We start from the raw sequence: 144,179 nt of genomic DNA on the forward strand, positions 1-144,179 counted from the left end.
TGCTAATTTGTGAGAGCAAAAACAAAACTAAGTCTTGTGGCACCTAAAAGGCTAACAGATTTGTTGAAGCATAAACTTTCACCCATTTCACATGAAAATTAACCTTGAAAACATCTATTAGTCTTTAAAGTGCTACAGCTTGTTATAGAACAATACCGTGAGGGATGGCCCAACTTAGTCAGAGCAAATATATGAAGAGTTACTGCTGTCCTTGAAATAAACAGACTTACACTGGGGTAACTCCACACAGAATTCACTGTTTGTCTTCTTTATGGTTGTTTCTTAGGAGCTGTCTGCATGACTCCAGGGCAGGGGGAGTAGCCTCAGTTAAGATATTCAGGTTTGGAAAGAAGCAAAAACCTCCCCTCCTATACAGCCTGCAAGTACATAAAAAAACTCAAATTTTTTTTTACCCTAAGGAACGTATGCTCACATATTTGTAAAAAATATTATAATGCTGGGGTGGGGGTCGATTAAGGGTTCTTCAGTATGTGTACATGTAGGAAAAAAGCCTATAATTGTTTGGCCTCTCATAACTTGCTGTTCCTGAGATCATCCATGTGGCTTGCAAACCTGATATAACAGCCTGGATTCAAGAAATTTGTGTGAATCTTCCAGTGATAAGGTTTGGGCGTACCTAACAGGAATAATATTGTTGGAATGATGTGGCAGAGTGCACAGGTGGTAGAGTGGACCATCATTACAGGTTATTCACGGAGATACTTTAAAAATTTTTTCCCAATATTAAAAAAACCTCACTGAAAGTAGAAAAGTAGAAAAATCCTGGATAAGGTTTTAGGCCTTTGCTTGTTGTGGTAGTTTTCTGCTGCAGGGAGTTCTTAATTTAGGGAAATGCTCAAAAATATGATCTCCTTTTTGCTGTATGAAGTAGTGCAAACTGTTTTACCAACTCAGTATTCCATATCTCTTTCCACTTTCTTTATAGAGCCAGCTTGGTGTAGTGGTTAAGAGCAGCGGACTCTAATCTGGAGAACTGGGTTTGATCCCCCACTCTACATGAGCAGGGAACTCTAATCTGGTGAGCTGGATTTGTTTCCCCACTCCTCCACATGAAGCCTGCTGGGTGACCTTGGGCTAGTCACAGTTCTCTTAGAACTCTCTCAGCCCAACCTAGCTCACAAGGTGTCTATTGTGTGTGTGTGTGGGGGGGAAGGCAAGGCAATTGAAAGCCACTTTGAGACTCCTTAAATATAGAGAAAAGCGGGGTATAAAAACCAACTCTTTTCCTTGTCAGTGCAGGTCCTGTGATCCCCTGTACAGTCTTTTTGGTGGTCAAAGGGGAATCAGTAGACAGGACAAATATGCCTAGGATGTGAAAGCTCACTCAGACTTCCAGGGTGTCAAGAAAAAGGCAGGAAAGAAACATGAATATATATTGTCGAAGGCTTTGTTGAGACACTGTCGAGACACTGTCCTTCAGTGTTACTCCTCTGAAGATGCCTGCCACAGCTGCTGGCGAAATGCCAGGAAAGAAAATACCAAGACCACGGTTACACAGCCCAGATAACCCACAAGAATATATAACTTCTGTAATCATAATCTGCATAACTGGCAGCATTTAGGAACAAAACAATTTTTAGAGAGCAAGAAAACTCTCCCACCAGAACAGAAGAGTCTGAAACTGATGAAAAAAAAAACTGCAAAGGAGGCCATGGAATTTATATATATATACTAGGATGGGTCAAATGAAGTCCTATTAATGAGGTCATCAGGTAAGATTTTCTTTATCTTTCATTTATAGGCCTCAATCTGGATGTTCAAGAGGAGTACTACCTAGGGTAGGAAAAGGATCCCCTTCCCTGCTTAAGACTTGATGGCTTAAGTACTGTCTGTCTGGACACTCTGCGGCCACAGGTAGCCTCCACTGAAGTGGAAGTTTTCTAGTGACATGAAGCCATCTGTGTGGCTATCCTATAAATCTCCTCCAAGGGAGCCCTTTTCCAGAACGCTACTGAAGTGGCTGCCCCCCTGACTGAATGGACCAGAGACCCAAAATTAAGGAGGAGCATGTGAAAATGTATCCCCTTCTCAGTCATCCAGCCTGGAAGGAGGATGAGATACTATTGCCCGAGGACAATGGTCCAAATGAAACAAACAGGAGCTGCGTTTCCTAATACATTTGGTCTGGTGTACATAGAACTTTAGGACTGTGCATATGTCCCAAAAATGTAGAGGGATGGGGACAAAAGAGGAAAGCAAAAGCTCTTGAGTCCTGTGAATCTCAATATAACCTTGTCATTTTGGACAGTATTCCTTATCAATGGTAAGGGCATTCAGCTTGCATACCATTCTTGCAGACGTTAGCACCAACAGAAACAGAGCTTTGAGGGTGAGAATCCTCAGTGAAGTTTATCCCCAATGCTTAAAGGGTAGGCAGACAAGAGCTCATAGAACAGTAGTGGGGGCCCAAGAGGGAAGCCTTCTAACTGAAGTAGGTGACCCGAAGGATCAGGCCCTGAGGCATTTCTTTATGATTTTTGATGTTTGATCTTAATCCTGGATTCAGATCTTCCTGAAGAAAAAGAAGCACATCTTGGATAGAACAGTTGAGAGCAGATGAAGAATGCCTGAACATTATTCAACAAAACCCCTCCAGGTGGTAAATTTGTAATGGAAGACTTACATGATGCAAATGTGACAGAGATAACCTTAGGATCAACATTTAGCACAGCAGGCACCCCCCAAGGACTCTTGATTGACAACTCCATTAGGTCAGAGAACTAGGGGCAACTGGGAGTGATTATAATGATCTTTTACTGGACTTTGATCTTCTTCAAAGTTCTGGGAAGAAAAGGGAGGGGCAGGAATGCATAGATCAATCTTCCAAGCTACCTGGCCTGTTTTGCTTCCCTGTCCTCCAGACTGCTTCTGAACCTTGAACCTGTCTGTTTGCTTTGGTGGCAAATAAACCAACCTCTGCTGTTCTGAGCCTTTTTGTTAGCTGGAGAAAGATTTCTGCCTCAGTTATTATTTTACCATCTGAACCAATCTACCTGGACAGATTGCTCCTGAGGTGCTCTGCCAAAATGAGCTGGGAGATGTTTTCAGCACAATAGAACAGAGGGACAAGGCCTGCTTCAGAAAGCATTTCCCTATAGCAGTTTAGGTAAGCCTCCATGTTGTATTGTCTGTTTTTATAAGTACATGATGGTTCTTCATCCAAGGCAGGATAGGTCTGAATGTTAGCCAGACTGCTTGAGTTCAAGAAAATTTAGACAGAGCAACGTTTCTTACTTGGACCAAACCCCTTCACAAAACACAGTCCCAGAATGAACACAGTCCCTCTGCAGCCTCTTAGCAGTTCATACCACCCTTACTGGCTCCATGATAGGGCACCCTTGCTTTTAGGTCTGGCGATGATCCCACAAATCAAAGGGGGATGATACCTCCTTGAGCTGACAGCTGGATTCAAGCAAAGAGATTCAACTCAAGAGGAAATGTTTGAAGTGGCCTGGAGTGTGTGAACATGTTCAAAAAAGAATCGCCATGCTTAACACCATCATGCAGAGAAGGGTGGCAAGAAACTGGAGCCTTGAAGACCTGCTTGCCTTGGACAACTAGTGTTTTTTATCCTCTTGTGAGAGGAGGACCCTGCCTGCCTGAGTGTATGTAGAGACTCCTAGATGCTAAATGAGCTGAACTGGACAAAATTAACCTTTGGCTAATCTGATTGTCTAATTATGACTCCAAAGGACTGAGATGGCATGCTGCTGCATAGAAGGGAAATTGATCAGGAGGCAGGAGTAACAGATGCAACCCTGACAATCACGTGTGGACTGCCAGGTAAAGATCCTGGAAACTGATGCCAGCCTGAACAGGCAGCCCTAATACTGAATACTGCATGGTGCCACAGGTGAAGCCAAAAAATTCTCCTTTGCTTAGTCAGCCAAGAAGCTGATCCAGTTAAGAGGTTATTACTGTATTTTTCGCTCCATAAGACGCACTTTTTTCCTCCTCAAAAGTGAGGGGAAATGTCTGTGCGTCTTATGGAGTGAATGTGCGCACAGAGCAGGCTGGGCGCGCTGGGGGGCAGGCGGAGAAAGCTGGCTTGCGCCGTTCCAGCGTGCCCAGTCAGCTCTGTGTGCCCCCGCCAGCCTCCCAGTTGGGAGGCGGGGGGGGGGGGGCGCACAGAGCCGGCTGGGCGCACTGGAACGGCGCAAGCTAGCTCAGCTCGCGTCGTTCCAGCGCAAGCCGGCTTTCCCTGCCCCGACGGCCAGCTGGGGGGGGTGTCTTATGGTCCGGTGCGTCTAATGGAGCGAAAAAGACGGTATTTTGTACCTCTTATTCTTTCAGACCAATATGGCAACGACAGCTATGTGAAACAGAGGCAGTTTATTGTTATTATTATTGTTGTTTTTATATTGATAAATACACAAAAGCTGTGTGATCAAAACTATTAAAATCATCAATGCAAATGCCAGAAGGAAAAAAAAACATTACCCAATAACAGCAACAATATACCCTGGCCCAGATAACTAACCCCAGGGAAAGCTTTCTCAGACAGCCAAATTTACTAGTTGCAGAACAGAGAGTGAAAAAAATGTTGCGAAGCAGATATCTGTGAGGAGTATTCAAATGCATTCTCTAAAAAAGAAAAGCAACAAGCTGTATCTTTAACATGTGCCACTGTGAATGTGCCAATTAGGTTTCTTTCCCTTATCAAGGGAATATTTTGCAGACATTGTATTGTTTCTTTAGTCATAAAAGCTATCCTAAAAAAATCTGTTTGGGCAGGGAGGAGAAAGGCAGGCATTGAAAATGAGGATTCCTTCCCTCCCTCTTCAGACGAATACCAGTTTTAATGAAGGCAAGCTCAAAGAAGTTCATCTTGAATTTCAAGATAAACATAACAGGTCTATGTCGTTATTAAGTCCTACGGGAATTCATTCTGCAGTCTTGCCTCAATCCCAGAGAAGCCTATATCCTCTGCAGATTTGCTTTATCCTGGCTTCCTATGTTCATTAATCTTTGTTTGCTTGGAATCAAATGGATTTCAATAAGACTACTTGGAACATATGTGCCCATATGATCTGGTTTTAAACAGATCATTTCAGTGTGTACAAGGATACTTTTATAAGGAGATAATTTTTTCCCACATCTTTATTACAGTTGTTCATATTTCTGCTAACTTCCAATGAGCAAGTATTTTACAAAGCATCCGATAGGAAAAGGAGATTAGAGACGTTATTATTTATAGGCAGTCACTTGAGTGCTTTTAAAATTACAGATAGGAACCAATTTGTGTGTTTGTCATTAACCCATAGAAAATGCTCCCTCCCCATAAAATTTCACTGTAAACTCTGACATCTCAGATAGTGTGGTGTAGTGTTTAGTATGTTAGACTAGGATTTGAGAGACCTAAGTTCGAACCCCCCCTGCCTTGGAAGCTCACTGGATGACCTTGGGCCAGTCATTCCCTCTCAGCCTACCCCAAGTCACACATGTGTTATTGTGAGGATAACTGAGGAGAAATTAATATTGTAAGCTATTTTGCATTCCTATAGAAGAGAAAAGCAATGTATGACTGAATGAATAAATAAGTGGGCAATATCCTACTACAGGCTGGAGAAAACTCCTCTGGCCAAAGAAACCACCCTCCTCCAACCTAAACTTTGCTTTGTTGAGTGACAGGATATAGGCTACTGTAATACCTATATTAAAATTACAACGCTGCCTGCCAGTTATTTACTGAGTTTAGTGCTAGTTGTAACCTTTAAAGTCCTTCATTGGCATGGACGACATACCTGAAGACACATCTTTAACTATGCACAGTTATGGTCCTCTAGCTGTCACCTTCTGGTTGTCCCCCAACTTAAGGTTGTGCATCTGGCATATACCACATAGACTGCTCTTTTTCAGCAGTGGCTCCAACTTTATCGAATAAGCTTCTTGAAGTGGGGTGGGGAGGTGGAAGCTCTTAAAAGTTTTTATGGAGGTGCTGTAAGGTTACTTTATTTGCATTTGATTTTAATTGAAAATTGTAAGCCACCTTGAGCTACAAAGGATATGCTGGGCATAAATATGAAAATAATTAAATAAGTAAGAACGGAACCCTGACCGTCACTTGTCCTTCCTGCTCTAAAGGTAAGAGAAGTGCACTTGAATTACTGTGCACAGTAATGGTTTCATAAAAAGTGACAGCCATTAGCTTTGGGCAGGCATCAATGAAACTGTCAAAGCCTTCCCTGAACCTTGCTAGTTTCACAGCAGCGCTGGTGGAAAAAATGATGGTGTGGCCTTAAGCAGCCATGGGTTACCCAACCAGATTGGCACAATTGAAATTCTATGTCAAAGTAAATTCCCAGTCTTGCCTGGTTTTTTGGGACCAGAGGAGCCAGTGGGCTGTCTGAGTATGCACAGTCTTTCTGAAATATATGAAACTGCTGATATTGAATCAGATCACTGGTCTATCAAAATCAGTATTATCTGATAATGGCTTTCCAGGGTCTCAGACAGAGGTCTTTTACATCAGTTACTAGCAGATGCTTTGAACTGGAGATGCTGGGGATTGAAGCTGGGATCTTCCACACACAAATAAGACACTTCTGCCACTGAGCCATGACCCTACCCTACATAATAGTCCACAGAATCTTCTGACCTAAAGCTGGCACTGAGAACAACATTGGAAAAATGAGGTTTCCCAGTTCTTGATTCGGTGGGACAAGTTAGAAGGATTCTTCTTGGACTGTTGTGGGCAGCAAAAGGAAAGTCTGTGACACTGCTTCTGAACCTAGCTGGAGGGTAATATAATCTAGTATCTGGGGCAGGTAGGTGTGTGTGTGTTGGGGGCTATCTTCTCCTTCACCAGCTGGCAGGAGTGTAGTGATATAAAGACATTTAAAGTGGGAAACACATAACTTGTGAACATCTGTAACATGCATTACCTGAAGAATCCTGAGTGATAAACTAAAGCAATTTCATGTGATTTTGGCCTCTGCGTCTTTTTGACTTAAAATAAGCTGGCTGAAACGGATAAACTGCACAGTTTGGGATTTCAAGCAAAGCTTCCTAATCTACTATGGGGGGCATGGCTCAGTGGAAGAACATCTGCTTGCCATGCAAAAGTTCCCAGGTTTAATCCCCAGCACCTCCAATTTAAAAGAATCAGGTAGTAGGTGATGTGAAAAACCTCTTCCTGAGACCCTGGAGGGCTGCTACCAATTGGAGTAGACAATACTGACTTTGAGACTCTGATGGTCTGATTCAGTATAAGGCAGCTTCATGTGTTCATAATGAAGAAATTAAGACATGTATCATGTACAACATAGGAGTTTCCAAATTCCCTGAGAATGTGTCATAAAAAAGTGAGTGATACTTCTTCCAGCAACCAATATAAAATTGGTGAGTAACAGTTTCCTTTGTTGGAGAGAGCCTGCGTTGTTTTTATTAATGATGTTGAGTTGTCCCACCTCCCAGCATTCACCTTTGCCCCTCCTCTCAACTTTCCCTCCCTCCTCTGTTATCTCACTGAAGATATCTCCTTGCCTGTTACTCCACCTCTCTTTCTGTTCCTTGTTCAAATTGCCCTCAGGCACTCAGAACTTCTTGGCTTGCTGAACTCAGGGAAATCTCTGTTTTGATTCATGGGCACCTGGTTGCCTCTGTGTGCTCCTGGATTTTCCACATTGCATACTAGGAGTAGGTACTTTGTGAGAAAAAACTGTAAAAATAATCTCAAGCATACATTCATTCAATTCTAAGTAGTTAATGCTTCTTTAATCATAGAAAAGGGGGAATTACCAATGCATAAAGAACCTGTTTATTGGTTTTCTAATACACTTCTGATACACATACCAGAATTCCTGCCCTTCCTTCTGTTCCTATAGGCTTATTCTTTCACACACATAAATAATAATAATAAACAGAAAATAAATAAATAAATTGTTTAAAAGGGGGGGGGAGAAACAAAAGCAGAAAGCACCTGTGGTATAATACTAAATGTCCAATTCCATTCTTTCTAAAATAATATTAACTGATAATCCAGGTTGCTGAAGTAAATTCTCTACCTCTTCTTTCTTTTTGGTGAACTGTGTTGATTTTGAGTCTGGAATAGGTGAAAGGTAGCTACTTTGGATTAATCTGAGCAAAAGGATTGTTTCTAAGCAAAAGTGCATGTTCTATAAGACTTCACATATATGCGGAATAATATATTCTGTGGGAATGTATCCTTTTCCTTGAGGACACATGGGCCTCAAACATATTTTTGTTCCATAGGATTCTATTATATGCATTTTATGATGTTAATATAGTATACATTTACTTCTAGTTCTTTATATACCATTAACTTCTATGTAGCTAAGGCAAATGGCTAGATTAGAGAAGTATAGTTATTTTTTATTTGGGGCTCCTTAAAATTGGTGACAGAGGGAAAAACAGGAACGGTTGTTTCTGGGCAACCCAGGAGATTTTTGAATACATGGATGTGTATTTTTGTTCAAGGGATTTCACGCCTATTCTTCCTGGCTCTCTGGCGATGATTGCGAGCCACTGCAGCTGGCAATTATATTCACCACAGCAAACCAGCATTTCGCTGTTGTAAAATATGTAACACATGAGGAACAGGCATGTACCCCACATTGAGAGACATATGCTGGAGAGCTGATTGTGTGCAGCTCTAGAGACCAATATTGTTTATTGCTCAGTTCTTTGGGGTCTCAAACAGATGTCTTTCCTAGTTCTTGTATCTGAAATCTTTTCAAGCATAGGTGCTGGGGCTTGAATTTGGGATTTTATGCATATAAGTCATGGGGTCTCTTACTGAAGTATGGTCATCCCCCAAGCTTTTGTCCCGCAGTCGAGAGAAGTCCATAAGAAATAACAGATCTATGCTGGGGTGGGGAACACAACAGTTTTAGTTTGGGATGGTGACACCTCAGTTTCTTACCAATTTTCCTTATTCAGATTGTTGTTTTGTTTATTAACATTTCTTCCAAATGATGTCTTTAATAATTGACTCCAGCCCAACCAATAAAAGACTACAATTAAGAAACTAGGAGCCTATGAACCAATTTTTGCCTCTTGAAGATGACAAAATCCTCCTCTGAAACTAAACTGTATCGGTCCACTCTGAATATGAAATTATAATTCACAAGTATTTCTGGTCTGGGAGGTTTACATACCACATATCTTGTTGGCTTTTTGATGAGATTTTTATGAACAGTATGCATTTCCTAATCAGTATTTTTTTTATACTTATCTCAATCTTTTGATTACTTAATCTGTTGTTCCGTTTTAGTGGCCTCACAGAAGTTGATTAAGGAGCATGACCGTTCTTAGGAAGTCTCTATACATACTAAACGATATCATTAAACTCTGTGCTTATTAATACAAAGTAACCACCATCATAGTTGATTTCCCCCCTGCTCCATCTGATATGAAATTTATTTATGTACCCCACCTTTCTTCCCAATAGAGACCCAGAGAAGCTTACATCATTCTCCTCTTCTTCATTTTATCGTCACAACAATCCTGTGACATAGGTTACTTAGGCTGAGAGAGTGTGACTGAACCACAGTCGCCCTGTGAGTTTGCATGGCATCAAAAGAATTCAATCCTGGGTCTTCCAGATACTAGTCTGACGCTGTCAACCATTACACCACACTAGTTCTGGTATAGAAAGTACAAGATAAACACCATCATAAAGTAGCTCATAAAGGCACCATAAAACCTGATGCACAGAAAAATGGAAAACGCAGGCCCTCATTACGACTATCAAAGAAATCACAAGGAATTAAGAAGTATCTCTTTAAAAGGATCAAGTAACCCTACACGATTTTTAAAAAACTTAAATTAAAACATTGTCGAAGGCTTTCACGGTCAGAGTTCATTGGTTCTTGTAGGTTATCCGGGCTGTGTGACCGTGGTCTTGGTATTTTCTTCCTGAACAAGGAAAGAAAAATACCAAGACCACAGTCACACAGCCCGGATAACCCACAAGAACCAATCAAATTAAAACGATTTTTCCGAAGGCTTTATACTGAACTTCAACGTGTTCAAAAAAGGGTTGTCGGTATCTCAGTAGGCTCCATTGAAACTTTTTACCTGTGCGGAATCCTCGAAATAATATTCATGTCTCAGGGAACCCCTACAGGTGATTGACATACCATTAGCCTACCCATCACTATTTCTCGCAGAAACCCCAGCAATTTCTGGAGGGGATCCCCCCGGTACCTCCCCTGTCCCTTTCCGGCGGAAGCCTATACATGGCCGGCCAGGCTCACAGGTGAGTCCCTCTCGCCCCGCCTCCTCCGGCCGCGCCCGGTTTCGCTCAGATGGCCCCGCGGGCTATAACCCCCGGGAGGCGGAAAGGCTCATTTGTTCTCTGCGTGAAGAGGCGGAGGAAGGAGGACGGGCGAGCAGGACGCGGCTGCTGAGGGAAGGAGCGAGCGAGCCAGGCAGGGGCCCCGAGTGTAACCCGAGCCGGCGGGCGCGGCCAGGTGCGAGAGGGGTTTGGTCTGACTCGCGGAACCTGCTGGGCAGCTCGGGGAAGGAGTAGGAAGGGCGCCGAGGAGAAGCCCTCTTTACCTGGCGATGGCTTTCCGCCGTGGGGTCGCCCCGCTGCTGGTGGCGCTGCTCGCCCTCGTCGCCACCGCGCGCAGTGGTAAGTGGGACTTTTTCCCGCCACTTTTCCCCCCTCCCCCTCCCCCGGAACGTTGGCGAGGGAGACGGTTCAACGGCGCCGTGGAGAAAAAGCGCTCCCCCGCACGAGGGCGGCCAACTCCCGTCCCCCACAAAATGGCGCCGCCGCCGTGGGGCTCCGAGCGAGCCGGGGAGAAGAACTCGGTGAGGTGCGGGCGTCGGGCGGGCAGCGCCCCGAAGCCACGTTGCCCGACCTGCGGAGGGAGAGGGGTTGCCCAACTGGCCGCCCCGTCGAGGCTCAGCCCGCTTCGGAGGCGCGAAGCCGCGGCGTGGCGACGCCCGGAGGCGCCCGAGCCTCGAGGGAGCGGCTGGCGAAGCGCCCCGGACTCGAGGGAGGGCGGCTTCCAAGCCTCGCTGGACGCAACAGGTTTATCAGCCGAGCCTGTTCTCCCCCCCCCCTTCCTGGGCGCGCGGGCAGGTGTGGCCTTCCTCGCAGGCGGACAATGAAGCGCACACCTGCCCGCCTGTCGAGTGCAGTCCTCCATTAATCACAGGTGAACGGCGCGGCGCCATTGCGGGAAGAAATCTTGACTCTCAAGGCGAAAGCGCGCGGTCGCTTGAGCCTCCTTTCTTCCCTGTTCCAGCCAGGATCGAACGCACGAACGTGCGTTCGATCCTGGCTGGAACAGGGAAGAAAGGAGGCTCAAGCGACCGCGCGCTTTCGCCCTTAGGCTTCGAAAGCCTTACATGTGTTGCTAGCAAGATACAAATCCAGGGATACTGTCTGTGTGTAAAGTGCCGTCAAGTCGCAACCGACCTATGGCGACCTATTTTGGGGGGTTTTCAAGGCAAGAGACTTAACAGAGGTGATTGGCCAGTGCCTTCCTCTGCACAGCAACCCTGGTCTTCCTTGGTGGTCTCCCATCCAAATACTAACCAGGGTTGACCCTGCTTAGTTTCTGACATTGGACGAGATCAGGCTAGCCTGGGCCATCCAGGTCAGGGCAGCGATCGTATTTGTTCTAGAGCAGGAAGTTAACTCGTAACCAGTCAGTACTTGCCCCTTGCTTAAGTTTCCTCTTGCTCAAAGACTCAAAAAGCAACACTTTTGATGGCGGGAGACCTGGATTCTGTGGAATCCTCCCCCCTCCCCAAAATTTTAAAGTTACAGTTCATTAACCATGTTAATCTGTCTTGTGGTATCTGAAAGGCTAACCACTTTGTAAGTCAGAGCATACTTCACCGTGGTCTCTGGTTCAGGAAAGATTATGCCAGGATGAATTTGTTAGTCTTTCAGATTCTGCAAGACCTTTTGGTTCTTGTTCTCAGTTTCCTCACAATTATGCTGCAGGAGCATTCTGAAATGAAGTGCTGTGAGATGTCTTCATAGCATTTTAGTAAAGTCTCTTCCCACTCCCAAACATACTCATTTTGAAATGAATCTGTTATATGAAACTGGAGTGTTACAGTATTTGCATGAAGAAGAAGAAGAGTTGGTTTTTATATGCTGACTTTCTCTACCACTTAAGGAAGAATCAAACTGGCTTACAATCACCTTCCCCTCCCCACAACCGACACCTTGTGAGGTAGGTGGGGCTGAGAGAGCTCTAAGAGAGCTGGGACTAGCCCAAGGTCACCCAGCTGGCTTCATGTGTCGGAGTGGGGAAACCAACCTGGTTCAGGTTAGCATCTGCCACTCATGTGGAGGAGTGGGGAATCAAACCCAGTTCTCCAGACTAGAGTCCGCTCCAAACCATGGCTCTTGTTCTTCTTTGAACATGTAAATAGAATGGTTTTAGGGACATGGGTTGGGAAAGGCTGAATTTTGAGACCAGTGTCTGAGGGAATAAGGAAAGATTCTGGGATATTTAAGATATTTCTTTAGATACTTGAATGTGATCCTTCCAATATGAAGGGGAAGGCACTTACTGTGTTTGTAAGCCACACCTTTTAGAAGAAGCCAACTTGTTGAGTATTAACTGGGTTTTGGTACATTTTGTAGTCAAAACTGGTATAACTCTTCAGGCTCTGTGTATGGGTGGAGTATCTTTACCTGAGCAGTAGAACACGTTTAAACAACCAATGGGCATCGGGGCTGGTGCCTGGGCCCCAACCAACCTCAGCCCTGCCCTCTGAAGGAGAGGGGAAGAGAAGTCAAGCAGGTGCCTGCTGCTGCTTGCACCTGCCCTATCTGGGGCTTCCAGCAGCAGTTGTGTCTCTGGCAGTGGGGCTGACACCGATTCTTTGACCCCATCATGGACTTGAGCTCAGAGCCTTAGAATCACGAAGACCGTCCCTGGGCTATGCCACTAGGTGAGGGGCTGTGGCTTAGTGGTAGAGCATCTGCTTGGCATGCAGAAGGTCCCAGTTTCAACCCCGGCATCTCCAGTTAAAGGGACTAGGCAAGTAAATTATGTGAAAGATCTCTACCTGAGACCCTCAAGAGCCGCTGCCAGTCTGATTAGACAATACTGACTTTGATGGACCAAGGATCTGATTCAGTATAAGGCAGCTTCATGTGAACATATGAAGTGGTGGTTTTAATAGGAAATCCCCACTGAGGTTTTGAATGGAGGAAACCCCATACACACAGCTGTCCAGTTTCCCTTTCCGCTCAAAAGGGGAACAGACATTTTGGGCAGCAGTGCCTGTGGTCTGCCTTAGTTGCCTCTCCATCACACTTCTAAAATAACACCTCTCTACCTGTTCTTCCATCCTGCCTGGAAAAGTGTTTCAATTAGGGCTACACGGGTGTGTGTGAAGGACCTGTCTGGATTTCTGCAGCTGCTTTTTTTGTGCAGAAAACCAGTGGGATAATCCTTTGTAGGCACTGAAGTGGCTTAATCTGAGCTGTGAATAACGATACCAGTTATACCTCTTCTGAAAGTGAAGGAATAAAAGAAGGTTCATATTGGTGTTGGTTTCACAGCAATGAGGAATAATTTCCACATATCATAGTTTTGTATTCACATAGTCTTGTAAACTAGCTTTTGAGGAAGAAGAGTTTTTATATGCCGACTTTCTCTACCACTTAAGGAAGAATCAAACAGGCTTACAATCCTCCTCCCAACAACAGACTCCCTGTGAGGTAGGTGGGGCTGAGAGAGTATGACAAGCCCAAGGTCACCCAGCTGGCTTCATGTGTAGGAGTGGAGTGGGGAAACAAATCCAGTTTACCAGATCAGCCTCCGCCACTCATGTGGCTGAGTGGGGAATCAAACCTGGTTTTGCAGATCAGAGTCCACCGCTCCAAACCACCGCTCTTAACCACTACACCACGCTGGCTCTCAACTAGATTTGAATGAGCTGTCTGAGCTGGAAAAGATAACTTGTGAATAACAGATAATTGAGTTCCTTGAATTCATGTTGACCTTGAGAAACTAAACTCCTATGGGGGAAATAAGTTTTATATCCTCACTTTTATGCAAGGCAGGATTTTGAATATACCATACCCAGGCAGGACTTGTCCTTGCTGTTCTGGCTCTATTGATTCATTAGCTCATGCCCTCTTGGAATGCTGCTTTTATGAGGAACTTCGATCATGTTATATCTCTTCCCTTTTAACATATAAATCTAATGCCTCAGTCTCTGACATAATGCCTTTTTTATTAAGTGACAGGGATCCCAAGGCTACATTGTCAGTGGCAAGATTTATTTCAGTCCTTATATCCCTCAAACATTAGATTTACGCTTCTCAAGATCAATGGATCAAGGAGCATCTAAGGGATAAAGGAAAGGAATATATCCTCACTCTGAAGTAAAGATAATTGTTTGCATCTTTGCATAATACCCAAAGGTTTCTAATGGGTGTGTTTTGACTGTTGCAGATTGCCTGTGTGAAAAGAACAAACGAGTAAAAGGCTGCACATTAAGTAATGGTGAATGCGAGTGTGTTTCTTGGGGGTCTAATATTACAGTGTCCTGTGGAACATGTAAGTACAAGAATTGTTTGGTAACTGTAACAGAATTTTTTTGTTTTGTTTTCAGCTTATTTGATAGATATAAACTTAAATCACCCAGGAGTTGTTTAAAGGTGGGTTGTTATTTCCCCCTTTTTTAGTGACCTCAAAATGCCTACTGATGAAGGCAGAAATTACTGGTTTAAAGGATGGTAGAAAGCCACCCAGTCAGGCTTTCGTAGACAACGATGGCATTTATAATCCTGAGTGTGACAACAATGGCAACTTCAAAGCTAAACAGTGCAATGGAACAAGCACTTGCTGGTGTGTGAACTCTGCTGGAGTACGAAGAACTGAAAGGAGTGATGAAAACATAACATGCAGTGAAGTAGTCAGGACAAGGTAAGTTTTAATGTGAAAATGAATTTGTACTTTGCACCATACTTTCTTGAGAAGATGTAAGCATCATCAACAAAGCATCATCAACAATGCTTTTGTGGAAGCTGCCAGCAAGTAAATTTTCGTGTCAAATCAAAATTGCATAAGCATGCAAACAACATCATTATATTGTAGCAATTTGAAAAGGGTTTAAAAATTAGAACTGGCAATACACCCTTAACACAGGCAACAAACCATGAGGTAAGAATTGGAACTAAAAGAGCCATGAGGAAGGTTCCCCAACCTAAACATAAAGTCAAGAAAAGGCCTTTAGTAAGCTCAACAAATAAGATGCCAGGTAAGTTTTTGAGAGAAGGGAGTCTTGTAATCTGGTTGCTGCTACAGCCAAGGCCTTAAAATAAAAACCTGTAATTTACATCTACAAAATGGCTCCCATAAAATTAAAGGTTCATCCTTACAGAGATGTGACAGGCTACACTTGCTTGATGCGCAAGAATATCCAGCAAATATCTTTAGGGTAAAAAAAATCTTCAATTTTTTTCCAGCTGGATTATTATTGAAACAAAATCTGTTAATACTGCTTTGGACCCACACTCTGTCGAGAGGTAAGTCTTCCTAGTATTTGACTATTCGTAGTCGCTTTTTATGTTGGAAACCTTCAGGATAGTGAGAAATCTGTTATAAAATGGAACGTATTTCAAGGAAGAAAGTAGTATACATGTGCAAGCCTTGTAGGTACCATCGGGCTTTCCAGATTGCTTATCCATTTCATTTAAAATTCTGCATGCTAAGGTAGCTGTTATTAGCAGAAAATAGCTGGGTAGGAGGGGTGGATTACACCAGTGCTGTGGATGTCAGAAGGAGAAGAAAAAAATGTGGTTAAAGTATTCACTAATTCATATAATCTGATACTTTAAACATGGGTATCTTTAAAAACTATGCAGCTTCTAATTCTTATCTTTAATTTGCAGGGTCTTTGCAGAAACACTTGCTCAACGTTACCTCTTGAATCCGAAGCACATAAATGTTAAGGTATGGTAGTGATATTAGAATACTAGTAGAAAGGTCTTCTTGGTTCACCTGCAGGCTGCTTCCTGCCAATATCAAACTGACCTTATTTAGAATAGTGGTAATTTAAAAATGTAGAGATTATAATTTCCTTGTAGAATACACTAATTTTAGTTGCAAGACAGCATATCAAATGCTTGAAAAACTAGAATGGTAGGACTGATATTGCCAATCTGTGCCAGCGTATTAGTAGTTTCTACTATCTTGCTGGGAGGGGGGCAGGGAAAAGCAGGCTATAATCTATTCTTGCTTGGTTATCCATTCCATAGGTTGCTATTTCAAAGTTTGCTTTTTTTGTTGAATCACATTTTAGTGTTCTAAGCCTTTTTGCTATTGCAACACTATCAAAGCTGAGCATTGATGCACAGTATTGTTGCCAGTCAGCACTGAAACTGGTACTTAAGTACTTGTAGTATAAGTTCCTGAACTAGTTATGTCTCTCACGCTAATATTCAAAGGAACTCTGCTCTTAAACCCATGGATTTCTCAAAGATGAAATGGGAGCAATGTGATTTGATTTATATTATCTGTCTTTTCTTCCAGTATGATAACTCTTTCATTACTATTGAGCTGAAACAAAACGCTTCAGAGAAATCCACAAGGGATGTGGATATAGCTGATGTAGCATACTACTTTGAAAAAGATGTACGTATGCCATCCTGTTATTTTTATACAAAAGATGTTCCTTTCTACTTTAACACATACAACATTACATTCCTTAGGTCCATACAGCAAGATAAATGTTTTTGCTCTCTTTCAGGTCAAAGGGGACTCCATACCTCCTCAATCACGCTGGAACATTACAGTCCAAGGAGAACCTTTGCAGCTTCAAAATACTTTGATCTACTATGTTGATGAAAAGCCACCAGAGTTCTCAATGAAACGTTTGACTGCTGGAGTAATTGCTGTCATTGTTGTTGTAGCATTAGCAATAATTGCCGGCATCCTTGTACTGGTATGTTTTGTCCTATGATCAGTTTTATCTGTTTATAGGTTACCGTTAAAGCCATGAGGTGGCACTAATTTTTGTGGAAATTCTTCTTCAGTCTTGACCAGGATAAGGGTATGAGGGAGAGTGAGGGCCTAACTACATGTAACAGTGTTTCTGGGTCAGCCCTGGATCCTGTCAAACCAGATATTAAAACACTAAATTCTCTGCAATCTTTGGAAGAGTTTAGTTTTCAGGTGTACAGGACTCTGATTTGGATCAGGACCCTGGGGAGAAGAGGTTTGAGTCTTCTGCTCACACTGTTTTCCTGATGTGAAATAGCTGCACGGATCCTCTTATTTGCACTGTTGGGGAAACTTAGGAGTACTGTTGGAGACAGCAGTTTGCTCACACAAGGATCACAGCTCTTCCCTGCTTTCCCTTCCCTGTCACCAGCACCAACCCTGGGAAAGTTCAGTTGTGTGGAATAATAGTCAAGTGGGTTGGTGGGCTGCGATGAGGGAAGAAAAAAGGGGTGGAATTTTGCTTGCACTGATTTGAATAAGGTACTTAAAAGGGGGCTCAGACCTTTATACCACTGCATATTTCATGGGCAGGATGTTTAACAAGCAGATTTACTAGTATGTTGGGTAGAATCCCATGGTCAGAAATACTTAAGGAGAAGGGAATTCAAGAGGGGTGGGAGTTTCCTAAAAGTGAAATATTTTAGGCACAATCACAAACGATTCCTATGAAATGGAAAAATGGGAGGAACCTAAAGAAGCCAGGATGGCTCCATAAACAGCTTTCTATTGAGAATTTAGGAAATGAAAGGAGGGCCCTATAAGCAAGGATGAATATAAATAAATAACCAGTATTTGTAGTGAGAGTGTTGGAAAAGCTAAAGCAATATATGAGCCTAGGCTAGCAAAAGATGCTAAACACAACAAAAAGGGTTCTTTGGTTATGTTCAGAGCAAGAAAAAGAACAAGGAAGTGGTAGGCCATTGCGGGGAAAGCAAAGTGAAATTTTAACAGGTGATGAAGAGAGGACAGAACTTTTTGGTTCATAGTTCGCCGCAGACTTCTCTTGTAAGGGAAACTGATCAACCTTGAAAAAAGATCATTTGATGAGGGAAGGAAGCTGCAGCCTAGGATAGGCATGGGGTGACACAAAAACCACCTAGTTTCTTTAAATGGAATTAAGTTCTCAGGGCCAGATGAACTGCCTCCAAGGTACTAAAGGAACTTTCTGACAGTGGTTCCTTAGCAGAACAAGCTTCCTCAGGAGGTGGTGTGTCCTCCTTCTCTGGAGGTTTTACGCAGAGGCTAGATGGCTATTTAACATCAATGCTTATTCTGTGAATTTAGGCAAGTCATGAGAGGGAGGGCAGGAAGGGATGAGTCAGTGCTTGGGTCTTGTGGTCTTTTCTTACATGCCCAGGGTAATGCCCGTTGTCATTTTGTGGTAAGGAGGAATTTTCCTCCAGGCCAGATTGGCCAGTGACCCTGGAAGTTTTTTGCTTTCCTCTGGACATAGAGCAGGGGTCATTGGGGGGGTGGGGGGGTAGTTGTGAATTCCCTGTGTTGTGCAGGGGTTTGGACTAGATGACCCTTGAGGTCCCTTCCAGTCCTGTGCCTATATTTCTATATAATTGTTGGAGTGCTGAATTGTGTTAAGCTGTGAGACTGGGCCTAATATATTGTTTTCATTGTAGGTTTTTACTAGAAGAAAGACGGGGAAATATGAGAAAGCTGAGGTAAGTGCCCATTTCAAAAAGAGGGGCCTTTAAAACAGCTGACCCATTTTTCTAATAGCTCATCTTTTATAACACAATATGCTGCATGAACAATGGCTTCAGTAGAATGAATCTGGGCATTTCAAGTCTTTAGTGACCAGGACCTAATAACTATGCAATGAAGATGGCCATGAGCCTGCCAATAGCTTAATAGAAAGGCCAGCATCTCTGTATGAGTGTCAGGCTTTGACAACTGTGGGCTTGGGAACTAACTTGTGCTTTGCAAGTGAAGTCTCTTTGCTGCCCAGGAGGCCTATGGCCACTTTCTTCAAGGGTCTTAAGTACAGATTAGCTTGGGAAAGAGATTTTTCCTATAGTTGTAGGTAAAACTGATAATGAACAGACTCTTCCATTGGCCAATTGGAAAAACTACCATTAAAAATGAATTTAAAGGTGCTTCCTCGTAAAAAGTGGCTAGCGCTTAAATTGACCTCAAAACTTGGTGTACAACTACATAAACAGCTTAATTCCTTCCTGTATCTAATGACTTCTCACAACAGCACTGAAAATAATTTCTGATCAATACTTAGCAGTGTGAGAGTGGGTTCCTTGACCCAAACAGTAGTCAAGAATCTACTCATAAATGTTAACTTTAAATACAGGTGCATCTTTGCATAAAGGTTCATACCACCTACATTTTAGGGGCAGATGAAACTTATTCTATGGCTTTAGCTAGCACTGCTGTTAAACAACTAAGTTTTACTGTTTTTCCTCAGGTAAAGGAAATGAATGAAATGCACAGAGAACTAAAATCGTAATTGATCTAACCAGGATCACAAGATGAACATGGTGAAAACATCAAAACGGAACATTAACTATGTGGACTTGTCATTTTTATACAGTGCATACCTGTAGCTTTAGTTAAGAGGATTACCTCAAACTTAGGACCTATACATGCACATTGCATTTTCAGGGTTAAGACATAGCATGTTCAGATGAGTCCTTTGGTCACAATTAATGTAACATTTTGATGATGCCTTATTTTTCAATGTATACTAAATGTTGGAAAGTTCTAGAGAATGTCTGACCTGCTTTGACTGCCAGATGTGTCTCTTGCATACAGTAAAGCGTGGTGTGCCTTTTGAGATGTCTGTAAATATTTTTATTCAAATTTACTGGAATTTTTTTTTACAAGTGATGAGTTTAATAAATCCTGGAACCAATGTGTTGCCAGTTCCTTGATGTTGCTAGAAAGACCAACATGAGAGACTAGAGTCCTTCAGCTCAGATGAAGGAATGGCTGACTTGAAAATAGTCAACAAGACTCTTGTGGTATTAAAGAGAAAAGAACAATATCCAAACAGACATCAGGATGTCAGTTGATTCGCAGATCCTTCTTGCCAGGATCGGTTCTTCTAACATATGTGAAACTCTAGAATTTCAGAAGTTTTTTTTTCAAAGCATGATGGCCATGTGTATATGGAATTATTGCTTGTGACTAAAACTTTTTTAAAAGAAAGGGTTAAGCATCTCAGGACTGCACAAAAAATGTCCTCTTCAATAACAAACAAAGCAACCTACCTGATACTGCACCTTAAAGCATTACCTGAAAATGTCCAACTACTGATGCAATGAACATTTGCACAAGTGTTTGTCTTATCTAAAATGGTCATGGCCTTAAAATTCTGCCTTAACTTTTTTTCCATGTCAAAATAAATTATGCTTTAGAAACTGTTTTGTGCATTGAATGGGGAGATTACAATTTAAATCCCCACTTACCATGGTAGCTTGTGATGTCAGTACCTCAGCCCAACATTACTTCCATAGTGTGTTCAGGATAAAATGAAATAACCTCCTGTACCCCTATAGGCTCCTTTAGAGGAAAGCTGGATAGCAATATACCAAGTCATTGATTTATGTGATTTCAGTAAAGCTTTTGTCAGGGTTTCCAGTGATGTTCTGATTAGTAAACTGGAGGACTGTGGACTGGACTCTAGGATAGGTGGATAGGAAACTGGTTGGAGAACGGCAACCAAAGATTAGTTTTCAGTGGCATTTCATCTACTTGGATGGAGATGTCCAGTGGGGTGCCACAGAGCTTGGTTCTGAGCCTGGTACTTTTCAATATTTTTATAAATGATCTGGATGAGAGGATGGAGGGAATGCTCATTAAATCTGCAGATGACACCAAATTTGGATGAGTAGCGAACACACTGGATTAAAGAGAATTCATTGAGATCTGAAAACTGGAAAAGTGGGCAGATATGAACAAGATGCAATCCAGCAAGGATAAATGCTCTATATCTGGTTAACAAAAATGAGAAGCATGCATACTGAATGGGGGGGATGCACTTCTGGGTAGCAGTGTGTGTGAACAAAATCTTGGGGTGTGGGTGGACTAAGCTAAATTATGAGTAGCCAGTGTGATGCAGTGATATAAAAGGCTAATGTGGTATTGGGGTGTAACAGAGGCATAACATCCAAATTGCAAGATGTCATGCACTGCATTGGTCAGGCTGGACCTGGAATACTGTGTGCAGTTCTGGAAGCCTCACTTCAAAAAGGATATGGACAGAAGAGTGGGTGCAGAGGAGAGCAACAGGGATGATCAGGGGCCTGGAGACCAAGCTCTACAAGGAAAGGCTGAGGGACTTGGGAATATTCAGTCTGTTGAAGAGGTTGAGTGGGGACATGAGTGCTTAAGTATTTGAAAGGCTGTCACTTAGAGGAGGGCAAGGAGCTGTTCCTGTTTGGCAGCAAAGGATAGGACTTGCAATAATGGGTTTAAATTATGGGCAAAAAGGATACCAGAGCAGTCATTGAGAGCCGGTGTGGTTAAGGTGTCATACTAGGATCTGAAACCTAGGTTTGAATGCCCACTCTGCCATAGAAACTTGCTGGGTGACCTTGGGCCAGTCACACTCTCAGCCCTGACTAGGATTGCCAACCTCCAGATGATAGCTGGAATGCTTCTATTAAAACTGATCTCCAGGCGACAGATCAGTTCACCTGGAGAAAATGGTCTCTTTGGAAGGTGGACTCTATGGCATTATACCCCATTGAAGTCCCTTCCCCCCCAACCCTTCCCTCCTCAGGCTCCACCCCCAAAATGTCCAGGTATTTCCCAACCTGGAGCTGGCAACCGTAGCCTAGACCCTGGCAAGTATTTGTATGGGAGATCTCCAAGGAATACCAGGGTCGTGACACGGAGGCTGTTACCACACTTTGTATTCCCAGCGATGTATTAAGAGTTTGAAAATGTTATTAAAAACATCGCTTTAAAGGGTTTTTTGGATACCACGGCTAATAAATGGTTGGAAGATGTCTTCACAGCTAAAGAGGCCAAATGAAGTGCGAACAATATTTTTTATAACATTTTCAAACTCTTAATACATCGGTGGGAATACATAGAAAGTGCGAACAGTATTTTTTATAGCATTTTCAAACCCTTAATACATCGCTGGGAATACAAGTGCGGTAACAGCCGGAGGCAGGCAATGGTCAATTGTCTCCAAACGTCTCTTGCCTTGAAAACCCTACTGGGTCTTCATAAGTCAGTTGTGATTTGATGTCAAACGTACACACACACACACGAGTAGTTGAGCAGTGGAATCGGCTGCCTGGTGAGGTGATGAGCTCCCCCTCTCTGGCAGTGTTCAAGCAGTACTTGGAAGAAAACTTGTCAGGGATGCTTTAGGCTAATCCTGCACTGAGCAAGGGGTTGGACTAGATGGCTCGTGACCACTTCCAATTGTATGGTTTCCAAACTCTTCACATCCTACCATAGCCTCGAGAATGCACCGGTTGCCATGGTGCCCGAGAGAGCTTATGTCGCTCAAAATGGGTATGAACTCGTAATTTCTATGGTGACCGAGACGGAATCAGTGGGGGTGCGGAGGTGGGTGGGAAACCACCCGTAATATCATTTCGCTTTGATAGGCTACACGAGACGTGGTGGGGGCGGAGACGGCTATTGCTAGCGGAAGTACACCAAGTCAAGGCGGAAGAAAGCAGCAGTTTGGGGAATCCACGAAGAACAGTCTTAAATACGGCAAACACAAATCGCCGCCATCTCTACTCCCATCGTAGCCGTTTTTCAGCCCTAGGCATGCACCAGTTGGCATAGTATCCGACGGTGTCCGAGAGAGCTCATGTTACTCGCAATGGATATGAAGAACGCATAATTTCTACGGTGGCCGAGAGGGGACGAGCAACAGCAAGGGGAAAAAAAAAATCTACCGGTGTTATCTTCGCAATCCGATTGGCTGCAGTAGGCGAGGTGGGGGGCGGGGATTGTACTCCTCGTTGCTGTTGCTGGCGGGAGATTTCAGCATGGCGGCTTCCGTGGATGCTTCTCCGCGCGAGGGATCAGCCTCAGAAAACGGGTTTGTGCGCGCGGTATTGGCCCTGCCCGCTAAGCCCGACACCACCGTACGCTTCTTCGAGCGAGGCGATAACTACACGGTGCATGGCGAAGATGCAACGCTGGCAGCCAAGGACCTTTTCCGGACGCGGGAAGTTATTAAAATGCTGGGAACAGGTGCGGGGTTGGAGGAATCTGCAATTGGGGGGGGGGTGCAGGGAAGAGGCTGTCGACTGTTCAGCAGGGGGTGTTGGTGTTTGAGTTACCCTGTTGGGACCTGGGGCTGGGTTAGAGCTGGGGTGCGGGGGTGGGCTTTGGGCCTTTAATTGCTTTGTCTCTGGTTTAGAAGTCATCCCCAGTAATTTGTGAACTCCTTAATAAAGGATACTGCTTGCAATAAAAATAAGGCAAAGAAGCCTTTCTTGTACAGAAGTGTAATAACTTCGAATTCTCCACCCCACATCCAGTGCCTCAAAAGTAAATTATGCGTTCAGATAACTGAAAGCATGTGTTGTGTGTTTTGCTTTTTTTTTTTTTTTGTAATTTATGTGACCTGCTTTTGTAGCGCTATGGCAATTTATTGCAAGTTGTCTTAAACTGGGGGGGATTGAGGTGTAAAATTTTAAATACTCAAAATAATTAAAAAGAAAAATGTAGAAAGATGCAGTTGTTGCTGGGATCCTAAGCATGATTGCAAGAAAGTTAAGAACATAAGAAAGGCCCTGCTGGATCAGACCAAGGCCCATCAAGTCCAGCAGTCTGTTCACACAGTGGCCAACCAGGTGCCTCTAGGAAGCCACAAACGACGAGTGCAGCAGCACCATCCTGCCTGTGTCCCACCGCATCCAAAATAATAGGCATGCTCCTCTGATACTGGAGAGAATAGGTATGCAGCATGACTAGTATCCATTCTAACTAATAGCCATGAATAGCCCTCTCCTCCATGAACATGTCCGCTCCCCCGTCTTAAAGCCCTCCAAGCTGGCAGCCATCACCACATCCTGGGGCAGGGAGTTCCACAATTTATCTATGCGTTGTGTGAAAAAATACTTCCTTTTATCTGTTTTGAATCTCTCACCCTCCAGGTTTAGCAGATGACCCCGTGTTCTAGTATTATTAATAGTTCAGTGGTTCCTATTGCCAAGTAAGTCTGGGGAGGGTTGCTGCCTCAGTTTGTTAGTGGTTTACCTCAATAATGTTAAAGGCAATGTTCCTACAAAACATAGAAGCAGTTTACAGATGACTTGTGTGTTAACTGCTAGCTGGGCATGCAAGTTTGAAATGATACTGGTGGTAGATTGCACTTAATCTTTTGCTGAACATGAGTAAAAAATGGGTTTTCTTAGGAAAAAATAACAGACTAAAATTCCCTTTTAGGCAGGAATAGCTTGGTAGCCAATGTATTGACTCTGGAGATAAATGGAAAATGTTACATGAGATATGAAGTCAATGGAGGCCAAATTGGATAGGTTTACTTTGTGTTGCATTCTTGCATGCACAGTGACTTGTTGGTCCATTTGTCAGATACTTCCTTTTTAAAAGATGTATAATAAAAGTAGAAAGCTGTTTACAGCTGCACTGGTCATACTGCATGGATTGGTTGTGAATTTTGCTTTTGGAACAGAAAGGCTGTAAACAACTTTTTTCTACTTTTTGAATTCATTATTGTGGCTCTATCAAATCAAATTTAAGCAGGAGTGTTAAGTAACTTGATTAAAAGTGCTTTACTTGAACATATCTTTGCAGGTGAAATCTGCATTTTAAAAATCACCTTTTCCCTTCTCTTAGGAACCCAGAAACTTGAAAGCGTTTCGCTTAGCAAGATGAACTTTGAGTCTTTTTTGAGGAATCTACTTCTAGTTCGTCAATACAGGGTAGAAGTGTACAAGAACAAAGCAGGAAGTAAATCCACTAAGGAGAATGAGTGGCACTTGGCATACAAGGTATCTCTTCATCATAAAAAGTTGGATTGAATAAGAATCTTAAGAAATGCTTATTCTTTTGTCTTGATTGCAGGCTTCTGTATAATTTAATATATTTTCCATTTGATAATTAGATGGAACAAGGGGGCCCATGAAACTCACCGGGTGGGGGAACCAATCCCCTCCAAACCACTTAGCATATAGCCCCGCTGCGGGGGCAACAGTATCTGGGAGCTGCTCTGGGTCCTGTGCGGCTCCTGGCAACTACTGTTGCCATGGCCGGGCCCAGAGTGGCTCCCGTTCGCTGCAGGTAAGAATCTTGTCTGTGCATGTGTGGACAATGCTGTTTTTAAACTCGGGGGGAATTAAAACCCATCTTTTTTTAAAACTTCACATTTTTCTGCAAACCTGGGGAGCATCCATGTGCTCCCGATCCATTGATTTAGGTATCTGCCAATGAGGGTCACATGTTATATTAGATATATAGATTGTGCACATTTAGGAGTATTCTAGTGCTTCTGTACTAAATGCAAGATTGAAATTTGTAAGAGTTCTAAAAGTCAGAATTAATTTTTGTGGGCAGTGCCTGTGTTGAGGACTGAATTAGTATTTGATATTTCTGGGAGACTGGTACTTGATTCTCATGAAGATAAATCAGTGTGTGGGCTGTACCAGACTGCTGATGGAGCTCACATGACTGCTCCATCATTCTGCAAAGCAAATAAGGTGTCAAGAAGGGTTTTAGCCTACACTGCTAGATTTCTGTGTGTCTGGAATTTTTTTTGTATGAATGAGAATTTAATTATGTGAGTGGCAACCCAGAATGGTACTGTCCAGGCACAGGTTTGTTTATTTAAGTATTTATGTCTCACTGGAGACTCAGAGCCACTTACAAAAAATGGAAAACACCAGAAATATAATGTAGCCAAAAGAAAGAAAAAAATATACCCAGCACAATTCCAACAGGTAGCATGTTCCTGGATCCACTGATCCAACTCACTCAGGGCCATGGGCTAAGACTCCTATGCCTCTTGTAGCAAAGGCTCATGCCTCCGACTATGCTAGGACTAGGAACAGAAGCTCGGCTTTGTTCTCATACAGCTGGCATAAACACATTCCCGATTTTCCTTCACTGCCCATCTCTGAGGCTTGCCTCCTTATATGCAATAAATCAGCAATTTTTCCAGCTCTGGCAAGAGTAATCATCTGGGTTGCTTCCTGGAATTTTGATTTCAGTCTAAATCCGTTCCATTTATTTACTAGCTCCTTTGACCAGAGGTCTTGAGCTTAACCATAGCAATAGTACATAATACATAAAATAAAACAACACCAAATAATCAATTTACAATACCCAACATATTCTTAAAGTTAAAACACAGTAGAATTGTAGTTACTAAACATAGCATCACTAATACCATAACAATCACCAATACCATAACAATCAATGCATTCCCCCTGAACCAGCCTCATTGAACTGGGATCATTCAAAACATAGAATTTAATCCAACAGTCATCTTGCGGCCTACGTGCTTATTTTATTTTGATGTTTAAGTGACATCACCGCCAGAAATCTTGCAACAGAACTAGTTATATCAGGGTGAATATCTCCCATTATGTGGGTTATCACCCAGGACTCTAGTGGAAGTTTGTATTTAGACAATATCGGAGTAATCCAACGCAACCTAGGAGCTGACCAGTGTTGACAAAATAATAAAAGATGGTGCAGTCCCAATATCTCCAGATTTACGAGATTTCACAAACTCGATCAGAATAGGGAATTTTCGCATAACTACCTGACAACTTTGCAGTTGGATAAGCATTTAGTCTGGCAAGCATAAAGGCACATTTATGGCCTGGGATTGTCAGCAAGCTCACATAGGAGGGCACGGTCTCAGGCGGGGGAATCCCCAGTGCAAGAGTAGAACATACACTCCTAGCACGAAACGTGTTGCTAACACACCCAAGATTTCTCACCCTTGACCTTAATAGTTTAAGTGCTTCAGAGAACAGTCTAAATCCTTCAGAAAAGGAGCTCAGATTTCTTTTCACAAAACTGAGATGCTTCCCTTTGTCCCTGCTGAGAAGAAAGGATACAAAAAGATGGGAAGTATATGCAAAAATCATCCCATGTAGCTTAATGAATTGATCTTGTCTACTTCAATCTCTGCAAGATTTATATGAAAAGTAAACCTGACTGATGATTTGCTTACTTGGTTTAAGGATTTGTCTTAGCTTATCTCTAAGGCTCTGGACAGCTTAGATAAATATCAACATTCAATACGTCATGAAGAACAAGGGAACAGAAATGTCCTAAGTGTTCCAGAAAGCCCCTTCATAGTAGTGCCCTGGTATGCATAGGGGCGCACAGAAAACAGCTGCCAGTTAAGCTGGGTTGCTTGCTGGTAGAGAGTGTATGCAAACTGACTGAGGCCAGGCCATTCTTCTACCTTTCTTTAGCCGCAGTGCATATGTTCAGGTGGGGACGCATGAGAAGTGGTGGTGAATGGAGTGGATGTGATTAGAGAAACTCTCATCAGGTTCCCCACTTGCGCCATGGAAGCTTGCTGGGTGACCTAGGACCAGTCACGCACACTCAGCCCTGACCCTGGCTAGTATTTGGATGGGAGACCTCCAAGGAATACCAGGGTCGTGACGCAGAGGCAGGCAATGGCAAACCACCTCCAAACGTCTCTTGTCTTGAAAACCCTAGAGGTTCGCCAAAGTCAGCTGTGACTTGGCAGCAAAAAAAAAAAAAAATGGACACATATCTACTATTATGGAACAGCCTCTCCAGGAACGTGCATCTGGCCCCCTCCCTTCTAATCTTTAGGAAGCAGCTGAAGACAGTTTAAATAAATACATATACAGTCATTGTGCTTCTCTCTCCACATCTACACTATATTGTACAATAAGGCTTGACTCTCTCTTTTTTTTAATTGCTGGCTTTATTTGCCATGACAGATACATTGGTGGGATTATGTGGCTGAAGGTAGGGGGGGAAAGGTCCTTGTATGGGATTAGGTCAAATTGATGATAATCTACTTCCTTCCAGCTTTGTGATTATAAGATGCCACAATTATTTTCCAGTTTGGAAATTCTCATATCTGGATCTTGATTCCCCACCCCCCAGTTTCCACTATGGTGGTAGTACAGCAGGGATGGGGAACCTTTTTTCTGCCAAGGGCCATTTGGTTATTTATAACATCATTCACGAGCCATACAAAATTGTCAACTTAAAAATTAGCCTGCTGTATTTGATCAAACATTTAGCCAAGAGGCATGACCGGAGATGGCGCTGAATGTCTGCCACGTAGAGCGACTCGCTTTTGAGCTCTGCCATCCCCAGCTGGGCCTAAGAGATTCAGGCAGGACAGCAAACACAAGATGGAGTGAGTGACAAGCCACTCGGGGCTTGTAGACGAAGGAGCCCAGTCCAGTAACTCCCCGATCTGGCACTTTCCCACCCTACGTGTCTTTTGCAGGACTTAAGAGGGGAAAGAACCAGAAGGGAGAGGGAGTACCGGCCAAGCCCCAAGCAGGCAGCTGCCCAGATGACCCCCCCCGGCACGGGCAAGCAGGCAGGCATCCAACCGGTGTCGCAGTTGTCCACCTGGTGGCACAGGATAGTTTGTTGCACAGCCGGGCGTAGCCGTCCAACTGCATGCTGGAGTTGCTCTTGCTCCGCGTGGTCGGGACCGGATTCTACAGCTGGCTCCTGCTATCTCCACCTGTAGGGATGAAATGAGGACACACTGGCTAAGAACTCGCCCCCCCCCGTGCATTCTGGCCCTGCCCCCTTTAACCCCTCCATTGTCACCACTTCCGCCCCCAGCCCTCTTGTAGTACAGAGGGAATATGTTTCTCCATGGCCCAGGTGAGAAAGAGTTAACACAATTTCTTGGGCGGTCCTAGTGTGAGGGTCTGGTATTCTTTGCTTCCCTTCCCCACTTTGTTCTTTGCCTATCTCTTTGAACTCGTAAAAGCAGTTCACACCTCCCCGCAACCCAGCGCCTCTGCTGTCTTTCCCAGGTGCCCTCCCCTGCCGCGCTTCCTGTGAGCACTCCCTCAGGCCGAGTCCGGCCTTGAAGATCTGATAGCCCTAGCAGCCTCGCTGGGACCCGTTTGATGTTTTGTATTGCACCAATCTATCTTGTAACTTCCCATAACATCAGTGTGAACCCTAGTGCCCTGGAATAGATATATTTTGTAACCCGGCTATGCCAATTCACTTGCAACTTTGAATCCGTGTCTGTCTCATCTGTCTGAAGCCTTCAATAAATCTATTGTTTCTGCTTTCAAGCCTGAGCAGTGATTTTGCGAAGTTAGCCCAGGGAGTTGGGAACTCTCACATTAAGTTGCAAGTCTCTGCCTTGTCGCTCTGCAGCTGTACCTTAAGGGACTGTAATGCCAGGCGACGGGGATCCCTCTTCTCCTCCGGGTACACCGGAGAAACCCGAGGTCCCGGAGAAACCGGACCCTAAGGAGGAGGATGTCAGGCGGAAGGTGCCCGGTGCCCCACACCCGGGACCGGACTTGGGTACGAAGCCCAAGAACACCTTTAACTCCTGGCTGGACTCTCCTAAGGGCTGGTCGCTTTCCCGGACTGAGGCGAAGCACCGCCGGCTGGGGTTGTCCGGTACGGGACTCGTGGACGACCCCGCGCGTAGGGAAGTCCTGATGGACGAGGAACGGAGACAATGGCAGGAGGAACGCCAAGCCATGCTGGAACGGATGGATGCCATGCAAACCGTGATGGGGGAGATGGCAGCCGCCATGGACGCACTGAAGGTACGGCCTCCCCCCGGCAACGCTCCGGATGGAACGCCGACGACTCCTCCCGCTCCTCCCAGCGCTCCGGCCCGCCGTGACCTGAAGATCACGTATGATGGGTCGGGAGATCAGTTAACTTTCTTTATGGTCCAAGTGGATATTTTTATGAGGGAACAGGCCCGGACCTTCACCTCAGAAGAGTCCCAGGTCCAGTATGTGGCCTCCCTCCTGCAAGGCGAAGCGGCCGCGTGGATGGTGTTACAGTACGAACTCCGCTCTCCTGTGCTGCGGAATCTGGATGAGTTTATGGTCGCGCTCCGCAACAGGTTCGAGGACCCGAACCTGGGGGAGCGGGCTAAGGCCACTCTGATGCAACTGCGCCAAGGGACTAAGTCGGTGGGGCAGTATGCGAGTGAGTTCCAGTCTCTGTCGAGCAGAATTCTGGACTGGAGTGAAGCTACCCGCGTACAGTGCTTCAGGGAGGGACTAAACCCGGACCTGCAACATTGGGCCTTCATGCAAGGCAACCCCCCGGACGTCGAAGGCTGGGTGCGCCACGCTGCCGACATCGAAAATCGGAAACAACTCTTGACCCTGTCCAGACAACGCTCCGCCCGCGACGCTAAACCGAAAGGGGACAGGCCGGGTGGTATCAAGGATCCCCGTACCCCGGGGGTCCCCTCGACGGCCGAACGCCGCAAGCGTTTCGAAACCGGGGTGTGCTTGGTGTGCGGTGGCAAGGGCCATTTTGCCTCGCAATGCCCATCCCGTTCCGGACGCCAGGCTACCCCTCGCCCAGTCCCGGCCGAACCGGAGAAGACCCCGGCGGAAGGCCAACCTCGACGCCGCAGCGGCGCTCCCGGACGCCGGAGCGCACCCACCGCCCTACACGCGAGCGCTCAAGAGGACGCCTCCATCTCCACTGGTCCATCGGGACCTCGGATTACAAATGCAGCTTTTGACTCGGCCGAGTCACGGTTTACAACTACCACGTCTCCTTCATCCAGTGAGGAGGAAGAGTGGGAGATACCGGCAAAAAACGCCGTCGGTCTGCTGTAAGGGGGGCTCCTCAGCAGACCGCTCCCGTTGTTGTGCAAGGAGCTCCACCGATGGTAAGCGCCCAAGAGGACAATGTGTATATTCGGGCACACCTCTCGCTGCCCAAGGGGGGTCCGGTTTTAGAATTTCCCGCCTTGGTAGACTCCGGGTGCGCCCGCACTTTGATTAGCGAGGAAGCCGCCAAAAAGTTAGGCGTCCGGCGCAAACTACTCCCAGGTCCCCTCCGCTTTTCCCAGATGGACGGTAGCGACTTTAAGAAGGGACCTGTGACTCACCGTACCGCTGCGGTGATTATGGCGGTGGGGGAACATTGGGAACGCTTATATTTTACTATTGCCCCCATAGTCGCCCCCATAGTTTTGGGGATGAATTGGTTACAGGGGCATAACCCCTCAATCGACTGGGTCAAGCGAACCCTCATGTTCCCGGAGGACCCTTGCGGGGCGCACGACAAGGACCGAGTGCTTTGCACTCCGGCCGCCGCATTGGTGGGATCCTTCCCCCAAGTCACCCCTCCACCCCGCCTTCCCGCGGAATATACCCAGTTCGCGGATGTATTTGATGTGAGGGAATGTGACGAATTGCCCCCACACCGGGACACTGATTGTGCTATTGAAATTGTGGGGGAAGGCAAGTTGTCCAAAGGGAAGGTTTACCCCATGAGCCCCAACGAAAAGGCGGTGCTGCGGGACTATCTGGACACCAACCTGGCGAGGGGTTTCATTCGCCCCTCCAAAGCCCCGTACTCCGCTCCCGCCTTCTTCGTTAAGAAAAAAACGGGGGACTTAAGACTGTGCATTGACTTTCGTAGACTGAACGCAGTCACCCAGTCTAACGCTTACCCCCTCCCTCTCATTCCAGACCTTCTTGCGCAACTAAAAGAGGGCCAAATCTTCACTAAACTGGATTTGGTAGAAGCCTACCACCGCATCCGCATTAAGGAGGGGGACGAACCCAAGACGGCCTTTTCCAGCTGTTTTGGAATGTTTGAGTACCTTGTTATGCCTTTCGGACTTTCAGGGCCCCCGAGTGTTTTTATGCAATTAATCAATGAGGTTTTACATGATTTGTTGTTTCGGGGGGTGGTGGTATTTCTAGATGACATTCTCATTTATTCTGAAACCATGGAGGAACACGTTAGGTTGGTTCGCGAGGTCCTCCAACGCTTGCGGGAACACAAGCTGTATGCCAAAGTATCCAAATGCGAATTTCACCAGCCCTCCATCACCTTCCTGGGTTATGTCATTTCCCACCAGGGCTTGGAAATGGACCCCGAAAAGGTTCAAGCCGTGCGGGATTGGGAACCCCCCACCACACGCCGCCACCTACAACAGTTCTTGGGGTTTGCCAATTTCTACCGCAATTTCATCCCCAATTTCATCCCCAATTTCGCGCAGGTGGCCCTTCCCCTCACTTCCCTTTTGCGTACCAAGGGGAAGGGAGCGAGCGCCGCTCTGCCCTCGGCCCGTTTGCAGTGGTCTCTTCTCTGTCAGCAGGCGTTTGACGAGCTTAAATTGCTTTTTTCGTCCGAGCAGGTTTTAGCCCACCCGGACTGCACCAAGCCTTTCGTGGTTCAGGTGGATGCCTCAGACGTGGCCATGGGGGGGGGGCCCTACTGCAGAGGGACGGGGAAGGGAAGTTGCGGCCATGCGCCTACTTCTCCAAAAAATTCTCCCAGTCGGAAATCAATTGGGCTATTTGGGAGAAGGAGGCGGCAGCGGTAAAACATGCCCTCACCATCTGGAGGCATTTCTTGGAGGGGGCCGAATTCCCGTTTGAGGTGTGTACCGACCACAAGAATTTGGAGGCCCTCAAAGGGGCTAGGAAACTCAACGCCAAACAAATTCGGTGGGCCCAGTTTTTCGCCAAATTCCGCTTCACCCTCAAACATGTCCCCGGAAAGGAAAATGCCCTGGCGGATGCCCTGTCCCGACTTCCCCAGTACCTTAATGATTTTGACCGCCCCGTGGACTCCCTTTTCACCCCAGAACAACGAGGGGAAATCCCGGGGCTCGCTGTCACTACCCGCTCACAAGCCCGGCTGCCAGAGAATCCCATGCTCAAGGGTATCCCGGAGGCCTTTCAGCAAAGGCTCCGGGACGCATCCCGGCAGGAAATGGAGCAGCAGATTCTCCCTACGGGCATGGAGCAAAGGGACTCCTGGTGGGTACAGGGGGGAAAACTCTACGTCCCAACTTCTCTCCGCAAGGAAGTTCTGGGACTGGTCCACGGGGCCAAACTGGCAGGTCATTTTGGTTTTGTCAAAACACTGCACCTGGTGAGAAGACAATTTTGGTGGCCAGGTATGAGAGCCGATGTAGAATTGTACGTGCGCAGCTGTCCCACCTGCGCTACGGCCAAGAAAAGAATGGGAAAACCCCCTGGACTATTAAAACCCCTGGAGAGTCCCACCCGTCCCTGGGAGGTGATCGCCATGGACTTTATCACCGACCTACCTCCCAGCCGGGGTAAAACGGTTCTATGGGTGATCACGGACCTTTTCTCCAAACAGGTCCACTTCGTTCCCTGCGCCGGACTCCCCTCGGCCCAGGGATTGGCTAAGTTGTTTGTCACTCATGTCCTCAGACTACACTCGGTCCCTAGGAAGGTCCTATCCGACAGGGGGGTCCAGTTCGTCGCCAAATTCTGGCGAGCCTTCCTAAAATTGATGGGGGTGGAAGAACAGGGTCTCTCCTCAGCTTACCACCCTCAGACCGATGGTCAAACGGAACGGGTAAATGCAGTGGTCGAATGTTATCTCCGTTGTTATGTCAATTACCACCAAGACGATTGGGTGGATCTGCTGCCGTTTGCCGAATACGCCTATAACAATGCCCCCCACTCCTCCACAGGTTTCAGTCCTTTCCGCGTAGTGTACGGAACGGAATTCGGTCCTTTTGGTTCCGCTCCCGTCACCCCTGAGCTCGAAACAGTCCCCGAGGTCCAGGAGTGGGCACGAGTAGTCCAGTCTACCTGGCCCTGGTTGCTCAAAAATCTCGAACGTGCCAAGAGCAAATACAAGGAACAAGCCGACAAACATCGATCCCCGGGCTGGGAACTCAAGGTGGGGGAGCAGGTCTATCGCTCCACTAAGAACCTGCGCTCCCTCCGACCCTGCAAAAAGCTCAACGATCGATATGTGGGCCCTTTTCCCATTACCCGGGTGATCAATGAAGTCACTGTGGAACTCGAACTCCCAAAGACCCTTAAGGGCGTCCATCCCGTCTTTCATATAAGCCTTCTCAAACCGTACGTTGCGGCCCCCCAGTTCCACCCCCCTCCGAAACCTGAGGTTCCTACGGTTGTGGGAGGGGACACCCATCTGGAAGTGTCTAAAGTGTTGGATTCCAAATGGAAAAAGGGGAAATTGTTCTATTTTGTCCGGTGGAAACATCTGGGACCTGCACACGATGAATGGGTGGCAGCCCCACACATGGCGGCCCCCCGCCTGGTACAAGATTTCCACACCGCCTATCCCGATAAGCCCCGTCCTCCTGACCTTGCGGGAGAGGGGCCTTAAGGGGGGCAGAATGTGAGGGTCTGGTATTCTTTGCTTCCCTTCCCCACTTTGTTCTTTGCCTATCTCTTTGAACTCGTAAAAGCAGTTCACACCTCCCCGCAACCCGGCGCCTCTGCTGTCTTTCCCAGGTGCCCTCCCCTGCCGCGCTTCCTGTGAGCACTCCCTCAGGCCGAGTCCAGCCTTGAAGATCTGATAGCCCTAGCAGCCTCGCTGGGACCCGTTTGATGTTTTGTATTGCACCAATCTATCTTGTAACTTCCCATAACATCAGTGTGAACCCTAGTGCCCTGGAATAGATATATTTTGTAACCCGGCTATGCCAATTCACTTGCAACTTTGAATCCGTGTCTGTCTCATCTGTCTGAAGCCTTCAATAAATCTATTGTTTCTACTTTCAAGCCTGAGCAGTGATTTTGCGAAGTTAGCCCAGGGAGTTGGGAACTCTCACACCTAGCAGCTCCATAGTCTACAGTATAGACAGGAGTTACTATAATGCTTTTAGTTTTCTTACATAAAATTTGTGCTGTACATTTTGAGCAAGTAAAAAATTGTCTTAAAAAGCACTTCCCTTGTTCCAGAAGAGAGAGTGCTTCATATGAGTTTTTCCCCCCAGTGTCCCCTCAAATGTCTTAATTTTTCCACTTGGGGGAAAAAGTTGTACTTTCAATATCTTTTTGATCTGCATTCCTCTAGACGGACATAGTCATTTAATCACCTTCAGATAGCAGTTTGAAAAGATCTGATGTGGCTTAGCATTTCATGTTGCTTTTTGCAATCATTCTGGACCAATTTATTGATTTCCTTTCCTTTCTCAAACAGGGTTCTCCAGGAAACCTTACCCAGTTTGAGGATATTCTGTTTGGTAACCATGACATGTCATCTTCTGTTGGTGTTCTGGGTATTAAGCTCTTCTCAGTTGATGGGCAAAAAGTTGTTGGAGTTGGGTTTGTAGATCCTTTCGAGAGGAAACTGGAAGTGTGTGAGTTCCCTGATAATGATCAGTTTTCAAACCTTGAAGCTCTGCTGGTTCAGATTGGACCCAAAGAATGTGTTCTCCCTGTTGGAGAGACTGCTGGAGATATGGGGAAACTGAGACAGGTAAGCCATAAAATCTTTTGCAGATTGTAGATTTTATTTACATAAATATAAAATTTGGGTGCTAAAGGGAAACTCTTCCTCGCTATACTGGCTGTTCTCTGTGTGGATAACCAAAGTTGCAAAATGGGCCTCAGGAGGTTTACAGGTATGCAGAAAATATGAGTGTGACCCAAAGTTATCTACCCTCCCCACCCACACAGCCTGATGAATACTAAATAGACCCAAGGAGCATACTATGTTGAAAGTAATTAATAGTACAATCCTAGTTAAGCCCTGTGACTTCATCAGTAATAGAATTGCACTGCAAGTGTCAGATAAAAGAAAAGAAGTGGGGGGAATCCTGGAGAGGGAGATTTTGGAGGCGATAAACTTCCAAACTGGCCTTCCCTCTCTTCTCCTATTGCTTGCAGGCCGTTGCTTGTAGATTATTTTTGAATAGGCTCAAAAGCTTTAAAAGACGAAATCGGTAGAGGCTAATTAATTGCATAGTTGGGCAAATGCTGCTGCCACCATCTTCAGTTCAGGCCCATTAAGTTTGCTGGGTCTTCAAGGGCAAAGAATTCTTTTTGTTGTGGATGCTATTCAATATGATTCTTTGTCCTTCTCTCAGATGCTACACAATATCTGTCAATGCAGGGTGGGGATACAAAACCCGGTGGAACAGCAGAAATGCCCCATGATGTTCACCCCAAACACAGTTGATCAGATTGTCCTATCAGTCATGTGTCCTCCAGATCAGAACGTGCAGCCCATGTTTCTTTGTCTGGTTGAGAATTATGTTTGAGTTTGTCAAGACTGTTTTTCGAAATATGAAGTGAATAAGGTTAAGACGAACATGTGTGTTTTGTTTCTCAGTAACCACATTTCACAGAATTTGTTTTCTGGTTTCGGTGTACAAGATTGAGGGAGTGAGAGGTAAGAAGATGTTAGGAAGGGAAAGGATATAGTACAACCAAGTCCCATAGAGATGGGTAAGGTAATTGGGATAAGGGGTAATCTATTTTTTTATTTAATTTTTTAATAAATTGTTATGAGGGTAAAAAAGTAGGTTGCTGTGTTGGTCTGTGGCAAAAAACAAAAAGCCACCGAATACCTTTTATCATAACTGACAAAAAATAACCCAACATGCTATATAAGCTTTTGATTTCTTCAGAACTCTTCATCTAGCTGGATGTCAAAAAAAGGAGGGGGGGGAGGATCTTTCAGGTCACGATCTTAAATCCTCTTCATTAGTATCCTGTGTAGAACCCTTTGTTCTCTTTAGTGTATCCAGGATGTGGCTGGTGTCAGGTTGCATCCCTGACGTGCTGGAGACTGAAGCAAAAATTTGAAGCCCTTTCCTTCTGTGTTTGCAGGTCAGCCCACAGGGCAGTCCTTTCTCCAACCTGAACTGAGACTTTAGAAACTCCTCTGCATGTCCTGAGGTCTTATCCCTGTCGTTTGCATAGCTGAATTAGATTCATAGAATCATAGAGTTGGAAGGGGGCAACCCCCTGCTCAATGCAGGATCAGCCTAGAGCGTCCCTGACAAGTTTTTGTCCAGCAGCCACTTGAAGACTGCCTGAATTTCCTTTATATCTGCTCTGAAATATTCTGGATTATGTATGCATACTGACCAAACCATTATTTGTAGTGTCCTTTGTGTCTGGATAAGAGGTTGGGAGTTCTTATGCTGTTTCATGAATAGCCTGGGAGCTGCATCTGAATTCCCAGTGAGCTGCATTGGGCAAGTGCTTACCCCTTTCAGTATGGATCAGTGAAAAGAAATGTAGATATGCTAGCGTGAGTGCTTAGAAATAATACAACGCCTGATTATGAAAAAAATATATAATGTATCTTTGCTATGAAAGACAGACTGACTCTAATTGGAGAAAGGTTACTACTGATGATTTTATATATAACAGGTTGTTCAAAGAGGAGGGATTCTGATCACAGATAGGAAAAGGAGTGAATTTTCAACAAAGGATACTGTGCAAGATCTCAATCGCTTGCTGAGGTCAAAAAAGAAACAGCAGATATCCAGTTCAGCGTTACCAGAGATGGACAAACAGGTGAATAACTGGGGGTAGGAGGGTTTATGTGAATATAACGGAGTGTCGGCATTTGGATTTAACAATTTTTCTTTGTAGCGTCAATCTACAACTTGTTTTTGGGAAGGAGAAATGGGATGTAGAATTGCTGAAAAAGGTCTTGAATGTTTGTTTCTTGAATCATGGTACATTGGTCCTTTCCGTAACTTTGCAGTGCTACTTGGAATCTATAGATTGTATTCAGTGCTGCACAGTGAAAAGTAATGCTTTTTGTAATTCAAGGATCCACAGTTCTTGGGTGGGGGCACTTAAGTGTTTTGTTGGATCTCAACTGTATAATTACACAGTATGTAATAGAGTGGAGCAATTAATACAATTTTCATTTATAATAGTAATGATAATTCAATAAAGTTGTTAATTGAGAAACAAAACACTTGAGGAATATTAGACAGTAATGCTGTTCTTTGGCCTTGCAAATAATAAAAACCTACTTATCAATGCATACATAAATTTAAAAACCACTTTTTTGTGGGGGGTAGGAAATTCTAACTTCTCTTAATCTCTTGAGCAGGCCTCTGGAGAGGCAGCATAAATTTTCTAAATAAACTCAAGTTTAAAAAAACTCAACATTTCTGGGACTGAAGAATTAAAAACGAAGATAATATGAATACATAATTTTTCTTGAGGCAGCTTTTAAGAGTGTACAAAGAAATGTATAGGAAATTCATGGCCACACTTTTATTGAACTCTTTTTGCTACTGATTCCCTGTCAACCAAGCTGTGACTTACTTCTCACAATGATGAACGATGCTGAACATTCGTGTCTCTTCTTCCGTCCTCTGTTAATTCGAGTCAAGATTTGTCAGGTTTTGTTTTACTGTCAAGATTCAGCATAATATGTGAAGGAGTAATCTCTGAACGTACCAAAAGTGTCGTCTTTTACTCACCTGGTAGTCATAAAATTCCACACCTTTTTAAGGTTGTTTCCTTTTAAGGTTGCTGCTACTTGTGCAGGAAAATGCAAGCAGTTATGCCACACCTTTCTGCCTCAGGGCCAGGAAGAAGTAAATAGAAGCAGATTCCACCTTTTTCCAAAGACAAACATCTCACACACAGTACAGACAATTCACTGACTGAGGCATTATCTGAGTCATTTTACTGGGTCTTGATTACATTCCAAAAGGATATATAAATAGTATCACTCTTTGAAAAGACTTTGTTGGAGGCTTATGACAGGTAACTACTGGCTAAGCTTTGTCACCTGGAGTTGGTATTTCTGTGCTGAACTAAGGCAAATCCAGTGGATTCTTTTGTCTTTAAAAGTGACTACTTGGTTGCTTTGGTTAGAAGGTTTGTCAGCATCTGACTGCTTGGGGGCAATCACTAGTCTCCAGCGTGTGTGTGTAAAGTGCCTTCAAGTCGCAGCCGACTTATGGCGACCCCTTTTTGGGTGGGTTTTTCATGGCAAGAGACTAACTGAGGTGGTTTGCCAGTGCCTTCCTCTACACAGCAACCCTGGTATTCCTTGGTGGTCTCCCATCCAAATACTAACCAGGACTGACCCTGCTTAGCTTCTGAGATCTGACGAGATCAGGCTAGTCTGGGCCATCCAGGTCAGGGCAGTCTCCAGCACCAACCCGATAATTATTCATCTGGGTTAATAGCTGTGGTGCAGAGTTCTAGCTGATTGTATACTTACCTCTGTGAGGATGGTGGTCATTTTCTTCCTTGTTTACTTAAGAGATGTTATGTGCTGCCCCTCCATCAGTAGATGGTAGTGAACAAGAGAATGTCCAACAAAATACAAATGGTTTCAAAACATATCAGCATAAAGAAGCTGTAAAACTAAGATTAAAATTATTTCCTGGGGTGGGGCACAAAAATCAGGTATTTAGCAAACCACTACAATCAGAACAGTCAATCAGATGCCTGGGTACATAAAAATGAATGGTACTTGATGTGAAGTTCAGGTAGCAGGGGAAGATGTTTCATAAATAAGAAACACATTCAGAAAAGGCCTTCTTGGTAGTGTCTCACTTCTGAAGATGGAGGCACACAGAGAAGAGGTTTAGTTGGATGACTTGAATTTCTCAGACTTGCATAAACCCAGCCTCTTGAGAGTGGAGTTCAAAACCATTAGGCAGTCATTTCCAGATCATGTAGTAGGGCAACACTGCCATACTGCTAATTTTTCAAATAACTATTCTGTGGCCCAGCTCACATGTGCCAGGCTAGTTTTGCAGTGTTCCACTGTGCACGTATTGTCATTTGTGAGGTTGGATGCTCCATGCTGAGTTTCGTATGAGCAATTTTCTTCAAGATAGCACGTATCCTCCTATGATGTTGTATGGCGTGCCTGCCTTGTATGTGATGTGATGAGTTTGTGGTGATGGTGGGGATTCTGGTGCTGCTCCTCTTCATGAATTGTGGCCTGTTGGGAAGTTCTGCACCTCCAGTGAACTCTAAGCTCAATGGTACTTGTGGAAGCAGATCCTTTCCCCAGACACCCCCTACCCCTGCCCTGTGCTGATGTGTGCAATTAGTGGAGTCTTGTGGACAGAATGACAAGGGGCAGTGCAGGGAATAGGAGGAATCAGGTGAAGTAGCCCCTCTTGCCCTCTCCTACCAGCTGGGCTTCTGCTGGTGTAGCAGGTTCTGCTGTTGGATGAAGTAGGTGAAGGTGATTTCGCCTGATCTCTCTCCCCCCTTCTCTGCAGTCCTTTGTGCTATAGCATTTTGTCTATGAGACACACCATTGGTTTTGGTGGATGACAAGATGCTGCCAGGAGAAGGGAAATGGTACGACTTGTTTGTGTGTGTGTAAAGTGCCGTCAAGTCACAGCTGACTTATAGTGACCCCCGGTGGGGGTTTCAAGGCAAGTGATTAAGCAGAGGTGGTTTGCCATTGCTTTCATGCAGAGTCTTCCATGGAGGTCTTCCTTCCAGGTTAGCTTCCAAGATCTGACGTGATTGGGCTATACTGTACCATTCCACCTCCTGGTACTTATTTTAAAACATCTTCAGGAAAAAGCATACACCATAGAGGTACGTAAGGCGTAGGCATGGCCAGGGATGTGAGCCTGGAGGTGGCATGAAGATCTCTTTGCCGAGAGAAAGTAACACCAGCTCTGCATTTAGAAGCCTTTCCCCCTCTTTTTTCCACTGTGTTTCTCTTGTATTTTTGTCCTATATTTTTATACTTTGTATTTTTGTGATTTGCTTTGGGTCCCAATGAAGGATAAATCAGGATTCAAATGAATAAATAAATACAAATATTAGATGGGAGGCGTGAGAGATCTACATCTGCAAGAGCCTTCGGTTTGCATTTTACAAGATTCAGTCTGTTGCTTGGTAGCTGCTCTGCTGCATGTCGGCCACCAGAGGCCACCCTATGTTAAGGGTGTATAATTTGCTGTGGCGGGGGTTGCTTGTGATGGGGGTGTATTGTAGAAGCTGTAAGGTCATGTTTCCTCATGCCATTACTTAATGTTTAACTTGGGTATTTATTTACTAGAAGAGCTTAGAAACACATTTAGGCATGCTAAAAATGCACAGTTTTCACACGTGAAGGCATACATGTGCATATGGTATGTATTCTGTTCATGTAACAAGCAGTTTTTATGGGATGGGTAAGCCGTTGTCTGTATTCACCATCTGTACAATGAGCAAGACATCCTTCACAGGGCTGTGAGGCTGGGCAAGGCAGGGTTGCTTCGTTTATGTCCATTGGTTATTGGCAATAACAGAAAAAAGGAACGAATGTGAGGAAAAAACCCATCCAGAAAAGCAATCACTGGTTGGCTTTCATAACAGTCATAAAAAATTAATTGTGTGGAATTTAAGGAACGGAGTTGCAGCCTCAGGGTAGTATTGGGAAATGTTTTTTTAATGTTGAATTTGGTGTATGAAGTGATAGTAGTAAAAGTGTTTTTCTGCCACTGGTGTGCCAAGAATATTTGGGAAAGGCCACCCCCACCCCTGCACACACACACACACAGCTTGAAGGAACTTGGCTCATGTTGCAAGGGCTTGTAGTGTAGAATCTACAAGAGCTAAATCTGCTGTGTTCATTTACATAAAACTGCTGGGAGGGTCCTTGGGGTCATGTTTTAAGTCAATCTTGTTTCCCCCTCTTCCCTTGCACTTAAGAGCAGGCACAGCTGATATTAATATGTCTCTGCAGTTCTTCTTGGTGGAGAGTTTCTCCTGCATTTGTATTATTCCTAAACGGTCAGGATTGTTGGTTCTCAATGCCTGTCATAATGTATATAGAATGTAGTGGTGTGGTAATCTGAACTCTCCAGGCAGGAGTTGGGAAGGAGGAGCGGTGTGTGTGTAGGGGGAGTGTGTGAAGGATTCACACAGCTCAGCAGAAGAGTAACCTTGGGAGGAGATAAGCCACCTGGATGGGGGGAGGAGGACTTGGCAGGCTATAACCGGGCACCACTGGAATGTATGGTCATTAGAGTCTTTATGCTGTTGCCAGAGCTAAGAGTTTTGCTGAATGTCCTGTGGAAATACAATAAATCTTTGGTTACTTCGAAACAAACACCAAGTGCTTGGAATTTATTGGAGCATTGTCAGGACAACGAGAAAACCTCACAGTTTGAGGCTTGCTTTTTAAAAATTTCACTCCCCAAATGGTTTTCCTTGAATCCTACTTAGTTTCCCCTGTGATGGTGTTTTCTGCTGCCATTGATAATGACCCCAACCACACATGGTAGAGGAGAAGAAGAGTTGGGTTTTATATGCCGACTTTCTCTGCCACTTAAGGGAGAATCAAACCTGTTTACAATCATCTTCCCTTCCCACAACAGACACCCTGTGAGGTAGGTGGGACTGAGAGAGTGTGACTAGCTCAAGGTCACTCAGCTGTCTTCATGTGCAGGAGTGGGGAAACAAATCCAGTTCACCAGATTAGTGTCTGCCGCTCATGAGCAGGAGTGGGGAATCAAACCCGGTTCTCCAGATCCAAGTCCACCGCTCCAAACCACCACTCTTAACCACTATACCACACTGGCTCTCCCCAGAAGAGCTGGTGTAGCATACTAGCTGATGCATCGTTCCCTCTGCCCCAACACTCCTTATTTGCAATACAGAGGTGGTAATAGTACTTAGGATTGCCTACACTGGGTTGAAATTTTTTGGGGGTGGGTGGGGGATGGAGCCTGGGGAGGATGGGGTTTGAGAGGGGAGGCCGCCCTCCAAAGCAGTCATTTTCTCCAGGGGAACTGTTTTCTGTTGTCTGGAGATTAGTTGTAATTCCTGTGTATCTCCAGGCCTCACCTGCAGGTTGGCATTTCCAGTAGTCACTGAGGGTCAGCGTGGTGTAGTGGTTATAGTGTTGGACTAGGGTCTGGGAAAGCCAGGTTTGAATCCCCACTCTGGTGTGGAAGCTGGCTGGGTGACCTTAGGCCAATGACACACACCGATGTAAGCTACTTTGGGTCCCCGTTGAGGGGAAAAGCGGGATATAAATAAAGTAAATACACATAAACAAAAAAATAATAGTACTCTGTCTGATTTGGCTGCCATATCATAGAGGAGGCCTTGAAAAATAATGGTATAAAGGAAGAAAAACCTACGTGGGGACTGCTCTGTTCATTTGATGCACACTGTATAAGTACGAAACACAAGATTTTAGGTAAGGGAAGTAGTATTAAGACCTCTGCTGAGGAGAAAGGGCAGTGGGAAAGGGATGCAGTCTGTACACTGATGCAATTTTCAACAGGCATCTTTTCATTCAGCTCTTGTATTCTATACAGTAGTAAAGTACTTCCATTCTCTTCATGGCCACTTCAGTGTAGTATTTGTTCCTACTTTACCTCTCTGCCGAGAATGAACATGATGGCTATTATATACTGCTTTATACTGGATAATGTGTGGAGTCCTTCTTTTGAATTTTATGTACTTATTTACTTTATTCATGGTTTGCCTTTCTCACTGAGACTCAAGGCGTATTACATAGCATAAATCAATGAGACCGTGTAAATTGTTCTCCCCACCCCCCTTAGAGTGGGCACCTAATTTTCAGTCCTTTTAGCATCTCCAGAGAGTCACCGCTGAGCTACTCCCAAATATTTCAGTGATAATTGAACTCTGAATTACTAATTATCAAATAAAGTTAATAATAATAATAATAATAATAAATGAGGCCTTATTTGGATGGTATATATGATGCTTTGGTGCCAGTGGTATGTAAGATAATGATTCCATGGCTTTTCTTTGCAGGTTGCCATCTCTTCTTTGTCTGCAGTGATCAGATATTTAGAACTTTTAAATGATGAGTCTAATTTTGGCCAATTTGAACTCGGCACCTTTGACCTCAGTCAGTACATGACGCTGGATCATGCTGCTGTCAGAGCTCTTAATCTTTTCCAGGTAAGTAGTTCTACATCTGTTAGGACTGAAATTGTATTATCCTTTAGGCTTTTCTGCCCTGCCAGCTTCAGGCTTACATCATATTTCTCTCAACTTGAATGATATTTCTTAATTCAGTAATGAATATCCTTTCTTTTCAATATTTATATCTGCTTTATCTCCTTGGGTTCAAGATGGCTTCTTGGGTAAGTCCCAAGTCTACTTCTAAGTTAGGTTCACTAGTCTTTCTAAGAAATAGACTATCTGTCAAATTTTCTCATGGCTGGGCCTGCCTCTCCTTCTGTGCTCCACCACGACAGCTGTGCTCATCTGACCAAGGTCTTCAACAGGTGCCAACCTGCAAATGGGCAAAATTAACAACTGCCCGTACACGTGCCTTCTCCGTTGTGGCCCCCACCTTATGGAATGGCCCACCTGAGAATGTCTTCTTATGTTCTTATGTTATATTCTTATGTCTCAGTTGAGGATGTCAGGAAGGTTCCCACTCTCCTGGCTTTCGGCAAACTATGCAAAACTGAATTATTACTACTGCTGAATATGTCAGGTGGAATCAGTTATGCAAAGGGACATTCTGATCTTGATTGGTGAATTCATAACAGTTTTACAAAATGTCTTATGCTTTACAGTTTGAAGCTATGCTGACCTAAATCCCATAGTTGCCTACAGCTTTGGAAGTATCCGTCAATTGTGAATTATTCAAGAGAGCTTTTCTACACAGGCAGTAGAGTCGCACTATACTAAATGATTCACAAAGTTATATAGATAAATTATTAGGGACTGTAGTCTATACGACTGTGTTTAGCTTACTGAAACTAGAATTCTGCTATGTAATTTTTGAATCATTTAATGTGTCATGTTAAGATTTATGCTTTGCTTTAGTCCTGTTTTTAGATTTCTGATTGGTTCTACAACCCTAATCCTATTAAAGTGTTTACTGAATGCCCGATCCTGTCAGTTGTATTGACTCACTCTCTATAATCTGTTTTGAATCCAAGATGGACTATAAATGATGTAAAACATAAACGGTTTGTGATGGCTGATAGAACTATCAGAACCATCTTGGCATTTATTATGTAAATACAAGAATATGCAGATTCTGTTCAGTAGACTTTCGCCCTCCCACATAAAATATTTTAAGTTAGCAAATGTGTATAGAAGCCTTTAGAAGGATGCAAAGGGATTGCTTTATGTTTGTGTGTGTATATATATATGTTTATGTAAGAGAGAGAGTATGCAGCATTTTAAACTACCACATCAAGGAAATAACGACATATTGTGTTAATGATTTAACTCCTTGTCCATAGAGGGCCTGATTATGCAAAATCATGTTATATAACTAGCCGATATGAATTGGGCGAGAACTCACCCCCCTGTTCTCATCTCCCTGCCCCAACACAGCCCTTCTTTCTACTGGCCTGTTGAATCTTCCGAGATGCCTCCTTTCTTTATTTGCTTCTGGAGAGTTAGGCTCAGAAGTTTCTTTATTTATTCCCTTCATTTGTGCTCCATCTTTGTCCCCAGTGGGGACCCTAAGTAACTTACACTGTTATCTGCTCCTCCATTTTGTCATCACAACAACCTTGTGAGGTAGGTTAGGCTGAGAGTGTGTGCCTAGCCCAAGGGTCACCCTGCAAGCTTCCATGCAAGAGTGGGGATTTCAGCCTGAGTCTCCCAGATCCTAGGGCAACACTCTAACCACTGTCCCACACTATCTCTCATGCCTGTCTGCCATGTACTGATTTGTGAAATGAAAGAATACACAAAAAGTATCATGCTGTTTCTGGCAGCTTTCCCCCCTCCCTCCTTGCTTCTAAACAAGTTAGAAAGAAAAAGGTCAGCAATGTTTAGAGGATGCTAGAGTTTACATTGACTGTCATAACTTTTTCTTTCGTCAGAGTTCTTCAGAAAATGCCCATGGCACACAGTCTCTGATAGGACTGTTAAATAAGTGCAAAACACCTCAAGGACAGAGGCTTGTGAACCAGTGGATCAAACAGCCTCTGATGGACAAGAACAGAATAGAGGAAAGGTAAACAACAAAAAATACAGAGAAACATCCTTGTTCTTCCTTTGATGTTTAGAATTTGTCTATTGTGAAATACTGTTGTAACTGTGTGATTAGAGAGCGAGAAATGCCCACCAGTAGCTGGTATCTTAGATGCTTGCCTCATGTTTCAAGGACCTCAGTATAGAATCTCCAAGAGCTATATCTGTTGTATTCATTTACATAAGACTGCAAGGAGGGTCTTTGGCATATTGTAAGCAAACCTTTTTTCCTTAATCAGTGAGCGATTTCTATGCGCATTAGCAGTGGCTTGCATTACCTCTTCCTGGTGCAGAGTCTCTTCATTTGCATTATTCCTACAATATGCTTGAGGCTTTCTTTTAAAAAATGGCACTCCCCAGTGGTTTTTCTTGAATCCCACTTGCTTTCCCCCAAGGTTATGTTTTCTGCTGCTTTCAAATCCTAGTCCGACACTGTAACCACTACACCATCTTCTCATTGGGGATGAACATGGGGATGAACATGAACTGTTCATACGTAGCTGCCCTATCTGAATTCACTGTATGACCCAGGCCAAAGACAGGGATGTAGTCATGCTGTTCCCTCAGCCATTATGCCAGCTTGCAGTACAGAGGATGATTACTTGAGTTGCTTCAGGCTGAAGAAGAAGGAGGGTTGGTTTTTATATGCCGACTTTCTCTACCACTTAAGGGAGACACAAACCGGCTTACAATCACCTTCCCTTCCCCTCCCACAATAGACACCCTGTGAGGTAGGTGGGGCTGAGAGAGCTGTGACTAGCCCAAGGTCACCCAGCTGGCTTCATGTGTAGGAGGGGGGAATCAAATCAGGTTCTCCAGATCAGACTCCACCGCTCCAAACCACCACTCCTAACCACTACACCACTCTGGAAGTGTGAGGCAATAAAGATGCTTTTCAGTACCTGCAAGGCTTGCAATTTCATTGTGTGGGTGCATTCTGTGTTAGCATGCTGAAGGTAGGAAGCTTAGGGAACTGGTGCAGAGAATGCTGAGGAAGCTGGCAAACATTTTGGGTGTTAAGTGAGGCAACCCCTGGTTAGCCTGAAGGGCAGTTTTCTCCTCGTTGTGGGGTGGGTGGTGTTTCAAGCCTTCTTTTTAAGAATTCTGTCTCCTGAGAGTTGTACCTTCTTTCTCTTCTGTTGGGCAAAGAAATATCTGTGTGTTCAGTAGGCAAGATATTTTAATTTTTGCTGCTGTCCAGTATCAAGGCTGTGCTAGACGCCTGATGTCCTTGTTGCCTTAATATTTACTTTCTTAACTTTATGTATTGTAAAATGAAGTTTAAACTAGTGAAATGAAGCTTTGCTTTATGACCCCGAACTTGATAGTGTATTGAGCACGGTAAGTGGAAAAGCAAGGCTTCAATTCAGCAAGTGTTTGTTTTAAAAATAGTAATCTTGATTTACAGCCTTAGTCCTTCAAATGACAAAACCCCAGTTCAGCTTAAATTGAGTGCTTCGCTGGGGAGTCAGAAAGCAAAAAGAGGGTTGTTTCATGACATTTAGTGCACCTCTGTGTGTTTATGTGGCTAAGGCGCTTCGGTTTGCTGTGCCAGAAATTCCTCTGGCAGGTAGCTGGATTTACTAGTGATTTTCTGGAAGGGTGATTTGTCTGGTTAGAGTGTCGGAGTAGGATCTGAAAGACTAGGGGAGCAATCTTAAGAAGGTCTGCTTGGAAATATGCCCCATTTTCTCCCAGGAAAGTTTTGGTCTTGCAGCTTAATCTAATTTAGGAGGCTGAAGTTGGTTCCCAGTTCTTTATTCGTGAATCCAGTGACAAATATTGAGGACAATTTAAAAGCTCTGAACCCCAAAATAAGGTTTGGACCACCACATACCATACACCCCCACAATCAAGGGACTCTGCCCTCCCAACTGGACCGATTCCTGATCCAAAGCCCAGTTCTTGTACTAATTGATCCAAAGTGGGGTGCTCCTTGGACAAATGCACATGCAGAAACTGGGGCAAAGCTGCACTCCAAAACAATCTTTGGACCTTCCCAAATCACACATTCCCACACTTCGGAGAATGTCCCCTGCAAGAAGACATACAATGGTGCCTGTTCCAAACAATGGTTCTGGCACTATGAGCTACTATTTGGGTTGCCACCCACAACCTTGTATTATGAAGAAGATTTGATTAAGGAACTGGAACAGCTGCATACCTTCTGTACCCCAAAATAAGGTTTGGACCACCACATCACCCCCCCCCCCAACACACACATTTAGGGGGCTCCTGACTTGCAGGGTGGTTAGGGCAAAATGATGGCTTGAAGAAAAATGGATGCTGCCTTGAGCTTCCTTGGAGAAAGGGTGGGATAAAACCAACAACAACAAAAATGCTTTTATGCAGCTGGTTTTTAAGGTACCACAACTCCACTGGAATCCCAGGAAATTGAGTTCTGGCTGTGTGAATTCTGTGCTAGTTCTGATCTAATTTTATGGTCTCCTTGTTAGTATTATTGTATTTTAATTGTTTACAGCTTTTATAGCTTACACCGCATTTAGGGTCTTTGCCAGGCCACAATACAGGAAATATGTTGACAAAATAAAAAAGTGATGATCTATGAGGGAAAAAGGTCCCAATGTAGTAGAATGTCTCTAGGGGGCATTGTAGCCGTAAATAAATTATGTCTGTTTATTTATTTATTTATTTTTGTTGCTTGCAAATATAATGGATTCTGTAACTTGGGCTGTGCTGTTAGCCGACCCCCGTGGCATCTTGTAGTTGTAAAGAATGGTTTCAGTTTTGTATCTCATTCTTTTTAAAGGAAGGGCTTAGAAATGGAGTGTTTTAACATGGGGGTTTTCTGTGCCTACCCTGCAGCTTACTTGCATCTGCAGTTACCGATGATGGTTGATCAAGAGGGAAATTAACAATGTTGTGATAAGGTCAGGAAGGCTCCCACACTATTATAATTTTGCAGAATGTATAGAACGGAATGATGGAGGATGGCATTTTTATAAAGGGCATAGGAATTCAATTTTAATTGTCTGTGAGAAAATTTAGGCAGCCTCCCCCATTGCATTATGCATTGGATGTATTATAATGTTTTTATTTCATTGTTCTCTGTTAATGTAATCCACTTTCATTACGGTGTTGTGTGTACTATAATGGTGTTCATTCTGTAATCTGGCTTGAGTCTCAATGAGAGAGGCAGATAACAAAGGAAAATGAATAAGTAGGCAGGCTTACACCAAAGTGGTAAATTTGGTTATCTGGAGTGGCTTGTCAGGTGCTGAGGAGTGGTATACCCCAAAGCCACATCTCGCTGTGGAAACTGGGGAAGTGGTAACATTTGTCTCATATGTGCACTGTGTGGAAACTGTAGGTGACTCAATTACTAGGTGTGGTAAGAAGATGTAAATGGTTGTCTGTAATTGGCCATTAAGGTACCAGAGGGTGAAACTGAATGATGTGGGCAAGGCCCTGTCTAGTAATGCTCCCATTTTCCATTGGGGTATATAGAAGATTGCTCGCTAAACTTTTCAAGTCTGTTTACACCACAGAGATTCACTACTGAAAGAAAGGGATTTCTTGCCATTTCTCCCTTTAACATATGGCAAAACTCTAGGGAATGCTAACTGAATTGGGATGTGGAAAGGCAGTAGTGACATCTTGCTGAAGGCTAAAGAGTTCATATTCAGAAGAGATCCCCCACCAATGTCAGTAGGTACCAAAGCCTTTTGCGGACAGCATGTGGGCTTACAAGTAGACTTTGTGTGGGAAGATCTGTGAATGTCTCCAAAAGCCCAAGGAAAAATACATCGACTTCTGCTTGAACACATCCTGTCTGATGCACTGTTAGAGGCCTTGCTGTGATGAAGGCATGACCTCGGTCAGAGCCTGCTAGAAGAAAGTTTGTAACAGTGGCACAGTGGATAGGATTAATTTGCAAATGGATAGTTTAGGTTCAACCATTGCCTGCATAGCATATGGTCTAGCAAGCTGATCGCAGCCCATCAGGGATTTCTGAAGTCTTCTGGGTTTTCCTGCACACCTGTTGGGGCCACGACACATAGCTGGTAATTCTGCATTGAGCTTGGTGGTTCTCGATTCATTTTTGCTGTTGCTTGAATGTGTCTTTTCATGTGGCAGGACAGTTGTCTCTGGTGATGGCACCCCATAACATAGGGGCAGAGCTGTGCATAACCCCGTGCGCTGCTCACTTAATCAGCTATCTCATTTCCTCTGCTCATGACATTTGAGCACAGGTAAGCAAAGATTCTCTCTGTGTGAGTAGACTGGATCTCCCAGGTGGCAACTGGTATTTAGTAACACTGTCTCAAAACACACACCTGATTTTCAACCCCCCCCCTTTTTTTTTTGGCAAAGCTTGACCTGCATGTCCCAGGCTAGCCTGATCTCACGAGATTTCAGAAACTAAAGCAGTCAGCCCTGGTTAGTATTTGGATGGGAGACCAGCAAGGAATAGCAGGGTCGCTGTGCAGAGGAAGGCAATAGCAAACCACTTCTGAGTCTCTTGCCTTGAAAACCCTACTAGGTTGCCATATGTCGGCTGCAACTTGATGACACTTTACACACACGTGCATTGCTAGGCTTTGGAGTCTGGGGGATGGGAATGAGGAAGCTGCTCAGGAAGCAGTCTTGTATTAGCCTTTCCTGCCTCTCAAGGCTGTTCTGAAAGATGATTCTGTACCAAAAAGTGTTATAAAAATTAATAATCTTTGACCTTCAGTTTTTTGTCTGAGTAGCAGAAAGACCAGTAACACTTCCTCAAACAATTCACATTATCTTGGTAATCCAGTATTATTTCTTTATTTATTATTTATGTATCACACTCTTCGAGGAGTGTGGTAAGGCGTACATTTTATTTTCTCAACTGCTTTCTGAGAGAGTGTGAGACCTGCTTAAGTCATCCAAAGGGCACTGTGGCCAACTAGGGATTTGAAGTCCGATCTCCTCAGTCCCATAAGCCTCCCCACACCTCGCAGTCTATTTTTTGCTTCTATACTGTTGAAAGGCTGAGAGGTAATACAACTATATCCCTCCCTCCCCCCACAGGAAACTACATACCAGAGAAAAATCACCATGGGTAGCCATGTTAGTCTGTCACTAGCAGTAGAAAAGAGTAGGAGTCCAGTAGCACCTTAAAGACTAAATTTCTGGGGTAAAGGGATTCAATCATGTGAGCATTGTGAAGTGGTGCAGATCTGACAGAGGCTTCCCATCTTATCTCTGGTCTGTGACAAGCTAGGCCTCAGTCTTTACGTTACAGGAGCTCCGTGTCACGGAATTCATTGAGATATTTTTACTGCTCTTCCTTGGGTGAAGAAACACAAAAGCAAAACAAGCTTTCAGAATCAATGTAGCTGTGCTTTAGGCAAAACCTGTTGGAAGAAAATGGGTACCTTTTAAAAACTGTAAGCCAGGTTGATGGGTAAGCTGTGACACCAGGCTTTTAACACAGGAGGAAGCAAACGTTCTGTCCATAACTAATGCTTCTCTGGAAAGCTTCGGCCAGACACATTCTGAGATAAAGCTCTGCCTCAGCTTCTCAGTGGCATACTAATAAACAATTCACTAGGCAGCTGTATGGTTCCCACATGTAAAGCGTATGTTCATTGACATTATTTTATAGCCACCAAGGGGTATCTTGGTGTTCCCCACACCAAGAATTATCATTGTAAAAATGAGACATCTACATAACATTTAACCACCCACTCGTAACCACTTAGCATATTGACTTTAAGGGAATGTGAAATTGAAGTGATGCTGGGTTACAGATAAATTAACTGCTGGCCACTTGTATACATTCACCCCTTGGGACTGTTCTGCCAAAATAGAAGTCAGTTTACACAAAAGAAAAGTGTATAACGATATTTTACTTTTTAGCAAATGAGAACAATGAACATGTATTACATTATCTTCTGAGGCAGTATTTCTTCAGGTTTTTGGAATTGCTTTCCCAAATCCAGCCAACAGCAATGTGTCTGAACATCAGTTGCTGGAGTGTGTTTGCGTGCATGGGACAACAGTGGTGAGCTTTGCTGCCTCCTTGAAGGTATCTGGTTGGTTGCTACAGGGAAACAACATGCTGAACTAAGACAGAACTTGACCTGACCTGAATGGTGGCTCTATGTTCATGAGAGCCACAGCCTCTATGTTCATGAGAGCCACAGCCTCATGCCTTTTTCCTTGGAAACAGTTGCAATTGCAATGCCTAGCTGTAAGTGGTAGGGAAAGCTCCACCTGCCTCCAGTGCCTTTGTGTCCCCTTCTAGGCATCCCATTGTACAATCCGCAAGGGCCCAATCTGAATATTCAAAATAAGGGTTCAGATATTACATGTAATGCTCTGAGAGTTCTGACCTTGAATAACAAGTGGGAGCTACTTGAGGGCCAAGAAATGTGATATCTGAACTAGCCCTAATCTTCTTGTTGAAGACCTTCATCCTTATTCAAGTATTTTCTCCCTTGCTAAGACTAGTCAAGCTTCTCTGGTAAAGAATTGATGCTCTTCCATCATCATAGTTACTTATTTACTCTGCCTCATAGTAAAATGTGTGTCCTTTGCCAGTCATGAAAGCCTGAAAAATTAGGATACTCATAGATGTTGTAGAAACTCTTATGTACTTGGGGGTGGGGATGACACTCTCATGGTGCAGAAGAATATTACTTTGCATATTGATAAGAATGTGCCCACACACAAACCCACACACAAACAATGGTTTAATGAGAACTGACCGTGTTCCAGGTTGCACAGAATATGAAAAACCATCAGCCTTCTGATCAGTTAGATTGGGGAGAAACAGAGTGAGGTAGGGAAATAGATCGCCCGAAACTCTGAGAGTTTATAGAATCCCAGTGGATAAATTTCAGTGGGGGAGGGTTCTTGAAATCATTTATTCCCCCCTGCCCCCCAACCATTGTTTGTTCATTTTCCTTTTGAAGTGCAGAATCTACTGCTGCTCTTGTACAGTCACACCATACTTATTAAGACCCTGTCTGTAAATCAGAGTGCTGAGAGTGCTCTAAAGTTTATAAACAGAGAGAGGTCCACAAATGTGGGCTGGCCTTAATTCCCAGCCATTATGTGCAGCACTGCCTACTTGGCTTATTGTAAACTTGCTGTGGAAGTCACACTTGCAGTTGGGGGGGGGGGTTCTTCTGTGCTGCCAGATTCAGAATTGTACTTTCACCCTTTCGTGAGCAATTTATAACAGATCATAGGTTGTGAGCAGAGATTATTGGCTTCCAGTAATTACGAGCTGTTATAGGTATGTTGGCATTGAGTGTTCTCTTACCTTCACCTGACCTGATGGTTTAGACTTTAAGCAAAAAAGGAATCTAATATGCATTAATAAGGAGGTTGTAAGGTGTCAAGTTTCTCCACAGGTCTGCTTTGGATGTCATGAGCTAGGGGTAAAATTGAGCTCCTGTGAGAGGGAATTGTGGTTTTGAGGTTGGGCGGAGAAATGAATGAAATTATAGCAGCAATGACTGAATTCCCATACATTATGTGAGACCTAGACCCATTGCTAGGGTTGCCAGCTTCAGATTGGGGAAATTCCTGGAGATTTTGGGGGTGGAGCCTGAGGAGTAGGGGTAGGGAGGGGTGGGACGTCAATAGGATATAATGCCATAGAGTCCACCTTCCAAAGCGGCCAGGTAGAAGCTGAGACGGTGCCGATGCTCCTGTCTTTGCCAAGCGTATTATCCTCTTCCCTTTCCTCTCTCCTTGGTGAGCATCCAAGACTACACCAATGCCATGCCAGTGTTCATTGGGCTACCCAATGAGTCTGGGTCTGGGGAGAGGAGAGGCGTGAACAGGGAAGGAAGGGTGGGCGGCACATGGTCTGCTTTTCCCCTTTTACTGGTCACGGACCATTTTAATAAACTGCTTCTCCCCAAACCTGCCTCATAACATGGTGGGACAAGGGGAGGCCAGGGGGGGTGCTGGCAGAGCAGCAAAAGATGCTCTTGCTGAGGAGGAACACTGTTGTCTTCTCGTTTGCCGTCTGTTGCTTCTGTAGTCCTGCCCATAGCACCCTCCCCATGCTACAAGACAGGGTGGGGTGGGGGGAACGCAGCCTGTGCACCCTCTGTCCTTCCTGGTCTTGTCTCCTCCTTGCCCCCCACCCAGCCCCTTAACACCCTGCCCAACCCAATGAAGTTTAGTACAGCGGGGGGTCTGGGGAGCAGGAAAGGGAAGAGAATGACTGTGCTCTGTGAAGATGGGAGCGCTTTGCCTGGCTTATACGCTTTCAGCAGTGACATCAGGTCTAACTAGGCAGACATGACTGTAGCATGTACATGTTAAGTGTACACATAGAAAATGTCATGTCTTCTTAGGCCCTGAGACAGAGGAGCTTCCGAGGAAAGTGGGATTACTTAGGGCTGGATCCAGATTAAAATTTCTTCTAATGGAGGGGATGGGGTCATTTCTAACTATTCCCTTTTCCTGATGCAGACCCCCAGTTTGCCTCTCGTATTGTTCCTCAGGGTCCCCTGTCGCCCCAGCACAGCATTTTGGAGAGATCAGTGGGCTGCAATGGGGGGAGGGAGGGAGGAAACTTATGTTTCACTGACAAAACTGCTTTGCATGAGCAGAAAACTGGCTCTGGCCCTTACTGTGGCAGGTGTAGTACTGCCTGCTTCTGTTAGTGAACTCCCCTGCTGTGTAATTCATCAGTAGCTGTGCTAGATTCTCTCCCACTCCCCGTCCCCCCCCCCAAAAAAAAAAAACTTGAGAGGCTTTTAATACTTTGAGGGTAAGACATCTTGAACTCTTAGGAACTAGAGATTTGCAACTCCGTTTTAATGCTGTATTGGCACATGATTATCACAATTAAACCTTTGTACAGACTTATATTTTGAGCTGCTGCATCTTCAGAGGCTTTATCTCCAGGAACAGGGGAGTAGTAACTTTTAAAAAAATCTCAGGATGTTTTTGAGCTTGTTGATCATTGCTTTTAAGTGGTTTTAGTTGCCGAGGAAAGTCTCTGATTTTTTGGGGGGTCACCTTGTAAAAAAAAATAGATGTACCATTGCATTTTTAACAATCCTTTTGCTTCTCGAGTCTGTTGTAGGGGAAAGACTGTGAGAGAGCTGTTTTTCCTGGCAGTTCTGAGTAAGTCTCAAGGGCAGCAGCTTAGGTCACTCGGAGCCAAATATGCATTCTTGTATTCTGTTCTCTGTTGCAACAATGTTTTTAGTAAGAAAACAGACCTGCAGTTCATCTACTGGCTAACATAATGAATATAGATGAGAATTGGGCTAATCTGGAGCAGCATTTCAAATGAAACATAGCCAGCTGATTTGCTTTGCTTTAGCAGGAAAGGTGAGGCTGCAGAAGCCCAGTGGAGTAATTCAGTTATTTATTGCACTGTTCAACAGCCGTTTGCTGTTTTATTTGGGACATTTTTAACCCACTTTTCTCTGCTTAGTCGTGGACTCAAAGCAGGTTACAATGTCAAAAACAGCTACAGAAAACCATCAGTACTGTGAATATTTAAACCTTGGTTAATAATCCAATGGCGGGCAGGTGCTGGAAAGTTTCTCGCTTGTTGGGGTAGGCAACCCCTGGCATTTAGTTTGCCAGCACACGACAAGTACCCGTTGCATTTCCCCCCCAGTATTTGGGCCAATAAGGTTGCCTGCTCTGGTCTAGAAACTCGTGACTCGTATCTGACACACACAAAAGTCGGTGAGAAGATCTATCAGTCTTCTGGGACACTCACTCTATCATTGACCTCTAAGTTACCATATTTCAACAAAAGGGGCTCAAAGAGAAGCTCCATTGTGAAACTGCTGAATTAGATTTTGTCAGCAAATTATATTGTGTTCAATTCACGCGAAACTAGGACAAGTTCCTTCCCCTTCACAGCTGTTAAATTAGAAAGGTGCTGTGTTACCAAAATGAAGGGGGAAGTTTTGTGCCATCTTAAAGACAGATTTATAGTGTCATAAGCGTTGCACTAGAACCCATTTCACGGAATGTGTGAAGTGTATCTTCAGTTGGCAAATGGATGTGGCAACAGCTGCTGTTGTGAATAGGCCATAAATGCTTCTCTCTCTTCAAGACAACTGATCCCCTCCCCATCTTCATTTCCTTCCAAGAGGGGCTCTTCTATCCTTCCTTCTAGACTTTCAGTTTGCCTTGTTTTTCTTCCTGTCTTCTACAGTAGTTGGGATTGTCCCTAAGTGCAGGGAACCGAACGTTATTCCAGCAGAGCCCTGACCACCACTCAGCAACTGCTGAAAGTGTCTTAGAATAAGATGCTTCTTCTCATGCATCTGAAATGTCACTTTCCTTTTTTAGCAGCAGCATCATGTTGATGCTGTATTTAGTTGTGATTCACAATAACCTCCTGCATCTTCTCCCTGTTTCTCAGCAATGCTGCTGTCTGGTGTTCCCTCATTTTAGTTTGTGCCCTTAATTTCCCCCTGTTGATGTTTGCCCCTTTAGTAATAAATACAGCTCTGCAAATAAATTTTCAGAGACCATTGGCTGCCATTATTAAAAGCATTTATATCCTGCCCTCCTGTCCAAAGGGATCTGCAGTATAAAAACAAGTAATCAAAAAGCCTGCAGAATACAAATACAGATATCAAGCCTGTGCACAAAGTCAAATACAGATCAAAGGCACCCACAATTCAGCTTCCAAATTACCTTCTTAAAGAGTCCAGTTGTCTGTTTTTCAGCACAAGTTAACATGGAGGGAGCAAGGCAGACCTCTTCTGGTAGAGGTTGTCCTGGAGCCTCAGGACCCCTGTAGAAAAAGCCCTGTCATGTAGCCATGCAGTGCACTTCTGGTGGCCGACTGGTCCACAGTGAAGGTCACCTCTGTTTTGGGGGAGATGCATATGGCAGGAGTTGGTTCTTCAGATATCCTGGTCCCAGACCATCTACTGGTGATATGGAAAGACAGGCGAGTTTGTCTTGCTACTCTCTCCCTCTCTTCCAAGATGCGTTAGGAAGTACACAGGGGAAGGTAGGATGAGCAAGTTAGAAAAAGGTGCAGAGAAGCAACTCATAACATTAAATTAAAACATTAGAAAATTGATTTTAAAATCTGAAACGGCAGCCAGCGGTGGAGTAAAAGCAGTCATTAAAAGTAGCAATCATACTTCAAAACGCAGCTGAGATAAGGTATAAAGCATTAGTCATAAAATCAGTTGTCTGCAATTTAGAATAGAAGGCCAGATAGTTTCAGAGATTAAAAGCATTTGATGTTTTCTGGAATAAAATCATTTTCACAAGGTTCCACAAAGCCAAAAGGGTAGGGACCCAGTGAACCTCATGTGGTAGAGAATAGCACAGACTGGGGGCCATGGCCAAAAAAGCCCGGTTCCATGAACCCCCACCTGTCTCATCTCTGTTCATGTAGAGCAGGGCCTCTGTGCTTAATTGTAGATCACGGGCAGGCTTGTAATAAAGGCACACTAAAAGGTCTGTATTTCAGAAGCATTTGTCAGACTGCCCTCCTTAGAAACCACCTGCTTACATGTGAGTATAATTTAACAAGACAGCTGTGCACTGAACTGGTGGCAAATCTCAGCCCTCTGTGCCTGTGTTGCCATCAAAGTTGAGGGTAATTTTTTTCTTCCTAGCATAAGCACACCAGAATGTAAGGTAGTATGGAATAGTTTCCTTTATGAGGAGAGAAACCATAAAAGATGGAATGTTCAGCTTTGCTACAGGAGCAGGAGATGGAATTTTAATGTTAAGAAATTATTGCAACAATAGAAGCAAAACAATTCTCTGGTGGAGGTTCAGAGAATATATTATATTTTGGAGGAAATATAATCCACTATGTGTAAAACTCATTTGTCATACTGCTGTAGAATTCTCATTGCTTTATGAGCATTTTAGGAATGTTTTACGTCAATTGCTTCATAATGACAAACACTGCAAGAAAGAAAGAAAGAAAGAAAGAAAGAAAGAAAGAAAGAAAGAAAGAAAGAAAGAAAGAAAGAAAGAAAGAAATTTTCTAGTACTTGTTTTTCAGATTCCAGGGAAGATCATTGGGTGCATAGTTTAACTGGGGTGCATAGTTCTGAAGCATGGGGTGGCATTTTGGCACCTGATAGAAAAATCTCTGGGCATCTTCCTCCTCCAGCAGGAGGGAAGGACAGAAATACTGAGAAAAGGTGGAGATTCTACACAGAACCAGCCTACTGAGTATGCTCCACACATGAGCATCAATAAAGTTCAAAAGCCAGCAACTGACAGGCCTTTGAAGGCCAGCAAAGAGTAGTGGCTTGCTTTGCAGGCTTCAGGGTTTATTTTTTATGTATTCATATCCTGGTTTCCCCCCACTGGGGGATCCAAAGCTACTTACATCATCATCTCCCTCTTCCATTTTATCTTCTGAACAACCATAATTTAAGATAGGTTAGGCTGAGCAAGAGTGATTGACCCAAGATCACATGGTAAAGTAGGGAATTGAACCTGGGTCTCCTAGATTCTAGCATGACACTCTAATCACTACACCACACTGGTTTTGTGATCCAGGAATGCTATTTGCTATGGAGTCCCAGTTTACTCCTCAGCTACTGAGGTCATGCTTGTTCCCCTAGCCTCTGAATGATGTTGTCTGTTGGGGGCTGGTGATGTTCTCAATTTGAGAAGGGACAATAAAATGTCCCTAGGTGTACAAAAATGCATAATGGGGCATCCACTGCCTTATGGCAGGAAGAATGGGTGCACCCATTGGGGAAGGATGTACTGCTGTCGATCCTTTTTGATTGTGCCTTATTAAATGTTTCAATGGCTAGACATACTAAAGCACTTAAATTTGAAAGGAAACAGAAAAAGAGAGGAGGGCAGCACCAGAAAATGTTATGGATCTTAATGATCATGAATCAGTAAGAATAAATTGAGGAAATGTGGCTGCTTGGGTTGTCTCCCAGTGGGAAGATGATGTTGCTGAGAACAGTCATGCCCCACGGTAAAGCATGCATTGCATGCAAAAATGTTCCATGGTGGATGCAAAGAGATTATTGAGAGACAAGTTCCTTAAGCACTCTAAATGCTCCTGTCAATGCTAAGTGTTATTACTTGGAGAAATGGAATCTGATATCCAGGGAAGCATTACTGAATTTTCTGATTCTCTCTTTGATTATTTCTATAATCATAAACATTACAGGTAATGGAAAAGCAAACCATTAAGCAACTGGCAGCAATCTTTCAGGATCTTTAATGTTGGCTTTTTCTTACTCTGATTTCCCACCCCAGCTACCATTGTGGAGATGCGTGTTGATGCAAGATAAAAACCTTTAGTTCTTCCTTTTAAAAAAAACTGTGGAAGCTCCTGAGGTTATTAAAAAGCCTTGCCTGCTTGAGTTGATTTTCTGTTTTTCAACTTCTCTAGGCTAAATTTGGTGGAGGCCTTTGTAGATGATGCGGAACTACGTCAGTCTCTTCAAGAGGACCACCTTCGTCGCTTCCCAGACTTCAATCGGCTGGCAAAAAAATTTCTAAGGAAATCTGCCACTCTGCAGGACTGTTACAAGATATACCAGGCTGTTAATCTGATTCCAAATGTGGTGAAGGCACTGGAGAAATATGAAGGTAATGCTTCCTTCCCCGTGTTTTAAGTCTAGTGGTAGTCAGTTTCTTGAGCCTGCGGGACTGCATGCATTGGAATCCAGCCGCTTGGAGCCTGGTTCATTTCTGTACTTCCCAAGGGCAGCTCATTTCCCTCCCCATTCAATTCATCAATTTAAGAGCTCCAGGTGCGGCTTGGAGTGCCAGAGGAGGGTGTAACTTTCCCCAGTGTAAGATTTTTCTTGTCTAATGCAACAAGAAGGAAACTGAGTGTTTAAAGAGTGTGGAAACAAACATTCTGGTAGTTAAATCAATTTTGGATCAAAGGGACGCTGACCGGAGCTACAACCTAGATCTTCTATGCTGTCAGGGTAGGACAGTCATCAGGATGAGGGAAGATGATATGATGTCCCTGATGGCTGTCGCCTGCTTAAATAGCAGGTGGATACTTCATTCCAGAGGTGGAGGTTAGCAACATCTTCCCAAAATCTCCTGGATAATTAGATCTGGTTCTAGCTAAATTCATCCTTTTGTGTGTGTGTGTGAAATGTAAGGCAACTTTGACTGGCCCTGGCCAGTCACTCTGGAATTTCAAATGCCTTCAGAGGCCAGTTGGCTATTACTCTAGGTTTATCAAGGAACAAGCACTTTGAGAATTAACAGATTTCTCAGTTGAACATATATTGAGTGGATGTATAAGTGGTCAAGGGTGGTACTGGGAAATATGCATATTTCTGTACATGAAGGCAGCAAAAAATGCTTAATAGGTTTTGTCAAAATATTCCTGATTCTCTGAGCTGAGTATGAGATGGTCATAAAGCTGAAACCTGCAGGACTTGCTTTCTTTCCAGCAGCTCTGACTGGACAGCAACAGCCTGTCTGTCTAGCATCACTGCTGCCTGCAGCTCTCGTGCTACATCTCTTCATTTGCCCCTGCCTGTTCCTGCTTCACTTCCACTTCTATTCCCCGGAGCCTTGGCCCTGGTAGTCTTGGTGGCTGTTTCTTTCTCATTACCTGATTTTTGGGAACTAATCTTCTCTTGCTCCTTGGTGAGATGTTTTGGCTTCTCTCCTTTGCCAAAAGATCAAAATCTGCACACATCCAGATCTTATTTATCTCCCTCCAAGGGACTCTATGCTTTGTCTGTGGTGGGAGGGGGGCAATGGTCAGGTGGCAAACAGAACCTCTGCAGGGTGACAATCCACGTTTGAGCTTCCCGTATGCAGTTTCCTTTCCTCCTTTTTTTCCCTTGGCTGTTGCCTTCCAGGGAAGCCTTCTACTGTTTCTGCTGAACTCTGCTTGAAAGATGAGGCTTTCTGCTAGCTCTGCGGGTCCATCTTTTCTAAAGCCTCTACTCTTCTAACCATCCACCTTCCACACCATCATCCTGGATTTGTTCTCTAATTAGCACCATTCCTACAAAGCTTTCAAGAGGCCATCGGTAAAGGTAGAGAGCCTCCTTTTTAAGAGGCTGGTTTAGCTGATGATGCAGAGCGGGCTGTTGAAGTGCTTTATGCATTGGTATGCCACGTTCATTGGCAATATATCTGTATTCAGAAAGGGGTGAAAATGACCTTAACATCTCTCTTCTCGTGGCTGATCTTATTTTGGAATAAAACATTCAAGAAGGTATCCTGACCCTTTGTCAATAGGTAAAGCGGATTATACTGACCTTTGATCTCAAGGCAGAATAGCACTTTTCAAACCTGCAAGTCCTGTCTTGAGCCCCCACCCCATTAGTAAGGTCAAGTTCAGCTTGTCCTGTGTTCTGATTCATGCTTTTCCATCCAGGCCAGTGGCAGTCAGTGGGAAAAGGCTTATCATAATGAAGTCCTTCTGTACTGAATCTGTTAACAACAAGATCTGTGAACTACTGAGAGGCAGTGTTGAAAGACCAGCTGAAAACAATTTGAAATTTTACCACTTCCCCCCCAGGGATCTAATATTAAAAATAAAAAAATGGGAAGGCTGATTAACTCTGCAACATTAACTGGGAAACATACATTGAGTGTGAGTAGTCCAATAGGTAGAGCATATGCTTAAAAGCTGGGTGTCATATGTTGCTGTGGCCCTCTTTGTTATCATCTGGATTTCCTCAACCCATGGCAAACTGCTTATTTTCCCAAATGGAGACAGTCGTGAGAAGCAGGGGACTGGTTCAGCCTGAAAGCCCGCCATTTGGCTGATGGGTGAGCATCGTAAACCTCAGATGGTACATGTCAGGAAGGTCCTCCTGGCATGATGGAGGGATGCCCACTTGAGAGAGAAATGTGACTCTTGATGGGGGGAGAGTTTTTACCTCAGCAGGCAGAAGGGTTAAAAGCTGAACTCTTCCTTTGTTTGAGGGAAGTGGGATGCTGAGAGATGTGATGTGAGAGGAGAGCAGAGGAAGGGTCAGCTCAGATCTGACACAAGGAAACCCATTCTGGAGATGCTGGGATGGGGGATGTACTTGATCCATCTGAAGGTAACCAGCAGGACATGGACTCTGGCACCAAGGCCTGCAACAAACCAAGGTGCCAACTTTGCCCTCATATAGATTCTAGGAACACCATCTCTGGACCCACCAATGTCAGCCATACTATCTCAGGTTCATATTCCTGCTCATCTTCTAATGTGATTTATGCCATCACATGCCAGCAATGCCCTTCCACAATCTACATTGGACAAACAGGTCAGTCTCTTAGACAAAGATTAAATGGACATAAGTCTGATTAAATGGACATAAGTCTGACATCAGAAACCACAATATTCAAAAACCAGTGGGTGAACATTTCAACCTTCCAGGACATTCTGTTGCAGATTTAAGGAGAGCAGTTCTCTTACAAAGGAATTTTAAAGGGAGATTGGAAAGAGAAACTGCTGAATTACAGTTGATATTCAAACTAAAGTCAATGCTTCTTGTAGTTATCCGGGCTGTGTAACCGTGGTCTTGGAATTTTCTTTCCTGACGTTTCGCCAGCAACTGTGGCAGGCATCTTCAGAGTAGTAACACTGAAGGACAGTGTCTCTCAGTGTCACACGGTTACACAGCCCGGATAACCTACAAGAACCAATGAACTCTGACCGTGAAAGCCTTCGACAATATTTTAAAGTCAATCCATTTACCTGGGCTGAATAAAGACCTTGCATTCATGGCCCATTACCAATGCTGATTTCTCCACACCCATCTCTCCCCTGGACATCACAGACTCTTGCATATCACACCTAATCCAATCAAGCCTGCTATTCACATTTACATACTGTTCCTCTACTTAAAGACTGATGGATTCACATTCTAGCTGTATCTGAAGAAGTGAGCTGTGGCTCACGAAAGCTCATACCCTACCAGAAAATATTTTTCTTAGTCTTTAAGGTGCTGCTGGACTCTTGCCCTTTTTGACTTCCTTTACCTGATGGCTGAGTCGTCTCCTCCTTGGTAATCGAAACCATAGAGGGGTGGGCCTCTTGGTCTCTGGCCGCTTGGCTATCAATTTCAAGCCCAGGTGTCTAATTCTGCTGCCAAATAAAGTTCTCAAGTGCCGTACAGCGTGGAGCTTTGTATTCCAAGGAGGAATATGCGTCCATTATATCTGAGGACGTCCAGGCAGATCTTATGAGGCTGTAAAACTAGCTGATAAGGGTCACCTGCTGTGCTCGGTTGAGGTGAGCTTCATGTATCAGCGTCCGTCTTCCTCATCACCATCTTCATAATATTTTGTAATAAAGCTTTTTTATGTTTGAGAAAGCAGACTCCGCCATAAATCTCATGCACGTACTAAGACCGCTCCTACACACTAAAGGACGCATTCACAGGGAGAGCTAAGGTAGTTGGAAGCTCTTGCCCTTTGCATGTGCTCAGAGGCAGCATTACCAGGGCTCCCCAAGGCACTGGTTTGTGGAGAGGCTGGGATTTATATCTTGGGGTGGTGGCAGGAAGAGGAAACATGCTCTTCACATGCAATCAAACATGCAACGTGTATGTGAGAATGCAGACTCAGTGTGAGAATGTGACACTCGCTACTGTCTTTCACAGCCTAATCTGCCTCATAGGATGATGGTGCCCCAAGTACAAGTAGCAGATAGTTCCTTCAATGCAAAAATGCAGGGAATCCTCTGATACCTACAGGAGCTCATCTTTTCTGGCCTCCCTATGATAATCATTCATCCTACTCTTTGAGAGGCATAAGAGCACCACTGTGTGAGCCGAACTCGTGTCATTCTTTGGGTCCAGGGCTTCAGGAGATAAACAAAGCAAACTGAAAAAGTATTTTGTGCCCTGGAAAGCACTGCGGAAACTAATAATAATAATTCTGTTTTTATCTGTCTCTACTTCCCAATAGTGTATCAAAACATTCTGTTTAATGAGCGCCCATGCAGGGAGATCTAAGATTCTGCTTTTTTAATTTTTGTTTTGTTATTTATAACTTGCTTTTCAACAGGATAGGTCTACTAAGCAGCTGCCTTGGTGATTAGTAGCCATGGCCTGAACTAAAATTTACAGTCTCGTTTCTGCAGAATCCCGAGAAACAACAACAAAAATGTAAGCACACGTTTTTAGTCCTCATGGCTGCAGAGAGAGAGAGACTGAAAAATGTGGGTAGCTATTGCTAAAATCTAAAAAATAAACCAAATACCTGGTTGTTCACCATTGTAACAGTCTTGTTGAAGAATGTTGTTCTCATTTGACACACAGAAATGTGTGTGAGGCTTCTTTCCTAATATGTGACTATGCTTGTTAGCCACTATTGAGTTGCAACCAAAACCACCATCTCCTTTTTTTTTTTTTGGTCACAACCGTGGCATTCCTGGTAGGTGTAGCCAGTCACAATCTGCAGTATCAAAGATATAAATTTGTATCAAAAGCGCTACACAGAGAACTGGTTCTTGGATTAATAGCGCAATCCTGTGCAGTTTTATTCTGAAAAACACTAGTCTGTAGGGCTTAGTTACAGGTTTATGTGCACAGGATTACTCTAAGTAAATTAAAGTTTTTGAATTTAAAACATTGTAACTTCAGTGCCTCTCAGCCCAACTCAGGTACTAGCTTGTTCTCTGTTGCTAGGACACGGAGTAATGGATTTAAACTAATAGAAAAGTGATTCCACCTAAACATTAGGAAGAACTTTCTGATGGTGAGGGCTGTTCGATGGTGGAATGTGCTGCCTCGGAGGGTAGTGGAGTCCCCGTCTTTGGAGGTCTTTAAGCAGAGGCTGGATGGCCATCTGTCGGGAGTGCTTTGATTGTGGGATTCTGCATGGTGGGGGGAGGGTTGGGGTCACAGGGGATGTGGGGGGGAGGTAGTTGTTAATTTCCTGCATTGGGCAGGGGGCTGGACTAGATGACCCTGGTGGTCCCTTCCAACTCTGATTCTCTGCCTATTACCCCATGCTAGTCCTGTAGTTAAGAAAAAAGAAGAAATGGTTCAACGTATTTTCAAAATGAAAATAGCAAACAAAGTTCATGTAGGTGCACAACTCTTGCACTGTTTTTCATCTACAAGGGTTGAGTAAATTGCTGTAAAAAAACTTCCAGCTAATCTCAAACATGAATCCAAGCATTTATCTATGATACTGGAGCTTGAAGATGATAATTGCTGAAGAGGCAGATTCACAAAGATGTGTTGAACCAAAAAAAAGAGATGTTAAATACAAGCAATTTTCTGAGGCCTGTATACTTGGCCTTCTTCATTAAATTTCAGGATGTGACTTCAAAGGATCTAGAGTAATTTCAGATAATTCTGGAGAGCTAAAATGTCATTTTCAATAGTAGGCGAGTCTGTTGCGAACAAAGATTCAGTCTTACTGCATTCAGTCTTGAATGCAGTAAAATTTGAAGGTGATTGTATAGACATTTTTGAAAGGGAAATTTTAAAAATGCAGAGTGATTTAAAAACTTTTCTTTTTCAAAAACACAAGGGGTGACTGGGTTTGTTTGAAGGAAGAAAAATTGGGAAAGTTAAGGCTTTAATAAACAACAGCCAAGAAAGGCAAATAGGTAAACACTGAGGACATAAAAGATAAAAGAACAATAGTCCTATTCCTCCTACCAGCATTCTAATAGTAGTTCTTTGTCATGCCTTGTAGCATCACGGAGTGGAAGGGAGGAATGGCTGAGTGATAGCTAGTTATCACAGTGGTGGAGGAAGAGGTGAGAAGAGAGTTGAACGGGTTGAGCCCAGAGCTCTCCCAGATCTTAGCCTGCTCTTGCCTCACAAGCAGGCACAAGAGGAGGAAGAATGAGCAGGGCTTTGGTTGGATCACACTGGGCTTTATCGGGCAGGGGGCCATGGCTGAGTAGCGTATCTTCTTTGCATGCAGAAGATCCCATGTTCAATCCCTGGCATCTCCAGGTAAAAGGATCAAGCAGTTAGGTGACGTGAAAGCCCTCTGCCTGAGATCCCGAAGAGGTTCTGCCAGTCGGAATAGACAATGCTGACTTTGATAAACCAGTGAACCAATTCAGTAAAGGCGGCTTCATGTGTTCAAATTGAGGGCTACATGTAAAGCACCATGAAAACGTGCAGAAGAGAACAATAAGAAGGCAGGAAGGCTGCTCCATTACCTGTGCTCTGAGAATGGGAAACATCTGTAGGAGGTTGTGTTTGGTCCATGTGCTTGTAGTTCCTCACTTGCTGCTAGTTGGGGTGTGTTTTCCAAGCATGTGCTTTTGCTTTGGAAAAGGCTGTGTGCCCTTGCACCCCACTCAGAAGGGCCTCCATTTGTACAGCTACGCTGCTCCTCTTCTGCTCAACAGCAGCTAGACTCCACCTGCTGTGTGTGTGTGTGTGTGTAGTGGCAGCAGGGAGCCAGCAACCTCAGTACCAACCAGTGCTGCTGAGGTGCTCAAAGCACCAATCAACAAGAGATTGTTCCAAGCAGTTTGAAATAGAGGTTGTGTGCGTAGAAGGGAAGGTAGGCAGTTAGGATTGACTTAATCACCTGGAGATAGCCCAATTTATTGCCACTGACATTTTGTCCGTATTCTGATTGCCACCACCAACTGTTACTTGTAGACCCATTATATGGCATTCCAGGATGTAGTGAATCATGATGCCAACATTTGTCTGTAATGAGCACCACAGTATTCCAGTCTCTGAAGAAGTGAGCTGTGGCTCACGACAGCTCATATCCTGCCAGAAATTTTGTTAGTCTTTAAGGTGCTACTGGACTCTTGCTCTTTTTTACAGCATTCCAGTGAATGATAAGTGTGTGTGTGTGTGTGTGTGTTTCCCCGCATTTCTACCCTGATCATCCTGCTTCATCTTAGTTGCCAACCCAGTTTGTCTGGTTGCCAACAACTGGCACGGGGGGCGGGGGGAAGGTTGCTCCTTTATCCTCACAGCAATTGTGGCCTCAACTGTGTTGCTTGGGCAGGCCCCAGACGGAGCTGGGGGTGCCAAGTTCAAGAAGTCAGTTCTTCCTGTGCGCTCCCATCCTCGCCAAGGAACCGTGAGGAACATTTTTTTCCCATCATGTGAGGTAGATGAAGCTGGGAGAATGCCTCCCGGGAAGCTCCATGGCTGAGTGGGGATTTGAACCTGGGCGAACTGTGGCAAAATCACCAGCACAGTGATCCTCAGCAAAATTTCCTTTCTTGTTTTGGAATATCTGGGTCTGTTCAGTTCCGGGACTCCTATTAGGAATGTATTGATCCTATTGATAATCAACAGGATAATCATCAGCCATCTTTCTGAAAGTATGATGGGCCTCACTTGGATGTATATAAACCAAGCCCTCAGACCTTACTATGGCCCTGATGCCCTCTGCCTTGTCTTTTGTTTGGCCTGTGTAGTCTTGGCTGGTAGGGAGTGGCTGCTTCATTTCCTAAGACTTTTAACATTAAAAAACCAAACAAGCAGAAAGTGTTGCTTCCACAGTACTAATTTGTGAAGCACGCTGTTAGACGTCCTCAGTTTTTTGAAGACATTCAGATAACTTTTCTCTGGCAGCATGAGCAAAATGGACATTTTCCCTCCCCTTAAAAAATAGCATATCTTTGCAGGCTGGGCAGTTTAAGGTTGTCATTTTTCAACCAGTGCTAAGCATCAAGATATGTCTTGCTCATTAAGCGAACAAAAAGGGTGAACTTTGCTGACCTCTGCAAATGTATGCTTCTGAACCAAATCTACCAGTAGTTGAGAAAATTAAATGGGAACTTCTGATAAAATCCCTCTTTTAATTTGACAGCCTGAGACATCCATTGGTATTTTCATTTATTTGTACTATGTTTGCCATCCGTGCCTGAAGACTGGATTCCACTCACCTCTCTTGACAGGGTAGAGCATGACAGTCAGATTACATTTTTAGAAAGATATTCTTAAAACAAACAAAATGAACACAGAGTTTTGGAGCAGAAGATTTAGACATGCATATGTCTGTGTTTATTTTGAAGAAGCAAAGAGCCTCATTGGTCTGAAAATCTTTATAAACTAATAACTCATTTTTTCTACGTGCCCATCATGGTCAGGAAGATTCTCTCTATTTCTTCCCTCCCCCTTCTTGGTGGGTTTCTGTTCTTACGGGGGGGCGGGAACTAGAGACAGGATCTTGTATGGGTGGCATAGGGTTGCCAGATCTCCTGGAATTACAACTGTTCTCCAGGCCACAAAGATCAGTTCCCCTGGAGAAAGTTGCCACTATGGCATTATACCCCATTGAAGTCCCTCCCCTTCTTCCTCAGGCCCCACCTCAAAAATATCTAGGTATTTCCAACCCAGAGTTGACAACCCTGGGGGCGGGGGGCAGTAAATTTCTTTTTGGCCAGCCTCAACAAATGGTTTTGTTTCACAATTGGCTTCAGGAGCCAAATGTGTCAGATTGGGAAAATGAGCAATAAACTTTCCTGCCCTTGTACGGGGTGTGTGGGTGTGTGCTTGAGTACTCTCCCAATCCTCCCCCATTCCTTCCTTCAGAAAGAGAGCCTGATTATCAGGGGGAAGGGTGGGCTTGTTCTCACTGCCTTGTTTGCTCGTTTTCCGGGTAATGGGAGTTTAGCTATACAGGGAAAGCTTTAACCTGTACTCAGTTGGGGTCCCCATGGTTGGAGGGGGAGGATCATGCTCTTTGTCTTCCATTTACTTATGGCACTTTAAGCATGCCTTCCTCCAAAGCACACAAGGGTGAGACCATACACATTTTCTATTCAGGAAGAGGAATATGTTTTTAAAGAATTAACATCATGAAAGAGAATGGTTGAAGTAGGTGTGATTGAAACTAGCTAATATGTTTTGAATGATTACTTTGCATGGGAAATCAATTGAATGGTTAGTTCTGCCTTGTGGCATGAAGGGCTTCCTTAATTACTTATTGAGTGTGCTTAGGATTTTTTTTATCTGTCTGTACTCATATTCCACTTTGAATATCAAGAGAAGATTCACGTTTTGTGATGTTCTCTGGCAGCCGAGCTGAATAGTTAAAAAGAAAAGTGATAGGATACAGCAGTCTTAGAAGAAGATGTCATGTGCTTATTTCCAAATTGTTCATGATTTTACTAGCGGAGGCTATTTTACTAGCCTCTGCCATTTAGTTTTTAGGGGTGCTACTACTAAGCTAGAAAGCATGGCAGAATAATTCTAGAATAGGTTTGCATGACTTGACTTAACCTCATACACCTTTTGTGTGAGAAATGCGGAATATATAGCTCTCCATGTAAAGTGTGTGAGTATCTATAAGAGAGGTCCTTGTTCCTGAATAACCCATAGAGATGTTAACAGTAATTTTCATTTGTTCACGTGAATGCATCTTAATTTGCTGTTCATGACTCTGCAGATGTACCCACTAGAGATAAGATTATTATTTTCAGTAATACAAAATGTGATCTGAAGTGTTTTGATGTTGCAAGCTATAATTATATATCGCAGAGGTTTTTGACTTGCATCATGTTAACTTGTAACCATGATTACATTATGACTTAAGTGGAAGCAAGAATGCCATAACTGATCGGGGTCTCTGAGTAAGCATGACAGTGGTTAAGTTCTCTCCATGACTTGGCGGGATGACCTACCAAGTGGTTACGCGAACACTCATACATTACTGCATGGTAAATTGTCATTTGTGATCACCCATAGATGTAGAGGTAAATTCATGGGGGAAATGTCTGCCAGTGATTTGATATGCATAACTTAAAACTAAATCTCTATTCTTGGAGTAGGTTTGTCTCTGCTTTCTAGTTCACGGTAGGGATCTTTGCTGCTTTTCCTCCTCTTGCTAGAATCCAAAGCTCCCATAAGAGCCATTCCTGAGGGTCATGGGACCCTTACAAATGGATGGTATGCAGCACTGGGTGCTGTAACTGGGGAGAAAGATTTGACATTACCCCACCCCCCATATCCCAAACCTTTCCCAAGGATTGGTCAACTCTCAGGAATGGATGTTGGGAGTAAGGCTATTAGGGGTCTCCAGTGGGGAGGGATCACACTTAAAAGAGTTATAAAAATGCTAATTTGCTTGCAAGTTTCCTGAGCCATCTGGCTGTTGACCACTAGAGAAAGATTGCTAGGTTAGGCACATCTTTGTTCTGACTTGGCATGTCTTACATTTCTGTATGTCTTGTTTTTGACAGGCAAACATGATAAGCTATTGCAAGCAGTATTCATATCTCCGCTTAATGAGTTATTCTCCGATTTCTTCAAGTTTCAAGAGATGATCAAAACAACTTTGGACATGGATAAGGTAACCTTTACAAATGTGATGACTGCATGAAATGGCCTGTTTCTGTCAAGTATCTGGTGTGGGTTATAACACTCTATCATGTGCAGCTAATTTGTGTTAAAGATGTTTAACCAGAATGCTAAGAACTTACTGTTGAAGGCTGTTCATAGTCACAAATACTGATAATGGCCATAAGCAAAACATAATAAAAGAAGCCATTTAGGCAACTTAAAAACAAGCAATTGTGGAAAACTCAAAATAAGAGCCCATATGCTGCAGTGTTTTGAGTGGTACTTGGTTGTAGAAACTTGAGTTCAAATCCTTGTTTAACTATGAGACTTAACTGGGTGAACCTGACTCAATATGAGCCTGCTTCACAGGATAGTTATGTGGGGGGGAGGGGAATGGGCAGAAGAGACCTTATGTGTACTACCCGAGTTCCTTAGAGGAAGAGTGGGATAAAAATGTAATGGGTAGAATAAGACATACAATTTATTCATTTATCCAGTATCTTAAGCTAGATGAAATATGAATATCTTGTATCTAACCATCCATGCACAGAAAACACCTACTTTTCATGTATCCCTTTGGGGGGAGGGATCGAAACACTGCCTTCCGTCTGAGAGAAATCTGCCAAGGAAGCTTCTGTTACATCTGTGAGAAGCAGCTGGTGCTTCCTAGGCATGGTGGGTGGGTTTCAGAATGCAAGCCCTTGGCATGCAATGGAGAAATTTCTCAGGGTGGGGATGAGAATACCACCTTTTGGCCAAGAGCAAAAAGCTGGCATTCTGACCCCTGCACAGTTGCATGGCTATAATGGAGCCAGGTGCCATCACCAGAAAGCCCGCTTAGCACCAGTCAAGGTGCATTTATGGCCTTCATAACTGTTGCCCTGACCTTCTGCATACAGTGTATCAAGAAGCTATATGAAGTGTTTGAATATATGTCCTGTAAAAAGCACTTTGAACATTCATGGGAAACCTGAACCCTCCTTTAATGAAGGCTAGGACAACTGTGTGAGATTTTGCGCTGACTTTCTCCAGACACTTCACTATGTTTCGGGTTGACATTCTCATGTCACTCTCTTGTGAACCTATTTCCCTTAGTTAATTTGAGTCTGGCCAGCTCTGCACTGTTCCATACCCGTGTGTGTGTGTGTCAGCAATCTGCCAGCAAAAGCTAATTGAACAATGACTCTTACCAAGCATGCCTGCGCTGATTAGGTGGGAGCCACAAACACAAGCGGTTTATGTTAAACACGGGTCTCAGGCCTACAGTGGTAGCTTGTGGTAAAGTCACCCACAGCCAGGTGGTAGGGTGAGCTGGTATGTAGATCAGGTAAAAATCCATTCCAGATCAGGGCAGTGTCAAGCAACCAGGAAGTTAAAAAGCAGTGTGTTACATGTTCCATTGCCGCCTCCTCAAAATTCTGCAACAGTTAAAGAATACTATTGCACCTTTTGGTTATGCAAGTTTTTAGAAAAACAGCACATGCTGATTTTGCATCATTTGTTGTCCTTGTCCTAGTCTTGGGTAGGGAATAGTTAGCTGTACAGGGTACTTGAAGGCTAGCATTCCCTCAGATATTACCCACATGTTTTCAAGCCATATGAAACAGCAACTTGCTTTAAAAAAAAAACAACCCTGAAATTTTCTGGTTGCTAAATTTTGTCCATGTGCAGAATAGTGACATGCACTGGAGTGACTAATTGGCTGGTCCTTCAGTGTAGTGAGGGGCTGAACTCAAGGGACTGAAAAGATTCTCTTGTCTATCTTGGCTTTTGTACCCCCTTTCTTCCATTCCTCTTTAGTGAATGGCTGCTGGAGGTGGTTGCTGTGAACCATTCTTTTGTTCTCCATTTAGGAGCCTGGGAGTTTTACCACCCATCAGAGTAGAGCACCAGACTCATTATAGGGAAGAGAATCTGTTATTGCCTCCTCTTTGGACACTGTTATGTGTTATAAAGTGCAGATCCAGGCATTAAACAGTAGGAGAGGAAACTGCACTGGAGTCATCTGTTCTTTCCAACAAGAATTCCCAGGCTGTGAGAATGTCCCTCCCCACCACCAAATCCTAGAACCTTGTATATGCTGTGCTATATATGTGGAAATTCTACAGTTGAAGGCTTCCTCCTTCACTTCAGTGGAGGGAGATGTGCATTGTTTTGTGTGTGTGTTCTTTTGATAGAAATAAGAAAGCGGTTGTGGGTGGTAAAGCGTTGTGTGTGTGAGAAGGAGGGGGGCAGTGGTATGTGAGCGGCTGGGATACTGCAAAACCACATCACACACTAAAGAATACTGCATACGTACATGTTGAAGCTGGTGTCAACATTTCTTAAACTAAGTGTACACATGTGGTTGTAAATATTCATATTTATCTCTTTCTTTTGCGTGCATAATCTCTGTCCTTGCTTTTTAAGAGGAAAAGCAAACACCTTGAAAGGAGAAACATCAGAAGTTAATGTGTGATGCTTATGAGGAGATTACTAAATTTCTTCTAGGGTGGCCCATCTGTTCTTTTACAGTAGCATATGACTGCTACTGTTATCTACTAGCTGGCCCTTCCCCCTTTGTCCCTACAAACCTTCCAGTCACTTTCTTACTTCATGTAAATGTGTTTTTTTAAGTGGACATCCTTAATGAAGCCTTGTAAAACATGCTGAGCCTAATTCTGTTAGCATTTGCAAATCCATAAAAGTTAATTAAAGCTGATGTTGGAGAGACAGCTGTGGGTCCTGGAACACACTATCAACTTTCCACAGTGGAAAGAAATCAGAATCTTGCACATGGAGGTTTTTACAGGCTTCAGTTTAGTGGTGTTAAACCTGTAAGAATCATTTTTTTTAACTGAGAGTAGAGTGTGGTAAATCTACACGTTGTCATAGCAACCAAATATACTTGTTGCCTGTGTTGAGTGAACTTCCTGCTTCCTCAGGCTTATAGAGCTACAGATGTGTTGAATTCCATAATTATTTTGTTTGCTATTCACAAGGCAGGAGAATCATGAGGAATTGGGGAGGGGTGAGAGAAATTTATTTGATTTATTTATTGATATAGCCCGCCCTTCCCAGCAAAGGCTGGGCTCAGGGCGGCTCACTTATCAATAAAACATCATCAAACATGATAATCCCATAAAAACAAAGAATTAAAACAGCCCTAATGAATAATAAAATCACAATCTAATCTAAGTGGTGTGTTTAATTGTGACAAAGGCCACAACAAGGCCTGCAGGAGTTTGAACAGGATGCAGAACCTGCCAATCAGATGGAATATTCAGGCATGGTGGAGAAAGATAGGGAGGCCAATTTCCCCACCAGACCAGAATCTCCTTCCAGGAGAATGTAAGGTCCTTAGGGCTGAAGGAAGCAGGTTTCTTGTGTTTTCTTCACCTCTAAGCTGACTCTTGGCTGGGTCTCCACATTATGAGTGCAGTGAGCATGCCCAGCCCTTGTGAGGCTGGTTTTGGGTCCCCCCCCTTTTTTAAGTTTAAAGTAATAGCTTGTTGCATACCAAAGAGTTTACCAAGTGTACAGAAACCCCAATGTGGATGGCCCCATTGACCTTCCGTACTGTTAGGCAGTTGAGTGTGAACTTTCGTATTGGAGGGAATGATGGTTGGGAGGCAATGGGAAGCCCCAGAGTAATCAGATTGTGCTAGCTTTTCTCTTCCTTCCCTGGTGAATTTACTGTGGAAATGGCATTGTGGGTATGTGGAGGAAGCTTTCTCTTGAGGAGAAAAGTAGACAATCTTGGTGAGGAGACACACTAGTGTTTTTGGGGGACTGTGAAGGAGACACACACACACATGCACACACACAGAGGCACATGATCTGTGACCACCAATTGGAGAAGAAGGTAGAGTGTGATGGACAGAGTCTAAAAAGCAAACCTGGAACCATTAAGATATTTCTTCTGGTCTGTTTAATGTCACAGAGATAAGTTTTAGACTTAGGAAAAGAGGATTGTGTTTATTCCCCTTTTGATTATCCCATGCCCATATACTTTGTAGTCTTTTGCAGCTCAATTATATACTTGTTGGGTCCATTTACTGTTCATGTCCTTAAAGATAAAATTTTATTTGCCTGAAGTTGTAGTTAGTTGGTCTTTGTAGCCATGGGCAAAGCCTCATACTCTGGCTCATGGTTATCAAAGTATAAGAGAGAAGCAGGGGGAGCTTGCCTAGTTGGTAATATCTGTATCAAGTGTGATTTCAAAAATTTCCCCCAGCTCCAGAATGGCTGAATTAAAGAGGGAATTCTGATCTGTTGTGTCTTTACAATCTGACTGTAGACAATTAGACTGCAGTTCTGTTAGTGGCTTTGGCAGTGGAGAGTAAAGCCTGTTTGTGAAAGGAATAAGTAGAATTCAGTTGAAGAGGTAAACTCTTCATAGTGGTCCAGCAGTTTGAGACCCACGCCAGCAGAGTAAACCCTTCATTGTGGTAAAAACAAAGGCCTGCAGGGTCATACCATATGGGTAATATGATCATGTAGAGTGTTGTTTGATATTGCAAGCACATACGTGATTTTTTTTCATATTCTGAAATCAAACAGAAGTGGTTCCTTAAAGAGCAACAGCATACATTTTCGTGAGTCAGAATTTTACTGATGGCTGCCCCTCTGAAATTAAGTTACTTACAATTGGTTCGTACATTTTTAAAATAAAATCTAAGAAAAGGCCTGTATCTCATTCCTGAATGCTATAGCTGTCTATTGATTGCAAAAACTTCATTGAGATCAAATTAGCCAAAACTCTTACTAATGTTTACAAGCAAATGCCATCTTTACTTCTGTTTTTCCATTCTTTATTGCAATAATGCACCAAAGTGAAAGTGGTCTCCAATAAATGTGTATGCAACTTGGTCTCATTGATTAAAATTAGCACCCAGTGATAAATTAGTTGAAGCATTCATTGATTTTAAACCCTGTGGCTTGAATAAATATATTAAGCTCATCTGAGTTCTGTGGAACTAATTTCCAACTAAGCGTATCGAGAATCACACCCTAATGTATCATAAATAATGCAATAAACTCAGCACTTTTTAGGATGTTCTAAGCACTTCCGCATACTTTCTCATTCTAATGAAATTATAAGGTTGGAGCCTGGCAATCTTATCTAAAGCTACCTAGTGAGTTTATGTTAGATGTGAGGCTGAAATTGGGGGCTTCATGGTTCTTTGCCCAGTCTCTTCTCCACTAATCTATGCTAGCAGATTATACTTTCCCTGGACAGTTGAAAGTGATACAGTTCCATGCTGCTGTTACCTCCATGCTTGATTACTGTAATATTCTATGTAGGGAGGCCCTTGAAGACAGTCCACAATCTTTAATTAGTCTAGAATGCAGCAGCAAGAATGCTAGAGGCAGCATGTTACTCCTGTCTTGAAAGATCTTCACTGGTTGCCTATTCACTTCTGGTTTCAGTTCAACATGATTATGTTGATCTATAGAGCCCTAGGCACTAAGGCTTGGGTACTTAAAAAAGACTACCTGCCCCATATAGTCTTACCTGGAGACTGTGATCTTTGGCCTTCCTTCATGCCTTCTGAGGTGGGATGTGTGACTATGAGATATAGGGACTAAGTCTGGTGTTTTTGTGTTTTTTTCAAATTGGTCAGTATACTTTTTTTAAAAAAAGTTTATTTAATTGTATGGTTTTGTTTCCCCTTCTTGTTTTCTACCTTTATTGTTTTTAGTATTTTAACTGATTGCTATTTGTGTTGTGTTGTTGCTGTTTTATTGTAGGTGCTTGTCTAGTTGGCCTGCTGGGTGGTGGTAGTTTACTTTTAGATTATGGTTTTCTATGTGGTTGCGTTGTCGAACCATCTTGAGCATGTGTGTTGGAGAGGGGGTCTATGACTATGTCATACATAGCAAGCTTTTGGATATAATGCTCACTGAACAGGGTGTCACTCACCTCCAGTTGTGAGCTGTGACGTTTCGTTCCTACCAGGTAGTTAAATGGACAGTGACTCCTGTGATTTTCTGGGTGGGGGCAACCAGAAGCTGGAGAGGAAGGGAGCATGACCACATAAGTCCACAGTATGGGTTAATGTGACCATGTAAAGCAAAAAGCTTTGTGAATATACAGCCCCCCCCCCATCCCCAGTCATGGGTTAGTCCTGGGCAGGGAGATTTACAATCTTAGGGAGCACCCCAGTTGTATATATGCAATTTGGCATGTCTCTGATATGCCCAGGTCTTGTAGATAAGCTTTCCAGCTCTTCTGGTGGGGGCCAATCTTGTGTCTTCCTTGGCAGCTAAGTGTTCCTCCTTAGGAAGGTCTACCATGTACTTTTTAAAGAGTTCTTGGTTTATGCAGTTTATTTCAAGAAGAATGATGGTATTCAGACGCTGATGTCCTCAAGCAAGCAAAACCCTCCTGTGTACAAACTGATAGTGCAGTGCATTCCTACGGTTTCCATCCCTCATTCCTTTCCCGCAGGCTCTAGAGAATGCTTTTCTTTGCTCCTGTATAGGTTAGGAACATTATATTCTAGGCATAGAAAACATATAAATCATGAAAAGGTTATAATAATTATTAGTCTTTTCAGGCTTCCAGATGAAAGAAAGGAACTGATGGTGCAGGGTGTATGTTTAATGAAACAAAAACTTTTCACTTCTGCTATGCTCTTTCCCCCCTAAGTCTCTGGCAAATGTGAGGTTGCTCCCTGTTCCTCCTCCCCTTCAGTTTCTTAGCAGTATGGGGTATAGGAAACCTGAATCTCTTTATGGTTCTGCTCTGACACTGGCCTTGTCAGCAAGGGAAGAGCTAACTTGGATGAAGGGAAAGAAAACAAAGATGTTTTTAGGATTCTTTCAGATCAAATTCTGTGGCCTTCCCCAAAGTGTGGTGCTGCTCTTTCTAACTTAGGAAGTCCCTTTAGTTAATATGTCCAAATACGTTTAGCTGAATTACTGTATAACAATGGAGGGACCAGGGATCAAGCACCAGATATTGAAGGCCAGTATATTTGGTAGCCAAGACACGGAAAAGCAAAGCAAGCAGCCACTTTGATTTCACAGTGGTGGGTGTAGAAAGACGGGGAAAAATAGGTACCTCTGAGAACTAGAAATGTTTTAAAAAGAAAACATGACAGATGGTTTTTCATACTCTGTGCTGGATAATGCCCTACATGAATTGTATCTCTGGCTACTTTTGAGGAACACTTTCAGATAGATTGTGAAGCCTGGTTAATCCATTTATGGAATTTACTACCACATAACGTGGTGAGGGCTTTCTGGCTAAATGGCTTCAGAAAAATTTATGGAGGGTCAGCCTATCAACAGCTGTTAGCCACAATGGCTATAAGGAATATCATTCAGAGGCAGCGTGCTACTAATGCCAGTAGCTGAAAGGCAACAATTGCCATGTCCAGGGCCAGAGACGGATGAGTGTGGTCAGGAGCAGTCCAAAGTCAAAGCTGGGTAATTTATAGTGTCCAGGTCAAAGTAACAAAACGTAGTCCAAGAGAAGAGTCAGGGTTCAGTCCAGAGTCAGAGGCACGCAGGGTTCAGCAACAGGTAAAGTCACAGTGGGCAAAGAGTGGTAACACAAGTTGTTCCCACACCTGCCTGGATGCAAGCATCTGCTTAAATAAGCCTAGGACCAACAACAGCTCTGACTCAGCACTTTTTGCCAGAGGAGGCTCATTATCCTCACTGCCGTCAGCTGGCAGTGCTCTTCCTTGTGCTTGCAACCTAGTTCTCCTCCTACGCTCGAGTAGGAATGATCTGCACTTTTGGCATCGCTGCTCCAGAGGCTATGGAGGGCTGCTGTTGGACACAAACAAGTCCCTTGCCCTGGATGGTTGTAGGCATGGGGAACATTCATCTGTCCATGCCTGCTCTGCCTGCTGTGGTTCTTCCCTTCCGCTGTCTGCTTCTTCCAGGTCCTCTTCCTTCAAGAAAGCCTCAGCAGGCTGACTCATGACAACAGTGCAAGAGCATTCATGCACTGCCTATGGATTTCCCAGGGGCATCTAATTAGGAAACAAGGTGGACTTTCTGTTTCTATAACACACGTTCTGTGGTTTAACACATATAACACCTGTACTCTAATGTACTGAATCTGACACATGTTCTCTGATTTACTGGACTCTTCCAGCCACCTAGAAAGGACTAAAGTCTTTGTGTTGCTATGTTTAGATATTTAGATGGCTGCCATCCCAGCCTCTTATTCGCTAGTGGTTCAGCCCTCCCAGTCATATGAGCAACAACAAACAAATCACAACAAAAAATCAGTGGAAGGCACACATTTCCCCCCTGGTCCTCTCAGCAGCCCCTTAAACCCCTGGAAAAACGACTCCCTGGAGTTGTGGGGCCCACATGGACAAAAAAGTTGTGCAGGTCCAAGGTAAGGAGGGGAAGGGAGAAAAACCACCCCTCTTCTGTCAGTGGAACAGTGATGGCAAAAGGGGAGGGCAGCTTTGGCCCTGTTCCCTCCTGGGGGCAAATCCCTGACCTTTGCGGCCTTTTTAAAATCCATGCAAGTCCTGCGGCCCCAGGACTGATTTTGGAGGTCAAAAGGAACAGCTGGGGAGAGGATGGGAACGCAGGGGAAACCCATATACATCGGTGCCTTTTGTTGATGGTTGGATATGAGCTACAGGATGCTGGTGAATCACAGCCTTCTGGTTTCTCAGTTGCTTCTGTCACACTTTCAGAATCTTGCACACTTCTGGTTCAGGGCTTCCCAGTCCCATTTCAGAAGCAGTGCTGCAATATAGCTAACACAGCCACCTGTTGCTCTTAAGTCACACTTCTGCTCCTCGTAGTCTTTTTGCCGTTAGATCTGGCACAGCCTATAGTCAGCTTTTTATCTGAGGAGAGAAACCATTGCTTTCTGGGAGGCAGCCTGACTCACCTGTTGCTCATGTGATCTTGCACAGTCCTCTGGAAATGCGGAGCAGACTGATAAACTTTTTAACTGGCTGGTGCATATTCTGTACTTCATCTGGAGAGCTTCAGGGCTGTTTGGGGGAACGTGCAAGACAACCGCGGCCATCCCATCTTCTTGTTTGTTAGTGTGTCCCTACTGAATAAACGTGGGAACAAAACTCTGACTAAATGGTCACAGTAGCAGCTGCATCGTTTTGCAAATACTCTTCCATCTGGAAGGGAACCCACAGGAGGGCACCCATCTAGTTTTGAATCTGTTTTGGCGTGTTAGTAAAAAGAACATGAACTTCCGCGAAGAAGGTTCACGCTTGTTATTACTCAGGATTAACATTTAGAACCAACTTCCCTGTGAGCAGAGAAGAAGTGTGTTGGGGCCGCCTGTCACCACTTCCATCTCCCACCAGCTGAGGCTCCTTCGTCAGGTGGATGTTGGCCTCTGCCTTCCTTAAGGGGCCTTTTTAAGTACCAAATATACCTCTTCAAACAGTGAGAGAGGGAGGGAATGCTAAGGGTTTTATTACGTTGACCCCCCTTCAGTTATGTACTTGCATTGCAGTATTGGAATTGAAGAGAATAAGGCTGGATCAGAGTGTGCATTATGAGAGGTTTTTTTCAGAAGGAGGGCACTGGTGACAAGGAGTGAGTGGAAATGATGTATTTCTTCTAGTCCTCTAGACTCGATACCTAGATTGTGAGCTCTTTGGTACAGATATGATTATTGCCAAAATAAGAACCACAGTAAGCTGTTCTGAGCCTATGAGAGAGAGAGCAGGATATAAATACAAGAAATGAATACATTTATTGTATACATGCAGTGAATAAAAATAGCATCCTGAATGAAGCATGCATTTGAGAAGGCTCCATTAAACCAGGGACTAGGGAATTGATGGCCTGTATACCAGCTTTATCCCCCAGGTTTTCCGTAGGGTTCTCCACTTTAGCTCTCCTGGCTGATTTTGTTTAATGTACTCTTTTTTTACATTAATCCTCTCTATGTTGCTAGATGACATCCTTTTGCACAGTGAACAGAGCTTGCCATGCTATGAAATCCATTTATTCATTTGTTCTGTACATTTTCATCCTGCCTTCCCTCCAAGGGGCTCAGAGTGGCTGCTGTCTTCCATTTTCCCCTCACAGTAATTCGGTAAGGTAACTTAGGCTGAATGTGTGTGGGTGGTCCAAGGCCACCCAACAAGCCTTATGGCAGAATGGGAATTAGAAACTGGTCTTCTGGCTTCTAGTCAGACAGTCTAACCCCAGGGGTATATTTTGAATTCTGACAAGGCATGGTGGGCACAGAAACAAAATGGCTGCCACAAAATGGCTGCTGCAGGAGGCGGAGCCAGCCACAAGATGGAAAGGCTACTGCCTTCAAATCCTGCTTCAGGGCTTCCTAGATGAACCTTTGGTCTGATCCAGCAGAGCTTTCAAGTTCATCATCTTCTTTTGGATGAACAAGGGTGCCATTTTTTGAGCCTCCGACAGATTGTAGGTGACAGCGAGCATCAAAAGCCACTGAACTATTGAGAAGGTGAGAGTTAGATTTGAGAGGCACTGAGGTCATAGTTGTAAAGACTCTAGCCTCATGCTACTTTCTGCTGCACTAATGCAGATAGGTCAGGTGACAAAGCCAAGGCCAGGAGCTTGGCTATGCATCCATGGTGCTATGATTGGGCCTACACTGAAAGTGTATACTCCTAGCAGAGTCAGCAGTGACCAGTCATTAACTGGGCAGGCAGACAAAACAAAGCCTGATACTGAAAATCTGGTGGCTCAGTTGGGTAACAGGTGAATTGCTGGAGGGGAAGGTGCCATTGTTGACAGTGGGCCTACAGCTGGGCCTGTTCGTTTTCCTGAAACTCCAGCGACTTAAGGCAGCAAGTCGTTTATCTTTACTAATGGCGTCATGCTGTGAAAGATTGTGGTGTCACCTCCTGAGAATTAGACTTGACTTTTCCAACATCTGACTGCAAGTGTATTTGTAACAGTTCCCTCTGGCAAAACAGATCGACATGCAGAACACCCATAGCCATTCTTTGGTTATGCCCTAAGTACAATGTGGTGCGGCATAAACCAAAGGATGGGCTCTTGCAGCCTTGACTAATACATTGTGGGGGAGAGAGGTCCTGGCATAGCTCCCTCTATGATATTCTGATTTCTGATCTACAGAAAGACTTTGTGAGGGAGCATTTGAAATGTTCTCATCAGTCACCAGTCTGGTGGTGCAGATTCAGAAAACATTACCTGTTGACTTCTACTAAATCAACTGACCTTCTGTAAGGCCTCAAATGGGAACATTTAATGAACATTTACACATCTGCCACAAATGTTTGTTCACTCAGATTTAATGAATTGGTCTGCCAGATTTAATACTCAATGTATGTAGTTCTAGAAGTTGCAATCTTGAAGGCTGCTTTAGTGGATGTTTCTGTGCCTTGTATTCTAGGTGGAAAACCATGAATACCTTGTGAAACCTTCCTTTGAATCCAGTCTGGCTGAACTGAGCGAGAAGATGAATGAGCTAGAGGAAAAAATGCAGGAGGCGCTGAAGACAGCAGCCAGGGAACTATGTATGTTGAGGCGAAGTTATTATTTTTTTTCCCATGGAGGTGTGCTGAAGAGTTGGCTTTTCCAAAGTCACTTTATTCACTGTTCAGAGTTCTCCGTAGCTTAAAATAATACTGCAGTTTTTAAATCAGTCTGCAGGAACTTATCAGGTTCCCCAGTGAGAAGATGAGTAATGGCTTCTCTGAGAGCAAGCTTTATTCACCTCTGCCGATCTTCTCCTGAAATGTGTAGCTGCAGGAGAACGCTGGCCTGTGCTTGGGTCCACTCTAGGTTCATGAATGTGAGCCAGGAGACCTGGCCAACGCCTTGCCTAAACACAGTATCAGTCCTAAAATATTTCTCAAGATCTTCTGCAATGCAAAGGTTTCTTGGCGGGGGTTCTTTGACAAACAAGTTGATGTGGGGTTCCCTGAAGACTGAATGTTTGTGAGGTGGGGAGGGGAAGCAGTTCAATGGATCCTGTCCAGCACCTAACGCCTATGGAACATTAGGTAGCTGCACTCAGTTATTCTCTCTGCTGGCCTCATCAGCACCGTAGATAAATAAGTGCCATATTTGGGTGTCTCCCCTCTCCCTTCCCAGTGGTATAATCTGCAGTCGGTGTGGCACTTTATTTTAGAAATCTCTGTGATAAGGAAAACCACTGCTTCAAATTCCTTTAGCTCTCGTCTAGCTAGCTAGGTGTTAGGACTAGTTCCAAGCCCTGTGAGTTAACTTCTTAGCAGGTGGCCTGGTACAATATTAAGCATCAAAGCCCAGCCAAGAGAGATTTGAGTCATTGAGTGGAGATAATGAAAATTTGATTTGTCTGCTTATAATGCTATCAGACATATGTTTTATTTCCCCATCATCCCTTCCTGTTGAAAAGGCTTGGAACCCGGGAAGAGCATCAAATTGGAATGCAATGCACAATTCGGGCATCATTTTCGAATTACCTACAGGGAGGAGAAAGTGCTGAGGAACAATCTGAAATACAAAGTCTTGGATACCCAGAAGAATGGGGTGAAGTTCTCCAATGGGTCAGTAAAATGTGCACCAGTCCCAGCCCTGCCTTTACCTCAAACGATAGCTCATCAGGGAAAATACTCTTTTTGATTCCTGAAAAATCAATGGGGAGAGAAGGTATCTTGCAAACTCTTTTTGTTTTTTTTATGTGCAGTGCATTGAAAGAGCGCAAAGACGAATACTCAAAATGCAGAGAAGAATATGAAGAAGCTCAGGGTGTCGTTGTGAAAGAAATCATAAGCATTGCATCAGGTAAGGGAGGCTGTATTGATCCTTGAAACTACAAGGTATGTCCTGAGAATGTAGTGACGGTCTTGTAAAGCTGACACACATCAATGAGGGGTGGGTGGGGAATGGAGGAATAAGTAAGTTGTCAGCTCTCAGCCTTGGTCCAGTCTTTAAAACTGAAACATGAGCTACTTCACAAGGCTATCTTGAAGCCAAGCAAGGTTAAGACTGGAAAACCCCTTGCAGCTTCAGGCTGGCTACAAAAGCATAGCCTTAAACGTCTTAGTGGAGCCGTGCACACATTCATAGGAAGATAATTCACAGTGGGTAGCCGTGTTTGTCTGCAGTAGTAGAAAAGAGCAAGAGTCCAGTAGCACCTTAAAGACTAATAAAAATATTTTCTGGCATGGTATGAGCTGTGTATGAGAAGAAGTGAGCTGTGGCTCACGAAAGCTCATACCCTGCCAGAAAATATTTTTGTTAGTCTTTAAGGTTCATAGGAAGTTTTGTCTTTTCTCCTAAATTCCTTCCTTCCGAAAGGGGTACAAGCAGAGATACGAAGAAAGACTCCCAAGCAGAATATCAGCTTTATAAAAACTCCCAAGTAGATTTCCCCCTGATTGAACAACACCTAGCTCAACGTTAGATTCATAAATAAAATTGTCAGTCATAGAAGTTGGCACAGATGTCAGTGGAGGGCACATAAGGAACTCTGCCTTCCTTGTTACTGTGCATCCCCTTCCCTCTCAGCAGCACTCTTTTCCATCTGTCCCTCTGCCATTGGTGAAGACTGTTCTGTGAAACAGCAGCAGTTCAAAGGGGTGGTGGGGTCTCATTTCTGGGTACTGGAGGGGATGCTCCCGCAGCTCTGGCCTCCAGGCTTCTGTGACATTCCAGCAGCTCAGCCAGTGACTGCAGAGATCTGTGAGTGCACAGGGATTGCTTACACCAGACCTTGTTGTATTTTTTAAAATGTTCTTGTGCTCTTTTTGTCACTGCTGTAATTTAACACTTGGGTCAAAATTTGCGTTATTTGCTTCTTAACTGTCAATTCACTTCTCTGCAACCAATAAGTATCCTAAAACAGTGCCCACACAGAGATCTTTTGTTCTCTCTCAGAGGGTCCAAAGGGCATCTTCAGGATGGGTGTTTCCGTTTCCTCTTGGTTCGGGAGGCAGGAATCTAATATGTAAATTTTCTAGCCTCCTGGGGTAAACGCCCCTTCTTGCCATTCTATTTCCTGCCTTTATCGGGGGAGCAGCCTTTTTTGCAGCTCTTGCTTCAAAGAAATAGAATTCTAGCCTTTTTATTCTATACTTTTCTTTTCTGTCTTACTCTTCTTCCTGTAGCTTTATTCTTATATTCTATAGCTTTATCTTTCCTTCTCTTAGAAAAGATTAGAAAAGGGAAGATTTGGAGAGAAAGCGAAAGTAATATTCCCGCTCTACAAAGTGGCGGCCAGGCAAGAGGACTCCTACATCGCGCAGGGCGATTTGGATCCCAGCCTGCTTTCAGCGGCTTCACGGAGTTCCCCTCCGATCTCCAGCCAGCCCTCCTGCAGCTATGTGTCTGAATCAAAGGGGAAAGCGAAAGTAAAATTCGGCGCGAGCGGCGCCAGCAAGCGCAAGAGAGTCGGCTCGGCTAATAATAGGCGCGCTAAGCGGCCCCCCCCACCGCCCGCTCGTCAGCTGCACCGACGAAGAGCGGAGGTAATTCCGCGGCGGTTTGCAGCGGGGAGACTACAGCGGCTGTGGCCGTTACTCCCTCGCAGCCAGAGAAGGGAGAACAGAGAGAGGCTGGCGTCTCGCCTTTGCCTCCGGAAACCCCGTCCTCAGGCGGCTCGCCTTCACTTCAAGGATGGGATGAAGCTGTGGAGTCTCCAGCTACCGGTAGGGCGGTTCCTCCCTTTATCCAAGATGGCGGCTTAACCTTCTTAAAAGCAGAACTCTTCACTAATTAGGGACGCCTTTACTGAGGGCTTAAGAATGGCTCAGCCCCCCCTCCTTCCCCTTCCTCCCAGGGAAGCTCCTCACAAGGAGCACATGCCTTACAAACTTCTGCTGACCCTAGAGGTAGGGCAGATAATTCTGGGGATGCCAGATGGCCCACAAAGGCAGCCTTAAAGGACACTTCTGGGCCCCAATCCTACCAAGTGCAAGGTAACAACTCCTCAGCCTCATCCGGAGACAAGGATGACGGCAAAGAGGAGGGCGAGTTCAGTTCGGATGGGGAGGATATTATTGAGCAACCAAAGCAATCTAGAATTTTCAGTGCAGAGGAATTTCCTCTTTTATTGTCTAAGACTTTATCAGCCCTTGACTAACAGAGGACTCTGAGGATTCACACACACAAAGAAAGAAAGGAACCAAGGAATTTTTCCACATGCACGATACCCCAGACAGGGTAGTTCCAGTGCCAGACTACTTCCTATCCCTCAGGAGGTCAGAGTGGGAGAAGCCAATGGCATCCAAACAATTTCCCATTTCATCCAAAAAGTTTTACAACTTAAATCATAGCACAGCAGAGTTACTCAAGGTGCCCCCAGTGGAAGCACCGGTTACTGCACTGCACACTTCTGATCTGGTAACTGAAGAAGGCCAGACCATGATAAAGGACCCTGCTGATAGAAAAGCAGAACTAGCATGTAAAAAGGCACATGAGGCCTCTGCCTTAGCCATCAGCTCTTCCATTACTTCTGCATTAGTCTCTAGGGCGGCTATTATTTGGACAAGGAATCTCACCCAGCTCATACCTCAGGAACAGAAACAAGCCTTAGAAGGGGTATCCAGAATTTTGAGAGCAGTTTCATTCTTAGCTGACTCTACCCTAGATACCATGTCATTTGCGGCTAGAACCCTAGCCACTGCCTCAGCAGCCAGAAGGGCTCTCTGGTTACGTCCTTGGCAGATAGAACACCATTCAAAATCTGTTCTCATGGGTTTCCCATATCAGGGCAAGAGGCTTTTTGGAGATAAGTTGGATCCCATTCTGGTGGAGACCAAAGACAAAAAGCAAGCCCTGCCTAAGAGCCTTCAGAAAGAACCCAAGGGGTTTTCCCAATCCACTTCCTTCAGAACCTTCCACACACTTCAGAAATTCAGGCCTGAGCAGCGAAGGTTTCAGTGGAACCATAACAGCAGTTCCTTTTGTAGAGGGGGTAGATTCAATCAGACTACCAAATTCTCCTCCTTCCAAGGCAACAAAGGGGATAAACCTGGTCGCCAAAACAAGCAATGACGCCACCTCCCTGCCTGTGGGAGGAAGGCTCAGTCTTTTTCTTCATCAGTGGTCTTCCTCCCAACCAGACCATTGGGTAGAGAACATCATCACACACGGATACCAGATAGAATTCTCACACACTCCGCCCAACAGATTAGTTGTCTCCCCAACTCCAAAGAACAAACTAAAACTACAAAGGACCTCAGAAGCTGTACAACATCTCTTGAACATCGAGGCCATAGGGACAGTTCCTCTGCAGGAGCGCTCCTTGGGAATTTATTCAATTTTCTTAACAGTTCCCAAACAAAACGGGGGGTGGAGACCCATACTAGACCTCAACTTTTTGAACAAATTCATCCCACTAAAGAGTTTTCGGATGGAAACCTTGAGGTCAGTCACAGAGGCCCTGCGACCATTGGACTTTATGACGTCCATAGACCTCACAGAGGCTTATCTCCACATTCTCATTTACCCTCCTCACCGTCGCTTGCTCAGATTCACACATCAGGGAGCACATTTCCAGTTCAGGGCCCTCCCATTTGGGTTAACGTCTGCCTCGAGGGCATTCACCAAAGTGTTGGTGACGTTAATAGCGGATCTGCGCAAGGAGGGGATTCGAATTTTTCCTTACCTAGACATACTAGTGTGTGCAGACTCAAAACAGCAAAGTCTAGCTCACACACAAAAGGTCCTAGAAAAGTTGACATGTGAACTTCCGGTGGTGCTGCTGGGGAGAGCACTCCATTTCCCCAGGTCGTCCTGGGAGAAATCCAAGTTTGCGTTACTTCTGGGGTACATAGATACCCCAATCCGACCCTTGCAAGTGGGTTGGAAAGCAGGAACTCCCTGCAGCCCGCAAACGCGGTTTGACCTCCTAGGTACTCTGAGGGGGCTTTTTTAAGCCCCTCGGAGTCCTGGACGCCGGTCCTGCGAGGGCACTAGGGAAGGACATCGCCAAAACGCAACTTAGGCATCAAGCTCCACCCTCCACCACCTTAATACCAACATAAGGACTACACAAAGAAAAGAACCTCACCTCTTGACACCCAAGTGAGTACAAAAGAACTCTTCGTCTACCTACTGGAAACTTGAACAGACGGGGGGCTGATAAGAATATTTCTGGGACCCCCACTCCTCCTTAATCCGAACTGAAAAAGTTTGATCTGAGTTAGCCATCGGGATTAGCGACAGGAGCCTTATCAATCCGATCAGCCTAAACCATAATAAAGAGTCGGAAGGATACCTTTTGATTGACAAGAATTATCACCAATGGGTCCAAGGGAAGGGGAGGGTGATTTTTCTTCCTGATTTTCCGGCGAAAAGAATATCCTGCCACGTTTGTAGTAAGGGAGTGCCTGGAACGGAAGACCCTCTATAACACCCTCTCTATCATCGGAACTAAAACAACAGGAAGTAGTCGTAGGACTGATTACGCGTCGCACTCGAGTTACTCTGAAATCATTCCTGAAGGAATAACCATCGAGAAGAGGCGGTAGAAGGTCCACGGCACTAGCAACTTCATGTATACTTCCTGACCAGCCCGACCTAGAGCGACCGAAAAAACTCACTGGTATTTCAAAACTTTAAAACGCAATTTTAGAGCTAATTTCGACTCTTTTCAACCCGAAAAATTATAAGGCTGATGTTTGAATCATTATATTTCAATTAGTACTTTAAAGGCCCTGTCTGTGGACATGTATTTTACCAGCTTCTTTTGAATGTAAATGTCGGGAACTCGACCCCGCTCTGGCTCACTACACAGCCCTGCCTATACTAAACTAAGGGAATCACTACAAACCTCAACCATGGAAAAAAAATTACAGAACATGCTAACTAAACAAACAGAGGCAACAAATAAACAGTTTGAACAGATGTCTACACAGATGGCACAGTTGACTTCTATGATGACAAATCTTGGTCAAGCATCCCAAGCTATTAATCAGAAGTTGGATGTGGTTACAGGAGACTTGAAAGAAGTAAAAACTCAAATGACTGTCATGAAGACAGATATGCAAGCGATGGATGCATCAATTAAGAAAGTGATGGATGAGCATAAGGATACAAAGAAAAAATTAACAAGTCAAGAAAAACAGATTGAAACAATACAAACTGATCAGATGGCGGCAAAAAATCAAATGGCAATGATGGAGATGAGAGTGAGAGAGACTAACCTTCGTATACGCAACTTTCCAGACATGATGGGAGACAATAAAGAAACTGCACTACCAAATTTGGCCTATTTATTTCAGATAGATGAACAAGAATTAAAACAAGCCATTAACAGAGCATACAGGATACCATTACCTGCTAGAATGAGGAGATCTAAGCCAAGAGATTTGATGATAGTGTTTTATGACACTAGAGTTAAAGATAAGATTATGAAGATTCACTATGAAAATCCAGTGTCAGCAGGAGACTCCCCTCTCATATTACTGAAGGATATTCCAAGGCATCTACTTTCACAGAGGAACAACTACAAAGATTTTGTGTCTACATTGAAAGCTAATGGTATCAAATACCGTTGGATCATGCCACAAGGTTTGGCTTTTACCTACAAGGAAGTGAAAACGACAATTCTATCTCAAGCAGATGTGGGGAAATTTCTGAGAAAGTATAAAATGGACCTTAAAGAACTACCTGGGGAGAAGGAGGAAGAAGAAGAGGAAGAAGAAGAGGCACAAGGTGCAGAAGGAGGTACCAAATTATAGACTTTTACTCTGTTAAAAATACTACATTATGGCAAAAGCAATTTCTTGGAATGTAAATGGACTGAATGAGAAAACTAAAAGGGCTAGAATTTTCAAATATCTACAGAAATATAAATACTCCCTAATTTGTCTACAAGAGACTCACATAGCTTCAAAGCATAAAAAATATTTGGAGAAACAGATGCTTGGACAAGCATTTATTGCCTCAGCTAAAACTAAAACAAAGGGAGTGGTAATTTATGCCCACCCCAGTCTTTGTCCAGAACTATTATACAAAGATAATGAAGGAAGAATTGTAATTATTAGAACTAAAATATTGGGACAAAGGACAATAGTGGTTGGAATTTATGCACCCAATGAAGGGAAAAAATCCTTCTATGAAAATCTACATGATTTGATAGCCCAACACGCAAAAGATCAAATCTTATTGATGGGCGATTTCAATGGAGTTATTCTCCCATCATTGGACAAAAAATCAAAAGCAAAAGACATCAATGACGGATGCTTACCTAAAACTTTCTTTACTATGGCTTCAGAATTAGAACTACAAGACATTTGGAGAACAATGAACACAACTGCTAAAGAATACACTTTTTATTCAGCGAGACATGATTCACACTCCAGAATCGATATGATATGGGCCAGTAAATCAATTTTCACTCAGTTACGTAAAATCCATATTTTACCCAGAACTTTTTCTGATCATAATCCTGTTACTTTTGATTGGAACAATAAACAAGCATTTAGATGGCGAATGAATGATAAACTTCTAAAAGACAACAAGATACATAAGGAATTACAGGTTTTAATGAAAGACTTTTTTGAAATTAATCTTAATGGGGAAACTTCTTTAAATACAGTTTGGGATGCATTCAAAGCTGTTCTGAGAGGCTTTATGATACAGAAACATTCGGCTTGGAAGAAGACTCAATTACAATTTACAAACAATTTACTTTGGAATTTACAAAATTTGGAACAGAAATTGGTAACGGTAACACAGGAAGAGGAGAAAAGAGAAATCCAAATAAAGATTTCTGCATCTAAACATCAATTAAATTTGGTAATAATGGAGGAAATGAATAAAAACTTGAAACTTGCTAAACAAAAGTATTTTGAATATGCAAATAAACCAGGAAAACTTTTAGCAACACAATTGAAGGACGCATTCCAAAAAAAGGTTATAACAAAAATCCAAACTGTTAAAGGACCAGTCTATTCAACTTCAGAAATTCAGAAAGAATTTGTTTCATTTTATTCTAAGTTATATCAGAAAGAAAATACTCCAAAACAGAAAATAGATAAATTTCTAAACTCAATACAGATGAAAGCTTTGTCAATGACCCAGAGAGAATGTATTGAAGCTCCAGTAACAAGGGAAGAAATACAAGAAGCAATACTGAGACAAAAAATGGATAAAACACCTGGACCAGATGGAATTACTGCACTATTTTACAGAACATTTAGTGACAATTTAGTTGGATTTTTTGGCTTACTTTACAATGCAATTTTGGATGAGGGAACATCCCCGGAGACTTGGTCACATGCATTTATATCATTGATACCTAAAGAAGGAAGAGATCCAGAAAAAATATCCAATTATAGACCTATATCGCTGTTAAATGTGGATTACAAAATTTTTGCTTCGGTTTTGGCATGTAGGATAAAACAATTCATTAAGGATCTTATACACGAAGACCAAGCAGGTTTCATACCAGGAAGGCAAATAAAAGACAATGTAAGAATTTTACTAGACTCACTGGAATATTATGACCAGAATATCCAACAAACTGCGGCTTTTGTATTTTTGGATGCAGAAAAAGCCTTTGATATGGTCTCTTGGAACTTTTTGAAACGGATTTTGGATAAATTGAATTTTGGAGATCGTTTTCAGAAAGGTATATCGGCTATTTATACCTCCCAACAGGCTAAAATTTTGGTTAATGAATCAATGTCAGATAATTGCCAAATCACGAAAGGGACCAGACAGGGATGTCCCTTGTCTCCACTTTTATTTTTGTTGGTGTTGGAACCGCTATGTGTGAAACTAAGAAGTATGGAGGACATCCGCGGGTTAAGAATTAAAAAACATGAATTTAAGTTGAGAGCATTCGCGGATGACCTACTGTTAATTTTGGAGAACCCAACACAGTCAATGAATATACTTCGGGAGACTTTGGACGATTTTGGGAAAATATCAGGCTTCAAAGTGAATCAAGAAAAAACAAAGATAATATTTAAAAATTTACCGGAAACACAGCAACAGGAATTTATATCATATACTGGTTGGGAGAAAGCCAACAAAGTTAAATACCTGGGAATTTGGATTACTGCAAAGAATAAAGATTTGATAACCAACAATTACCTCAAGTTATGGGGTAAGATTAAAACTGATATGATTATATGGTCAAATAAAAAATTGTCACTAATGGGACGTATTTCAACGATTCAAATGAATGTCTTACCAAGGATGCTCTTCTTATTCCAAAATTTGCCAATAATATCACACACTAAATATTTTGATACTTGGAGGAAAGACATTTCAAACTTCATCTGGCAAGGGAAAAAACCAAGGACTGCTTATAAATATTTGGTGGATCTAAAAACTAGAGGAGGTTTAGCACTGCCTAATTTTCAACTCTACGCTGAAGCGGTAGCTTTAGTATGGCTAAAAGACTGGATGAATTTGTCAAATATACGTTTGCTAGACTTGGAAGGTTATAATAACTTAAGTGGATGGCATGGCTATTTGTGGTATGATAAAATTAAGTTACAAGCAACATTTCGTAATCATATAATCAGGTCCTCTTTACTTCGTATCTGGATGAGATATAAACACATCTTGGAACCAGAAACACCGATGTGGATATCGCCTCAAGAAATGCTAACATTGCGCCCACTTAGACCAGACAAATTTATTACTTATCAAGATCTAATTAATTGGGACGGAAAGAAATGCTCACTAAAAGACTTTCAACTTCTTAAGGATGATTTACAATGGCTCCAATACTACCAAATTAAATCAGTTTTTGTACAAGATGCTAAAAAAGGTTTTTCTAAAGAAAAATCTTCTTTTCAAAGGATTTTACTAGATAATAATACAAAACTGATTTCTAAAATGTATAATCTCCTTTTAACAATATATTGTGAGCAGGATACGATTAAACCAACTATGATCGACTGGGCTCAAAATGTGGGACATGATATTGCTTTAAATAAATGGGAACGACTATGGTCCAAAGATCTAAAAGGAATAAAAGCACAGTCAGTGCGAGAAAACATTTATAAAATGATGTATAGATGGTATTTAACACCTAAGAAAATTGCAAAGATTTATAAAACAATGTCCCCTATCTGTTGGAAATGTAACAAAGAAATTGGTTCCTTTTATCACATGTGGTGGACCTGTGACAAAGCTAAAGACTTTTGGGACATGATCTATAATGAATTGAGACTAATACTACAAAAGAATATACCCCAAACACCAGAAATGATGTTATTGAGTATGATTCCAGACGACTTATCAACACAAAGAACCTTTTTGATTTATGCCACAACAGCTGCGAGACTGCTTTATGCAGCGAAATGGAAAGGGTTAGAAATTCCTGAGAAAAAAGACTGGATTGTTAAAATGTTTGAAGTGGCAGAAATGGCAAAACTCACAGCTATTCTAAATGAAGAAAATGACGCTCGGTTTCTGGGGGAATGGGGGGCGTGGATGCATTATTGTGAATATGAGTTAAAATTGGGAAGAATGGAAGAATATTTTCTAATCTGATCCAGAGGATTATTTTTGGTTTTTTTTATAATGAATAAGCATAATTATATTTACTAACAGATTATGGTTTTTTTTATATATGGTATTGATAGTTTATTAAGATTAGATTAACTACGACGGGATGAACTTTTTATTAAGAGGAAGATAGAGGTGAAGGAGAAGTCAAAAATTTTCCATTTCTTTTTTTTTTCTTCTTTTTCTTTATTATATGTTATGGAATTATAACAACTTTAGGTTAGAATTGAAACTTTATATTGTCATAGATGTTGTTTAATGCAATGGAAAATTTCTAGTATAAAACCCAATAAAATTTATATATATATAAAAAAAAAAAAGTTGACATGTCACAGCTTCATCATAAACTACAAAAAGAACAAATTGTCTCCCTCCCAAAGAATAAAACACCTGGGAGTAGACATAGATACAAAAAAGAACAAACTCTTTCTTACACAAGAAAAAATCAACCTAATAGCTTCCCTAGCCAAAAAAGCCTACACAGCCAGGTCGACCAAACTCATGTCCCTGGCAAAAGGACACATGATAGTATGTATTCCCACAATTCAATGGGCTCGCCTTCACGCAAGGCCCTTACAATGGCTCCTCAGACCTTACCAGGTAGATATCCAGAAAAAAAGAGACAAAAACATCATTCTTTCCAAAGAAGCGAGAAAAAGTTTAGAGTGGTGGTCTCTCAGGAGCAATCTTTCCAAAGGTCTGCAGTTCATACACCCCATTCCAATTCAAATTCACATGGACGCATGTCCCAAAGGTTGGGGGGCAACACTACAGGAGTTCCTGGCGCAAGGCACCTGGGACATTCAGGAACAAAAACTTCACATAAACATCTTAGAATTAAGAGCAATACTCAGAGCCCTTCAGAGCTTCAGGAGTCATATTCAGGGAAAGGACGTTCTAATCAGAACGGACAATGTGGCCGCAAAGGCACATTTAAACAAACGGGGGATCAAGGTCTTCAGCCCTACACAAGGAAGCACTACACATACTGACTTGGGCAGAGAAAAATCTGTCGTCACTCTCAGCCGAGCACATACAGGGTGCTGTAAACATTCAAGCGGATTGGCTCAGCAGGGAGACTCTCAGTGAGGCAGAATGGTCACTGCACCCAAAGGTTTTTCACATAATCACTCAGAGATTCGGAGTCCCTCAGGTGGACTTATTTGCCTCAAACAACCACCACCAATTATGCAGGTATTTCACCAGGTACACTCAACAGGGAGCAGAGCAGACAGATGCCCTGGTTTGCCCTTGGCCCAGGGAACTGCTCTATGCATTCCCGCCCCTCCCTCTCATTCCAAGAGTCTTGAGAAGGGTGCGTCTTCTGAAAGCACATGTTCTACTCATAGCCCCATTTTGGCCCAAGCGCCCGTGGTTCTCGTCTCTGATACAGATGTCCAACAACAACCACTGGAGGCTGCCGGAAAGGCAGGACCTTCTGACTCAGGGCCCAATCTGCCACCCCAACCCAGGTTGGTACAAACTGACTGTATGGGAATTGAACTAAAAAGACTCTCAGACTTAGGCTTCAACGCAGACATCATTCACACTATTCAGGCAGCACGTAGGCCGTCAACCCAGAGAATTTACAATATGTCCTGGAAGGCTTACACTAGATGGTGCAGATGTAAATCAGTAAATCCTCTTAAACCTAGAACAGCAGGCATTCTATCATTCTTACAAGAGGGGCATAAAATGGGTCTGTCCACTTCCACTCTTCGCAGACAGCTGGCTTCTATAGCTACCATTGTTCCAAGGATTTCCGGTTACAGATTAACCAAACACCCTCATGTTAAGTCCTTCCTCAGAGGGTTAAGCCTTATTTCTCCTCCCATCAGACATAGGTTCCCTACATGGAGTCTTCACACAGTTTTAATAGCCCTCACTAAACCGCCATTTGAGCCAATCACACAGGTAGGCCTCAAGTGGCTGAGAGTGAAAGTGCTGTTTTTAACGGCTGTAACCTCTGCGCTCAGGGTTTCTGAGTTAGGAGCACTTTCAATCAGACCTGGACTCATCACCTTCCACAAAGACAAGGTCGTCCTTAGACACGACCACTTCTTTATTCCTAAGTGCAACTCCAAATTTCACAGAGAACAGGCCATAGTTTTGCCATCTTTCTGTCCTAATCCAAAGAATCCCAAAGAAAAGGCCTGGCACACCTTAGATTTAAGAACACTGCATACATACATCTCTCGTACACAGTCCATAAGATTGTCAGACGCTCTATTCATTAACATTTCTCCACCTAACAAGGGCAAACCTATGTCTAGGGCATCCATCAGTCGTATTTCCTCATGCATTAAGACTGCTTATCTAGAGAGCAAGCTACCTGTTCCAGGGGGCATCACCGCACACTCTGTGAGAAGCGCGGCCGCTTCCACAGCCTTCGACAGACAGGCTCCTATTGAGGAAATTTGCAGGGCGGCCACTTGGTCCTCAGTGTCCACCTTTGTGCGACATTACAAATTGGACCTGTACTCGTCGGCAGACGCCGCTTTCGGCAGACGGGTACTACAGAGTGTAGTTCAAGACGTCTAGCCCTCCCAACCAAGGGACTGCTGTTGTATGTCCCATCCTGAAGATGCCCTTTGGACCCTCTGAGAGAGAAAAAGCCTTGGGTACTTAACCGGAAAGGCTTCTTCTGCTCAGAGGGACAAAGGGCATCTTGCCCACCCTGACGTCTACGGTTAGTTTTTCTGGGTTGTTAGTTCCAGGTCTCTATTGGTTAGTCTCTCTTACTATTTTTAGAATTTTTCCGGGAATAAATATCTCGGTAGTTGTACATATTGTGTTTATTTCAAGTTTTCACTCATGATAAGAGGCTTGGAAAGTTTTGAATGGCAAGAAGGGGCATTTACCCCAGGAGGCTAGAAAATTTACATATTAGATTCCTGCCTCCCGAACCAAGAGGAAACGGAAACACCCATCCTGAAGATGCCCTTTGTCCCTCTGAGCAGAAGAAGCCTTCACGGTAAGTACCCAAGGCTCTTTCACAAATAAGGTAACTTCAGACATTTCAGTCTGAAATTCTTTTCGCTTAGGTTTTCTTGCAGGTTGCAAAGTGCATTGTCAGCTCCCCCCCCCCCCCCACGGTGGCAGGGAGTTGATGAGTAAGCAACATACGCATGAATAAGGCAGCAATATAAACAAATAGAAATGTTTCGTGGCATTCTCTTGAAATGTGCTTTTTCAGATTGCATAAGTGTTCAGGTCTAGTGGCTGCCCAAACATTAGGGCCCTGTAGCTAAAGGAACACACTGTTCCAAACTATGTAACATAGGAAGTGTACATCATAATGGGCTTGTGGCAAATGCAGACATGATCCATGAAGATAAAATAGCTTTGAATGAGACTGAAATGGGTGTGTGTTAAATGCCATCAAGTTTCTTGAAATACTTTTTATTTTTCCTGTCACCTGTATTTTCTTAAAACTACTGAGAGGTAGTTAACTTTAAAAACAAGCAAACTAGTATCGGATGTATTCACACAGCCTTTTCCCCTTCCTCACATGTCTTTGCCATAATTCCTCCTTTTTATGCGCTTGATCAGATGGAACTAGGCTGACCCTGGAGGATTTCAGCTCATGATGGTTTTAGCAAACCAATACTGGATTCTCACAGCTTGTCCAATAATTCCAGGGTGCCTTCAGATAGCCCGGCTCCTTTTGATTCCAGCCATTTAGATGCAAAATCAGCATATCTAGGGGAAAGGGTGGGCTGAGTTAAATGTCATTGTGTCTTTTCTTCAAATATTTACATGTTTAAGACTTGAGAGGCTTGTTAAATAGCCATTCTTAGTTGCCCATGAAGAGCAAGAGCTGCTTTCCAAGTAAATAGGTAGGAAAGCTAAACAAAAGCTCTGCCTTAGGCCATAGATAACTAACAAAGGTATAAGTATGCAAGATAGTGAAACCTTTCATTCTCCTGGTAACTTTTGTCAATATGATTGCACAGCTAAATGTAAATAGACAGGGAGAGATTTGTACTTACAACTGTGACACAATATCAAATCATGAATTTACTGGATGGTTGAGGTAAGCTACTGCATCTCGACCTCAGTTCTCAGTCTAGCTTGCGGGTAAGAATACTCAGGCCAGATCCAGGTGGATATTGGGGCTGGAGCATACATAAATCTGTTTTTTGCATTAATGAGAAATGCTGGACAGGATAAAATTTTTATATATGAAGAACATACATGCTTGCTTTGCTGTTTGATATATATTTTTACACACTACTGTATCAAAATATGTGTGCACACTGTCAAACGTTCAGGTATGCACATTTCCTTTAACAGTGTGCAAGCTTTGTACAAACTTTTTCCTTCTGGGTATACCACAGTTTGCTATTGTAGAAGAGGCCATCTACCACCGAGGAATAAGCCCAGATGCTATGGGTTCAATCCCATTAAAAATGTCTACTAATAGAAAATAGTGATTTTCATGTGAACGAAGTAAGCAGGTTCTTAGGGACTTGTATTCTGGTTAAAAAATTACTCTCTTCCCGAATACAAGCTGCATCATCCATGTCCGCAAGGACCTTTTAAAAATAACCCTCTGCATTTGGGTTCATGAGAAAACCCCAAGGGGCCTATAAATCTAAAATGCTCCTTGCCCCTCCTTAAGGCACATATTTCATGTATTCATCCACAACGTAAGCAGATTGATTGTTCACAACCTCACCCTGCCATCACACTGCCATCATCACTGTTATTATTTAACTCAAGGGTTTCGGTATAAGGGCAATTGTGTCAGGTACCAACTAAAGCTGATAGAAGGAAATTATGGACTGGATGCCCAAGGGTATTGTAGGAAAATCAAATAACCCTCAACCTGGTGATAAATCTCAGTTATTACACAGCTATTTTTGTCTTCTTGCAGCTGTTAGAATAAGAAGGTATTAGCTGTTCAGGTCCCCCCCCCCCCCCCCCATGTACAGCTGGAAAATCTGAGCTGAAGCTGCATGTATAAGGTATCTGGGATCTTGCAGACCTCATAGAAATCAACACTGGAGGAAAAAAAAACTGGACATCATATCTATGTACTTTTTTTTGGCCATCAAGTCACAACTGATTTATGGCAACCCCATGGAGTTTTCAAGGCAAGAGATGTTCGGAAGTGGTTTGTCATTGCCTGCCTCCAGGTCACAACCCTGGTATTCCTTAGTGGTCTCCCATTCAAATAGTAACCAGGGCCGACCCTGCTTAGCTTCTGAGATCTGATGACATTGGGCTGACCTGGGCCATCCAGGTCTTTTTTTTAAATGGCAACCCTGTAGGGCTTTCAAGGCTAGAGGCTTTCAGAGTTTTGCCATTGCCTGCCTCCTTGTCAGGCCCCTGGTATTCTTTGGAGATTTCCCATCCAAATACTTGCCAAGGTCGAGGCTGAGAGTGCGTGACTGGCCCAAGGTCACTCAGCAAGTTTCCATGGCAGAATGGGGATTTGAACCTGGGTTTCCCAGATCCTAGTCCAACACGTTAATCACTACACCATGCTGCGTCTCCAGGTCTTTTACCCAAGTTTTAATCTTTATACATCATTTAATTTTAGATTAAATTAGGGTCTTATTGGTAAAACAGCTATAACTTAATTGGAATCAATTCTACGCAGATACTAGATCATTAATATGTCTTTTATATGGATAGGGAGGTATTAAAAGAGAGAGAAATGCTCTTATCCCCACATCTGCAAGATCAAATTATTCAGTTTAAGGGCCATTGCTCTTGACACAGCCACCATGCCAAAGTAGTTTATTTTTTTCCCCTTGTGGCAACTGCCTTCCTCCAGTAAGACATTCACATGTTGTAACTTCACATGTGGCTCACATGAAGGTTTGCAGTGATGTGAGGAATTCCATGATCTGCACAATGAATCAGAGGAGACCAGCTGTTCATGATGGAGAAAAATTGTGCAGGGGCCCGTACATGCTTATCGCCTTGTGTGAACAGGTCCTGAATCAAGGAAGCAGTGTAGGCAATTGAGTCAGCACAGAAGCAATTTCACAGATGACAGGTCTTAATGAAAAGCTTGTATGAAGTCCCTACTTTAAATCTGTTTAATGAATGAACAAATTGATTGTACCAATTCATCTTTTTCATTTTTTAATTTACATGCGTTCCAGTGTTAAGCTGCAGATTTGACTTGGTTGCTTTGCTTGATTGGATTGCTTTTTATTATTGCCTGACATGTGGTTTACATGGCCCATTACAAAGCAATACAAGCAGAAAGACAGGCCCTGGTCCCATGGAGCTTACAATCAGTTACTGCAGGGAAGATAAAAATGATCAAATGCAGGACTTCGGTTCCATTTCTCAAAGCCAGGCTATAGAATTTGGTTTCCTGTGGTCTCAGAAACCAAGAGGTCAAGTTGACCTGCTCCTTAGCTACTCTTAAGAAGAAGCATGCTCAATCTTCGAGCAGAGTAATCATTTTTCCAGCTATTGCATTGCTCTGTAGCTCTGTACACAGTTTATTTTGGATATAAGCAATACAGTTAGCTAAACTTTGGTTCAGACAAGGTCCCAGCCTGTATCTAATTCCCCACAATTCTCCCACACCACTCATCTAAGGAGACCTTATATAGAGATCTTTCACATCACCTTTTATTTGATCCTTTAACTGGAGATGCTAGGGATTGAACCTGGGACCAGCTGTATGCAAAGCAGATGTAGTAGCCACAGCCATTCCATCGGTATGGCTCTTACAACCAGCTCAATGTTTCAGTTGCTGTCACTATGCAGTTTCTGCAATAGGGAATGTCTGTCTTCCAATGTTTTCTCCCTTGAATGCTTGAAAGCATTGCTGGATACTTCACTGCATGTTTATCTTGCCTCTTCTCCAAGGAGGTTGGGGCCAGTATATGTGGTTATCTCCTCCCCTCCCAGTGTTCTCCTTATAATTCTATGAGAAGAATTGTACTGAACAAATTATAGCCGCAAGACATCCTCGACAGCCTCATGACTGAACAACAGAGCTTGGAATGTGGGTTTCCTCAGTCTAAGTCCAAATCTGTACCTCTCTGTACCACTTTGATATTTCTAGTGGTAGTTTCAAAGAAAACTATTACATTGAATGCACCATATTGTATTTTGGTAAAGGCAGTCCCCTGTGCAAGCACCAGGTCATTACTGACCCATGAGGTAACATCACATCCCAACGTTTACTAGGCAGACTAGTTGCCCTCCCCAGTCATCTACACTTTACCCCCAGCAAGCAGGGTGCTCATTTTACCGACTTCGGAAGGATGGAAGGCTGAGTCAACCTTGAGCCGGCTACCTGAAACCGACTTCTGTCGGGATCGAACTCAAGTTGAGAGCAGAGCTTTTGACTGCAGTACTGCAACTTACCACTCTGCACCACGGGGCTCTGCTTGTTTTTTTGGTAGGGATAGCAATATCACCAACATCTCAATGAACGGGTTAATGTGTGTTTAAAAAAATCTTCTGGAATGATAGCTGAGCAACTGTATTCCGAATAGTTGTTTCAAGACCAGTTTCTACATTAAAACATCTGGCCAGGTCTGCTTGCACAGCGGTGGTTAGCTGCGCTTCTGTGCTATAAGATGCATGGCTTGCTGTATGAAAGCAAATCTAAATGGGGGTGGGGAAGAATATGCTGTCCCTTTATGATCAAAACAACTTATGCAGAAGGTATCATTTTTAACAAGTTTGATGTGAGTTGATTTATGTATTCAGTATTGGAACCAGTGATGCGAAAGACAAGTTGAGATTCGTGTGGCTTAATTGGATATTGCTCTTTTACCACTTTCTTTTTAGTTGTGCAATGAGATAGTAATAGATTTTAGTTTAGAACAAGTTTTCCAGCCAGAATACTAGAAAACACAGCAGAGAATTTCCCTGGGTATGTGTTTGTGAAATGGATTTTCTAAGTGGTGTATAACCTGACAGTTTACATGCTTTGGGTCTCTGCAAATAAACCACAGAATCATGAGTATCTTGGCATATTCAGAGTGCTTAATAATATTTGAATAAATCCAGTGCAAAAGAGTGCTGTGCACAGTTAGAATCACATATAGAGCCCAGTGCAAACAACAGTTTGTGTAGGCAGGCTGCTTGTTCAGTGTATTGCCACCGTGCCCATGTCTGCATGGACAGCTTGCGCATGGTAGAAACTTCTGGGGAGTCCTCCTGGAATCTGCACCCAATGCAGTTCTACGCAGGGTTGTGGTTGTAGAAGGTAGAACATTTTTACTTCTGTCTGGGTTGCCTAGTGTATTTTAATGGCTATATTCTGCATTTAAGGATTGGATTGGTTTTAATGCATATTCTGTTACTGTTAACTCCCTAGAGGGCCTTTGTAGTGAAAAGGCCAGGTAAAAGTAAAGTGAGTGCGTTATTTTGTTTTGCCTTCCTTTGTTAGCTATGGGGCTGTGGATCTTGGGGTGGGATCTGGGTCTCCTAAGGAGAAGGGAGATGCCCATATTCCTTGAAAATCAGGCATGTACGCCCTCTGATTCAGATGAGAACTGTGCCATGAGTGGAGGTGAGGTTTAAGTTTTCCCTTCTGCCATCTTTCCCACGCTGAAATGGCCCTAAGGAGTTTCTGTTGTCCCTTTGGGGTAAACATACAGGTACCTGAATCAGTACTCCTATGTCCAGTGGGGCAAATTGCAACACCATCAGGACCATTTCAGATAAGAAGACTTAACCTGCTCCCAATCCTGCAGTCCCAGTTTGAATTGGGCCCAAAAGTGCCTGATGCTTCAGGGAAATTAAACAGTCTATTCATGGAAATCCAAGTGTCACATGAAGTCAAGTTCTTAGTTTTTAATCTGAGCCTGAAGGTGCAACAGTAAGTTGTTCTTGTCAAGGCAGTTGCTTTTGTTCTCCAAATTAATTATGTTCCAGTAATTGGCAATAGGTAGCCTAAAAAAAGTCAAGTCTCATTATCATAGCCTTCCTGGAAGATCTTGTTAAAAAGTGATGTGATTTGTTGCATTTCAAAACACTTACAAAGCCATACTTTTTGCTGGGGGGGGGGGGGAAATCCACCCGAAGCAGGTAATTCACTTTAAGATTGGTATCTGACATTCGTGAAAACAATCAGTAAGACCAGTCATTAAAACACAAGCAGAATAACAGAAGAAACATCCGCAGCCAGATACTGTTTAGATTAGCTCCAGGTAGCAAGTGGCCAATAAGAGGTGTACACTAGAAAAAATGTTTTAATTTCATTTTAGGAAGTTGCTTGCTTAAGGGCTTTCTTATCATTCAATATCAAGAGTATTGTTGTCATTTCAGAGAGTCATTTCAGCTATATTGGAATACTCTTGATATTTAATGATGAGGATAAGCATGCCCTTCCTGACTCCCACGTGGACTAAAAAAATGAGGGGGGAGGGAGAATAAGGAAGGGGCCCAGCTAATCTGTTATACATGGGCCCTTTAAATTATTTCCATTATTTCCTGTGGGTAGACCTGGCCTCAGAAATCTGTAGGATTCCAGATTAACTGTGGGTGATGCCTTTTGGATTTCTGCATGGAGGAAAGACACAATGAAATACTTCCCGTTCCTCAGGATACAAGGACCCCATACAGTTTCTGAGTGAAGTCATTGCCCAGCTGGATGCAGTTGTCAGTTTTGCTCATGCATCAAACACGGCGCCTGTGCCCTACGTACGCCCAGAGATTCTGGAAATGGGAAAAGGGAGGATTGTGCTGCAAGGTTCAAGACACCCCTGTATTGAAGTTCAAGATGATGTTGACTTCATTCCAAATGACGTGACCTTTGAGAAGGGCAAGCAGATGTTCCACATCATTACTGGTAAATACTTCATTTTTATGCCCATTAATTACCCTCTGTCTTTTGTGTTGTTTTGTGTTTTTTGGGGGGAGGGGGGTAAAGATGCTTTTAAAGCATCTGTTTCCAAATTTCAAAGCAGCCAGGAAGAGGGAATTTAAATAATTTCTCCAGATCAGTATTTGCATCTAGTGGCCAAGGGAAATGAGCAAGGGAAATTATCATTTTCAGGCAAATGTAATTTGACATATTCCAGATTTGGTTTTGATGAGTGCTTGATGTCCCTAGTGCAATAACCCAACATACAAACTTGTAGAGGTTATTTTCATGGCATATAGAAGAATCAAGAGACATGCAGTAGCTTGTACTTGCATGAGTGGCAATGGAGGAGCAAACCCACTTCTGTAGCTTGTTATTTTTAAAAGTGCTTGAGTTTATAGAACAGGGTCTTTTTCCCCATTTGACCCCAGCATATCAATACCTACCACTACCACCACCCATTAATTCAGATTAGCTGCTTTCTCCCAAGCTGAAACATTGACAAACTGCTCTAGCGCCTTTCTTTCTGGTGTGAATGGCAGCAGAGGCTTTGGTCGAGTTCTTTGCTGGAACTTGTCACCTGATCACTTTCATGCTTGAGCCAAGGACAGGTGAAGCAGCTGAAATGCATAGTTAAGGGAAGGCTCCAATGCTGCTCATGCTGGGAAGGATAACCCTTTACTGCTTGTGCTGTAGATTTCATGAATATGAGTTGGTGGGAAGCTGTCATGTTGCTTGCTCTTCCCCCCTTGCTGGATTGACAATATGGCCTATGTTGAAAACTTAGTTGTTGACTGGATTCTAGCTTGTGGTAATCATTGCTGTCAACCAGTCCTCCTGGGAAGGGTAAGGAATTAATTGACATACATTTTCAAAGGACCAAACACAAGAATGTTTTTGACAGATTTTATAAACTGAAGCTTAATCCCAACTAGATGGGAAGTGCCACTGGTAGGCGGAAGGTTTGATGCGGGATTTAAGGAGTCACTAGTTCTGGATGAGGTTGCTCTCCCCTTGAGGTCTGTAGTCTGGGGATGCTCTTGCACCCTGGCCTACTGCTGGATAAGTAGGTGGCAGCTGTGGCCAAGCATGCTAGTTTCAGTTCCAGTGCCATATGGGTGCCTGTATGCAAATAAGCTTTTAGGCATAAATTAAAGTGCCTTTCACCAGCTTTGACTGGTTAGCCAGCTGCAGCCTTTCGTGTACGTAAAAGATCTGGCCACTGTGGTGCAAGCACTGGTGACATCTAGATTAGATTACCGCAGTGTGCTCTGTATGGAGTTGCCCTTGAAAAATGTTCAGAGACTTCAATTGGTACAGAATGTGGCAGTCAGCATGTTGACTGGAGTGGGTTATCACTTCAGTCTACCTATACTAGCTTCCAGTTTGTTTCCGAGCATAATTCAAGGTCCTGGTCTTGACCTTCAGAGCCTTATAAGGTTTGGGACCAACATACCTGAATGACCACCTAAGCCTTTATGAACTTGCCTGACCATTATGGTCATCTTTGGAGGCCCTGCTTCGGGTGCCCCCTCCTTCTGAGATTAGGTGGGTGGCAGCCTGGGAGAGGGCTTGGCCTTCTCAGTTATGGCAGCAAAGCTCTGGAACTTTTTCTCCAGAGAAATCCTGCCCCCTTCTGTTGCAGTCTTCCACCATCGAGTAAAGACATTTTTGTATCGGTTGGCATTCCTTCAGTGATTTTTCCTTCCTAACCAATGTTATATATATTTCAACTGTTTTATATGTATTTTAACTATTTTTAAACTTGTTTGGGAGGGGCAATGATTTTAATGGTCATATAATGTATTTTATCATGTATGTTTTAAATGTCAGCTGCCTTGAAGGCCCTTGTAAGGGCAGAAAGGGAGGATATAAATTCTGTAAATAAATAAATAAATTTTAGGATGCTAAAATGAGTTTCCAGCTAATACTAATGGTAATACCTCCACAGGACCAAACATGGGAGGGAAATCGACCTACATTCGCCAGACTGGTGTGATAGTTCTTATGGCTCAAATTGGGTGTTTTGTGCCCTGCGACTTTGCAGAGGTGTCTGTTGTTGATAGTATACTGGCTCGAGTAGGAGCTGGGGACAGTCAGTTGAAAGGAGTGTCTACCTTCATGGCAGAAATGCTGGAAACATCTTCCATCCTTAGGTAAGAGCTGTGCTTGCTTTTGTGGAATGTGTCATGTAAGGCCTTGCAAATATTTAAGAACAGGAGCCGAGCCTGCTGGATCAAACCAGTGATCCATCTAGTCCAGCAAACTCTTTCAAGTTGTGGCCAACCAAGTGCCCTGGAAGGCCAACAAACAGGGCATAGGAGCCAAGACTTTCTCCTGATGCTGCTGCCCAGCACTGGTATTTAGAGGTTTGCTGCCTCTGTAGATGGAGGCTCCTTTCTGTCACTCTGGCTAGGAGCCCTTGATGGACCTTCTTCCTCTTTCTCTAACTCTGTTATTAAAGCCATAGATGTTCATGATCATAACCACCTCCACTGGCAGTGAATTATATAGTTTAATGGCTTGTGGAGTAAAGAAGTATTTCCTTTTGTCTGTCTTGAACCTATTTCCAACAATTTCATTGGGTGTCCCCAAATTCTAGTATTATGGGACTGACTTGAGTCAATCCATCTCATGTTGGGTCCTCCTCTTCCCCTGCTGCCTTCAACTTTTCTTACTTATTATTGTCTTTTCTAGTGAGTCATGTCTTCTCATAATGTGACCAAAGTACAATAGCCTCAGTTTAGTCATTTTAGTCATTCTAGGGAGAGTGCAACCTTAATGTGATCTAGAACCCACCTACCGTATATACCCGTGTATAAGCCGACCCGCGTATAAGCCGAGGTGCCTAATTTCTCCCCAAAAATGGGGAAAAATTAGGCACCCGCATATAAGCCGAGGGTCGGCTTATAACCCCTCTCCCCCCCCCCCCGCAGACTTACCTTCTGGGCTCCTGGCGGTGGGAAGCTGCGGATCCGGCGGGGGTGGCCTTCCTGCAGCTGCAGGAGGCCCCCCCAGGCCGCTCCTGGCGGCGGGAAGTGGTGCGGCCCGGTGGGGGCGGCGGAGCAGCCTCCCCGCGGCCGCAGAGAGCCTTTAGAGGCCTCTCCCGGCCGGGAGATGGCGGCGGGGGGGGCAGAGCGCCCTCCCCGCGGCCGCAGAGAGCCTTTAGAGGCCTCTCCCGGCCGGGAGATGGTGGTGGGGGGGGGGCAGAGCGCCCTCCCCGCGGCCGCAGAGAGCCTTTAGAGGCCTCTCCCGGCCGGGAGATGGCGGCGGGGGGGGGGGGGCAGAGCGCCCTCCCCGCGGCCGCAGAGAGCCTTTAGAGGCCTCTCCCGGCCGGGAGATGGCGGCAGGGGGGGGGCAGAGCGCCCTCCCCGCAGCCGCAGAGAGCCTTTAGAGGCCTCTCCCGGCCGGGAGATGGCGGCGGGGGGGGGGGGCAGAGCGCCCTCCCCGCGGCCGCAGAGAGCCTTTAGAGGCCTCTCCCGGCCGGGAGATGGCGGCGGGGGGGGGGGCAGAGCGCCCTCCCCGCAGCCGCAGAGAGCCTTTAGAGGCCTCTCCCGGCCGGGAGATGGCGGCGGGGGGGGGGGCAGAGCGCCCTCCCCGCGGCCGCAGAGAGCCTTTAGAGGCCTCTCCCGGCCGGGAGATGGCGGCAGGGGGGGGGCAGAGCGCCCTCCCCGCAGCCGCAGAGAGCCTTTAGAGGCCTCTCCCGGCCGGGAGATGGCGGCGGGGGGGGGGGGCAGAGCGCCCTCCCCGCGGCCGCAGAGAGCCTTTAGAGGCCTCTCCCGGCCGGGAGATGGCGGCGGGGGGGGGGGCAGAGCGCCCTCCCCGCGGCCGCAGAGAGCCTTTAGAGGCCTCTCCCGGCCGGGAGATGGCGGCGGGGGGGGCAGAGCGCCCTCCCCGCGGCCGCAGAGAGCCTTTAGAGGCCTCTCCCGGCCGGGAGATGGCGGCGGGGGCGGCCGAGCGCCCTCCCCGCGGCCGCAGAGGGCCTCTAGAGGCCTCTCCCGGCCGGGAGATGGCGGCGGGGGGGGGCAGAGCGCCCTCCCCGCGGCCGCAGAGAGCCTTTAGAGGCCTCTCCCGGCCGGGAGATGGCGGCGGGGGGGGCAGAGCGCCCTCCCCGCGGCCGCAGAGGGCCTCTAGAGGCCTCTCCCGGCAGAGAAAAGATGGCGGCGGTAAGTTCCCCCCTCCCTCCCTCTCCCTCCTCCCTCCTCCCTTCCCCCTCTACCGTATTGACCCGCGTATAAGCCGAGGCCGGCTTTTTCAGCCCTTTTTTTGGGCTGAAAAACTCGGCTTATACGCGAGTATATACGGTATTTGTTTTTGTTTTGGGGTTTCCTATTCTATTGGCTGTTCCTATTCTAACACTGTGATAACACCCTTTACAGTATATTGCCCTTTTATTTTAGGTCTGCTACAGAAAACTCATTGATAATCATTGATGAGCTGGGAAGAGGAACATCGACATACGATGGCTTTGGGTTGGCGTGGGCTATCTCAGAGTATATTGCCACCAAAATTGGAGCTTTCTGTATGTTTGCGACTCATTTCCATGAGTTGACAGCTCTGGCTGACCAGGTTCCCTCTGTGAATAATTTGCATGTCACAGCGCTGACCACTGAGGACACTCTGACAATGTTGTACCGTGTGAAAAAAGGTGAGTGATATCACACAGCCAGAATGATGAAAACCCATCTTGGTTAACATACTACAATGATACACTAGATTTTTCCATAACGTTCAATAGCCAGTTCTCTCAAAGGTAGCTTTTAATATATTTAGAAGTGGCCATTTTATAACCCTCTTAGCTTAACTATGCTCTGACCACTCTTTTCTTCCACTTCTTGGTGCAGATTTAATGCTTACCTGTGGTTAAGAAAAAACTTAGCCATGGGTATGCATTACGACTGGGCAGTGAAAGCATGGTTTTGGGGGCAGCTACAAACCAGAATGTGCAGTTGTGGATTAAAGAGTCTTACTAACCATGGTTTAGCACTGGTTGTCAGTGGCTGCTGTCTCCAGAATTTTTCCCTTTGATGAATCACATAGAATGTTTTTATTAATGCCATGCCATACAAAAGGGCATTTCCTGCCATACTGCAGTCACAATTTCCTAATTTAGTACTAATTTAAAATGTTTGCCACAACATGGCCTGAAAACCACTGAATAAAATCCAAGTTTCAGACTTGCTGATCTCCATCTTTCCTGGAATTACATTTGGCTGCTGGGAGAGTGTCCTTTGGGAGGATCTAAATTTTACTGGCATCCCTTTCAGGCACATCCTTTTGAGAATTAAAACCAATGATGCTTCTTCCAGGGGGTTGTGACCAGAGTTTTGGAATCCACATAGCAGAGCTTGCTGCCTTTCCAAAACATGTGATAGAGAGCGCAAAGGCAAAAGCTCTGGAATTAGAGGAGTTCCAGCATATTGGAAAGCCCCAGGAGGAGGATGAAGAACCAGCAGCCAAGAGATGCTACAGAGAAAAGCAGGTTTGTTAACATTTTTATGGATGAAAAGGGAACAAATGCTGTTTGGATCAGTGCTAGTGAGACTGTAATATGAACGTGCACCCTCTTGAACACGCAATGACACTACCTTATACTGAATCAGACCATCAGTCCATCAAGGTCAGTAATTGTCTACTCAGATTGGTAGTGGCTCTCGAGTGTCTTGGGTCTTTCATATCACCTACTGCCTGGGCCTTTTTTACCGGGAGAGGCCAGGGGTTGAACCTGGGACCTTCTGCATGCAAAGCCAAGGCTATTCCGCTGAGCCAGGGGAGGGGGGTGCAGGAGAACACTCTTGGCGCCTTCTATGTTAGGCTTTGTACCGAATCATGGAAACGTTGGCTACTGCTTTACCACTGATCCACACTCTGCTTCTTAACTAAATAGATTTATATCCCAGACTCTCCAGAATCTGCCTGAGGCGGTTAACATAAAACAATAAAAATGATTCTTTTCAACAATAGCAGTTAAAATAACCCAGGAAGTTAAAACCGCAACACTGAAACCTGTGTGTGCTTTCTGGGGCTGGAAGACGAAGCTTGCTAGCTGCCCCCTTGCAACAGCACAAGGCTTGGGATATCTGCAGTAGTCATTCCCCTTCACTTATGTTCTGCCTTTTCCATCATTTTTGGCAGCTTACAAAAGCCAGCCAAGTAACTCTTGAGCTGTATATGTTCTAGTATTAGTAGTCCAAAAGCTAACCAGGGGAGGGGGTGGACGACACGACACTTGTAAGTGCACTAGATTCTTTTACTGTATATCCCTGTTGTTGTTTTTAAGGGTAAGCATCTCCACTTTTCCTTGTGCTGCTGTGAATTCCTTTCACTGTTTCTTATTTAAATGCATACAGGGAAAAGAACTTCAGACCTTAATTACAGATAAAAACATATTTGAAGATTAAATTAATGGAGCTGTTCATTATGTTTATCCTTGAGAGAAACAAAAATAAATTAGCGTACAGTTCCATAATTATCCCCAGACAAGTCCATATGAATTTGTAAAATATCAACAGATGGAAATGTGCAGATCAAGCAGAATTTCTTCCATCTGTAGCATAGATACTACTACACACGACCCTCTTGGTCTTGTATATTATGTATTGTCATCTGAATAACAGGTACAAGCTTGCAGCTTGATCCGTTATTTTTTTTAATTAAATGTTTTTTTTATTTTTCAAACAAATGTTACAAAACGTACAGACATACAAACATACACATCAGATTCTTACATTATCATGGAGCTTACTGTATACAGTGGTTCCCAAACTGTAATCCACGGAGCATTTGGTGCTCCACGAAACATCTCCTAGTGCTCCATGAAGAGATTGGAAAGAAAAATACTACTGTCATTCTGTTTAGTATATAGGTGCTAGGTGAAAACTAATGTTCCGTGACTAATTTCTCTCCTGAAAAGTGCTCCATGACTCATAAAGTTTGTAAAGTGCTGCTCTATAACTTCTATTCTCTTATACCTTCTTTGAATATTATAATTTCATATTTGGTGGCACATTTCCTACTTAAATTTTTACATTCTATTATTTTTATCACTATATACTCAAGAAATACTTTCCATTTTTCATAAAAATCAGAGGCTGACCTATCATTCACTAAAGATGTTAACTTAGCCATAGTTGCATATTCTGTTACTTTATTTGTCCATTCAGTTATATCTGGGTAGTCTTCTGCTTTCCACTTTCTTGCATACTCCACTCTTGCCGCTGTCACCATATACTTAAATAATTCATTATATATTTTTGGCATATTATCTGGCAAAATATTTAATAACATACTTTGTGGATATAACACAAATTTAATTTTCAGTATTATTTGCATTTTATCATGTATCATTTCCCAATATTTTCTTGCTTTTTTGCGAGACCACCACATATGATAAAATGTTGCATGCAGCTTGATCCGTTGACTGTTGCTGGGTTATTTAAAAAAGAATGATCTAGAGGCCTTTAGACTGCTTTGGTTGAATATTTTAGTAGCTGCAGAAATTACACATCTTCCTTTATTGGAAATCAGCAACAATTCTGATCAATAGCAAGCAGTTGGCCAAGGTCTTAGAAACTAGAAGCAGACGAGTTAATGGATAAAACTTTATGGATATATTAAAATATCCTTTCTTTCCCTTGTGGCTCAGGCTTTTAATCCCAAAATTAAAAATAGACCAAGCATAATAAAACCAAATTAGCCCTCCTCATGAAATGCCTTCAGCTTTAACCCCATAAAATCTGTTACAAATAAAACAGCCTTACAGCATGTCCTAAAGATGGCATCCCTCTCTCCTCCCCAGGGATCCTGTTCCACAAGGTGGGAACCACTATAGACAAGGAACAGGCTGCAGTAGAAGCCAAGTGGGTACCTTAAACAGGGGAAGAACTAGCATATGCCAACCAGGATACTTTAGTTGGTATATGGGGGGGGGGGCATATGGAGAAAACTGGTCCTTCAGATTAGCGGATGCTAGGCCATGAAGGCCTTTAAAGCACCTTGTATTGAACTTGAAAACAAACAGCCAGTGTAGCTGTTTAAAATAGATGAGATGTGTTCCTGTTGACTACCCCCTGTCAGTTATTGAGTTGCTACATTCTGAACCATTTGTAGATTCTAAGGTCTCTCCAAGGGCAGTCCATTGTAGAGCATGTTATAGTAGTCCAACTGCCAGGTTACAGAAGCATGGATTAATGTGTCTAGGTTGGCTGAATCTTAAGAAAGGAGAGAGCTGTGAACCAAACACAGCTAAGAGAAGCCTCTCTTGGCCACTGTACCAACCTGATTTAAAAAACCAAGGATGGATCCATAAGTATCTCCAAGTTCTTACTCTGCTCTGTGAATGCCAATTCCACTCCTTCCAAAAAAGTGGATTCAATACCTCACAGTGCACTGGAAAAATTCATCTGGACTGCTAGTCAGGTGGAGAAAACTTCAAAAGCACAAATCTTACCCTCTGTATGCCTCTCTGTGCATTACCAAGTGGTTTGCTCAAAGTCCTCAGACTTGGGGTTAAACAGTGAAGTAGCCAAGATTGCAGATGACACCAAATTATTTAGGGTGGTTAAGCCAAATACGGACTGTGAAGAGCTCCAGAAGGATCTCTGCATACTGGAAGAATGGGCATTAAAATGGCAAATGAGATTCAATGTGAGTAAGTGTAAAGTGATGCATATTGGGACAAAAAATCCCAACTTCACATATACACTGATGGGATCTGTGCTGGCAGCAACAGACCAAGAAAGGGATCTTGGGGTGGTAGTGGATAGCTCAATGAAGATGTCAACCCAGTGTGCGGCTGCTGTAAAAAAGGCAAATTCCATGCTGGCTATAATTAGACGAGGAATAGAGAATAAAACTGCTGATATCATACTACCCTTGTACAAATCTATGGTGAGACCACACTTGGAATACTGTGTACAGTTCTGTTCACCACACCTAAAAAAGGATATTACAGAGCTTGAGAAGGTGCAGCAAAGAGCAACCAAAATGATTAGGGAACTGGAGCAACTGTCCTATGGGGAGCGGTTAAGACGCTTAGGGCTGTTTAGCTTGGAAAGAAGGCGGCTGAGGGGAGACATGATAGAGGCCTATAAAATTATGCATGGTTTGGAGAGAGTGGACAGGGAGAAGTCTTTCTCCCTCTCCCATAATACTAGAACATGGGGTCATCAGCTAAAGCTGGAGGGCGAGAGATTCAAAACAGATAAAAGGAAGTATTTTTTCACACAGCGCATAGTTAAATTGTGGAACTCCCTGCCCCAGGATGTGGTGATGGCTGCCAGCTTGGAGAGCTTTAAGAGGGGAGTGGACATATTCGTGGAGGAGAGGGGTATTCATGGCTGTTAGTTAGAATGGATACTAGTCATGCTGCATACCTATTCTCTCTAGTATCAGAGGAGCATGCCTATTATTTTGGGTGCGGTGGAACACAGGCAGGATGGTGCTGCTGCACTTGTCTTGTTAGTGGCTTCCTAGAGGCACCTGGTTGGCCACTGTGTGAACAGACTGCTGGACTTGATGGGCCTTGGTCTGATCCAGCAGGGCCTTTCTTATGTTATTATGTTCAGTTTGCCAAGCAGTCTTTGCTTACAGCCTTTAGCAGTCGGCATCTAGACGTGTGTGTGACCTGAGAGGAATCTTGTGGGAGGGAAAATCCATTTGATGGCTTTGTGATTCTCCTTAGGCAGAAGAACTGCCAAGAAACATGCTTGAATGCTGCACAGCGCTGTAGGGAGATTAACTAGGCAGGGGCTGTGCTCTTTCCTCTGTCAACCTCTCCCCTATTTAGCATTCTGATGGAGGTTGCTCAGCATTTTTCCTTGGGGTAGGAGGAGGGTGGGGAACCTTAATTCCTTACGCTCCTCACAGCTGAAGGGAAACAAACTGCTTCCTTCCCTTCAGCTAAATGGTCATCAGGTAGAATTTGGGTTTTTCTCTGCTAGGACTGAATGGCCGTGCATGCTGTCTTCTTTGAGAGCCCTTTCCTCCCCATTTTGTAGGCTCAATATGAAATCCCATATTTTTCAGTGTGGTAAGGAGTTTGGTTATTGCTATGGGTAGTCTCATAGCTCGCTGTGTGTGTGGTTATAATCTGCATGGTGTGGCCAGATCACTTCAGAAGCTTATGATGAAACGGGCTTTTGGCCTAATTGCACAATGTAAAGGATACAATAATAGGCTGATAAGAATTAAACATTAAATACCTATCAGTGATGAGGCTTGGAAACCAGTGCTGCTTGACTAGAAGACATCACCTGGGCAGTTGCTAATTTAACAGCTTTTGTTCCTTGACTAAGATTTTAAAATAAAGCAAAATGGGTTACAGAATGAAAAAAATCCCTCACTGATTCGATAAACTAAATTTCCTCTTCTTGGCAGGCCTGCCTCGGGGAGAGCAAAGCGGTATTGGCTTCCAATAAAATATTTCCTGTATGTGTTGAAAGTCTGTGGTTGATGTGTTCTGTAAAAGAATAGGGGTGGCGGGGTGGAAGGGACAAAACAAAAACTGAGGCTTTCCTTTTAATCCTTTCAGGAAGGTGAAAAAATAATCCAGGATTTTCTTTCAAAAGTGAATGCAATTCCACTGAAAGATATGTCAGAAGAACACATCAGAGTCAAGCTGAAGCAGCTCAAAGATGAAGCCTTGGCAAAGAACAACAGCTTTGTGAATGAAATTATTTCCCAAGCTAAAGTTAGTTCGTGAGATAAGAGAGCTGTACAAGATGACATTGAACTTGTGCTTTTCAGACGTAGCCGCCACTACCACAAGTTGCAGCCTCACTTTTCTCCTCTGCTTCTCTCTCCTCTCACACTCAAAAAAGGCAAAATGCGCGTCAGGACATCATGCTGTGCGTTTCCTTGCCCTTGCAAGCAGCAGCAGATAATGGTAGAGCCAGAGTGAGGAAAGAAGAAACACAATTAGGTTAGGGGATGGCACGGAGGTATTGGTTTCAGCACCATCCATGTGCCAACAATAGATCTGGCCTCAATGGAAGCGGATGCCTTTCCCCCCCACTCCTGGACCAGGGGATGTGAGCAATTGATAATGCTTTGTAATGTTTTGTTCTGACTACTAAAATAACTTCCCTCCCCTGTTTAGTTTTGAAATGTAGGTGCTTGTTCCACTAGCTGTTCCCTGTTTTATGACTTTGTATAAAATCACGGGCTATTTCTTCCGGTAAAAAGTGTGCTGATTTCACAGTAACAAGAACAGCGGTGGGTTTTCGTCATTTGCAGTTAGAACTTAGGGCTTGGAGCTATAGGTGTTTTAGAAATGGACATTCTGGACACAAACCTCCTAGTGCCGCCTCTGATTTGGTCCTTGGTGAGTAGCACGGGGGCAAGCAGTTCATTTGTTGCGAATGCCAGTTTCCCAGAGGACTGAACTTAAGTTTTTTTATGACTGTGACTTCACATGGCTTTTGAAAATACTCTGCATTGTTCTAATTCTGAAATTGTTACTTTCAAATGAATAAAAAACTTTAGGCAAAATTTGAAGGGGAAAAATCATCTTTGGACATTACTTTATTCCATGGCAGCTTGCCCAAACTCTTGGTTTGTGCTTTGTTTGATATGTTGTTATTCCTCCCTTCCTCCGGAGGAGCTCAGGGCAACGTACATAATGTCTCTCCACCAGTTTATTCTCATAACAACCCTATGAGCTGGGTCGGTCTTAACCATGGGACATCTGAGGCAACTGTTCTGGGCCCAAGCTTGGGGTGGGGGGAGAGAAGCTGAGGACACCCCACCACCACCTTCAGTGAGTGGTCATGGTTGCTACTGCCACCCCCAGTATACCAGATCTGATGACAGGAGGAACTGAGGCTAGAGGGGCTTGGTAGGGAAGCAAGCAGTTCCAAAAGGAGGGAGGGGGAGCTCAAGGATTAAAATAGAAAGCAAGTGAGAAAATAAAGGAGCAAAAAAAAAGTCAAACCATAGGGCTTGGCTGTGCTGGGGGAGAGGGCTGCTGGAAGGCAGACTGTAGCTGTGGTTTCATTGTTCTGGTGTAGGAGAACGAAAATCTCCCTTTTCCAAACAACAAAGTGATTTCTCCTCCCTGACAATGCCAGCCAGCAAGAGCAGAGCTCTTACTGTTCCTTTGCTCTGTCACCTGCACGAGGGGCCTTCAATCCATCTATTCCCTTATATTATGAGGACTGAATGTTAATTGTCTTCTGGAGAAATCCCATTCTCCCTGTCCACAGATGTGCACATGTGCTGAGTGGGACAGGTTGGTTTTTCTGGCTCTCCCCTGTGTTATATGGTGGGGAGTTAACTTCTTCACATGTGTGTGTGTCTCACTAAGGAGATGCAGTGTCTGCCTCACCCACTTTCTGCAAGCTGCCTGCCTCTTTTGACTCCCATCTAGGAAAAAGCAGACAGTTTCGCTCTCCGTCTCTATCTCAGCAAGAAGCAACCACAAAAAAGAGTATGGGGGGTGTCAATAAGAGAGAAGGTTAAAGGTTACAATAAGTATTTAGATCAGAACAAGAAACCTGTTGCAGATAGAGGTAGTTTTGATCCAAACAAATGAACTACTACAGTGGTAGTTCTTCATACTAGCCAATGGATTAAAAATGGTTATTAAAAATAGAAATTCTATAGCTAAGAAGATTGTAGATAACCTTGTTGGTTCCCTGAAAAATCCAAAAACTTTACACATTGTTTTGTGATCTGTGTTGAGTCTCTGTGAGAAATGGGGGAGAGGAGAATGATGTCGCTCCCATTGGGGTGAAAGGTGGGACATAAATGAAGTGTATAAGTAGTAGGGACACAGTCCCAGAAAGTGCTGGGAGCAGACATAATGAAGAACTTAAGCTCCCATCATGCCCTGTAACCATGGAGACTTTCTTGGCTGACAGGAGGGAAGAGGGCGTTTTCTCTGTTCTAAAATCAGAGCAGTACTTCCTAAAATCACCTCAGAGGGCATTTTTGCCCCCTGAGAACAAGTCTTGTGTTTAACATCTCTCCCTTGCTTTTCTCCCTCAGCCACAGCAACTTCTCCCCCGAAGCCTCCATTGCAGTGACTCCAGAGTTGAAGAGAGTGAAGAATGGAGATGGGGGGGGATTGCTTTTGTCTATGTGTCTTAATGATTTAAATATTTATCTATTTCATTTATACCCCAGTGTTCTCCCCTAATCCCTTTATCCTCACAAGAACCCTGTGAGGTAGGTTAAAATTAGTGAGGTGGGAATAAAGGCAGTGTTGGGGTAGTGGTCCTTGACCTTTGCCTAAGGCCTCAGAATTACTAAGACCACCCCTAACTGTGATTTAAGTTGGGCTGAGAGAGTGTGACTCTTGGGGTGACCTTGGGCCATCTTCAAGGCTGAATGGGGATTTGAACCTGAGTTTCCCAGATCTTAGTCCAGCACTCTTAGAAACTATACCACACTGGCTTTCATCCTCTAAACTTAGAAGCATGGCATGTTTACCTGGTCTGCTGACCTGATTCCATGTTAATGTTGTGGACTAAGTTGAATGGACTATGTGGTCCAAGCTGGCCCTAACGTTTTCTACTGTACATATGAGTGGAAGCCACTGTGGGCTGAAAATGAAGTCTGTCAAAGTCTGATTTGGAACTATCCATGAAGTTTCTTGTTTTTCTTAAATAGCTATTAATCATCATCCATCAATCATAACTTGTCACTCAGATATAGACTCACTCTCTGAAAGAATGTACACATCCTGGCATATATTTTTAGTGGCTGTAATATGTAACCATTGATTACATATCAGGGTTGTCTTAAGAACACAAGATCTCTCCTGAATGAGGCCAAAAGTAAAGTCTGTTTCAACATTTTACTTCCAAATGTGGGCAGCCAAGTTCTCCCAGGAGGCCTTTGAGTGAGAGGAAGGCAAAGCCTCTCCCTTTTTGTCTGCCCCACCCATCTGGTATGTGCTGCTGAGCGCCGTAGACATAGAGGGACCACCAGGGTCATCTAGTCCAACCCCCTGCACAATGCAGGAAACACACAACTACCTCCCCCACACACACCCAGTGCCCAGAAGATGGCCAAGATGACCCCCCTCCCATGATCTGCCCAAGTTCATAGAATCAGCATTGCTGACAGATGGCCATCTAGCCTCTGCTTAAAAACCTCTAGGGAGGAAGAGCTTACCACCTCCCGAGGAAGCATATTCACTTGAGAAACCCCTCTAACTGTTAGAAAATTATTCCTAATGTCTAGATGGAAACTCTTCTGATTTAATTTTAACCTGTTGGTTCTGGTCCAACCTTCTGGGGCAACAGAAAACAACTCGACACCCTCCTCTATATAACAGCCCTTCAAGTACTTGAAGATGGCTTTGAAGATGGCTATCATGTCCCCTCTCAGTCTTCTCCTTTTCAGACTAAACATACCCAGCTCCTTCAACCTTTCCTCATAGGACTTGGTCTCCAGACCCCTCACCATCTTTGTCCTTGTAGCTGTCATGGCTAGTCACCATTTATAGCTCTGTCTGTCATGAATGCATTTAAATCATTTGCTATTTTCAATATCTTACATGGCTATCGTCTCATCTTTTAGTAAATTCTATATGTTGATTATGCTGTATTTTAAAATAGAGATGCATGGAGCCTGCTACCGGTCAATTAAACTGAGTGACCCAGAGTTTTAATAGAAAGGTGATAAGTCCTTTTTTCCTCCCCCCACCCTCCATTTAACATCAGAAACATTTCAGTCTATGTTTGTTGGAAATGTGTCCCACTGAATTCCTTGGGGCTTAGTCTGAAGTAAGTGTTTATAGGGTATTGGCCTCAGTTTCTAATGGCAAGTAACACTGCTGCTTCTCCAAAGGAAAAGGCATCCTCCTCAACAGGCTGAATGAAATTCTGCAAACTATCTTTTCATGTTTCTTCCTCTGGGTAGAAACAGAGAGAGTGTGCACACTGTTTGTTTTAATTATACTTTAACATTCATTCCCCCCCTTTTAAAGTGCTGATTTGTAGTGACAAAGGAGCTGCAGAAAGAATGCAAAGATTATTAAAGCCTGAAGGCTTAAACTGAGCTGCTGTTGGGAGAGCGTTGAGGGCCACTTAGCTGTCTCTTGTGGCAAGAGATGAAATCTCTTTCCTGTGCTTATTTGCACTGGTGTTTATCCTGGGAAGGAATTGAGTGCTTTATGGTATAGGCCGTATCAGTAATATGTGCAATGGCTCTTCAATCAGGAGCCGGCAGCGAAAGAGAAGGGAAGACCTTTTTAATTAACTGCTCACATTAGTTTCTTCTGCAAATTAACTGCTCACATTAGTTTCTTCTGCAAATGCTGTTATCCTTGTGAATGGTGACTTCCACTTCTGATCAGCTCAGGAAATTAAGATATTATATAGTAGAATTGAGTGTAACATGAAAGCAAAGTAATTTTCAATATTTCCTTTTGGGGGGGATCTCTGCAACACCCCATTTTTTCCACTTGGATACTTTAAAGCCCACCCTGAGCCCACACATTTCCCCCCTCCTTTCCTTGCATTGATTGGGAATGGCCTCAAGCCTTAAATAACAATAAGCTTTGAAGCCAGGTAATCTTTTTAACCTCCAGGGGTAGGTAATCCTTAGAATTAGGGTTGCCAATCTCCAGGTTGGGCCTGGAGTTATGGATTTGACTGATCTCCAGTTCAGTTCCCCTGGAGAAAATGGCAGCTTCAGAGAGTGGACTCTGGAATGAACTCAGTCCTCTGCCCGAACTCCGCCCTTCCTAGGCTCTGCCCCTAAATCTCCCAAGAATTTCCCAACCTGGAGTTGGCAACTACCCAGCACACCAACAGCCGCACACAACAGACCAGTTTGCTTTGTTCCCAGGGCCCAATCTCCAGGCAATCGAGACTGGCAGCACTGCAGGAGAAGTCAATAGGCATGGGCTATGCCCCTCATCGCCTCCTAAATCTACACAGCAGCCACCTGAGTTGAAGGTGAATCCCTGAGTTGCATGGCTGGGATTTGCTCCAGCCTCGTCTGATCACATGCATCTCATCTCTCGCCCTGCCCTAGTTTTCTTGCAAGCACACCACCACCCTCCCAGGCAGGTCTTAACATTTTTTTAAGCACCTGGGCCGAAAGAGTTGCCTACCCTGAACTACTCTGCCAGGCAGGAGTCTTTTCGGGAGCTCCTTTTCATTGGGGTTGCCAGAGACAACCTGACCTTTTGCATGCAAAGCAGGTGCTCTGCCACTGAGCTAAAGCCCCTCTGTTTGCCAGCAAGGTCATCTTGGTTTTATTTTAATTACAGCTGGAAGGACTCAAACTACTTGCATGATTTCTTAGGCTTGCTAGGACAGAGTTGGGGGAAAAACCCGGTGTTGAGTTTATCTGTGAAAGTACAATATGAACTTGAATGGCTTAGATGAGTCAGCTAATGTTAATCAGTGACCAAACTTTTAAACAGTTCTTTGTTATGTTAAATACAACTCTTTAACAAAGCATGGGTGGCAGATACCATCTTAGAAGAGACCTTGCCTTTCTCTTATGACACATTGGGGAGTCCTTTTTAAAGGCATGCTCGCATGACCCGTGCATCTTCAAAAGACAAAGAATGTTCTTCAGAACAATTTTTACATATGTGCAAACTTGAGTAGATATAATCTGCTGAAAATTGTATTGCAGTATGATTAATTTCCTTAATTGGTTGCTTGCCTTACCTATTGGAAGTTGTAAGAGTACTGCAAATATTGTTAGAGATCCTTTACTTAGCCCATAATAGTTGCAGGTGCCAGAGCACCTTGGCTGAGAACCATGACAGTTAAATAGGTTGGAATGCGGTTAACGTTTGCTATGCAGACAAGTGACGAAAAGCAAGTATATTCTGCAGACATCTCTCAACCAGGAGAGATGGAACAGGAGAGCATTGGGGAATATGAGTCTCATGGTAGACTGCAGGGGTCCCTTACCGTGTTGAACCCGTGGGGCATGTCTGGAATTTTTAGAACAGGTGGCGGGCATCAAAACATAATGTCTGCCATGGGAGCTTGGTTCCATCACAAAAGGTTGTGAAGAAAGTGGCTACAGCCAAACTGACTCTCCCTGCAGACGCAGGGATGATGCCTCCTGGGCTCTTCATACTTCAGCATACTGGAGGAAAGTCAGTGGTTAACAGCGGTGGTTTGGAGCGGTGGAGTCTGATCTGGAGAACTGAGTTTGATTCCCCACTCCTCCACATGAGCTGTGGAGGCGAATCTGGTGAACTGGGTTGGTTTCCCTACTCCTAAACATGAAGTCAGCTGGGTGACCTTGGGCTGGTCACACTCTCTTAGCCTCACCTACCACACAGGGTGTCTTGTGGGGAGGGGAAGGTGATTGTAAGCTGGTTTGATTCTTCCTTAACCAACTCTTCTTCTCTGTGCTTTGAAGAAGAGGAGACTTGAAGACGAAGCAAGTGGGCACCAAGCAGTGCACCACTGGATGCCATGGCACCCATGGGCACCTTGTTGGGGATCACTGGCTAGAATAACGGCTTTAAGTGTGGAAATGGCAAGTCAAATAAGGTGAAGCAAAGGGCAGCTTTTAGTTCTCCATAAAAGAAGGGAAGTCAGTGGAAAGAAAACAAGAAAGTGTGGTGTGATGGGGAGGGAGTATTTAGCAAAGCATGGCTTTGGATTTTGAAAGAACAACTAAAAGTGACATCTTGCTCTTCCCCCACTTGTATAGTTCAGTAGGTATATGAATGTGTGTTATGTATTTGCGTTTAAATCCTTGCTTGTTTCTGTATCTGCAAAGTTGAATATATTTTTAGTCAAAACTTGACCAAAACTCGAAGGCCCTGGGTGGGTGGGGGGAGGCAAGGGGGGAAACGAGTTTTTGGCAAGTTTTTTTCTTCCTTTTTTCAGTTTTTTCAACAGGACAAAACTATTTTGGAATTTCTCCATGTTTTTTCTGGGCCTTCACATTTCTGGTTCTAAGTGACTGATCCTGCTGAGATCTTGACAGAATTCTGCCTTGGTCTGATTGATTTAGGGATCCTGACTTGGCAATGGGTTGATGTTTGCCTTCCTTTGCAGCATGAAACCTGGATGGGGTATATGAATCTTATGAAGTCATTCGGGGTGGCCATCTTACAAGGCCCTTGCTTGCAGCACACTGTGGTCTAGTTCTTGCCTCAGTGATCGATGTATTGCCTTTGGGCAGAGAGTTGTATCTGGGTAACATCAAGCATTGTGGTCCAGTGAATGGACTGATGGCACATGATGACATTTGTGCTGATGTGAGCTGCCTCAGTGGGCCTTTTGCTCAGATTTTCGGAGGATGAAACAACCAATTAGGGAAATTAATCATACCGCAATACAATTTTCAGCCGATTATATCTACTCAAGGCCCAGAATTGACCCTGGTGGTCCCTTCCAACTCTTATGATTCTATGAATTATTCTTTGCTATATACTGTTGATCCAGATGTTGCACTTCTGAAAAGCAACAATTAAATAACCCACTCTTGGGGTTTTCTTGTATATTCTTCCCTACTCCCAATGTGGCATTTCTTTTTACTCTATTGCTCAACATCAGATTTCTAAATATATTCTCCTGTCCATGTGTTTTGGAATGGCATTTATCTTCATTTTTGGGAATGGTGTGATGTGCTGGAAGTGCATTCTTGACAAGTCATCACACAGATGAAAATAAATGGCATTTAAAGCAAAAATCCTGATTTGTTCATGCTCACCCAAAAAGAGCTTTTTAAAGAGAACACAGAAAATATCTGTTTCAGCAAACTGGAACAAACATTTCTAACATTAAAATTTAACATTTCCTTGTCAGCTTCACGGAATTGACTTTCTCCCACATTGTTTCAGACTTCCTGTTCTTTCTAGCAATGGGGAAGAGCTGGATGATTTCCAATACCTGAGTTAGTGATCTAGAATCAAGATGATACATTGAGCAAAATCACATGGTAAATACTTCCTGTATTGTGCTATTTCAGACTGTGGGAGAGGGGTGGTGGTATTTTTTTTAAAGCTACTGCAAGCAAGAAGCAAAGCCTCCTGTATCCATAGAGAAAAATCTTAACTTAGCTTGAGCTTTCTCTGCTAATTTTCAGTATGTAAGGAATTTCTAAATGTAAAAGTATTAAATATGGAATCTTCCACTTAATGTCTGAAGTACCATTCATGAAGGATTCTGCTCTTTTTATTTTACTAAATGGGTAGAAGAGCCCTAATGTCAAGGCACTGGGGTGTATATAACTCACACAGTTCCTAATGGAACAGCATTTCCATTTGCCGACAAGAAGGCAGCAGTTTCCTCCATGCTCTTTTGAGAGCATGGAGGAAACTGCTGCTAACCCCCATGAACAAAATTGTGGGGGGTTCAATAGGCTGCAGCAGGAGGGGGAACTGGGAAACTCCAGTTCCACAAAGCTCACAGTTGATTGGATACATCCCGCTCAGGACTTCTCAGGAAGCGCATAGTGCCTTCTCCATTGGAATCAGTAGGGCACAGGTCTATAAGTACATCTCTTTGCACATACTCGGAGCTACTCCCTCCATTGAAGTGATGGGAGCACCATTACAGGTAGGGTTGCTCCCTTACCGGACGCTCAGTGTGTGCATTGGAGCACCTGCCTTAGGCTAGTATGTTCTAAAATGAAGAAATATTGTAATGTTGTAGCTTTGATTACCATGAGCTGCTACTACTCTGAAGAAACCAACATTTTGCCAGTTGAAATAAGCCATGGAGTTGTCTTAGAATTGGATGTCCCATGAATTCACAGAACAGCACTGGATGCTTCTTCAAAGTCAATCGTTTGAAATTTTCTTCTGGAGATGAAATTTGATTTGAAGAGGATGTTCTTCTAGCACAATTCCAGCTTCTGAATACATTTCCAGGTGTAGGTGCCAAGTTTAGTTTTGACGGTGGTAAAGAGTTACCAGAAGCAAAATACGTAGCATCATGAGAGGTCCTGTATCGCTTTGGTGGTTTTATGCATCCTATCCAGGAAGAATGGTAAGACGTAGCAAAGTCTGTGCACAGTGCCATGGGGGAAATGCTGGTGGGTTTTGTTGTTGTTGTTTTGCTTGGAATATTTTCAATTAACGGTCAAGTGTCACGTGACTGAGTTCCATTTGATATAGAAGAAGAGTTGGTTTTTATGTCGACTTTCTCTACCACTTAAGGAAGAATCAAACTAGCTTACAATCACCTTCCCTTCCCATCTTCACAACAGACACCTTGTGAAGTAGGTGGGGCTGAGAGAACTCCAAGAGAGCTGAGACTAGCCCAAGGTCACCCAGCTGGCTTCATGTGGAGGAGTGGGGAAACCAATCTAGTACACTGGATTAGCATCCGCCGCTCATGTGGAGGAGTGGGGAATCAAAGCTGGTTCTCCAGATGAGAGTTCACCACTCCAAACCACTGCTCCTAACCACTATACCATGCTGGCTATATAGTCTTTGATTTTGTAAAGCAGCTGCTGTGGAGGAGGTATATGGATTAGGGCTGCAGTGCTAAACAAGGGGGAGGGTTGGCTTCCATTTCTACCATTTCTATGATCAGAAATGGCCTCCAATGTTTCTAAGTCCACATATGGAAGAATGTCAAATTCCGGAGTATTGTGCTTGACTTTTTTCCCTACCAGAGACTTAAAAACCTCCCAGGAATCAATTGTTTGATTAGGGAATGGCCCTCTCATTCCCCCTGTGCTGCAACTCCAGTACCTATAATTGCCTTCCCCCTGTTTTTAAGGGCCAAATAACACATCTGGAGTTAAAATAACAAACTCTGCTGCATGTAGTTTGGCACTAAATCAAAAGCTAGAAGCAGCAGGGTGCAAAAATCCCTGTTCTCACTTTTAAAGGCAATCTCCTTTCTTGTTTGGCTATTCATATTCTGTTCTGGCTCTTGCAGGTGATCTGGAATTAATGTTCCCAAGTCGTATGACTCTCCATTCTATTGTTCCAATCCCTATTATGCCACGCACCGATCTCAGCTTTTTATTCACTTAATTTTACAAATGGCAGAGGTAGTAATTACAATAACAAATTGAGTGGGGAGGCCCTCATGCACGAACACCTCTTGGCGGCTCTGCAAAGAGAAACTAAACAAAAATAATTTTGTCACTAATAAGGCAGGGTGCCCAAATGCAGCAAATGCGTGGTCTCCCACACACACAATGTGGCCAGCCCTTGGCATAAAGTAGGAAGAAAAATTAAAATGTTGCCATCAGGCTTCACATAATTTATCCTTGGGGAAAGAATAATGCTCATCAAGTAATGCAAGTAGCTCTTAAAAGTGATTAACAATCTCCTGTAGTCCTGGAAGCTAGAAGCCATGTACCTTCAAATAGCAGAGTCATTTCTTCAGTTACATAAGTGTGACATTTGTTCTTGGTTCTGTCCCTGATGGGTGTCCCTAACAACCACCCGTTGCAAATCTCTACTGTTGCCTCCTTCCCCAGTTCCACTGATGCCATCGCCTCCTCTTGCTATCTCAAGCCAAGTCTACAACTTACCACGTTGTGAGATGATGTCTGGCATTAGAGTTTGCCATGATTGTTTCAAATATTAATAAGCATTGTGTAACTTTTCCAGCTGGATGTCTCCCGCAATGCTGGAGGGCTTTCTATCCCATACGTCGTTGCTAGATTTTTAAAGGAAATTGTAGAATATATTTTACAAGGAAACCTCTAGACACAGATGGCTAGATAGTCTCCATTCTCTGAGATGATTTGGAACTCTGTGGTGAAAGAGTCTGAAAACCTAATTTCTTGTTTATTGTAGTCAAAATGTTCAAAATACCCCAGGTTAAGATTATAACAAAATCATTACAGATTTTTTGAGGGGATTACTGAAGAGGAAGGGTGCCAACTCAACATGCCAAATACATGCGGTAACTCTTCTGAACAAACAAATATGTCACATGAAAGTGGAAATGTCTCGATGATTAGTGTAGCATTTAAAATAGTCTTCAGTTTGTGATTATTATACGTTCAATAACTAATTGAGCACAGTATGAAAGATCTTATTTGTTTTCATTTTTAAAAAAGAGCAGACATCTAATAGTTGGGGGATTGGCTAATGATAGAGTGGACAGGGATAAAGTCCGTTTACATGCAAGCAGCATGAAGTGATGGAAGTTTACTGAAGAAGTGACTCATGCCATATATATGCTACACAGTGAATTGTACAAAATACATAGACCAGCCCCAACTGTAAAGGTAAATTCAAGGTAGGTGTAATTAAATGAACTTACTTTTCTATATATAAGTAGTATTAATGACAAAAACGTCAATATCATGTACAGGTATCACAAATACTTAAACTATCCCAAATAGAAAGTCCCAAATGAGGTACTATTCCAGGGAAGAAAAATGCAATTCCAGGCGAAAAATGGTCCTCTAGAGGCAATCTTGCTGTTTCATACTCATACTTCATCAGTTTCATATGCCTCTTGCCATGTATGTATTCTCTCCTATTTCTCTATAACACAGCTTACACAAACAGAGTGAACGAGTTACAATGTTCCGACAATACCAGTTTGTAAGCCTATCTTGTATGCTACAAACATACTGGTTTTATAGTCATGGTTGCAGTTTGTAGCATATATACAGCCTAAGACTATGGGGGAAGAGAGGTGATGGTAGGGTACCATTATTTCCTGCTTTTCAGACACTAGCTTCTACAAGGATATGGCTGGTTTCCAAAGACTTTGGTTTTAATTAAAAACTTCAAGTGTGTGGTATCATTGAATGCTTCAGCCTTTCTTTTCTTTTTTAATAATTTTTTTATTATTTTTATAGTAAAAAACAAAACAAACATAAAAATACAAAAGAAAATACAAAAGAGCACTTACAAATCAGTTAAAACTACATAATATAGTAAAAATTACAATGTTCACAGTGCCCTAAAAACCCACCACCCACCTTAATACAGTGTCCCATCACCAGAGTGAACTTCCGGAGAAGTGTTATAACAGTTTTAAAATTAGTATACTAACAACATTATGAAAAATTATTAACCATTTATCTATAACTCATTAACTAAATTAGTAAAATTCATTTTCGCCAGTTTGTCCCAAAATGCGACGGCCTTTGACCATGTTTTCTTAAATTCTTCCATATCCTTTCCATGTAAGGAATTTTTTAATTTGGCCATCAGCATATACATCCATAATTTCTCTCTCCAGTCAATAATTGAAGGTTTATTTACTTGCTTCCAGGTTTTAGCTATTGTAATTCTTGCTGCTGCAAAACTATATTGACATATGACCCTATCACTTTTGTCCATTTTATCTTTTGGTATTCCCAATAGACAAAAGGAAGGATCCTTTTTTTACTTTGGAGTTAATCAAATTATTAGTTTCGTTTAATACTTTTCTCCAATTTTTTTAAAAAATTTTTACACATCCACCATGCATGCATAAATGTTCCTTTTTCATTTCCACATTTCCAACATAGGTCCGTGTCGCCTTTTTCAGTTTACTTATCATAACGGGTAATATACCATCTATGAAACATTTTATATAAATTCTCTCTTATTTCATTTGTAATTGTAAATTTATATTCTCTTTTCCACAAATTTTCCCATATTTCCAAATCAATATTATATCCTAACTCCTTCATCCATTTCACCATCACTGGTTTAATCCTTTCTTGTTCTAAATTCACTTCAATTAATAGTTTATAAATCCTTCCTATCAGTCCTTTATTTCCCTTATTTAATATAATTTCTAATTTAGATTTATTTTTATTAAACCCCTTCACCTTATCTTTAATAAATATATATTTTAATTTATAATACATAAACCAGTCTTTTATTTTAAGCTCTTCTCTACACTTTAACGACCAAACCCCTTCCCTACACTCTATAATCTCTCTATAAATATCCATATCTAAATTTAATTGTATACCTCTCTTCATAAAAGCTTCTACTGGATTAATCCAACCTGGAGTTTTATTTTCCAAAAACCCTTTATATTTTTTCCAAATTTGAAATAAACCAAATCTGATGATAAGAGAATTAAATTCTTTATTTACTTTCTCCTTCTCATACCATAAATATGCATGCCACCCAAAACGTAAATTAAATCCTTCCATTTCTAATAATTTGGGGTTCTCTAATAAAATCCAATTCTTTAACCAACTAAAACAAGCTGCTTCATAATACATTCTCAAATCAGGTAAACCCAAACCTCTTGTCTCTTTTAGTTCAATTAAATTGTTATAAGCTATTCTATGTCTTTCTTTTCCCCACAAAAAGTTTAAAATATCTTTCTTCCAATGTTTAAATATTTGTACTCCTTTTAAAATTGGTAAGTTTTGAAACAAAAAAAGCATCTTGTGTGTGGTATCATTGAATGCTTCAGCCTTTCTTCACCTTGCTGCTTAGTAAGTACGGCCCTCAATCTATTTCAAATTGCCCACCTTTTTTGTACACCCTTTTCCACAGGGAGAAAAGATCGACCTTTGCCAGGAACATTGAAAAAAAAATCCTCCCCCCGCCCCGGTCTAACAGAAACTCAACATTCAGCAGTTTTCTTCTCAAACTTACGGTACTTTCTTGGGCCTTTGCTGAGGCAAGTGAAAAATTAGCGCCCCTCAAGAAACACCACAAATATTTATTTTATTATGGATTGAAATCAGAGGCTGGGAGTGCGCCTGGGGAGTCTAAATAAAGTTGTGCTTTAACCTTGTAAGGAAAGAGCCCGGAGGTTTGGTCTTAATTCAATTATAAACTGATCTTTCTTACCCTTTTCTCTCATATATAATGCATCATGTTATTTTTAAGGCTGGGTGCCAATGGTATCTCTTACACTGCCTACTAGAGATAAAGATGCACTATTGATGCCTTTTGAGGTGATCCTGCACGCACGCTGAATGGGATAGTGTTGTTTTTTGCACACTCTGGCATTAATTATCCACTTCACAATGAAAAATTATACTTGCTTATAAATACAATTGCCCTGTTGGACCCCAATTAATTCAGGCTGTTTTATTCAGGAGTCAGGCTGAGGGCTGCCAGCCATCAGGTAATTTCTGTTCTGTTTGTTTTCACTTGAAATTGTATCTGCTTTTCAATTCACAATACCCCAAAAGCAGAGAGTAATGAAATCACAAAAAGTACAATTTAAAACTGTAATACAATGTTTGCAGTAACCGAATCAGCTCTTTTTTTCCCCTACCGGCAAGGAAAAATGAAAGCCCTCTAATGTTAAAAGGTGAAATGCTTGGCTAAATAAAAATGTTTTAGCACTAAGCTTAAATGGATCAAATTACTCCTGGTGGTAATAGAGGCCATGGATGTAGGGCTGCAACTGAAAATATTCTGTTAAGTGCTACAGTTTTTGACCTTTGGTGAAGGTGGCACCTACTGCAATAGAGACTGAAGATTGGGCCTCAGTTTTCAGGAATCCTCACAGACACATGAATCTGTCTTTGGTGGACCTGGTTCTTTGTTCAGTATTGTGTGTCTGGCTGTGGCTTTTTTCTTACATTTGCACTACCTCAGACTTTAGCTGGAGGTGCAGCTGGGGCCTTTTGTGCAAAGCAGATGCTTTACCATAGAATCTTGGACTCTGCACTTAGAAGTAGGAGTTAAACTCACACCTCATGAAGAAACTATGGCCTTGGACAGCTCACCTCGTTAAGGATTCAAGCCCAAGCCTCAGGCCATGATGAAGGACCTTAATGCAGTACTTTGGGTGGTGTGGACATCCCGAAATGATTCATAATGGCTGTGGGCATGGTATCCTGGAGCTGGGCTATATGTATAGGGCTTTAAAGGTAAGCTGTGTGATCAGGATAAATTCAGGGAACTTCTTCAAGGAATGCGGCTAATAGCCGCTAATGGACCTATTTAATCCCCTTTTAAAGCCTGTTGCTATCACTACATCCTCTGGCAGTGAATCCTACATTTTAATTCCTCATTGAGTAAAGGATTTCCTTTTGTCCACCCTCAATCTACTGCCCATCAACTTTATTGGATGTCCCTGAGTTCAAGTATTTTGGGAGAGGGAGAAAGTTTTCTCTGTCCACTCTCTCTCCCCACTCTCTCTCCCCATAACTGATAAACTATCATGTCCCCCCTTATCTTTTTTCTAAATGGAAAAGTCTCAAATTCTTCAGCTGTTCTTCATAGGAAAAGTGCTCCAACTCCTTAATCATCTTAGTTGCCCTGTTCTGCATTTTCTGCCTCTGCAATGTCTTTTTGGAGGTACGATGACCAGAACTGCACAGATTATTCCAAATGAGGCTGCATCACAGATCTATACAGGGGCACTATAATATAGGTCATTTTGTTTTCAATTCCTTTCCTAATCCCCAGCATACATTGAACTTCATTTGCCATATTGTTGCCTACTCCCCCAATGTCCTGCCCTCCTTTAGACTGAAGGTGGCTAACAATGCAGTAAAAGGTTGCAAAGACATAATGCCATAAAACAGTCATCTAGGTTGGGGAGGGGAGGGACTTCAATGCCACAGAGTCCAATTTCCAAAGCGGCCATTTTCTCCAGGTGAACTGATCTCTATCAGCTGGAGATCAGTTGTAATAGCAGGAGATCTCCAGCTAGTACCTGGAGGTTAAGCAACCAAAATAAACACCACTGCACTGATACCACAGGTAAGGTTAAAAAGTGCAGGAATTGCTGGAATTACTGAGATATAACGGACAACACACAAGTGTGACAAAGTGTATCAAAGTGTATCAAGTGTACAAATTAACATATAACAAACACACAATATAATCTTTCAAAGTCCAAGGTACAAAATGCTAGTTTAAGAGCCAAGCATCAAGGAATTCTTCATATAGAAGTTGCTAGGAAGACGATCGTTTCTGTATTCTTCATCAGTTCCATTTCTATATAGGAAAAGATGCTTATATAGGTAGGTGCGGGGCAGGGCGGGGATGCGGGGAAGAGTGGGCCGGGGGTGCTGCCCTCTGCCCTGCCCTCCGCTTCGGAGTCTCCCTCGTAGAGTCAGAGAACTTTTGGCTGGGTGTGGCTGCGGGGCATGGCGGCGCGTTCACACGTGCATGGGGGTGGGTCTCCCAGCGGGAGTTTGGCGTCAGCCGCAGTTGGCTGCCAAGTTTCGGGGGTTTGGGAAAGTTGTTTGAATGCGTTAAGGGTGCGGTGGTGGGGGCGGGAGACACGGGGAAGGCCTTTGCCCTGAGCGAAAGTGTGGGAGAAATGACAGATCCCAGAGGTTGGACGCCCTGGGTTTTATTGACAGCTTTACACGTTGGGGGGGGGGGGGCTTTTGCAAATGCAGGTCTCCCTCCCTTTTTAAAATTTACATCCTGCTTGGCTTCCCCCCCCCCAAGTTGGGACTCCCAGCGGCTTTAGAACATCGTTCTGGACAGCCGCTGCCAGCTTGAGCAGGCAATACTGACTTCGATGGACCGAGGGTCTGATTCAGTATTAGGCAGCTTCGTGTGGCACCATGTGTGTGTGTGGGGGGGTGCGTGTGCAGGTGACGATAGCTTTTCTCCTTCTCGTTTGTGCATGGTCGTTGATGCACGGGAGGTTTTGCCTTGGGTTTGTCACTCAGATGCACATTTTCCCCATCCAGATTCTCAAAACTCTGCATGGGGGGTTATCGGCCATTTATGAATGGGAGGTTTTGCCTTGGATTTGCCACTCAGATGCACATTTTCCCCATCCAGATTCTCAAAACTCAACAATAAGCCCCCCTGCAGAGTTTTGAGAATGCAGATGGGGAAAATGTGCATCTAGAGAGCGGCAAATCCAAGGCAAAACCTCCCATGCATTAATGGTTGTTAAAAGGCTTTTTGGCTCTCAAAAGATATCTCAATCATTGTACTGTTGATATTTGGCTCTGTTGACTAATGAATTTGCCGACCACTGCTCTGGGCTGATCCTGCATTAAGCAGGGGATTGGACTAAATGGCCTATATGGCCCGTTCCAACTCCATGATTCTATGAGAGTCAGCATGGAGTAGTGATTAAGAGCATAGACTCCAATCTGGAGAACCGGCACTGATTCCCCACTCCTCCACATGAAGCCTGCTAGGTGACCTTGGGCCAGCCACAGTTCTCTCCGAACTCTCTCAGCCCACACAGAGGCAGGCAATGGCAAACTACCACTGAACGTCTCTTGCCTTGAAAACCCTACGGGGTCACCATAAGTCAGCTGTGACTTGACGGCACTTTCCACCCCCACAGCTGCCATCTGGCTGTGAGAAATGCCAGTCGGGGCAGAAGAACCCAGACCTGAGTCGTTAAAAAAATGAAATGTCCAGTGTGGTGGCCCTGAGGCTTCAATCCAGTATAAATACCTGGGTGTAAGCCCCATTTCCATCAATGGACCTTATTTCTAAGTAAAACTGTGTAGTATAAGGCTTCTATTCTCTTATAATTGGACTGTAAGAAGCTTTGCAGGATGTTGCCATAGAAGCGGATGGTATGATGATCACTGATTGCTTTCTCTGTGTTTGTTTTTTGTCCTTAATTGGCCATCATTCATGGAGGTACACTGCTTGGAAGAGAGGAGTTTTTCCAGATTTTATTCTTAAATAAAACTAGCTAGCGTGCCATTTTCCCCTCCCTTCTGTATGAAAAAAGCATCAGCTATTTTAATCTGTATTTTGACTAGTCTGCATCTCCCTCCGCTTTCTAAATCCCAAGTACCCATCAATAATATATTACGCTTTCAATGACTGTATTCACGAACAGCAGGGGGGGAAGAGAATTCATGCTAGAATCTGTCACCTGATTCTCCTGGGGGTGGGGGGCTTTAAGTCGTCTTACCACATGGCAATGTTTAACTGTAATGAAAAGAATATATTTTTAAATACTTTCAGCTATGTTGAGCTCCATCTGAAAAGACTACGTTGTACATTGGGATTCTCTTCGGCTAAACTTATCTTTCATTTTTCTATTTTCATTGTAGGTATAGCAGAAAAAATGTACTTAAAACAAGGCAGATATTGCTGTAAGCAAGTATTTGTTGCCTTGTGAAACAAGGATGTAATTATGAACCAAAAACCGGATCGGTTATTAATAAATAAGAGATGCTGCGGATAGGCAGTACAATACTGCTGTATGCAATGCAATCTCTTATGGAAAACTATCAAGCACAATTGACAGGGCAAAGTGTATGATCTGTGCCAAAAAATTGGGGAAATAAATTGCTTTATACAAATGCATGAAAACCATGTAAATATTTCTAATGATATATATTTTGAATATTATTTATTTCTTTTGGGGTGGAAAACAAACATTAAAAGCATGTGCAAGTCATAGTGGTTTTTGTATTAGATAAATTCATTGCATTGGTGCTTTAAATGGTTATAGTGATTATATAATGGTTATATATGATCCCTTCGATCAGCCTCTGTACCAGAGGACTGGAGAATGGCCAATGTAACACCCATTTATAAAAAAGGTTCCAAGGGGGACCCAGGAAATTACAGGCCAGTTAGCTTAACGACTGTTCCGGGTAAATTAGTGGAAAGCATTATTAAAGATAGAATTGTCAAGCATATAGAAGGGCAAGGTCTGCTGGGCAAAACCCAACATGGCTTCTGTAAAGGTAGGTCCTGTCTCACTAGAGTTTTTTGAAAGCGTCAATAAGAATGTGGACAGGAATGAGCCTGTGGATATTGTGTATTTGGATTTCCAAAAAGCTTTTGACAAAGCCCCCACCAAAGACTGCTAAGCAAACTTCATAGTCACGGGATAAGAGGACAAGTCTCTTATGGATTGAGAGCTGGCTGAAAAATAGGAAGCAGAGAGTAGGAATCAATGGTCAGTTCTCACAATGGCGGGATGTGAGCAGTGGGGTTCCTCAGGTTCTGTGTTGGGACCAGTGCTTTTCAACCTGTTCATCAATGACCTGGAGTTGGGGTTAAACAGTGAAGTAGCCAAGTTTGCAGATGACACCAAATTATTTAGGGTGGTTAAAACAAAATTGGACTGTGAAGAGCTCCAGAAGGATCTCTGCATACTGGAAGAATGGGCATTAAAATAGCAAATGAGATTCAATGTGAGTAAGTATAAAGTGATGCATATTGGGACAAAAAATCCCAACTTCACATATACACTGATGGGATCTGTGCTGGCAGCGACAGACCAAGAAAGGGATCTTGGGGTGGTAGTGGATAGCTCAATGAAGATGTCAACCCAGTGTGCGGCTGCTGTAAAAAAGGCAAATTCTATGCTGGCCATAATTAGGCGAGGAATAGAGAATAAAACTGCTGATATCATACTGCCCTTGTACAAATCTATGGTGAGACCACACTTGGAATACTGTGTACAGTTCTGGTCACCACACCTAAAAAAGGATATTACAGAGCTTGAGAAGGTGCAGCAAAGAGCAACCAAAATGATTAGGGGACTGGAGCAACTGTCCTATGGGGAGCGGTTAAGACGCTTAGGGCTGTTTAGCTTGGAAAGAAGGCGGCTGAGGGGAGACATGATAGAGGTCTATAAAATTATGCATGGTTTGGAGAGAGTGGACAGGGAGACGTTTTTCTCCCTCTCCCATAATACTAGAACACAGGGTCATCTGCTAAAGCTGGAGGGCGAGAGATTCAAAACAGATAAAAGGAAGTATTTTTTCACACAACGCATAGTTAAATTGTGGAACTCCCTGTCCCAGGATGTGGTGATGGCTGCCAGCTTGGAGGGCTTTAAGAGGAGAGTGGACATATTCATGGAGGAGAGGGGTATTCATGGCTGTTAGAATGGATATTAGTCATGCTGCATACCTATTCTCTCTAGTATCAGAGGAGCATGCCTATTATTTTGGGTGCGGTGGAACACAGGCAGGATGGTGCTGCTGCACTCGTCTTGTTAGTGGCTTCCTAGAGGCACCTGGTTGGCCACTGTGTGAACAGACTGCTGGACTTGATGGGCCTTGGTCTGATCCAGAAGGGCCTTTCTTATGTTCTTATGTGAAGCATGGAGGATTGGCTCCAACCAGTTTTTCCTCCACAGAAAAGTGGAAGAGAGGGGTTTTCCTTGATCACCAAAAAGGTTATGCTGGGTATCATGGGAACTACATGGGCAAAAGGCCTGTGTATTGGGGCCTGGTGTAAAGAGGGAAGTCAGCTGTGACTGAGTGGAAAAGCTGGCAGGATCCTACCTAGAATGCTGAGAATAACAAAAGTGAATATCATATGTGCAAAGCTGCCTAATTTGAATATATACCTATTCTGCAACAACTTGGGATGACAGAAGCACATAATTTTTAAATATATTAAACTAAAACATTTAATTTTAATTGCTCTTTTATTTCTTTTATATAAATCAAAAGACTACCATGAGGATAATGCAATGCTGGTATGGAAGAAGTGAAAAGTTAGGATGGAAACATGGCCCCTTACATTTCATTAGCTTTATTTCCTCTCTTTCTCTAATCATACTTTCACGGAGGATGGATCTATCAATTTACATATGACAAGTGTGGGATCTGCCAGGACTTGAGGGGGCATCTCATTTCTCCTTCCCCCACTATTTCCTCTTTCCTTTCTCTGAAGGTTCTCACACCTGCCCATCTATCCCAGCTTCCTTCTCTCCTTCCCACCCACCATCCTGCCTACATCTATTTGCCCCCTGTGTATGGTTGCCAACCTCCAGGTGGTGGCTGGAGATCTCCTGCTATTACAACGGATTTCCAGCCAATAGAGATCAGTTCACCTGGAGAAAATGGCCGCTTTGGCAATTGAACTCTATGGCACTGAAGCCCCCCCTCTCCAAACCCCGCTTAGGCTCCGCCCCCAAACTCTCCAGGTATTTCCCAACCCGGAGGTGGCAACCCTACCCCTGTCTTCAGCTTTCCCTCCCCCTGGCAGCCTCTACCTGGGAAAACTATGCGAAATGTGTGCAGTGGGGAATCAACAAAAACTTGCAGGATGCACATTTCCCCCTGAATCACCTCCCCCACAATATTTCCTCTTTCCCTCTGCCTGGCAACCCTCATATTCTCACCCTTTTCCTGCTTCCTTTTCTCCTTCCCACCCACCCACCTACCTACCTTTTATCTGCCCCCACTTCAGGTATATATATATATGGAGATGTACTTTGTTTATAACCCACCTTTCTCCACAACAGAGACCCAAAGACCCAACAGAGACCCAATGATTCTCCATTGTATCCTCACAACAACCCTGCAAGGTTGGTTAGGCTGAGAGTGACTGGCCCAAGGCACCATGGCAGAGCAGAGAATTGAGACGGGGTCTCCCATTTCCTAGTCTGAAACTCTAGCCACTACACAACAGTGGCTTTTGTGGGGTGGCTGCTTTTGAACAGCAGCAAGCAGTCAGGCCTGGGTAAGTGATGCAAACCAGGTGGTAGCAAGTTGCCCAGTAGTTGCTGGTGGGCCTGACCCCAATTGAGTCCTCTCTCTAAATCAGCCTTGGAAAGGGCTCTGCCTTTTACTGACTGGCACCAAAGGATAGTAGGCTGGCAATACAGTTGTGGTTGACTAGTAATGGACATGGTGGGCATTTGTTTCATAATACTACCGGTGCTGCTTCTATGGGGAGGAGGCTTAAATGCTTTTTTTGTTTGCTTCAGATTTTTATTTTTATTTGCAAACCTGAGGCATTTTTCAGGTTGGTTGAAAGGTTTTAACGTTGTAACTCACCCTGAGCCTGGTTTTGCCAGGGAAAGCGAGTCAGAAATCAAAGTCATAAATAAATATCTGTCATACCTGGGCATGGCTCCAGTTTCTGGAATTAAGTAGCCACAAATTTGGCCATGTTGAGAGTTAGATGTATTGATTCAAAACCTCCTGGGTCAGAAGCAATCTATTGATTTTATGCTCAGCTTGTGGGATTCCAGGAAGCATTTAGATATTTATACCCTGCTTTTTCCCCCTCTCCAGTGTGGATGCAAAGCTGCTTACAATATTATTTCCCCCCTCCTCCAACTGGTTGGCTACCGCAGATAACAGTATAATTAGACTAGATGCATCTTTAGGTTAATCTAGCTGTTTTTTTCTTAAATTCCTCCTTTAGCCTGTTTGGCAAAATGACCGACTGCCTATATAACCCCTAGGGTTGACAACCTCCAGGTGGGAGCTGGAGATCTCTTGGAATTACAACCAATGTCCAGACTACATAAATTTTATTGTTTGTTTGTTTAAAACATTTATTCCACTTCTCCTGGAGAAAATGGCTGCTTTGGAAGGTGGACTGCATGGCATTATACCCTCCCCAGGTGCCTCCTTTCCCAGGCTACACCCTCAAATCTCCAGATATTTCTGAACCCAGAGGTGGCAACCCTAATCACCCCTGGGTTCCATTGGAACAATGTTTTTCCTAGTTGCTTCTATTCCTTTTTGTCTCCAGCAAAAGAGACTGGACATGGGTCTACCAAGGTTCTACCCTTTCAAGACCCATTGATTTCAGTAGAAGAATTTAATGTGTGTTACTCTTCCCCAGGAGCCCCGTGGTTCAGAGTGTTAAGCTGCAGTACTGCAGTCAAAAGCTCTGCTCATGTCCTGAGTTCGATCCCGATGGAAGTTGGTTTCAGGTAGCCGGCTCAAGGTTGACTCAGCCTTCCATCCTTCTGAGGTCGCGGAAATGAGTACCCAGCTTGCTGGGGGTAAAGGGAAGATGACTGGGGAAGGCACTGGCAAACCACCCCGCAAACAAAGTCTGCCTTGCAAACGTCGGGATGTGACGTCACCCCATGGGTCAGGAATGACCCGGTGCTTGCACAGGGGACCTTTACCTTTTTACTCCTCCCTACTGAAATAAGGGTGACTTACAAATGCCTGCTTTCAATGGTCTGGTGCCCACTGGCTAACTGCAAACTAAATGGAGGAAACTAAGGGCAGGAAAAGTGGGTTTGGAAGACTAAACAAAATGTTACTGCTGACTCCTGGCTTCTGAATTTCTTGGCAGAAGGTGGATTAATAAATCAATTATCTATTGTAATGATATCTTGAAGGTCATTGCTCTTTGTCCAAGATTGTGTTGCTTCATCATGCAAGTTCAATTTCTGTGAAGATCTTTAATCAAATTCTTAATCTTTCTCATAGAACAGATATAGCTTTTTGGCATTAATGAAAGCAGAGAAGATCTTGACCATTCAAGGTCATTCCCTCCTTTTTGGAGGATTTGAGTCTTGTCCAAAATATTCAAACTGCAGAGCTAGCTTTATGTTTAGGGTAGAATGAAATCATTATTAATATTAATGTTTTCCAGAGAGTTCTTGTAGGTTATCCGGGCTGTGTAACCGTGGTCTTGGAATTTTCTTTCCTGACGTTTCGCCAGCAACTGTGATTTCTCAGGCTGGCCAAGTCTGCAGTATCTTTCATGTTCTTTTATCCTTGTTTGTATGCTGCGTTTTGTGGTCCCGATGTAAACTTCTCCACAGCTGCAAGTTTACATGTTCAGCAGTGGCTGAACATGGACTGACACAAACAGGACACAGGGTCTTATTCCAAGACACTGAAAGACTGGACAATTCTACCAACTATTTTGTCAGATTGCACAGAGAAGCCATTGAAATTCATAAACATCAGCAAAACTTTAACAGAAAAGAAGAGAGTTTAAGAATGAATAAGGCTTGGCTTCCTGTCCTAAAAAACCTCCAGACTAACAAAGACTATAGTCAACAATAGCCATGCAGATTAGCTTTGGACTTCACACATTAACAGATCACTTCAGGATACAATGGTTCCATATTAACATACCACACCCTCATTAGCACATTATCTTGATACTTACAGGACAATGACTAGCACATTACTTTTGCAGGACAATGACTCAGCTCAAATCCAACCCCTTTCTGACTATATCTTCCTACACACTTGACACTGAGAGACACTGTCCTTCAGTGTTACTACTCTGAAGATGCCTGCCACAGTTGCTGGCGAAACGTCAGGAAAGAAAATTCCAAGACCACGGTTACACAGCCCGGATAACCTACAAGAACCAATGAACTCAGACCGTGAAAGCCTTCGACAATGTTTTCCAGGGAGTTTCTTTGGTATATGAGGTACTTTACAAGTCTTGTATGGAATCCACAGGACAGGTTCACAGTCAATGCTTCATCCCTTGCCCTACTGAGGATCCATTAAGCCAGACTTCGCCCGCCAACTATGTATAGCTCTGCTTTTTGCAGTTTTAGGCAGACAGGAAAAAAGTGGTTTCATTGTCCCCTGGTGGACTGCCACACACGGAGAGCCAGCATGGTGTTGTGGTTAACAGCGGACTCTAATCTGGAGAACCAGACTTGATCCCCCACTCCTCCACATGAAGCCGGCTGGGTGACCTTGGGCTAGTCACAGTTCGCTCTGAACTCTCTGAGTCCCACCTACCTCACAAGGGGGGGGTCTGTTGTGGAAGGAGAAGTGAAGGAGATTGTAAGCCGGTTTGTTAGGGGAAGTGAAGGAGATTGTAAGTCGGTTTGATTCACCTTAAAAAGGTAGAAAAAGCCGGTATATAAAAACCAACTCTTCTCCTTCTCCTTCTTTGCAGCATTTGACTTGGCAAGTCCCCAAAGTCGTATGCATAGCAAAATATACAGATGTGATTGTTATTTTAAAAATATTTTTTGGGATTTGTCTCATGAATGCAGACTCCAAACATGTGTCTGCAAAACTCAGTATTCATTGGATAACTTAATTGTCTTTTGCAAAAAAGCCTACAGGAACCACTTTGTTAATCTGTCTGCAGTAGTAGAAAAGAGCAAGAGTCCAGTAGCACCTGTGTGAACAGACTGCTGGAATTGATGAACCTTGGTATGATCCAGCATGGCCTTTCTTATGTTCTTATCCAAAAAAGCAATGTGGAAGATCTGGAGGAAAAGTTAAATTTGCAAACAAATTTAATTTTTCCCCCTTTATAACTTTTATGGCTCTTTCTCCTCCCATGACATTTATATGAAAATAGCAAACTGATTACAACTGAAAGCAGGCTGTCTCTTGCTGATTCATAGTGCTGTAAAGCTGCCATTAAAGCACAATCCTGGAAAATGCAATAAGACACAACAGTGGAAAACATTAATGGAGCAGTCCTCAACAGCGGTATATCCTTTTACATCCATTGAAGTCAATTAGTTTAGAATGGTGTAGATCTGGTCGCCCTGATCTGATGACCCAGGCTAGCCAGATCTCATCAGATCTAGGCTGCTAAGCAGGGTCAGCCCTAGTTAGTATTTGGATGGGAGACCTCCAAGGAAGTCCAGGGTTGCTACACCGAGGCAGGCAATGGCAAACCCTATGGGGTCCCCAAAGTTGGCTGTGACTTGATGGCACTTTCCACCACTAGTTGGATTTCTTAGGATTGCATGTTAAGTTTTCTACTAAAATCTTCCCAGGTTATTCATAGCAAGGGCTGCGTCAGAAAACTGGGAAATTAATATAGGAAGTAGTGATTGAGAATGGCCTGCCATCAAGCTTGCAGGTCAATCTTGTTTGTTGTTTCTCCACATACACATTTCTATTTTTGCTCCTCAAGCCAAACTTCTCCTGCTGTCTCAACAGGCTTGAAATTATTTCAAAGGCTATTGCTGTTTCAAAGGCTATTGCTATTTTTCTAATTATCTAAGGGTAAAGGCAGGTGTAATGTTTTAAGAGCAGTCACAGCGGGTTTCTTTCTTACAATGCAAATCCAGATTTACAACTGGAGTTACAAAGATACCCCCCCCCCCCAGCAGCTGAATGCTAGACTAGTGAATTGCTTTCCTTGTCAAAGAGACATGTTGCCCCTCAGTCTTGGCCATCCTTAATGCATCAGGCAGGCTATCCAGGCTTTTTTAAAAAGAGGCATGTATATCTGTGGATATATTTATCCTTCCCTTATCCCCCCAATCAAAAACATTTTGAACCCACTTGCAAAACAGCTCTGAGCATTGGAAGAGCGTGTGAAAACTTGTTGATAATAGCTTGGACCCCACCTAAAATGTCTAGAGACTGAAGGGGGGATATTTTTTTTTTCTGATTTCTCCTCTTGCATCAGACCTCTGACTCCACCCAAGGTAATCCTGGTGGTGCCCCATTCCCCAGGAGCAGCATTTTAGGGGGCATTTTGGAATGCAGTGAAAAGGGGCAGGGAGAAAGCAGGAAAGGGGATGGAATCCTTCAATCTGTGGAAATGGTAGGCAGGATCAAAGGTAATGTTATAACCACTCAGCAGCCGCTGCCATCCCTTACAGTCAACTCTTCCCCAGATTAGCCTGAACAATGCAGAAAACCACATTTTACAGACCGCATCTGAGGACAGAACAAAATATACGTATCTTTTCAGGGCAGCGATGGCGCTATCAAGCCTACCTCTCCCACTTGTCAATTTTCCATCAGTATTCACAGGTCACCAGTGAATGACATGAAGTGTTCTGTCTTCAGGATTTAATCTTTTTTTCCTTTTCATCAGGCACTGTTAGCTTGTCATTCTAACAGCAACCAGTTAGGGCTTTCAATGGCTTTTCATTACAAGCTCGTTTGCCTCCAAGAACGAGAACACCAAGTCCAGGGACAGAGGTGTGCTCTAAGGTAAGCCCAAGTCTCCTAGCTCTCTAGCCCACAGCTCAAAATGGTCATAATTTTGTAAGTGACAATGGTCCAGAAGAAACAGGACCCTTTGGGTCGTTCGGTGAAGGGGCATGTAAACAGGTGGACGTGTTCATCCCTTGTGTGGGGGTGTGGGGATAGGAGTGGATCTGTGCACTGTCAAGGCAACAGAGCAGTGCTCCTTCTCCTTCTCCTCTGCAAGGGCAGTTTCACTGCTGGTCCAGGAAGATTAAGAACGTGCCCTTATGTTATTGAGGCAACCAGATGATGCGCCTGGTCTTCCCTTGCTGTCAAGGTGGTTTGTAGCCTGCTGTTGCATTGAAACACATCAAGACAAGGAACATGGCCCTATACTGCCGAGGCAAAAGGGCATTGCTTCTTATCTTGTTATATTGGAAGAAAACAGACAATGAAACAGTGTGGTGCGGGATCCCTGCTTGCCGGGTCACTGCAGGCTTATCTTCCCCTCCCTCCTTGCACAAGGGTAATGTTGCCATCAGCAATGACACTATTTACGCACATATGGTTGGCTACCTAGAGCTGTGACATCATCTCATTCCATGAGTCCTGATTGGAGGAAATCATGCCATGACGGAGGAGGACATGGTGTCAGAGGAGCAGAAGAGAAGGGGAAGCAGGTGGCTGTGAATAGCTCCAGTGAACATGAAAAGCATGGTTTGCATTTTAAGGAGCACTTCAGACCCACCAAGAGCCTTCTTTTTGCCCCCCTCCAATTTACACAGGCAAAATTCCAGTGCAGATCTACCTGAAACAGTTGCTGAGAATCTACTGCACCACTGAAATTGTGTTGGCCCATTTTACCCCATCATGCCTCATCCTGCTTTTCCTCTTCTTGCTGAGTTGTAATCATTTGTACATAGTAATCATTTTTTAAAATCAAAGTGTTGATGTGATTTTCAGTCAATACCTTGTAAAACAACAGCATTCAGCCTCCCCACCTGCTTCTCTTATGTCACAATGTCTGTTTATACCTATTGGCTATCTATGCTGCCAGCGTCGGCTTTCATCTTTTCTGCTCGCCTGTTATCACTTTTCAGTTTTCCATGCTGTTGCCGGGTGCCCTGTTTGCAGAGCTTAATGTTCAGTCAAATAAAATAGCAGTAGCAGCTGCTGCTTGAGGCTATTGTAGTAGGTTTATAATGCAGTACACAGGACATATCCCTCTGGAGAACAAATCCACCCTGACTCTTTCATAGGTACACAATACATCCATCTGCTTTCATTTAAATTAATGGGCATATAACCTAGAGTGAAAGATTAATTCTGGCCTAAATCTTACATCAGTGGGCTGCACTGGTACCCAGACTTTGCCCCTCTTGGCTGCTGGAACACTCACTTTGGTCGTTTATGCATGGGTACTTTCGCTCATGTTCACCCCCGTCTGTCTCGGTTGTTCCTTGGAGTTATGGATGAGTTTTGCCTCCATTAGAGATGACCTCACTGCCAGCCCTCACAAATCCCAAGACTTCCGGTCCTCTATTAACCCGATTCTTCCCTCTCCCCTGAGCTCAGCCCGCTTGAAATCCCCATTCATAAGGCAAAGAGCGGGACACAGAAACTTGGAGACTGCTGGTGCATAGACTCCCAACAGGAAAGTGTGGGCCCAGCGAGCAACAAACCTTAGATAAACGGCCTAAGTGAATCTCAGGGTGTGGTATTGGGGAGCTGGAAAGGGGCGAGGTGCCTTTAAGAGGTACATGAGGAAGCCCAACTGAAAGCAGTAAGCAAGAGATGGAGGGTCCTCCCACCTGAGCTTGCTGAAGTCACCTGTGCTGGCTGCACAAGCTGGGCGAGTGAACCTGGAACAAGACCTGGTAGCTACACAGGGAATGAAAAAGTTGAAAGGCATCTAGTTAAGAACCCAAAGTTAAATCAGTCAGAATTGGCTCCTACTGAGGTAAAGATGATCCATCACCAGCAAAAGCAGAATTTCCAAGTAGCTTAGACTACCAAGCATGCCTGACCTGGAAGCCTTTAGAGAGACGGATAAGATGCACTCCCACCTATTGGTGCAATGAGGATTCTTTGCTACTGTGGCTTGTCTTATACTCCCTCGGCTGCAGCTGGCACATCCTAGGGTTGCCAATTGCCCGGTGGCGGCGGGTAAACTACCGCCCATCCACCAGGCTGCCCGCCGGCAGGTAAACCCAGGCCGGTAAACCTGAAAGTGACATGGATGCTCTAGCACCCTCGGCTAAAACTCTATGGAAACCATAGAGTTTTGGCTAGGATCGCTAGAGCGTCCCCATCACTTCCGGGTTAAACCAGAAGTGACGTAGGTGCATCATGTGCTAACACCACAGCCCCACGAAGCTCCCGCCGGTGGAGCTGCGGGGCCTGGCAAGCCTAGCACATCACCTATGTTGCCACTTCCATTTCCAGCTCAAGTACTAATGCCGATTTATGAAGCACCCCTTGGATAAGAGCAACACGTGTCATATCTCCAGATTTTTATCTCAGCTGTGTTACTTGTGAGAACCAGTGTGATGTAGGTGGTTAGAGTGTCACACTAGGATCTGGGGGACCCAGATGTGAATCTGGAAGCTTGCTGGGTGACCTTGGGCCAATCACTCTCTCTCAGCCTCACAGGGTCATTGTGAGGATAAAATGGAAAAGAAGAGAATGATGTAAGCAGCTTTGAGTCACTATTGTGGATAAAGGTGTGGTATAAATGAAGTCAATAAATAACTGGCAAAACAAGGTGGCTAAGCAAATTGCAATGTAAATATTTTCAGAATACAAAGAGGCAGAATTTTTATATGCACCTCAAAGCATCTGATTTGCAGACAGATATTACAGCACAAAATGAGTGATAAAAGAAAAATTCCCCATCCTTTGCATGGGAGAAACCAAGGCTAAATACAGATGTTTAATTATCCTTCATCTCTAATTAGCTACAGATAACCCGTAGCCAACACTTGGCTACATAGTTGGTTATCTTTCAGCTTCCCTGGTTTTCAGATCAAGGGTAGAACTTTACTAGGATTTTGTTCATTATTTAACAAGACAATAGAGAACCTGCACACTGTGGTAGAATACCTGTCATCTGAAACAGCAAAAAGCAAAAGGCGGGACTGCCAAAAAGTTCCCTTCTTCTAACCAGGAATTATGAGGGGCAGAATGACTAATCAGAGCTCTGTCATCGATGCAGGACCAAGCAATGTGAAGCGGAATGACTGCACTAACAAAAGGTCAACTCTGCCATTTAGAACTGTAGGGTTATTGGTTCACAGAAGATACACACTGGACTTGTAGTCTCAGTGCAGGTTGCAGGGGATCTGGCATGCTGCTATGACCAGCCTGGATGTTCAGCAGGATTCATTTGTAAATGGAGTAAGGCTTTAATGAGTGGCTCTCCTCACTACTGTAACCATATGAGGAGGTGGCAGTGCTTTTTGGCACTGCTGCAGCACCTTCCAGAGTTCAGCTCCCCTGGGAGGGTTAGCCTCCATGCAGGTGGAGCAAGTTTGAGGGAAGAGTTTCAGTCACTCCTGTCTTTTTGCCTCTCCTCTTGGCTGGTGTCCCTTAGCTGTCAGAGACCATCCAGCCACCCTCCTCCTCCTCCTTGGTTGTCTGACCTCTCTTTCAAGAGCTCCACCATGCTCCATCATCTGCCAAAACTCCCTGGGAGGGACAGCGCTGCCCTTGCTAATGGGGAAATCCCTACCCCTCTCCAAGGGAAACGAGACCCAGCCGGCCTCATTAGAGGTGATCCTGGATCCTATTTCCCTCCCCTCGCCAGCGGGGTAGGAGGAGCCTCTTTGGGATGAAGGCAGGGCAAGGTGTCTCTGCTGACTGTGCTTATCCCATAAGCCCACACTCCCTTGAGAACCAGCATGGTGTAGTGGTTAAGAGTGGCGTTTTGGAGTGGTCAACTCTAATCTGGAGAACTGGGTTTGAGTCCCCATTATTTCGCATGAGTGGTGGATGCTAATCTGCCGAATCAGGTTGGTTTCCCCACTCCTACACATGAAGCCAGCTGGGTGACACTCTCTCAGCCCCACCTACCTCACATGGTGTCTGTTGTGGGGAGGGGGAGGGAAGGTGATTGTAAGCCGGTTTGATTCTCCCTTAAGTGGTAGAGAAATTTGGCATATAAAAATCAACTATTCTTTTCCTTCTCCTCTTAATAGGGAGTGGACCCTCAATGCCCCAATGTTTCTTCAGTAAGTCCAGGAAAGTGGAGGCAGACTCTGCATAAACCAGTATTCAAGATATGTTTTTGCTCTGCTTGTGTACTACCAAACACCTCATTTGTGCTGTTGGATCTGGTTGTATTGACCGTTAATGCAGGTGAAGAACCAGAGTGGGATATAAGTGCCAAACTCAGTCATAGTGCCCTCTTCTCAGTGGCCCCTAGCAGGGGCAGACTTAGTGATTCTGGGCCCTGGGCAAAAATCCACAAAGGGCCCCCCAGAATCACTGACACCCCTGTTGTACCTATCCTTGCCACTAGGTCCAAGCAAGGGCAGCCCTTCCCCCATGTGTTGGGTGTGAGCTGCTGCCACCAGTGGAAGCCTGTGCCTTGGATGGGGTGGCTGCTGCTCCTGAACTTGCTGCCTGAGCCCCAGAT

The 144,179-nt window shown here is 43.7% G+C and overlaps 2 protein-coding genes across 2 annotated transcripts; both read left to right on the plus strand.

Moving 5' to 3' along the window:
* Window positions 1-10,551: 10,551 nt before the first annotated feature.
* EPCAM (epithelial cell adhesion molecule) lies at window positions 10,552-19,631 on the plus strand. Its single transcript, XM_056852536.1, has 9 exons — window positions 10,552-10,621; window positions 14,427-14,531; window positions 14,660-14,900; window positions 15,443-15,502; window positions 15,869-15,929; window positions 16,509-16,610; window positions 16,726-16,920; window positions 18,611-18,652; window positions 19,408-19,631. Exons 1-9 carry the CDS (start codon window positions 10,552-10,554, stop codon window positions 19,447-19,449), a joined length of 918 nt encoding a protein of 305 aa, XP_056708514.1. The 3' UTR covers window positions 19,450-19,631.
* A 3,441-nt stretch (window positions 19,632-23,072) lies between these two features.
* Window positions 23,073-112,921, plus strand: MSH2 (mutS homolog 2). The gene is made up of 16 exons (XM_056852537.1): window positions 23,073-23,171; window positions 24,783-24,937; window positions 35,085-35,363; window positions 37,268-37,414; window positions 43,625-43,774; window positions 45,670-45,803; window positions 59,160-59,359; window positions 69,879-69,988; window positions 81,314-81,437; window positions 82,304-82,454; window positions 82,595-82,692; window positions 101,921-102,166; window positions 104,133-104,337; window positions 106,582-106,829; window positions 107,491-107,663; window positions 112,713-112,921. Exons 1-16 carry the CDS (start codon window positions 23,159-23,161, stop codon window positions 112,881-112,883), a joined length of 2,604 nt encoding a protein of 867 aa, XP_056708515.1. The 5' UTR covers window positions 23,073-23,158; the 3' UTR covers window positions 112,884-112,921.
* Window positions 112,922-144,179: the final 31,258 nt, after the last annotated feature.

Source organism: Euleptes europaea, chromosome 7 (assembly GCF_029931775.1).
Source record: "Euleptes europaea isolate rEulEur1 chromosome 7, rEulEur1.hap1, whole genome shotgun sequence".
NCBI lineage: Eukaryota > Metazoa > Chordata > Lepidosauria > Squamata > Sphaerodactylidae > Euleptes > Euleptes europaea.

What these genes read in the sequence shown, in the direction of transcription:
- EPCAM (XM_056852536.1), top strand. Translation starts at nt 10,552, where the DNA reads ATGGCTTTCCGCCGTGGGGTCGCCCCGCTGCTGGTGGCGCTGCTCGCC. An exon ending in CGAAGCACATAAATGTTAAG is followed by an intron (nt 15,930 to 16,508) that starts GTATGGTAGTGA and finishes CTTTTCTTCCAG; the next exon opens with TATGATAACTCTTTCATTAC. An exon ending in GGAAATATGAGAAAGCTGAG is followed by an intron (nt 18,653 to 19,407) that starts GTAAGTGCCCAT and finishes GTTTTTCCTCAG; the next exon opens with GTAAAGGAAATGAATGAAAT.
- MSH2 (XM_056852537.1), top strand. An exon ending in GGGGTGAAGTTCTCCAATGG is followed by an intron (nt 82,455 to 82,594) that starts GTCAGTAAAATG and finishes TTTTATGTGCAG; the next exon opens with TGCATTGAAAGAGCGCAAAG. An exon ending in AATCATAAGCATTGCATCAG is followed by an intron (nt 82,693 to 101,920) that starts GTAAGGGAGGCT and finishes CCCGTTCCTCAG; the next exon opens with GATACAAGGACCCCATACAG.